General features: G+C 52.7%; 6 protein-coding genes across 9 annotated transcripts; all 6 read right to left on the minus strand.

Moving 5' to 3' along the window:
- Positions 1 to 9671: 9671 nt before the first annotated feature.
- On the minus strand, positions 9672 to 18500 carry PLPP2 (phospholipid phosphatase 2). 2 transcript variants are annotated; one of them, XM_084886469.1, is made up of 6 exons: positions 18391 to 18500; positions 14989 to 15140; positions 14470 to 14747; positions 11188 to 11245; positions 10784 to 10960; positions 9672 to 10502 (listed from the first exon to the last, which is right to left on the minus strand). In XM_084886469.1, exons 2-6 carry the CDS (start codon positions 15022 to 15024, stop codon positions 10353 to 10355), a joined length of 699 nt encoding a protein of 232 aa, XP_084742595.1. In that variant the 5' UTR covers positions 15025 to 15140; positions 18391 to 18500; the 3' UTR covers positions 9672 to 10352. The 2 variants fall into 2 exon arrangements, with proteins under 2 accessions (XP_084742595.1, XP_084742594.1); XM_084886468.1 differs by having other exon boundaries at positions 18350 to 18500.
- A 6064-nt stretch (positions 18501 to 24564) lies between these two features.
- Positions 24565 to 51468, minus strand: MIER2 (MIER family member 2). Of its 3 annotated transcripts, none has more exons than XM_084886404.1 (14): positions 51387 to 51468; positions 43823 to 43913; positions 42418 to 42560; positions 36707 to 36832; positions 35981 to 36104; positions 35379 to 35470; positions 34880 to 34949; positions 30164 to 30315; positions 29485 to 29566; positions 29307 to 29401; positions 27118 to 27242; positions 26879 to 27006; positions 25967 to 26396; positions 24565 to 25572 (listed from the first exon to the last, which is right to left on the minus strand). In XM_084886404.1, the coding sequence occupies exons 1-14, from the start codon at positions 51393 to 51395 to the stop codon at positions 25551 to 25553; spliced, it is 1689 nt and encodes a 562-aa protein (XP_084742530.1). In that variant the 5' UTR covers positions 51396 to 51468; the 3' UTR covers positions 24565 to 25550. The 3 variants fall into 3 exon arrangements, with proteins under 3 accessions (XP_084742530.1, XP_084742531.1, XP_084742532.1); XM_084886405.1 differs by having other exon boundaries at positions 24565 to 25801; XM_084886406.1 differs by lacking the exon at positions 51387 to 51468 and adding an exon at positions 50890 to 50912.
- Positions 51469 to 53083: 1615 nt separating this feature from the next.
- Positions 53084 to 65954, minus strand: SPMAP2 (sperm microtubule associated protein 2; the record flags this gene model as incomplete). Its single annotated transcript, XM_084886500.1, has 6 exons — positions 53084 to 53322; positions 57174 to 57333; positions 58767 to 58884; positions 64491 to 64560; positions 65456 to 65517; positions 65884 to 65954. The coding sequence occupies 6 exons, from the start codon at positions 65952 to 65954 to the stop codon at positions 53084 to 53086; spliced, it is 720 nt and encodes a 239-aa protein (XP_084742626.1).
- A 17942-nt stretch (positions 65955 to 83896) lies between these two features.
- On the minus strand, positions 83897 to 86187 carry C2CD4C (C2 calcium dependent domain containing 4C). Its single transcript, XM_084886442.1, has 2 exons — positions 86042 to 86187; positions 83897 to 85421 (listed from the first exon to the last, which is right to left on the minus strand). Exon 2 carries the CDS (start codon positions 85399 to 85401, stop codon positions 84106 to 84108), a length of 1296 nt encoding a protein of 431 aa, XP_084742568.1. The 5' UTR covers positions 85402 to 85421; positions 86042 to 86187; the 3' UTR covers positions 83897 to 84105.
- A 3008-nt stretch (positions 86188 to 89195) lies between these two features.
- On the minus strand, positions 89196 to 108202 carry SHC2 (SHC adaptor protein 2). Its single transcript, XM_084886398.1, has 13 exons — positions 107664 to 108202; positions 103260 to 103330; positions 102799 to 102859; positions 102430 to 102549; positions 102000 to 102053; positions 101837 to 101888; positions 101610 to 101736; positions 99292 to 99454; positions 98304 to 98361; positions 97195 to 97338; positions 94805 to 95112; positions 91389 to 91522; positions 89196 to 89826 (listed from the first exon to the last, which is right to left on the minus strand). Exons 1-12 carry the CDS (start codon positions 108144 to 108146, stop codon positions 91394 to 91396), a joined length of 1770 nt encoding a protein of 589 aa, XP_084742524.1. The 5' UTR covers positions 108147 to 108202; the 3' UTR covers positions 89196 to 89826; positions 91389 to 91393.
- Positions 108203 to 110355: 2153 nt separating this feature from the next.
- Positions 110356 to 116654, minus strand: CIMAP1D (CIMAP1 family member D). Its single transcript, XM_084886465.1, has 4 exons — positions 115746 to 116654; positions 114654 to 114803; positions 112367 to 112480; positions 110356 to 111311 (listed from the first exon to the last, which is right to left on the minus strand). The coding sequence occupies exons 1-4, from the start codon at positions 115870 to 115872 to the stop codon at positions 110761 to 110763; spliced, it is 942 nt and encodes a 313-aa protein (XP_084742591.1). The 5' UTR covers positions 115873 to 116654; the 3' UTR covers positions 110356 to 110760.
- Positions 116655 to 121896: the final 5242 nt, after the last annotated feature.

Consider the following 121896-nt stretch of genomic DNA (forward strand, 5'->3'; position numbering starts at 1 on the left):
CCAGCCACATTGAGAGTGGTAGGAGGGACGAAGACAGAACAAGCTGTCCGCCCCTCGCCCCACCTCACCTCACCCCAGCCAGGGTTCCAGTGCCAGGAAAAGAAGTCCCCATAACTTCTGGCTGTAAGAACCAGCAGGGTTGCAGCTGGAGACAAAGAGCTGCTGGAATCCCAGGAAGTTCCTCATAAAGAGCCCATGCACGGATTTATTTAAACTCCTTCTGAACTCAGCTTGAAAGAAACCAGGGACAAAGAGGAAGAAACGGAATTGTCTGGCATCAAATTCAGAGCTTGGGAGGGGGCAACTTTCTGCCAGATAAAAGTGCTGACAGGCTGTGGTTGCTTTTCTGAGACAACTGCCCCAAAGAGCCAGCAGGTGGGCACCATATCTGAGTCTCCATCAACCTGGCTCACACTGTTTGCCCCTGCCATGGTGATTCCCTGAGACCCTGCCCACCAAATTGCAGGCCCACCCAGTAGCTTTCCCATACAAATGGCCTATGTTGGTTCATGCTTCACACATTGCTAAAATCTCTCAAGTAGCACATGCCATACCTCTTGCTGTGTGGCCCCAGACCAGGCACTAGCCACAGCCAGCCTCAGTTAACATCTTGGCCTCTCCTGTGCACCTCCAAGCCCAACTCAAGTAGCAGCCATCTTCAGATCGCTTTGCAGCTCATGCCAGGTGGCTCCAGGCAGGACACTAGTGGTGGCTGATGTTGGCTTGCACCTCCTGGGAAGCCCCAGAGCCAGGGCACCTCATAGACTGCTTCAGGCCACATTGCAGCAACATCCAACCACCTCCACAAATAATACACTCAAGGGGTGGACTCAGCAGACATCAGAGCCCTGCTGAATTCAGTCCTACTCTGTGGGGTGGGCTCTTGCACAGCTGATCCTCCATGGTGGTTGGTGGTAGTAGCCAGTTCTTGCTGCTGATCAGCCTGGGGGGTAAATCCCTCCCATTGATGTGGCAACAGTAATCAAGGCTCAACTACAACAGGAAGGTGTATACAACCCACATGGGGGCCATGAAGGGGGTGGGAAGAGAAGGGCAACACATCTCAAGTGCCCAGCCTCGGTGATCATGGAGGCAGTGTCACTGGACCCTACAGAACACCTACTACATTAGGCCATTCTACCAAGCCCAGGACACACAGCAGCTCTACCTAATACATAGAAAACAAACACAGGGAGGCAGCCAGAATGCGGGGACAAAGAAACCTGTTCCAAATAAAAAATCAAAACTCCAAAAAAAGAACTAAAGAAAATGGAGACAAGCAATCTACTAGATGCAGAATTCAAAATGCTGGTTATAAGGATGTTCAAGGAACTTAGTGAGATCTTCAACGGCATAAAAAAGGACCATTCAGAAGTGAAACATACACTAACTGAAATGAAGAATAATGTATAGGAAATCAACAGTAGAGCAGATGAAAGCTGAGAATCAAATCAGTAATTTGGAATATAAAGAAGCAAAAACAATCAGAACAGCATAAAAAGAATCTGCTGAAACTAGTTTGGCTCAGTGGATAGAGTGTCGGCCTGCAGACTGAGGGTCCCAGGTTTGATTCCGGTCAAGGGCATGTACCTTGGTTGTGGGCACATCCCCGGTGGGGGGGGGTGCAGGAGGCAGCTGGTCAATGTTTCTCTCTCATCGATGTTTCTAGCTCTCTGTCCCTCTCCCTTCCTCTCTGTAGAAAAATCAATAAAATACATTTTTTTTAAAAAATAAAAAAAGGAAGGAAGGAAGCAAGGAAGGAAGAGAAGAGAAGAGAAGAGGAGAAGAGAAGAGAAGAGAAGAGAAGAGAAGAGAAGAGAAGAGAAGAGAAGAGAAGAGAAGAGAAGAGAAGAGAAGAGAAGAGAAGAGAAGAGAAGAGAAGAGAAGAGAAAAGAAAAGAGAAAAGAAAAGAAAAGAAAAAAGGAAAGGAAAGGAAAGGAAAGGAAAGAATCCCCCCAAAAATGAGTATCAGGAGTCTCTGGAACAACTGCAAGTGAACCAACATTTGCATCATGGGGTTGCAGAAAGGAGAAGAGAGAGCAAGTTGAAAACCTATTTGAAAAAATGATGACAGAAAACTTCCCTAACCTGGTGAAGGAAATAGAGATATAAGTCCAGGAAGTTCAGAGTCCCAAACAAGATGAACCCAAAGAGGCACATACCAAGATACATCATAATTAAAATGCAAAAGGTTAAAAACAAAGAATCTTAAAAGTTGTTAAATACCTACAAGGCAGCTGATTTCTCAATAGAAATTCTGTAGGCCAGAGGAAGTGGCAATAAATATTCAAAGTGATGAATAGCTAGGACCTACAACCAAGATTACTCTACCCAGCAAAGCTATCATTTAGAATCTAAGGATAAAGAGTTTCCCAGAAAGAAAAAGCTAAAGGAGTTCACCACCACCAAACCAGTATTACATGAAATGATAAAGGGTATTCTTTAAGAAGTGGAAAAACTATAAAATGATGAATAAAATGGCAATAAATAACTATCAACTATTGAATCTAAAAACAAAATAAACTAGCAGAAAAGAAATAGACTTCATAGATACAGAGAACATTTTGACAGGTGCCAGATGGGAAGGGGTTGGGGAAAGGATGAAAAAGGTAAAGGAATAAGTACAGATTGGTTACAGAATAGTCATGAGGATATAAAGTAAAACATTGAGAATATAGTCAATATTCTAATAAGTATGTATGGTGTCAGATGGGTACAAGATTTATCAGGCTGACCACTTAGTAATATATTGCCTAGTCACTGGGTGTATACCTGAAACGTATATAATAATACTCTATGTCAACTGTAACTAAAAAATAAAAAACGATATTAAAAAAATTTAGACTGTCCACAATCTAGTTTTCTCCTCTGTAAAAAAAAAATAATAATAATAACAATAATAATAATAATAATAATAATAATAATAGTATTCCTAATTTATCAGATTACTTCCAATTGGTTTGTCTACCACCAAACATTTATAAAACATTGATTATATTATGGGCTAAAAAATATTAACAATATGGAGTATCTATTTTTATGAAGTTTACAATCTAATTTGAGAGACAAAGCATAAAACTTAAAGTTTATAAATGTGGTATAAACACACAATGAAATATTATTCAGCCTTAAAAAGGGAAGGAAATTCTGATATGCTACAGTATGAATGAATCTCAGAGACATTATGCTAAGTGGGGGGAAAACAGTTAAAAAGGACAAATATTGCATGGCATACTGAGAATTGTCACATTCATACAGCTAGAAAATAGAATAGTGGTTGTCAGAAGGTAAGAGGAGAGAGAAAGGGGGGTAGTATAATGGCTACAGAGTTTCAGTGTGGAAGGTAAAAAGTTCTGGAGATGAATGATGGTGATGGTTGCACAAAAATATGTATGTGCTCAAAGCTACTGAACTATCTGTATACTTAGAAATGGTTAAAATCGTAAACTTCATGTTATGTACCTTACCACAATAAGATTTACAATTTAAATATTTACATAGGAAAATTAAAGCTCAACACTACATTGTAACATAACCAGTAAATTAGAAATTATAAAATGTCATTTTAATTTTAATAAAATGTATAAATTTTAAATAAAAATAAATTTATTTTAAAAATATAAATTTTAAAGAGAGACAGTAGAAATGAGATGTATGAGGCTGCTGTTGGTGTCACACAGCATGTTTCACAGGAAACTTGCTAAGTAGAAAGAGGACACTAAAATGATGAAAGTATTATATAGTAAATAAATTAACCAATAACATGGTCATTTATTTATTTTTTTAATATATTTCTATTGATTTCAGAGAGGAAGGAAGAGGGAGAGAGAGATAGAAACATCTATGATGAAAGAGAATCATGGATCAGCTGCCTCTTGCATGTCCCCCACTGGGGATTGAACCCACACCCCAGGCATGTGCCCTTGACTGAATCGAACCTGGGACCTTTCAGTACTCAGGCTGATACTCTATCCACTGAGCCAAACCAGTGAGGGCAGCATAGTCATTTATTATTATTATCAAGTATTATGTGCTGCTACACTTTTATAAGGCTGTCAGTAGGTGTGTTCACACCAGCAGCATTCTAAATACATGAGTAATGCACTGTGCTATGAAGTTAGGACAACTGCATCATCACTAGACCATGGGAATTTTTCATTATAATCTATGGGATCATGATTGTACATGTGGTCTGTTGTTGACCAAAATGTGATTATGACACATGACTATACATATAAATGAATAGAACTGAAATGAGAGCCCAGAAATAAGCCCATCCGTCCACAGACATCTGATGTTTGACAAGGGCAGACATCATCAAATTGGGTCAAGAAAGGTCTTTTCAACAAATGATGCTGGGTGACTGTTCACCAGCACAGCAATGAAACTGGACCCTTTCCTCACGGCACATACAAAAATTAACTCAAAATATATAAAAGGTTTAAAGTAGAAGGTAAAATAAACTCTCAAAGAAAACATCAATCTTCATGGCCTTGGATCTTACAAAAAGCATAGGCACTGAAAGAGAAAAATTAAATGAGATTTCCTCACAATTAAAACCTTTTGTGCATTAAAAAAAAAAAAAAAAAGCTATCTAGAGAGTGAATCGACAGCCCACAGAATGGAAGAAAATAGTTGCACACAGCATCTCTGGTAACTATTATCTGGAACATACAAGGACCTGTACAACTCATCAACTAACTCTTTCCAATGGACTCGGATAGACCCTTCTCCCGGGAAGACATACAAATGGTTGACAAAGCACAGGAAACGATGTTATAAATCCTTAGTCGTGACGGAAATGCAAATTAAACCCACAATAATAACCCTTCACACTCACTAGAATGGCTATAATCAAGAAAACTACAAATAATAAATGTTAACATAGAGAAATTCGAACCCTTAAACATTGCTTGTGCAAATGTAAAATGGTGCGGCATTTTACTTCGTGTACAATAGTTTGGTGTTTCCTCAAAAGAATTACCAAACAGTTCAACAACTCAACTGGTAGTTCCTCAAAAACTTAAACACAGAATTAATGTGTACTCCAGCAATTCTACTTCAGGGTACATACCCAAAAGATCTGAAAGCAGGGACTTGAACAGATATTTGTACACCTACATTCATAGCAGCACGATTCACAGGAGCCACGGGTGGAAGGAACCCAAGCGTCCATCAGTGAGTGAATGGACGAACGATGTGGGATATACACACTGAATTATTACTCAGCCTAAAAACTCAGGAAATTCTGACTCAGGCTACAGCATGGTCAACCCTGAGGTCATTATGCTAAGTGAAATAAGACAGTCACAGAAAGCCAAATATTAAATGATTCCACTTACAGGAGGTATCTGCAGAAATCAAATTCAGAGAAAGTAGACCGTAGTCAGGAACGAGGGGGGAAAGGAGAATGGAAAGTTAGTGTTTAAGGGATACAATTCCACTTGAGGAAAAGTTCTGAGGATGGATGGTGTTGATATTTGCACACAATGTAAACGCAGTTGCTGCCATAGAACTCTATACTTCAAATGGTTTAAGCTGTAAATGTCATGCTGCACATAATAAATCACAATGAAAAAAATGAAGTAGGGATACATGTTACAGCATCCATGAACACGGAAAACACCCATCGAAGTGAAGGAAGCTGGGCATGAACAGGCACCCAGGTCAGGGTCATCTGTGAACTTGAATCCCATCAGGTTGTGAAAATGAGTGTAAGTCTCAGTAACAGTTCCCAGAAAAACAAGATGGTGTCAAATGGAAAAAGACATTTCACACCATTGGGACAGGCGGTGAAAGTTGACGTGGGACTATGGGTTAGATTATAATGTGGAAACCAAAATGATTTCCTGGGACAGCACACTAATTCTGGATAAAACACACTGTAGTACTTTATGTGAAATGGTAAATGTGGTAAAGCGATGACGGCTGCAGAATGAGTGCAGAGGAAAAGTACATATCTGGCCCTAACAGGTTTGGCTCAGTGGATAGAGCATTGGCCTGTGGACTGAAGGGTCCCAGGTTTGATTCCAGTCAAGGGCATTTACCTTGTGCAGGCACATCCCCAGTAGGAGGTATGCAGGAGGCAGCTGATCAATGTTTCTCTCTCATCAATGTTTTTAACTCTCTCCCTTCCTCTCTAAAAAAAATAAAATAAAATAAAATAAAAAAATAAAAAATAAATAAAAATAAATATATATATATATATTTTTTTTTTAAAGAAAAGTACATATTTGTACTGCTATTGAAACTTCTCTTTTTAATCCTCACCCATGAATATGTGGGGTTATTTTTTTTTTTAAAGAGAGAGAGAGAGAGAGAGAGAGAGAGAGAGAGAGATCAATTGGTTGCCTCCCGATCAGAATTGAGCCCATACCTTTTGGTGTACAGGACAATGTTCCCACTAATTGAGCCTCCTGGCCAGGACCTTTTCTAGACTTTTAAAATTACCAGAAAGTAAATCAATATTCAAAACACCCGTGTCAATACCAAGCCAGAGAAACAGAGAAGAGCCAAGTTTGTTACAAAGGCCAAGTCCTATGCAGACCCAGTTCACCCTACGTGGTGAAGCTAATCCCCCACGTAGCAGTCCACATGCCAGGCAGAGGCATTATGGGAAGATGGCATTCGTAGCCACTATGCCTTGGGTATCAGATGCCCTGGGATGTGGGAGGCGCAGCAGAATTTTTTAATTCCCATTTTCCACATCCAAAAAGCTATTTGTTTGCAGAATCCAAAATCCAGTACATTTGCAGAATACAAAACCAACGTACCCACGTCAGCTGTGTTTCCATACACTAACAATGGACCACCAGAAAGAAAATAAGAAAACAAACCCACTTACAACTGTATTAAAAAGACCAAAATAACTAGAAATAAATTTAGCTAAGGAGGCAAAAGACTCATACACTGAAAACTGCAAGACACTGACAAAAGAAATGGAAGACACAAATGAATAGAAAGATATCCCAAGCTCATAGATTAGAAGAATATTGTTAAAAATGCCCATATTACCCACAGGGATCCTCAGATTTAAGACAATCCTGATCAAAATCCCAATGGCCTTTTCACAGAAATAGAACCAACATTCCTAACATTTTTTTGAAACAAAAAACAGCCAAAGCACTCTTGAAAAAGAAAAACACGGGAGGCATCAGGATCCCTGACTTCCAGCTACATCACAAACTACAACCCAGACAGGCTGGCACTGGCACCAACACAGACACGGGCAATGGGAGCAGGACAGGGCACTGAGCCTTCGTCAATGGCGGTGGTAACCACGGACAGCTACACACAACCAACACGCTGGCCACTCCACACAGAAACATAAGCAACCGAAATAAAACAAAATAAACAAAGAGAAAAAAGGGGGAAAAATAAACAACTGTCCTCTGTAGCAGTCTCCAGGGCGGGTGCTGAGGTAAACCAAGCGTCCTCTGCACAGACTCGGGTCCACACTGTCCACCCACTTTGTCCGGAAGGTCCAGAGGCGTTTCCTGCGTGTCCTGAGGGGAGGGAGCTCGGCCTGCTGCCGGGAGAAGGGGCACAGTGGTCAGGACACGCATGCGCCAGCGGGGGCTTCAACGTGGGCTCAGCTGGCAGCACAGGATGCAAGTCCGTGGAGGCTACGCCCCCTTGAGGCAATCCAGCTGAATCCATTAAATTTGGGAAATTCAAGCTAAATAAAGTCATACATCTCATGACCTCCCAAAACACATGAAGTATAATTAATGGGATGAAATGCATGTGGACGCAAACTTTACAACATACACCAAAATGCACTCGAAACTATCCTTTCCTCCCTAGACTAGGTAACATCTAGGCCTCAGCTGTATTTCAGCTCCAGGCCCAGGCAAGCAACAACACCAGCCAAGCCTGCCCTCGGGCCCAGCTGCATGGAATAATGACCTGCTGTCCTGGTGCGGCCAATCCACCAATGGAGACCACAGAATGGCCACACCTGGAAAACACTCTCAGTACCCTTAGCAGAGGGCCCCGTGCGCTCTCCCTCCTCCTGGCACACACCTGCCTTCCCCTTTCCCCTCCCTGTCCCAGGCACGTTCCCATTAGCTTCCTCACTCCCAAGCTCCAAGGGGCCCTTCCTTTACCTCTATAACTTATTCCCTAAGCCCATTTCTTTTAGGCATTCCTTCTTCTACCTCTGTGATTTCCCAAATAAATGTTCTCTTACAGTTTGGGGTCTTGACTCTGAATTCTTTCCTGGTACCGAGGTTGCTGAATCCAGGTTTGGTCTGACCCCTTGGGCCAGACACCTGGTGCTGCTCTGACCGCTGGCAACATTTTCCATGGAGAAGGCCCCAACTTACATCCGCATTAACCACCACCCTCTTGTTCACGGTTCTGCCGGACAACCTGCCTTAAATCGCTTCCCCCTACACCAACATCTTTCTTCTGTCTTTAGCTCAAGATGGTATCTAAGGGAGCTACTCAGTTTTTCTCTTTCACGTATAAGGGAGATAAACTGGGTTTTCTCCTGTTAACCTGTCTTTATTACAGGGGAGTCTCAGCCAACAAGCAGCACAGTGCAAAACAGAAAGGAATGACCCTCAACCTGGGGAAGGAAAGGGGTTCTACCCAAGGGAACCTCACTGGAGATCTGATGGCAAATTCCTAACTCAGGTCACAGTGGGTAGCCGCGCCCCAGGCACATAACTTTTCTAGTAAAAGGTTTTCTTTTTCTTTGCCTTAAACAAGCCGAGCCATTGTTTTTGTGCATCCTGGGTAACACGCCTTTGAAATAACTACCCTCCAGAGAGAACGTAATCTTATTAAATATCCTGAATCCACCCCCCCCCCCTTTTTTAATCTCCCCGGCTCATTTAATCTCCCTTCCATTCCCTCCTCAGTTCAAAGGCATGGGACGCTGCAAAACTGTGGTTCTCAGGTGCATTGGAGATCTTGCCTCCTGGCAACTGTGGCCAGTTTTGGCTCAAATGATCTCTTACAAAAACTCTCCCCAGGCTTGAACGTCTCCTATGTGAACAAACCCAGCTAAAGATATGGCTGAATCTTACCTGTATATCACCAAGTCAAAGAATCCTGTGTGAAGAGGCGATACACACCGTATGACCCCATTTCTATAACATTCTGGAAAAGGCAAAAACTACAGAGATGGTAGGTCATGGTGTGGAGGGTTGAAATGTTCCACAGGATATTTTAGTGATGGCTATCAGTCATTGTGCATTTATGAAAACAGGTAGTGTGTTTTTTTTTTACAGTTTTTTGAATAATCTATTCAAATTAAGTTATTGAGGATGAGGTGTGTCACAGAATGGAATACAGAGTGTGCCAGAGAATGTAGCTAGATTAGAAACGTAGAAAAGAAAAGTCAGTGTAGGTGGTGGGGCAAAAGGTGCTGACCTACATAACTCCGAAAAGGATCAGAATCCATAGACCAAAGCAAAATGTACTGTATGTACACAATGGGCTCTGTTTTATAGTTATTCCCCTGGGGGTTAGTTTACCATTCTGAAACCACTTTCTATATAATCTGGAGAGGAGCGATGAACTAAGTAAACGGCAGATGGCTCTAGCTGGGTAGCTCAGTTGGTTCAAGGGTCTCCTGATGGACCAAAGTTGCGGGTTTGAACCCCAGTCAAGCGGAGGTTCCAGTATCCGTGCGATAATGGATCAGGCTGGAGACAGCGATATAAATTCATCTTTAGCTTAGTACAGACACAGACAGTTGCACACAGAAATCTTTGCAGTCGGGTGTGTATACACAGGAGGGAATGCGGGCCTACATTTCCTTGCATGGTCACTGAGCACCTTCAGCTCCCACACGAGGTTACGTTTTTCATACCATTCTGTACTGACAGGAACCGGGGCCCTCTGAAGAGATGATGATTCAAGACTTGGCTGTGACGTTCACTTGGCTTGTTGGCTTCACAACGCTGAGCTCAGCAGAGCCGCCCCGGCTCCGGAAGGGTCAGTCCTCAGAATGGCCATAGGAACAGAGGTGCTGACAACATTCATCCAGCAAATACCCTCATTCACTAAAAACCCACATATACATTGTATTTTACAAAAACCGCGTTTGTCTAGATCTCTCGGTTCCTTCCCTAAGCCAACAAAAGAAGAGGTACTGAGGGAGCTCTATTCACACCGGAGGGTTCCGTTCCCATCCGAACATCAGGGCAGCCTGGGCAGGACCGAGCCCCTTGCCTGGTGCACAGGAGGTGGGTTCCACAGAAACCCCCCTGGGAGCCAGCCTGGAGCGCCTGGCGCCTGGAGCACTTCATTGCCAGCCCAGGTGAGGGCCCTGCCACCACCAGCATCCCGACCCAAGGCCCTAGTTCCAGCCGGAGGCCCTGCCGGGGCGGCTTCCCGCTTCAGGAGTTGGAGACTGGGTACCCATAGTGGTTGCGGTCAGCCTCGCCCAGGGTCAGCGTCAGGGACAGGCTGGGCTTCCGTTCCAGCTCCCCTTCTTCCAGGCAGTGCTGGGGGGGCCGGGTTTTGAAGAAGTCGGAGATGTAGCGAACCTGGGAGAGGAAAAGAGGCAGCGTGGGCTGGGCTGGGCTGGGGTAGGACGGGGACCCAGGTGAGGGAGGTGGGGAATGGGACCCTGGGAAGGGAGTGGGGGTGAGGGGTGCTAGAACCCAGGAGGGGATGAGGACTGTGCTAGGGGCAATAGGAAAAGCAGAGCCTGGGATGGGAAGACTGGGATCTTAGGGGGAAGACGGGGGCAGAGAACTAGGGACTATAAAAGGAAGGAAGAGGGTAAGCAGGTCCCAGGGCAAAATGTTGGGGCCCAGGAGCTCACAGTGAGGCCGGCCACCAGTGCCCCCTGCAGGAGGCCCACGAGGACATCACTCCAGTGGTGTTTGTGGTCAGATACACGGGTGTAGCCCACATAGAGGGCAAAGGCCACCAGGAAGAACTGCACCGTGGGCCGCAGCAGCCGTGCCCACTTCCAGCAGAGCCGCGCCTGCACGTAGAGCTGGGACGCAGAGGGCAGCCGTGAGCTCAGGAGCCTGCCGGGCTCACCCCGTGGCCAAGGCACAGATGGTAGCCCAAGGCCAAGAGTAGAGAAGACCCAGGGCCTCCAGTTTTTATGAACAAACCACTTAGCCCAACCAATCCCCTCCTCCACCCACGTTTTATGGATGAAGAAACGGAGGCCCAGCAAAGGGCCTCACCAAGCAAGGCACAGGAAAGCCAACTCACCGCCAAGAACAGCATGCAGTACATCCCAAAGGAGGAGTGTCCAGAGTAGAAAGACAATCTAAGAAAGGAGAGGGCAGCGGGCATCAGGAGGGCTGTGCAGAGCACAGAGCCCAGGGCCCTTGCCCAGAGACCAGACAGCTTATTCAGCAAAACTACTTTCAATCCCCTCCTGGTCTCCCGTCCTCTTCCACTGAACTTCCCACAATCTAAGGGAGAATTTTCCTTGGAAACATGGCCAGTGTTAGACATAATGGGAGTCCCAAAGAAGAGGGGAGAGAGAGAGAAGGGGGCAGATAGAGTATCTGAAGAAATAGCGGTTGAAAAATCGCCAAACATGATGAAAAACTTTACACACTCAGGAAGCTCAATAAACTCCAAGTAGGATAAATTCAAAGACATCCACACAGAGACACACTATAATTAAACTACCAAAAGAAGTCGAGAAACATTCCTAAAAGCAGACAAGAGAAAGGGCTCATTGTGCACATGGGGCCCTCAATAAGATTAGCAGCTGTCTTATCAGAAACCATGCCAGTCAGAAGGTGCTAGATTACATATTCAAATAATTAAAGGGGGGGGGGGGGGATTGTCAAGAAGAATTCTATATCTAGCAAAATTATCCTCTAAAAATGAAGGAGAAACTAAGACATTCCCAGATAAACAAAGATCCAGAGAATTCAATGCTTGTACACCTGCCCTACGAGGAATGCTAAAAGGGAGTCTCAGTGGAGAAATGAAGGATACTACTAGACAGTAACACAAATCCAACAAATACATAGAAAACACCAGTAAAGGCAGTTACAAAATAGAGACGTCAGTACTAATGTATTTTTGGTTTATAATTCCTGTTTTTTTTCCTATATGATTAAAAAAGAAAAAGCATATATGCTAACAATGTAAATGAGGCTACTGCGATCATGTCACAATAAATAAAACTATCGTATGATTATGTTGTATACCTGAACAAATATAATGTTATTACACCTCACCTTTAAGAACTGCATAAAACAGTTATATATAAACCTATGTTGATAGGACACAATGGATAAAGATAAAATTTGTGACAATAACCTCAAAGGGGATGCACAATAGTGTGTGTGTGTGTGTGTGTGTGTGTATATATGTTTGCAGATATATTGCACTATATATCTGCAAACATTTTGCATAAGAAATACCTATTTAACAGGAAAGAAGACAGTAATGGAGAAATTAAAAACAAAGCAAAATAAAAATATAATGCATAGGTAACAAATAATAGAAGTCTTTCCTTATCAGTAATTGCCTTAATGTGAATGTATTAAATTATTTAAAAGGCAGAGATTAGAGAATGGATTTTTATTTATTTATTTTTTAAAATATATTTTATTGATTTTTTACAGAGAGGATAGAGAGTTTGAAACATCGATGAGAAAGAAACATCAATCAACTGCTTCCTGTACACCCCCTACTGGGGATGTGCCCCAACCAAGGTACATGCCCTTGACCAGAATCGAACCTGAGACTCTTCAGTCCGCAGGCTGACACTATCCACTGAGCCAAACCCATTAGGGCGAGAATGGATTTTTAAAATATCTAACTATACGATGTACATAAGAGACTCACTTTAGATTCAAAGACACAAATAGGATGAAAGTACAAGAATGGAAAAAAATATTCCATGCAAACAGTAACCAAAAGACTGCCAGAGCAGCTATGCTATATTACCATCAGGCAAAACAGACTTTAAGACAAAAAAATGTTAGGAGAAAGAAAGGACATTACAGTGATAAAAAGGATCAAGCTATCAAGAAATATAATAATTACAAAGGTATACTGTATGCATCTAACAGAACCCAAAACACATGAAGCAAAAACTGACAGAAGCTACAATATGGGTGACGACCTTTGGAACACTGAAGAGGCCAGGCAAGCCCTAGTCGGTGTGGCTGTGGCGAGTGTCCGCCCGCACGCCAAAGGGCTCAGGCTCGATTCCTGGTCAAGGGCATGGGCCTGGGTTGCAGGTTTGATCCCCCGCCCCAGTCAGGCCTCATGCTGGAAGCAACCAATTGGTGTGTCTCTTTCACATCAGTGTTTCTCTCTCCTCTCTCCCCCTCATCCTCCCTTCCTTCCTTTCTAAAATGCAATGGAAAAAATATCCTTAGGTGAGGATTAATAATAAAAATAAAGAAGCCAGGCAAGAAAGGCCACACAGTATATGATTCCATGCATATGAAATGTCCAAAATAGGTAAACCCACAGAGACAGACAATAGGTTAGTCCTTAACCAGGGGGCGGGGGGGGGGGGGGGGAATAGCTAATGGACATGAGTTTCTTTCTGGTGTGACAAACATACTTTGAAATAAGATAGTGGAGATGGCTGCACAACATTGCGAATGTACAAAAAAAAAAAAAAAAAAAAAAAAAAAAAACACCACCTATGAATTATATACATTGAAATGGTTAAAAGAGTGAATTTATGCTACATGAACTTTATTTCAAGTTTTTAAAAAGAAAAATAAGGAAGTCAGTTATGGAATTCTCATCATTTGCAGCCACCTGGATAGAATTTGAGAACATCATGCTGAGTGAAATAAGCCAGTCAATGAAAGAGAAATACCACATGACCTCACTCATTTATGGATAATAAAGAACATTATAAACTGAAGAACCAAAAGATAGATATAGAGACAGTAAAGCAACAAGCAGACTCAAATTACAGCGGGGAGGTTAGGGAGATCTGGGAGAGATAAGAGATCAACCGAAGGACTTATATACATGCATATAAGTACAACCAATGGACACAAAACTCTGGGGAAGGAGGGCATGTATTGGGGGGGGGGGGGAGAGATGGTATATGTACAAAGATAATAATTTAATTTTTTTAAAAAGTAAATAAATAAATAAAATAAATTTCCTAATTAAAAAAAAAGAAAGAAAGAAAGAAAAAGAAAAAGAAGGAAGTCAGTTATGTGAAAAGCTTATCGATAGATGAGAGGACGGAGCAAAAGCATGAGAACGGACTGAAATCTAGGGGGGGATCGGTGACCCCTCCTAACACTGGCGGCTCTGCTCCAGTCTGACACCCCAGCCCCACCTCCCTCCCTGCCTGCAGGACCCAGGCCCACGGGCACCGCCCAGCCCTGACTCTCCTCCCCCCCGCCCGGGTCCTTCGCCCAGTGAGGTACCTCCTTATCCTTCTCCATTTGGCAACTCATTCTTCAATGTCAGCTTCTGGGGGCCCTTCTCCAGCCCCCTCGCTCCCCCAGCGGCACCCCGCGTGGCGGCCGCTCACCCAGCACCCACCTGGACTCGGTGACGTTGGCAGGGCTCCCCCTGCACACCTTCTCCACCTGGACGTAGACCGAGCAGTTGACCCGGCTCCAGTCGGGGTCACACACCGCCAGGAAGTTGGGCCTCAGCCGGCCAATCATGTACTTGGCCAGGTCTGTGAGGGACTGGCTCACGGCCGCCCCGAACAGGAACGTCCCCAGCACCTTGTAGACGGCGGCCAGGTAGTTGTTGAAGTTGGAGCGGGAGTAGAGCCGGTCCGTGTACACCAGGTAGGCCTCTCCGGCCGAGACCTGCAGAGGGGCCAGCCCAGAGGCCTCAGGGCGGGACCAGAGCAGCGACGGGGGGGGGGGGGGTCTCTGCCGAGCACTCACTCCGTCCTCCCCAGGGAAAGGGGTTTGGGATTCCTGCCTTCCCCGAGGCCACTAGGGAGCTGGGAACGCGGTAGGGGGTCCTCTTCCCCACAAATACCACCCAGGGCAGATACAGGATGTTCCCACGCCCCGCCACCCCGACAAGCCCCTCCTGCCGTACAAGGATGACGGTGGTCGTGATGGTGACCCCGGCCATGAGCCCATGAGTGATGGTGTCTGGACGGTAGGGGTACCGGATGGAGTCATCACTGCAGTAGAACCCTCGCTTGTACGGGGCATTCACGAGCGTCAGGATGGCGAAAGGCAGAGAGGCTGGGGCGGAGGAGAGAAAGCATGTAGCCACCTGTTCCTCCCCTGGCACCAGCCCGAGGGCCACACAGAGCAGCCTTCGGAGTCTGCACACCTGCCTCGGCCTCCCTCCTGGTTCCTCACCTTCATGCCCACCATTAACACCCCCTCAGGGCTCCCCATCACCCTCAGATACCAACACCAACGTCCTCCCCGGGACCATGCCCACCCCACACCTCCCTCCCCTCCCCCCACTTCCCTCCATCCTCCTTCCTGCTCCCCGAACAAACCCAGGAAGCACCCACCCCAGGACCTTTGCACGTGCCCTTCTCTCTACCCAAAGCATGTTTAACTAACTTCCCTCTGGCCATACCCCTCTCCTGACTGTCCCATAATCTCTCTCCTAGAAGGAAACTTCCGTTCTTCCTGCTTCTTGTCCTTGTATGTAATTATATACTCATTGGTACTTGGTTAACCCCCTCCCCCACCCATCTGTGAGCACCAGAGCGGGAGGCTGTCATGCTCAAGGCTGAGTCCCAGGCATTTAATAAGCATCAGTAGGCTGAAACCAGTTTGGCTCAGTGGATAAAGCCTCGGCCTGCGGACTGAAAGGTCCCAGGCTCAGTTCCGGTCAAGGGCATGTACCTTGGTTGCGGGCACATCCACAGTAGGGAGTGTGCAAGAGGCAGCTGATCGATGATTCTCTGTCAGCGATATTTCTAACTCTCTATCCCTCTCTCTTCCTCTCAGTAAAAAATCAATAAAAATATATTTAAAGATAATAATAAATAAATTAAAAAATAAATAAATAAGCATCAGTTATAAGAGGACTTCCTGCTCTCGGATCTGAGATGCCCACGTTTCTCGTTTGTCCCTGAGCCGGCCACACAGCGACCAAGCCAGACCAGACCTGGAGCTCCGTCCGAAGACACCTTCAGGTGCCGCAGACAAAACCAAATCACGAAAGGGTAAGTCACCCCGGCAGGGGGCCCTGCTGAGCCGGACGCTCCCCCGGCCCACACGGGGCTCCCCGCTCTCCGGAGCAGGAGCGCAGGGACAAGCTCCAGCGGGGTGTCCTTTGCCCTGGCGGGCAAGTGACAAGTGTAAAAGGGTGTGTCTCCTCTGGGGACGGTAGAGCCAGCGCCTCCCCACAGCCCAAATCCCAGGGTCCCAGGGACCCATTCGTGGTGGCACTGAGCACCTCTGATGCCGAGTCTGGGGAGACGCAGTGGAGAAAACAGGGGTCAGAGGGCGTAGAAATAAGGAATCAGTAAAAGATGACTGGGATCAGCCCTAACCAGTTTGGCTCAGTGGATAGAGCGTCGAACTGCAGACTCAAGTGTCCCAGCTTCGATTCTGGTCAAGGGCATGTATATTGGTTGCAGGCACATCCTCTGTAGGGGGTGTGCAGGAGGCAGCTGGTCGATGTTTCTCTCTCATCGATGTTTCTAGCTCTCCTCTTCCTCTCCCTTCCACTCTGTGAAAATCAATAAAATATTAGAGAGAGAAAAAAAGATGACTGGGATCGGAGAGGTGGCTGCAGGCTTCAGCAGGGAGTGTAGAGTGGGTCCGAGAGGGGGTGGCTCGGAGGAGGTGAGGAAGCTCAGGGGGCATCTGGGGAAGGGTGCCAGGCACAGGGAACAGCCAGCGCAGGGGTCTGCAGGTGCGACCACGCCGGGGAGTGGAGCACGGGGAAGAAGGACTGTGTTGGGGCTGGAGGATGGGGGACATTATAAGAATGTGAACCTTGCTGTGAGGTGGGGGCGAAGGAGGGTGTGGAGCAGAGGAATGAAGATGTTTCCATCTTCAGCGGGGAGGCCAAGGAGTCTCTCACAGTTGTGTGTGTGTGTCGGTGTGGGGGGCAGCGCGGGAAGATGCTGAGAAATCACGTCACACAGGGTGCCTGGGCGGAGAAGTCCGCCTCCCAGTTACCGTCCCAGCCCCTTCCTCTGGCACCGGAGACCCCCAGAGCCAGAGCGGGGCTCTCCTGGGACGTGGGAAGCAGAGCTCTGTGCACCGACACCGGGACCTCCCTCTGCCCAGCTTCCCGGGCCGCCAGTGTGTGTGGAGACTGAACTGTGTGTGTGCTGAATCTTCCAGAATGGGAGAAGAGTCTGCCCGAGCCGGCTTCCAGCACACAGCAGCTTCTCACACACGGCCTAATCTTAGCTCTGCCTCCCCCGTGACCTCTCCGGACTGAAATTGGGGATTATGAGAGCTCATCCTCCGCGGGCTGTCTGGAGGAAAAAGGTTTAATTGTTTGCATGTTGCTCAGCGCTCAGCATACAGTAAGTTCCACAGCAACATTTAAATAAATAATAAGGCAGAAGCCCGGGAAATGGGGACCAGGGGACTTCCTGCCGCCACCTGGCACACCCCAAAAAGGGTCTGAGCGGGGACGCGGGAGAGGGGCCTGGCCCCCGCCATTCATTAGGACCGAGCCCTCCATCCCTCGGTCCCCCGGTTTGAGGACAAGAGCCAGGTTGGGAGGGGGGAAGGGACAGGACTTTGGCGGAGGGCCCCTCCCCCGCCGCGGGTAGGGTTCCGGGACCATTGCCCTCCCGGCCCCAGCGCAAACACTCGGCCTTTGTTTCCGGGACCCTGGGAAAGGGGCGGGGAGGGGAAGCGAGGGGGCCCCGGGCTGCCCCCTCCGCCGGCCTGGCCCGAAAAGCCGCCCAACAGGTTTGGCCGCGCCTCCCCGGAGCCCGCGGTCCATCCGCAGCCCGGGGCCCCGCTTTCTCTCCGCGTTTCCCCGGCTGCGCGGGTTCGAGTCCCACCAGCGCGCGGCGCGCCCCGGGCCAGGCTCCAGCCTCCCGGCCCCATGGGAAAGCCGGGCCCGGGCCGGAGGGTAAAGGTCCTCGGACAGACACCGGCACCCGCACCGGGCGCACCCCGCCCGCCCCGCCCCTACCGGGGCCGCCGCCCGGTGAATCACCGCGGGCCGGGCGCGGCGGGGAGGGGGCGCGGCGGGAGCGGGCGCCGGCGGCCCTGCGGTCACTTCCTGCCGCCCCGGGCGGGGGTGCCAGCCCCGGGCCGGTCCTGACCTGCTCGTGAACCCGGCGCGGACGGGTAAACTGAGGCTGGGCGGGCGCATGTCCCCTGTCCCAGTCCCCCTCCAGAGGCGGCCTCAGGGAGGGGAGGCGCCGCCAGCACCCAGCAAACCTGGCGGGGCGAGCACCCCCTGGGGAGCACCCCCTGGGAGGACCCCCGCCGCCCGGTCCCCGGGCTCTTACCGACCAGCACGCACAGCACGTCGAGCAGCACGAAGACCCACCTCCGCTCCATGCCACCCCCGCCCGGCAGCGCCCAGACCCGCGCCGCCAGCCCCAGCGCGTCCCGTCCCGTCCCGGCCGGCCGCCCGCCCGCAGGTCACATGGCCGCGGAGCCGGCCCGCAGGGGAGGGGAGGGAAGGGGAGGGGAGGGGACGGGACGGGAGGGGAGGGGAGGGAGGGGAGGGAGCGCCCGGCGGGGCGGGGCGGCCCCGGGGGAGGGGGCGGACTCTGCCCCCGCCCCGCCCGCCCGCGGCGCGCAGGGAGGAGCGGGGTGCCGAGTGCGGGCGCGCCGCGGGGCCCGGGGTTTGGAGGGGGGGAGGGGGTGTCTGAGCTGGGAGGGGTCGTCAGTGCCCAGTTACCCCCAACCCGCTACCAGGCCGGAAGGCTAAGGCTCAGGGACAGGGGGCCCTGGTCACACGTATTGGGCCGGTTGAGTCCAGGGGACGCGAGACGGGGTGGGGTGAGGTGATAGGAAAAGAACGAGGGTCCTAGCCGGTTTGGCTCAGTGGATAGAGCACGGACCTGCGGACCTGAGGGTCCTGGGTTTGATTCTGGTCAAGGCCACATGCCAGACTGGTGGACTCCATCCCCAGCAGCCGGCCTGCAGAAGGCTGCCAGTCGGTGGTTCTCTCTCGTCACTGATATATATATTTTTTTTTTTTCATCACTGATATTTCTATCTCTTTCTCCCTCCCTGTCTGAAATCGGGAGGGAGGGAGGGAGGGAGGAAGGAAGAAGTGAGTGAGGGGTGAATGGGCAGCCCCAGCAGAACTGCGGGGTGTGGAGGAGCTCAGCTCGGGCTCCACAGGATAAGTCCCCAACCTCCTCATTGGAGACCGCACTCATTCCGTGTACATTTCAGTACCCTGAGCCAGTAGTGCCAACAGTTAAATGGATGGGGTCTTGAGGCTGAATTGCAGAGCCCTGTGGTTCTGCCACCCCTGGCAGTGAGATCAGATTCCTCAGCACCCGCTCTGGAGGCTGTGCAGGCACTTCTGCTATGTGGCACTTTTTTTTTTCTTTATTGATTGCTGTGTGGCACTTCTGTCCCCATTTGACAGAGGAGCAGAGGGGCCAGGAGGTAGGAACTCGCTCACACCTAGAGGTTACCTCTGTGCCCTGCACCACACAGGTCTCAGGGAGCCTGAGCTGGGAGGCGCCTAGGGGTCACAATCACCAAGCCATGGAAACAGGCTCACGGGCCCATTACGTCCACTCTGTGTCCACACAGCCACACTGGATCCTTTTGGCTGGAACCACCCGAGGCCTAGGGGAGTGTGACCACCTGGGGAGAAGACCTGCCTGGATCTGGCAGGACGTTTGATAGGCAAAGTTCCCGTCACCCTCAAGGTCACACAGTGAGAAAGGTGCTGGGATTGGACCCCAGATCACCTGGCCCCCGGGTTGCATGCCCTTGACCTCTAGACCTCATTCACCACATGCTGTCTCCGATGATCCTGCAGAGGAGGTGCTTGGCCCCTCAGAGAGGAGGGGAGTCTGGTCCAGACAGAGGCAGCCCCTAGCCCCAAGTCAGCCACCTGGGGTTTACATTCAGAGGCCCCCCCACCCTGCTTCCTGGAGGGATCACAGACCTCTGTCTGCACTTGGCCACTGTCCAGGCGGCAGGGTTGGGGGATAAGTGTCTCTGAATCAAGTCCCCTTCGCCCCAATCAACTTTCCTTAAGCAGACACTCCCGACCCCGCCCCCCTCCGCCCCAACACACACACACACACACACACACACACATACACACACTCAAAACAACTCAGCCCACCCCAGGCCATGACAAGGTCCTGCCTGGAAACTCTGGCCCTGACTTTTCCGTCTGCGGTGTGGCGGAGACAGTGGAAAGGATGTCACCAGCCACCAACCCCCTTTCCAACCGCAAGCCCCGAGGAGTCCCAGTCGCCCGCGACTTCCTCCGAGGCGGCTGGGAGGATCAGACTGAAATGCAGGAGGGTTTTCGGGGTCTGGGTGAGGGGTGAGGCTCTGGCAAGGGCTCCGCAGAATCCCGAGGGTCCTCCTTCCCGCCCCACGCAGGCTCCGGATCTGCTCATTGGCTTCTATCCCTGCCACTCACAGGGCAGGCCCCAGGGGAAAGCTGGTCCGGGCTCTAACTCCCGCCAGCCATTCATTCATTCATTCATTCAGGCAGCACAATCTGAACTAGGGTTGTTGTGAGAATTACTTGATAAAATACTGGAGAGCCTGGCAAAAATGTTACATAAATGTTAGCTTTATTGCACTTTTTTTCACTTGAACCTCGTTTCAATCGAGTGACTACTGCTCGTCGACAGCCTGTCAACACTTCCAGCTTTGTATTGGAATCAAGGAGAGTTCTTTATTGAGCACCTACTGCGTGCTGGGGGCGGGAAGGGGGGTGGAGGACGGGACTATGAGACACTTGCCAAAGTGGGGCGTGGTGGTGGAGACAACCTGGGGTGCTACAAGGTCAAATCCAGGAGGGTCTCCAGGGAGGCTCCGGCAGGCAGACGCGGCGGGTAGGAAGGGCTTGGCCTGATCCCTGCTGAGGCAGAAGTGGCTGGAGCAGGGGCAGGAGGCTGGAGGAGCTGGTGTGGCTATCGGCCCTCCCCACTGACCTCCATCTCGTCCTGTTCTTAAAATATCTGGGCATGGTCAGGATTAAAATCTAGCAGGGCAGTAGGGATTAGGATTAGTGTTAAGATTGGGGTCAGGGTTCTAGCTGGGGTCCCCCACTTAAAAAAGCTTTCACACCTGGTCCTTTACAGAGAATCAGAGCCAGAGGGGGCCTGTTCAGGATGGCTTCTCCCTTACCTGCAGATGGAAGCTGGAAGGAGAACCATGCCCACCTGCCCTACAGATCCCACCAACTCCGTGTTGCCAGGTCACTCCCAAGCTGTGACACTCAGGGCTCAGGTTATGTTCTCATCGCCCTGTTGCCTCAGTTCAACCTAAGGGGCTCCAGGTTTGTTTTCGGAAGTATTGTGAAGATTAAGGGAGAAAAGCCTGACAAGTGGGTAGAAAGGTGCTGGGCACACCATAGGGGCCACCCAAGTGCAGCCACCACTCACCTCTTTCTATACTTCTCTTGGGGCTCAAAGACCATTTTGGGAGTTGGCTCCCAGACTGGGGGCTCTAAGCACTGCTAAAGGTCCTGCAGTCAGACTGTACCTCTGGGGGCTGTGATGGTGTTTGGACAGTGAAGGCAGAGTGGGTGGATGGTCCTCAGTCTCATTAAACAGCACTATTAAAAAGAAAGGTTAACTGAACAGGTGCTTGGTCACCTCTAAGTCAGAATCCCAGTCCTGGTATAAGGAATTTACTGTCCCCAAGTGCCACACAACCTGAATCTAGACCTTCCCAGCTTCAGCATCGAGTCAGCATCCTGGGAACCCTCAGTCCTGCATGAGTTACTTCATGCAGATGACTCCTCCCTACCCTATACCCTAGTCTGCCACCTTCTTCCTCTAAGCTCTGGCATCATCTCAGCTGTGTGTCCGTTTATCAGCTTATCAGAGTCAGGATCCTTCCAGAGTCAGCTCCAGGAGGGCAGGGACCCCCCCAGAGTAGATGATCAAAGCTTCCTGAATGAAAGTGACCTAGTGAATAATGAATGACTTAGTCCTGGGCGGGAGATCACCAGAGTGACTGCTACCCCAGGGGGGGTGTGGGCTGGGCTTTCACAGGATGAGGCCGCCAGCAGCTTATTCCTTCAGGGAGAGTCAAGTCCCTGAGACACTCCCCCACCCCACCCCACCTTCCCTGACTACTGCTCAGGGTTGGGGGTAGTACTTCGGGGTATTTTACTCTGAGCCCCCACCACTGGGTCCCAAGATCAGGAGAGGCTGCAGACTCCAGTCTACCTACAGGGGAGTGGGCAGGAGCCGCCTCTGCTGGACAGTGAGGCAAAGCCACAGCCTGGCCCTGACCTCCAGACACTCAGGGGCACTAATCTGCCAGGCAACCCACTACCTCAATGTGCTCCTTATAGCGGCCCAGGAACAATGTGACCAGAGGGTATTATAAGAGGTTAAAGAATATAGAGGAGTCCTGACCTGTTTGGCTCAGTGGATAGAGCATTGGCCTGCGCACTCAAGGGTCCCAGGTTTGATTCCGGTCAAGGGCATGTGCCTTGGTTACGGGCACATCCCCAGTAGGGAGTGTGCAGGAGGCAGCTGATCAATGTTTCTCTCTCGTCAATGTTTCTGACTCTATTCCTCTCCCTTTCTCTCTGTAAAAAGTCAATAAAATATATTTATAAAAAAAAAAAAAAAAAAAGAATGTAGAGGGAAAGGTGAAAAGCGTGGAGAATTCCAGCAGAGAAACAGAAAAACAAAAACCAACAGTAGGGATTTCGGATAGGCTGCAGGGCAGTATGAAACTGTAGAAAAGAGGACCAGGGACCTCACAGACTGGTCCATAGCAACTATGCAAATAGTAACACAGAAAGAATAAAACACACAGAAATCTGTGGGACAATACCCAGTGCTCCCCTGGGTAACTAGAGGCCCAGATGGAGAAGAGCGAACACAGCAGCAGACACATCTGAAGAAATAGCCAAGATGCCCAACACCAATGCAAGGCAGCCCTCAGGCCCACGAAGTTCTATGTGGAAATCTACCCCTGGCATCACACTCACATGCTGGGGTCCAGACAGAAGGAAACCACAAAGCAAAAAGATGGGTCTCACGTAGGAAAACACAGAATGGCCTCTTTCTCATTAGAAACCAAGAGTCAAGGGCCCGTCTAAAATGCTGATCCTGCCAAAAAAGAAAAGTAAGTTTCAAAAATGAAGGAGGAATCCTCGGGATCCTTCTGGCCAGTGAGAGGCAGTGAAGAGCATTGGTGGGAAGAAATGAGAGCCCATCTCTAACGGCTACAGAACACGATGAGACTCCACCACACCATCGGGACAGCCGAAATCCAAACGGAGCTGGCTGAGGAACTCCCCTTTATCACCGATGCAAATGCAAATGGTGCAGCCCTTCCGGAAGATGGTTCAGTGGTTTCTGACTAAACTAAACACTCTCACCGTAAGATTCAGCTCCCCGGTATTTACCCAAATGAGCTGAAAACTTGTGTCCTAACAAATATCTGCACAAGTGTTCACAGTAGCTTCATCCGTAAGTGCCCAAACCTGAAAGCAACTGAGACTTCCTTCAGCTGGTGAGTGGATGATAAACTGGTTCCTCTGACGGTGAAATGCTCCTCAGCAATAAAAAGAATGAGCCATGGAGCCTCGAGGAGACACGGAGGAACCTGAGGTGCACATCGCCAAGTGAAAGAAACCAGACTGTTCGATCCCAGGGAGAAAAACACCTAAAACTAACACAAAGTAATAGAAATGTGAAGTGTAACTGAAAATAAATAAAATAGGGAGAAAGATACAAATCTTAGCTGTCAAAGTAAATACACACACAAAGGTAAGGAAGGACAAGGGCAATTTTCTCAAAAGCAGAGCAAACCAGAATATCGTAGAGCAATACCTCTAAACTACTTCAAGAAAATGAAAACAGACTGAAAACTCCAGTGAAAATCACTCTCAAGTCCCTGGCACCCCACCTCGCAAGTACACCCGCTCCCAGAGCTGGCACAACCAGCTCTGAAGGACTAAGCCCCAAATCCCAGGAGACACCACTTTCCCACACCCCTGGGCACAACCAGCCCCTGACCCATCTGCCCTTGGTCTTCATACGCTGGGTCCAGGCTGACCCTCCTAGCATGTCCCCTGTCCTTGCCCAGCCTGTTTGCACCTCCTCTGAAGAAGCTCTGAAACCCCACTTGACTCAGCCCCTGCTTACCCTTCCAGGGGATTCAGGACAGAACCTGCTAGCTGGCCCACCCAGACCCTCAGCTGCTCGGCCTCCCTCCTGGCCTCCACCTCTTTCCTGGGACTCCGGCCCCTGCCTACCTCTGTGTTGGTGGTGACCTCAGCCTGGCTCACACCAGCCTTCACCAAAACAGGATGATTCTCCTTCAGGTTCCAGATTAAATGTCCCCTCCGTTTAACTGACCATCTCCCTCATGTCGGTCACCATGATGTGGACCCTGGCCCCATGCCCTCTCAGTCATGACACAGCCCCATCCTTGAACGATGCCTGGTACAGAGCCCACCAAGTGACTCAGTGACCAGGATGACCTGTGGTTCCCCAGCACCTCCTCACACCCTGCCCAGTCCACCACGAGGCACCCATGGGGCTTCAAATAAAGTTTAATAAATAAAACAGCAAGAGATTCAAGGCAGTTTTCACTTCACAGTGTGGTCCTTGGTGGGGTGACAGGGAAGGTTGAGTCCAACTCTGCAGATGGGCTCGAGCCAAAACTCTCCTGGTGACACCCAAGGGCTGGGGAACGCTGCCCTGCCCCCCTGGAGGACCCCACTCCAATTTGTAAACAGAAACATAAATAAAAAAAAGGGAGGTGGGGGAAGAGATGGACCAGGACCCCAAACCATCTTGCTGGGGAGCTTCAACAGAAATACGACCCGCAGGGTCAGGAAAACAAGCTGGACCTGGCCCCTCGGCATTGCAGGTGACAGGGGGTGTCGGTCACCTGTCTCTTGGAGCCCAGGAGGCTGCTGAGAGGCCCTGGGCGGACAGAGAGGAGGCAGGTGGGCATAAAGTGCGACTTTTCCTGAAGTGGACAGAGTGGGTGAGGTCAAAGGTGGGGCGGGGCCAACGTCGAGGTATATGGCTCTGTGCCCCATGGGGTTTGGCACCGAGTAGCAGCTGCCCACCGACCCCTGGACTGGGGCAGCCCAAGGCCCTGCCAACTGCGGCGAGACAGAGCCAAGCAGGTGCTGGGGGCTCCCGGGGCAGAGGCTGCTGGTGGGGGTGCGGCGTCCTGCCCTGTCTCCCCATCCCCCTGCCGGGCAGGGGTGCCTTTCTGTGCCTCTGCTGGCTGGAGGGGACGGTCCCTCTGCACCCAGTGCCCAGTGGGTCCCACGGAGACAGCCTGCAGCCAGGCAGTGGTGCCGGGCGCTGAGGGTGCCGGGCTGTGTGTGGGGAGGGGCAGGGCTGATAGCCCTGCCACTGCTCACCCTAGTCCTTGAAGTGTTCTGAAGCAGAGATGGCGTTACCCGAGGCCCACGAGGAAAAGGGTCGGGAAGACTGACAGAGGCAGGCCCCACAGTGGCCCCAAGTCCAGTCTAGGCCACACACACCCGCCTGTGGCCAGGAATCAACAGGTCATCACGTTACAGCTGCAGTGAGGGGAGAGACCGAGAGAGAGACCAAGAAAGGGTCAGTCCAGTCCCACGGAACGCACGGCTTGAGCGCTGTGGGCCAAGCACAGGGCTCCCAACCTCGCCTCCCCAGCAGACCGTGTTTTCATGTGTGCCTGGGGAGAGCTGGTGGTTGGGCAGGGCTGGGAGGAGACTAGCACTGGCCCCGTTTGTACCTTTTGGGTTTTGAACCACATGAATGTATTACCTAATCAAAAAAATAAATTAAGCCAAATTAAAAGTAGAGAATAAAACTAAAGAAACAAAAACCTGCTCCGTGGGCCACACCACCCTTGGGCCCTCAGGGCAGACCCCTCCCGCTCTCCTCAGTGTAGCCTGAGGCTGGGGCCCCTAGGGTGGGGGCTGCACTCACTGTGACAGGGGCTCCGAGTGCAGCCCAGGGCCCGGGCACGCTGGGTGAGTAGCCAGGAAAGGATTCACGTCCCCAATGCCAATGAGTCCAAACTCAGTGACCGACAAGGCCACCTGTGCAGGAGCCACAGCTTCCTTGGACTCTCCATCCATATCCACATGGCCGGAGACCTGGGGCAGCTCCTCAGGAAGGGCCCCTGGCAGGGCCAAGTCCACAGCCAGTCTCGAGCTGGTGCTGGGCTCTGGAACAGCTGCAGCGGAGGGGCAGAAGGCCGGCTCGGCCAGGGCTGGGGGCTGCTGGGGGGTGGGCACAGCGGGTGGGGCGTCCAGTTGCTGGAACAGACAGGGCTCTGGCCCCAAAGATGGGAGGCTGCTGGAGCCTTCCTCAGGTTCACCAACACTGCCAGTCATGCCGTCCATGCTCAGCGGCTCTAGAGGGGGAGAACACGGCTGAGGCCAGGCCCCAGCAGCAGCCACGCCCAGCCCTCCCAGGATCCACAACCATCCTGGCTAAGGAGCATTGGCTTAAAAATCATACTTTTTGCCTTCAGGATGCAATCTAGGCAGGCTCCAGCCAAATCTCTGTCAGGGAAAGCAAAACCTGTGGCGCCTCATCACTGATGTTTTCACACAAACACATACGATACACATGAACACAAAAGAAACCAGTTATACTAAACTGTGCACCCAGGCTAAGGTCCTGCTTTGGAAGGTTGTGACTCCTGTTTTTCAAACAGAACAGAACACAACAGATTCAAAACAACAAAATGCTTGAATGCACTTGCCCAGTCACGGTAAATGTGACTGTGGAGTTCTGTACACAGTGAAGTGACAATGGTCCTAGACACCTGCTCCTTAGTGTTCACCGGCACCGGTGTTTCCCCAAAGGCAGGGGCCCTCCCCCCATTGTTACCTATAGGCATCCGTGCCAGAGGGTCCTGCTCAGGGTTTAGGCCATCAGCGGCAGGGGGCAGGGGCGGTGAGGAGCGGGGACGGGCGAGGCCATCGGGGTCACTGCCATCTAGGTCCTGGTCTGCATCCCTGTGGGAAGATGGCACGTGGGGGGCTGCAGTCAGCTGCCTCAGGCGGGAGGCGCTCCCGAGGACTCCCAGTCCCCTAACCCAGGCCCTGCTGGGAGCCCGCCACACATACGTGGTTCCTGAGGGGCCGTACTTCCTCCTGCCCAGCCGCGTCTGCTGGGAGAAGTAGTCATAGCGCTCAGACTTCTTCCACAGGTAGTAGTATTCCACACACTCGCCCACAGACCTTGTACGCACCTGAGGGACAGTGTGGTGTCATCTGGGCCCCACACGCCCAGCTCCCTCCGCTTCCCAGGGCAGCAGGAACAGGTTACAGCAGCCAGCGCTCTGAGACCCTGCCTACGCCTCCAGTTTCTCCCGCACCCACCTCCAGCCCCCATCGAGGCTCACAGGCCACCCTCATGTCCGGGCTCATCCTTTTGCCCTGAAAATGGCACCTCAATCTCAGAGAGCTCCCCTACCTGCCGACATGGGACCCCATTCTTCTTCATTCTGGATCCATGTGTCCAGTGTCCACTTCCCTTTCCCAGACCTCACCAAGCTCCCAAGGACTAAAGTGTCCACCTCATTCCCTGCTCATCGCAGGCCCAGCAGAGGGGGAATAACGAGCCCTTGTGCAGACACCAGGGACAGAGACCCCATCCGGGGAGGACAACATGCAACCTGGCCAAGCCTGCTTTTCCCACAGAACACCACTAACACCCCAAGGGAGAGCCGTCTATGGGCACATGAAATGCCATTAAAGGACACATTGGGGCTTCATGAACCCCGGACTCAGGTCACATACACAGCACCCTAGAAAGACAAGGGACCGTGCGGCATGGAGCTGGATGTCACCTGGCAAAACCTCCTGGGGCATCTTCACTTTGGATGAGCCCCACAGCAAGGCCAGGGCTGTTACAGGTCCGTGTGAGAAACCTGCTGGTCCCCAGGATGAGGAACAGACGACAGGCCCAGGGGAGCCTGGGAACCAGGGGCAGGCAGGACACACAGGAGCTGTCCCCTTTCCCAGTGCCTCAGGGGTCTGACTGGTAGACAGCGTCACAGCCTCCATGGGGACAGGTGCAAACTTAACACGTGTGTGGTAGCCACGGGCAGACATGTGGAAGGTAATGCATGTGAAGTTTCGCTCACAGAAGCCTCGGCTGCAGTGGGAATGCAGGGAACAGCGCACTGCATCAGGCCACCAGCAGCTGATCTGCCTAGAGCCGGCGGCGGCGGCAAACTGCGGCTCGCGAGCCATGCGGCTCTTTGGCCCCTTGAGTGTGGCTCTTCCACAAAATACCATGGCCTGGGGGAGTCTATTTTGAATAAGTGGCGTTAGGAGAAGTTTAAGTTTAAAAAATTGGGCTCTCAAAAGAAATTTCAATCGTTGTGCTGTTGGTATTTGGCTCTGCTGACTGATGAGCTTGCCGAGCACGGCCTAGAGGATCTAGTGCCACCTGAAACGGCACTGGGCAGGTAGCGGAGCGTCCTCCTGTCCCTATAGTGGCCCAGCACAGATGTCTCCAACCTCCCAAGAGAGGGCAGAGGCCCCAACTGTGAGCTAGGTTTCAGCCAGGCCCTGCTTCTCCACAAGCTGTGTCACCATGAATAGCAGGAAGGGGCCAGGGCTGCTTCCCTAGAAGGGCAAAAAACCACTAGGAGACGGGGGAGGAGAGAGAGCCATGTCGAGACAAAGGGAACTTCAGACTCCGAGACTGAGTCATAGGAGCATATCCTGCCAGAGATCCAGGGAGAGGGACCTAAGTCTAGGAAGGACATGGGGACGCAGGTCCAGGGGGAGAAAAGGAGACTCGGGTCTAAGAAAAGCAGGTGGACTCAGGTCCAGGGGAGGGCAGGGCAGGGCCTCGGTACTCGGCAGCCCATTGGTCATGAGCAGGTGGCAGGAGAGACCTATTCCCATGGTTTGGTCGAAGAGACCCCCGTTCCCCATGGCTAGAGGCTGAGAGTGGGGTCCAGGCTGGGAGTCCGCACTGCAGCACAGGCTCTGAGCACAGGTGGTGGAGCTCTCTGCGACTGAGATGCCATCATGTGCATTCCCATATTGGGGCCTTCTTTGGGGGAAGGAAGTGGTCTGACCGAGGAGACTAGAATAATATGATAACAGGCACGTTTGCGTGAGAGACGGAAACCACGGCTTTAGCCCTCAGCTCAGAGGAGCCTCAAGAGCCTGGTAAGGGGAGTCACACTCTCGTACTGTGGGGTGTAGGGAGCCATGAGCCCAGGCTCCTAGGTTTCCTCCAGCCCCAAGGAGGCTATGGTGCAGCCCGATGGGAGCAGGACGGGCTGTGTCCTCACCTTGTTGGCCTGGATTAGGTGGAAGTTTTTCCCGTGCACTCGGAAGCCATGCTCAAAGTTCCTACACTCCTCCTCACTCCAAGCACAGAGCCCATCTACAACCAGGAGGAGGCATGGTGTCAGCAGTGCCCAGACCAGGAGAGCTGGTCAGGGTGGGGTGGGCAGGCGGGGCGCTCACCTCGAATCACCTTCACATTAAACCGCAGTCTCCGCAGGGCCTCCTCCACATTGAAACTGCACTTCACCAGCTCATACAGCGCCTGCGGGAGTGAAAGCCTCTGCCCACCTGCTCACCAGCAGCAACAGCAGGAGCGCTGACCACCATTGGGGCAGGCGTGTGGGGGCATTCACACTGCCTTCAGAGTGAGGATATTGGGGTGTTTACCCTACCATCAGAGAGGGGAAAGAAGGGCAGCCCTACCACCGCCAGGGAAGGCATACAAGGGTGCACGCACCATCTGGACAGGAATATCGGGGGCATTAAATTCATCATCCAGGAGGTGTTATGGGGGTGTTTACCCCACCATCAGCTCTGGATATGGGGAGTGTTTACAACACCATCAGGGAAGTGAAATGGGGGTGTTCAAATGACAATCAAGATGAATATACTGGGGGCACTTACCCCATCAGGACAGGGATGTTTGAGGCATATATATATATACATTATCATCAGGGCAGGGATATCCAGGGTGTTCACACCATTAGTGTAGGGATAATGAGGGCATTCACACCACTACTGGGGAGGGGCTATAAGAACACACTGACCTCACTATCAAGGTGAAAGCATGCGGGGGGCATTTACACCACCGTTGGGGTAAGGACATGGGGGTGTTTACACCACCCAGCATGCTGCCTACCTGCTCACTGTCTTTCACCATTTCTCCCTCTGGGAGCTGAGACCCGGTCGTCTCGTGCCATCTCCGCTTGATTGCCCGGTACAGGAACTCCTCCACCTCCCTCTCAGGGAGGATGTTGGGGTCCCACAACAGCTGGTCTTCATTCTCATAAACTGTTCAGAGGGAGTGCCAGGGTCAGCGTGGGCACAAAGCCCATGCCCACACCCGGAAAGGGCACCCTCCCTCTCCACAGGCATCTACAGCACCTCCAAAGGACAGTGCTAATTTGTATGTCTGGTTCCTGTGACCTGGGCCCATCCCTCACACACCCCTCTAGGTCAGAGGTGGTCAGGGTAACAACAAAAGTGGTCTGACCGAGGAGACTAGAATAATATGATAGCAGGCATGTTTGCGTGAGAGACGGAAACCACAGCTTTAGCCCTCAGCTCAGAGGAGCCTCAAGAGCCTGGTAAGGGGTGCTTCCCAGCTGGGAAATCTAAGGCAGCCTCCTGGAGAAGGCGGCAAGTAGTCTGGATTGAGGAAAGGGGGACTTCTGAGCATGGCCTTAGGGGAGGGAGTTGTAGGTAATGGGCTCACAGAGGGTAAAGCCATTTACACAGTTTGCAAGTCTTGACCAGAGTCCCAAGGAAGCTGAGTGAAGAGCCGGAACTCAATGGCAGTGAGAACCTGGGTCCCGGTGGTCTTACTTAGGCAACAACCACTCTAACCACTGCATCCTGCAAGCCACGTATGAGTGTACTTTGCCCAGGGAAGGGATGTCCTGCCCCATGCAGGCAGTGGGCGGCAACCTCTAGCTGGGGAGGGACCCAATGGGAAAGAGACAGAAGGGAGACCTCAGGGCTCAGCCTGGAAAGACCCCAGTGCCAGCACCTCTTAACGAGGGAAGAATCACAGGGACCACAAACCAAACAGCCCAGTACAGTGGCCAGAAAGTGAAAAACACACTGAGAAAAATGGCTCCTGTGCTGGAATGTCTCTGGTTGAGGAATTGACTGGGAACCAACAACTCCTGAGAACCACAGAAGCAATGACCTCTCCCAATGCAAGAGCCCTCCACACTGATACAATCCCAGCCACTCTGGGGGGAAAAAATTAAAAAATAGCATCATCCTGCCCAGCATGTGAATGTGAGAGAAAAATCTGTGCAACAGAAGTTAATCCACAAATGGCTGGAAATCAGAGTTAGCAGACAGGACTTTAAAGAATTTAAGGACTAGAAAATACAATCTGTGAGTTTATGAACCCACTGAACAGCTCTAATAGCAGCTTGGATATAGCAGAAGGCATGATCAATTAAATCGAAAAGAACTTAATAAAAATTAAAGAGAAGGAATTAAACTGTGTTTAAAGAGAACACAGGGGATGAAGAAGACAGTCATATGTATAATTGAGTCACGGGAGAAATGGACAAAAAATGGAACAAAAGAAAATCTGAAGAGACAATGGCCAAGAATTCTCCAAAACTGATGCATGACACCAAATGCCAGATCACAAGAAGTCGGGACAAAGCCAAAGAAAACCACATCTGGGCTCATCTGGTAAGAATGTTAGAAAACCAAAGAAAAATGTAATCAACCTACAGGGAAATAATGAACAAGATTTCCAACACAAACAGTAAGACAGACATCTGACTTTTGCACAGAAACAACAGATACCAAAGACAATGGAACGAAATGATTCACATGTGAGAAGAAAAAGCTGGCAAATCTATTGTAGAAAACTAGACCCATGACAATACTCTTCAAAAGTGAAATGAGCCATAACCGGAGTGGCTTAGTGGGGTGGAGTGTCGGCCTGCGGACTGAAGTGTCCCAGATTTGATTCCTGTCAAGGGCATGTACCTTGGTTGTGGGCACATCCCCAGTGGAGGGGGTAGGGGTTGCAGGAGGCACCTGATCAATGTTTCTCTCATCAATGTTTCTAACTCTCTATCCCTCTCCCTTCCTCTCTGTAAAAAAAAATCAATAAAAAATATTTTTAAAAACTGAAATGAAGGGCGGGGGCAATGTTAAAATATGTACACAGATAATAATTTAATAATAAATAAATAAATAAATAAATAAATAAATAAATAAAGCGGGGGGAAAAACTGAAATGAGCCCACCAGTGTGGTTCAGTGGTTGAGCATTAACCCATGAACCAAGAGGTCACTGGTTCGATTCACGGTCAGAGCACATGCCCAACTTGCGGGCTCTATCCCCAGTAGGCGACGTGCAGGAAGCAGCCAATTGATGTTTCTCTCTCATCGATGTTTCTATCACTATATCCCTCTACGTTCCTTTCTCTTTAAAATCAATAAAAGCATATTTTTTTTTAAAGTGAAATCAAAATTAAGACTTTCCAGAAAAACAAAAGCTGAAAGAATTCATCAACATCACTATAAATATTAAAGAGCAAGTTCTTTAGGTAGAAGGAAATGATCGCAAATGGAAGCTGGAGGAAGTGAACAGTACTATCCAGGCAGTTGTAAAAAAGCGTAAGGAAAATCTGGCATGAAAACCACAACACTCACTGTGGCACCTGCAGTTCCTGCAGAAGCAGCAGCAGCACAATGGGCAGGACAGATGAGGTGATTAGAATGCACTTATCTAAAGCAGCAATTTTCAACCTTTTTCATCTGATGGCACACATAAACTAATTGCTAAAATTCTGCAGCACACCAAAGATGTATGTTTTGTCAATCTGACTAAAATAAAGTATACTGTATAATTTTGATTTATTCACACCAGACATCTATTATTTGTGTTAGCTGTTGCCATTTTTTTATTTGACAATCTAAGGGAAATGAGGTCAGTGTCCCCAACTAAGTAGTCAAGTATTGATGTTTTAAAAATTCTTGTGGCATGTGGTAGGATAATCACTGAAAAGGTAATATAAAAATTAAAACATCATCTCAAAGAGGAAGAAAAAATAGAAGAAAACTACTTGACTAATCAAAAAGAAGACAAGAAAAAATAAAGGGGAGAGGGAAACAGATGGAATAAGGAAAAAGCACATAGAAGATGGTAACTTATCCCAACTATTTTCACAATTGCAAGAAAAACAGTCCAAAATGTAACTGGACTACATATTCCGTATTAAAAGGCAAAAGAGAATCAGACTGGATTTAAAAAAAAAAATAGATCCAAAAATATGCAATACACAGAAAATACACTTCAAATATATCAATAAAAACACAGAAAGCAGCATTTACAAAATAGACTAAATACTGGCCATAAAACAAGGCTCAACTCATTTCAAAGGACTGATATCAGAGTATGTTCACTGGACTTCAACTAGAAATCAGTAACAGGAGGATAACTAGGAATTCCCCAATGTTTGGAAATTAAACAGAATGCTTCTAAAACACCCCTGAGTGGGAGAAGTTATCACAATGTGAACTACAGAATAACAAACTAAAATGAAATAAACTATGAAGAAAGAATACAGATAAAAATAAAAATGAATTAGGTAGCCATCAGACAACAGAGAAAAATCTCGATAAAGAGCAATAAAAGTAACAAACTCCTAATAAGACTGATCAAAAGGGACTGAAAAGGAGAAAATGCAAAATACAAATATCAGGACTCAAAAAGAGGACATCACTATAGATTCTACAGACATTAAGAAGATAGGATATTATGATATTTTTTATGATAAAGTTAGCAACTTACTAGTGGAATAAATGCCTCAAAAATGCAACATATCAAAAACAAACAGAAACTCTAGATAGAGCTATATTATTAAATATACTGAATTTGTAACTAAAAATCTTCTTCCACAAACATGAAACTAAAGTAAAACCCAGGCCCAGACAGCTTCAGTGAGGAAGAAGAAATATTAACCATCTCACACAAGTTCTCCCTGATGTTAGTAAAAGGCACTTCCCAGCATACCTGACCCCAAAGCCTACCAAGGACAAACACAAAATAAAATGACAGGCAGTGTCACGTCAACAGACAAGCGAATTTACAAACTTACAAAAACATGCAACAATACAGGGGACATGACACACAAGATGCACATGCCACACACATGGATCTAATCCTTTGCCCAAACTGCCTACAACAAAGCAAGCACATCCCATCACACCCATGTTCCAGCCTCTGCCCTGGGAAGCCATACCCTTTACTAAGGGTCTCTGTCTCCCTTGTCAGTCCCACCTCACCCCCCAATCCCTCCTCCAATCCTGGCTGCTGAATCATCGGGGAAGAGCCTCCTGAGAGAAGAGTGCCAGCCCCCGAGCCTGGGGCAAGAAAAACAAGACTCAATAGGTAAATGACTTCACATCCTGTTTTCTCCACCTGTAAATGGAGGCAACGATTCCTACCTTAAAGAACAAAAGCCTCTACAGACAGACATACAAATATCAAGTCCAGGTTAGGGAGAACCCTGAAAGACAAAGCAGGACAGGGGGACACTGGTTTCTGGATACTGAGACAGGACACAGACAAGGTGAGAGAGGCCTGTGGGGTAACAGTGGGGAAGAGCGTGGGTGCCCAGAGGAAACGTGCAAAGCCCTGGGCGGGAGGCAGGTCTCCCTCACTTCCTCCTGCCCACTGAGCACTCCGCAAAGCTGCTGCCCACAGCTGGCACAGGGCGGGCACCTGAGCCAGCCGGAGCCCCTCAGGAGATTGGGGAACTAGGTCTGACTGGATGTGCAGCAAGTTCCTTCTTGCCTGGAGTGGGGTTTTCATCTTCTTTCCCTGTCCCCACCAGGATCCAGGCCCCACTTACTCTTCTCACCATGTCGGTTCAAGTGCAGGTTGCTGAGGTCGGCTTGGAACTGAGGCCCAACCATGATCTCCTGCAAAGGCAAAGGCCCAGGAAAGTCAGGGCAGGTGGGAGGCCCAGCCACTTTCCAGAGCCCAGGGCTGTGTTGGTCTGTGCAATCTTTCCACAGATGCCAAGTCCTATGGTCTGAGAATGGGAGGCAGAGACCTGGGTGTGTGTGTGGGGGGGGGGGGGGGGTGAGGGACCGTTTGTCTCCATTTACTTATCCATCTGTTCAGTATAGCCAGTCATGTGTCAAGGGGGTGAGACCTGAGGACGCAGGTGTCCTGATGCCCAGCTCAGAGCACTCAGGACAGGACCTTGGGGCCACATCCCTGGGCCAGCCAATGCCACAGCAGCACAGGCTCACGGTCCCAACACCTTCTCAGAGGGTGTGCATGTCTCCACCCCAGGACCAAGCAGAGACCCACACTGAAGGTACTGCAGGGTCAGGACCACATACCTTCTTACATTTGTTGGCAGGAAGAGGGTCCTCCTCAGTGTCAGATGAGGTGGAAGAGCTTAGCTCTTTCTCTGTGCCAGTCAGGAAGTGGGCTTTGGGAAAGGGGATGCAGGTGAGACACAGCTGTGGCACTGGGTAGCTCCCCAGCTAGTGGGTCCCCAGGTCTTCACTGCTGCAGCCTCCACCCCTCTCCATCCTCTTGTTCCCCACACCATGCCACTCCTGAGAAGAGGCATGTCCCAAGACCTGGCCAGATGACAGGTGCGCAATGGGCAAAGGTATGGGGATTTGCTAACTGCCAGCTGTGAGCCCCCAACACCTCATGCGGCTGGGACACTGCCCCCGCGTCTGACCCGCCTTTTGATTCCAAAAGCTATAGGAATCAACACATCCCCTCCTCCTGTAAACTAAAGCCAATCAGTCTCAGCTCACTGGTCAGGGAGACGAAAACCACAGAGAGACTCAGATAGAGAACAGGGCACCGCAGAGGCACCCTCATTCTGAGTCTGAGTTATCTGCCCCAAGTAGCCCAGGGCCCCCCATCTGCATCACTAGAGCCTTGCTCGACCCAGCCCCAGTGGAGGAGCAGGCGGGACACCTACGTCCACGCTGGCTAGGGAAAAGGTCAGAAGCCTCGTGGGAGGTAACAGATGGGGTGAGATCATCGGCCGAGGACTGTGTCTCTTCCTCTTCTTCCCCTGAGAGCAAATCCTTCGCTATTTGTTCCTTTTAACAAAAAGTAAAGAACAGTTTTTGCAGTTTGTTTGAACAATCTTCAGATAACACTAACAACAACAGTGACACTAACTTGATGGCCCTCCCCCTGGGAACAGCAAGGGCTCACGTGGGGCTGCTCTTCCCACTCTGCAGAGGAGACTCGGGGCCAGGGCAGGGCAGCCACGGGGCCAGCATGGATGCTTGTGGTCCCTGAGCCCAAACCATGCAGTCTAGAAAGGGGTATCACCTGTGCCTGGCCTGGGACGGTTAGAGCCGCCAGCCACTGCTCCCTCCTCGTGCATCCCCTCCTGGCAGGCTTTATTACCAAAGTTGAAACAAGACTGGAGTCAGGACCTCACTCATTCTCTTCCTTCCCAGCTGCGTTTCTCCAGCCCAGTCTCCACTCTGCCCCTCTTTTGGCCAATGGTCAGAGTCTTTTCATCTCAGTTCCCTCTCTGTGGCCACTCTAACCCTGAATGCATCAGCTAGGACTCTGGGAAGCAAGAGTAATTACTAAGAAGTAATCTAGGCCTCGCACTTCTGCTTTTCTGAGGCCTTCATGCCTGCCCTCCCTGAATCTTCCCACGAGTTCCAGGGAGAGCCCCACTCACCTTGTCCAGAGTCATGTCTGGGAGGGTGGCTGTGGCATCGCTGCCCTCACTCTCCCGCTCCGAGATGGCGTCTGTTGTCTCATAGCCGTAGAGGGCAAGCAGCTCGTCCAGGGGCATGTCACTGCTCTGAGGGGGAAGAGGGCTCCGTCAGGAGGGGCTGTTCTGCTTCCCCTCCTCCTGTCTGAGCCCCGTCAGCCACAACCAGGGCCAATTTGTCACATTCTGGAAACTTCCCCCAGCCTGACCCCAGGTCCAGTCCTTTACCCAAGGACTCCCTTACAACCCCCAGGAGAGCACAGAGAAGACCCCAGAGCCCAGAGAGGTCAGGCATGTGCTCCAGGTCACCAGCCTTCCAGGGTGGAGCCAGGACTGGCCTCAGTCCACACTGCACTGCCCAGAAACACTTCCCTGCTCAAAACCGTTCAGACTTGATTCCAGAAAGGCAAAGATGGCATGGTATCTGGAAATCTATCAGAACTCATGACATCAATAAATCAGGAGGGCAAAGACATTTAAATGTCTGGACAAATGTGGAAAATGCACCTGGCAAAATCCAACACCCACCTGATTTTATATAGCACTCAGTACACTACGTAAAGAGATAGATGCCCAGTCAGTGTGACAGAGATGCTGTCAGCCCACACTGGGCAACAATGCACAGCCAGAACAACCCCAGCAGTCAGAAGAGGAAGGCAGGGTTGGGAACACCAGAACTACTCTCACTTTTTTTTGTTTTTAATCCTCAGCTAAAAATATACTTTTCATTACTTTTTCAGAGAGTGGAAGAGAGGGAAGGAAAGTGAGGGAGGTGGGGAGAAGCATTGATGTGAGAGAGATACGACTGGTTGCCTCCACACATGCCCCAACCTGGGCCAGGGATCAAACCTACAACCCAGGTACATGACCAGGAAATGAACCTGCAACCCTTTGATCAACGGGCTGGTGTTCTAACCACTGAGATCACCATACTCACACTGTTTTGATACTTTGAGCCCATCTGATAGAATAAGAAAGGGAAATAAGACATTTATTTATTTACTAGAGGCCCGGTGCATGAAAATTCAGGCACTGGATGGGGTAGTCCCTCAGCCCGGCCTGCCCCCTCTCACAGTCTGGGAGCCCTCCAGGGTAGGAGACCACCTGGTGATCAGGGGTTGGCGACACCCCCATCACAACTCTGCTGGTGCTATTGCCAGCAGCGCAAGCCTCGGCCAGCCCTGGTTACCTGAGCCTTGGGCGGCCCTGGGCAGTGGGGCAGCCACCATCCGAGGCTTGCCTGTGCTTTGGGCCAGCCCTGGGTGGCTGGGAGGCTGAGAGGACTGGGGGACTCTGGAGGCAAGTGCATGGAGCGGCCGGGCCTTGCCACAGGCCTCCTGCCCCTGGCGAGGGGGACTGGGCACCACCATCTTGTGGCTGTGGGCACCTCCATTTTTAAGGGCGGGGTAGTCAATTAGCATATTCCCTCCTTATTGGCTGTGGGCATCACCTCCTTGAGAGCAGGACAATTAGCATATTCCCTCCCTATTGGTTATGGGTTCCGCCATCTTTGAAGATAGGGTAGTCAATTAGCATATTCCCTCTTTATTAGCTAGGATTTTTGTTTTCTTAATCCTCACCCAAGGATATTTTTCCATTGTTTTTAGAGAATGGAAGAGAGAAGGAAAGAGAGAAACATTGATATGAGAGAAACACATCAATTGGTTGCCTCCTGAACAAGCCCTGACCAGGGCCTGGGCAGGGGAGGAGCCTGCAGCAAAAAACTGAGCCTTCAAGCCTGAGCCTTGACCGGAAACAAACCCGGGAGCCTTCGGTCCTCAGGATGATGCTCTATCCACTGAGCCAAACCGGCTAGGGCTGGATATAAGACATTTAATTATTAGAGAGAAACAAAGAAAAACTATTACTACCTTCCTCTCCAGTATTGCTTTCAAATTGGTTTCTCACTCTCCTGTAAACCTCTACTCCTGACCACACTCTGTCCTGACCCCAGGGGTCACTGTCAGCCTCCAACCTCCTGAGCATTCCTTCTCATTCTTTCTGGAGTCAACTTCTGCCCTGCCCTTGTGCTAGGACTTCCATTGCTGTGGAAGACCACCCAGCTTCCGCCCAGCCCTTCCTCTAAACCAAGTGCTTATATGACGAAGGATCATTTTGCCCATCACAGTTTCTAATTATGCATTGGTTGCAGGGGTTCACACAGTGGCCCAAAGATTCCCTGGGACCTTCACAACACTATGATGACATTAATCCATCATTTGTGCTGATGCAGCAATCAATGGTTTCTGGACAGTGTCCTGCAGTGAAGGCAGGAGCACAAAGTGTGTGAGTTGCCAATGCATGTTCCTTACTGCCACCCACTCAGTTTTAAAAAGATGCTAGTTTCAATTACGAATATCCTGTGGTTCAGTGGTTAGATCGTTGGTCAGAGCACCAAAGGGCCACAGGTTTGATTCCTGGTCAAGGGCAGGTACCTGGGTTGCAGGTTCAATCCCCGGTCCTGGTTGGGTCACATGCAGGAGGCAATCAATTGATGTCTCTCTCACATCGATGTTTCTCTCTCTCTCTCTCTCTCTCTCTCTCTTTCTCTCTCTCTCTCTCTCTTTCTCTCTTCCTCTATGTCTCCCTCCCTCCCTCCCTTGCACTTTCTCTAAAAAATCAATGGAAAAAATATCCTCAGGTTAGGATTAACAAAACAAAGCAAAAAAAAGCGGGCAGAAAACAACAGTCTGTCAGGTGGTACCAGGCACACATCATCTCAAACTAAGTGGGAAGCTACTTCCAAAGAAATGACTGCTGTGATTGCTGTGAGAGTAAAATGAGCTTTTAAGCAAAAAATTCTAATTTTGGAAAACATAGATCTGACAATGTGAACTTGATAATTCCCACAGCCTCGGGTAATAGGTAAAACAAAATGAAAGTGTTTCTTCTTTTACTTTAATTTTTAAGAAAATCTAGACCTAGGTATCCTACCTAATAAAAGAATAATATGCAAATTAACCATCACTCACTAGCCACGCCCACCAGCCAATCAGAGCAAGTATGCAAATTAACCCCAACCACAATGGCTGCAGCCACAAAGAGCAGTTGAGAGGCTCGGGTTTCCCTGGCAATAGAGAAAGCCAAGCCAAACCTGGCCGGCCTAGGCCTCCACTCAAGAATACAAAGTTTCAATTATAGAAGATAAATCCCAAGAAAAATGGCGGCAGCCACAGAGCTGGAGAGAACAGACTAGGGTTGCCTCTGGTGACAGAGAAAGCCAAGCTTTCCACCTGCCTTGGCTGGCCTAGGCCTCCACTCAAGGATACAAAGTTTCAATTATAGAAGGTAAACAAATCCAAACAGAAATGGCTATAGCCATGGAGCAAGTAGGAGGCATGGCTCCACCCCAGGCTACAAAGTTTCAATTGTAGAAGATAAATAAATTCCAGATCCCAGGGCCTCTGTTTGGGTCGCCAGGAGGCATGGCCAGCCTGCAAACCACCACAGACCCCCTTGCTCAGGCCACCCCACACCGCAAGGGAACCCCCACGCTGACCCGGGACACCCTTCAGGGCAAACAGCTGGCCCCCACCCATGTACTAGGCCTCTATCCTATCTAATAAAAGAGTAATATGCAGATTGACCATCACTCCAACACCCAAGATGGCTGCCCCCATGTGATCAAAGATCCTGCCCCTATGTGGACACAAGATGGCCACCATAAGATGGCCAGCCAGGGAGGGCAGTTGCGAGTGACCAGGCCTGCAAGAGAGGGCAATTGGGGGCAATTAACCCTGCAGGGGAGGGCAGGTAGGGGTGACCAGGCTGGCAGAGGATGGAAGTTGGGGGCAAACAGGCTGGCAGGGGAGCAGTTAGGCATCAATCAGGCTGGCATGGGAGTGGTTAGGGGGTCATCAGGCTGGTAGGCAGAAGCAGTTAGGGGCAATCAGGAAGGCAGGCAGGCAAGCAGTTGGGAGACAGCAGTCCTGGATTGTGAGAGGAATGTTCCCAATCAGAGAGGGTGCAGGCAGGGCTGAAGGACATCCCCCTACCCGGTGCACAAATTTCGTGTACCGGGCCTATAGTTTAGCTAATAAATAGCTGATTTAGGTGTGAAAGTTCTGAGAAATTTTAAATTCATGTAGAACTCTAAAAAAAAATTTTTTTTTTAAAGAAGACATTTGTTTGGTTATAAGAGCAAACTGGCACCAAGTGATCCATGACAAGCTAAACAAATGCCCGATGGTTAGTCCTTAAAAAAAAAACACACACAAAAAAAAACCCCAATACTTAAAGACATCTCATAGAATCAGTGTTGGAACTGTTATGGATTAAATGTTTGTGTTCCCCACCCCAAATTCATATGTTGGGTGCTTAATCCCCAACCTGACTATATTTAGAGATGGGCCTTTATGGGAATACTTAAAGTTAAATGGGATCATGAGTGTGGGACCCTGACTTCTGATCTGATAGAAAAACTCTCTCCCCTCCATGTGAGGGCCTGGTAAGAACGCAGTGTCTGCACACCAGGATGTGGTCGCCCCACAAACAGTCTTGTAAGACCTTTATCTAGGACTTCTGACCTCCAGAACTGTGAGAAAATAAATATCTGGTGTTTAAGCTCCATGGTCTCTGGTATTAACAAATGTGCGTTTTTAGATTTTATACTGTAAACTGTCGACATGTGGAAGATCTACTTGTTAGAAAACCAGGATTTTGCAAACATGTCACCAGTGCAGAGATGACAAGGTCACACCTGGGTTAAGATACACACCAAGTTCAAGATCATTAGATTGTGGCATAACCAAGTACAGGAAGCTCACTAGATATGGCTATAGGGGAGAAACCAAGATGGCGGCATAGGTGATCTAGTTGCTGAATTTTGGTCCAGCATCAAAAAAATAGCCAAAACCGGTTTGGCTCAGTGGATAGAGCATCAGTCTGCGGACTGAAAGGTCCCAGGTTCGATTCCGGTCAAGGGGATGTACCTTGGTTACGGGCACCACCCCAATAGGGGGGTGTGCAAGAGGCAGCTGATCGATGATTCTCTCTCATTGATGTTTCTAACTCTCTATCCCTCTCTCTTCCTCTCTGTAAAAAATCAATAAAATATATTTTAAAAAATAAATAAATAAATAACCATTAACTATTTAAAAGGTTGTTAAAATCTCTACCCTTTTTTCATGATCATCTGCATGAGGTCAAATTCACACTTCAACCAGAAGAACACATCACAACAGACACATCTGCCAGGACAGCAGCTAGATTCTCTTACACTGTTCCCACATTCAGAGATTTACACAAATGTAAAATTATTCCACTCTTCCTAAATTTTATTTTTGTTTTGGAAAAGTTATTTTTTTATTTTCATAAAAATCTGTTATTTCTATTAACAATAGGCTTACTGCATCATCAAAGCTGCTTGAAGTCCTCAATAACTTTTAAGAGGATATCGAGTTCTGAGGTCAAAAAGTTTGAAAATGATAGGTTTAACGTCCAACTACCCCACTACTCTATAACCTTAGCGCCCCTTGAAGACAAAACAGGCTGGTCTGTCCCTTGTGACCTCAACTTCTAGCACTGGGCCTGGAGCTTTGCAAACAGATGTGCAAGTAGAACTTGTCATTGCAGAATCTGAACAGCTTGCAGACCAATGCAGCCAGAAGAAACTGTGGAGTTTGCCCAGCAGGGCTCCACCCACATGGGGTATAAGGCTCAGCTGAGCCAAGTACCTGGGAAATGAAGTCCTTGTCCAGCTCCTCCTCAGGCTGTGCTGGGCGTCTTGTGGTCCCTTCACACTCCTCCCGGATGCCGTAGTTCTGCGACAGGATCTCTGCAAGGTTGAACTGCTGGTCTGCAGAGCCCATTGACACACCTACAGAGGGGACACCACCTGCATCAGCTCCTCACCCCACCTGTCTCCATGCATATATGAAAGGTGTGTATATGCATACATGTGCATCGACAAGGCTGTGTTAGGCTGTACATGTGTATTTTTACACATGCACACATGTAGTGGGGGCATGTTTGCATGAGGCGGTATGTATGCATGTGTGTGTGCGTGTGTGCATGCAGCTTTGTATACCTACATGCATGACATGTGTTCGTCTGAATGTAGTGTGTGCACAAGTACGTTTATTTTTGTGTGCATTATGAGGCTGTGTGCATATGTGAGGCTGTGTGTGTACATGCATGTAGTCAGCAATGTCAGTCTACATTATGGGAACTCCCAACAGAAGGACTTCTGACAAGAGTACATCTGGCTAACTGCACACAAATTCTAGGCATTTTAGGGATGTGTTTTCCTGACCACAGACACTTGTGAGGGTCTGGGGAGAGAACAAGTGAACAAGGAAGAGATGAGCCCCAGAGGAGTCAGCATGAATAGAGCACAGGGACCCAACAAAGCTGGCTCCACACCTGGTGCCTGCATGGCTTGGGCAAGGCCTTCAGCTCAGGAAACACAAGGGTGATGCTATGCACCCACTTCTGGGAGTCATTGCAGACACAGTACCGGGAGAATGCCAATGAACAGCATGCAATAGGCCCAACAAACGCCAGTCCCTCCTTCTCCCTCTTCACCACAGCAGTGTCCCATGCACGGCCCAATGGGTGGTAGATGTTACCAGATTTTGAGTTTTCCCAAAAGAGCCAAGATGTGTTCAATGCTATCTCACCATGATTGGTCTTCAGTAAGTTGAATTTTACAAACAAAATAACAAAGTCTCAGTCAACACAAATCATGGAGCCATGAAGGTCAAGGCTGGTCCTCCAAGTGAGTCCGAAGCACACAGTACCATGAGAAGGAGTACAGGGCCAGGTGGCTGGGGACAGTGGCAGCTCAGGGAAAGCGCAGGGCACCAAGGATGGTGCCCACTCAGCACCCATTCTACTCCCTCAGCCCTCCGTTTTCCTTCAGCCATGACACAGGCACTCTGATCCTCCCCTGGGGAGCCTGGCCCCCAATATAGAATGGGAAACAGAGTCCTGGCCACTCTGTCTGTACCCCTGTCCCTGGACTCCGTCTGCACACCGCCTCTGTCCTGCCAGGCTGAGCAAGGTTCTGTCTCTTACAATGACAGTGGCCCTGACAGAGGGAAGGTAGGGGCAAGAGGAAGGTAGGGGCAAAGGAGGCACCTGCTGTGGTCGGTAATCCGGGCTCCCTGGGGCACAAACTGTGAGTAAGGCAGGAGACCACTTGAGGGCTCTGCCTCTCCAGCGAGGAGGCCTGCAAAGGAAGAGAAACAGGGTTAGTTCAACCAGCCTAGAACCCACTGAAAGCAAGTCTGGCTCTCTGAGTGGCCTCATCTAGACTCTGTGGGATAACGCATGCAGGCTGCTTCCAAGAGCTGAGGAGGGAACACTGACAGTGGATCTGGGCATGCAGCTGCTAGAAGCTATTCCCCTGCTCCTAAGTCAAGCACACGGAGGATGCACTGAAGTAGGCTTATACAGCAGCTGTAAACATCAGAACTTCAATGTCTTCATCTCCAAGTGGGAAAACAGCACCCACAGGGGACTGTGAGGAGCCTGACAGCCAGTGCCTAATAGTGGTTATCACCCACCCAGGACACAAGAACCAGGTAACCTAGTCTCACACACAGTCCTATTGCACACACCCAACAGGCATTCACTGAACAGCCATGCCTGACACGTGGTCCATTATACAGGGGTCCCAGCCTTCAAAAAGCAAAATAGCCACTCTTGGGACACCTAGAAATTCCTCTAAAAGTAAGCATAGAGTTATCAAATGACCCAGCATTTAATTCCACTCCCAGGTACATACCCAAGAGGACTGAAAACATACATTCATACTAAACACACACGTTCACACATTAGCATGATTCACAAAGGCCAAAAGAAAAAGCAACCCAAAAGTCCTACAGCAGATGAATGGATAAACAGATGAATGGATAAACTGTCTATACACACAATGGAATATGACTCGGCTATGAAAAAGAAGTGAAACACTGATAGAAAACACAAAAGGCCACACAGAATGTGATTCCATTTATGTGACATGTCCAGAACAGGCAAACCCAGAGACAGAAAGTGGACTCATGGTTGCCCGGGACTGGAGAGGGGGTAGGATGACTTCTGATGGGGTCAGACAACCTTTTGGGGTGACAAAAATGTCCTAGAACTAGATAGAGATGACAGTTTTAAAACTTTATGAGAATACTATAAACCACCGAATTCCACATTTTAAATGGTTATATTTTGTGGTATAATAAAAACCTCAACTTTTTTTAAAAGGTCAACAAACTAGGAAAGAATGGAAACTGCTCATAAAGAAGCCCTGAGGAAGTCCAATAACACCCCTTAGTGGTGAAAGGCACAGGCAGGAATGCCCGCCTTCACCATGTCTGTTCAAAGTAGCGCTGGAGGTTCTAGTCAGGGCAAGAAAATGTAACAGAAGGAATCCAAAATGGAGAGGGAAAAGTAAAGCTCTTTCTTTTTGCAGACAAAATAATCTTGCATAGAAGGTACAATAGAGTCCACTGAAAACTCATCTGAACTAATAAATAAGTTCAGCAAGGTAGCAAATCACAAGACCAACATATAAAAATAAATTGTATTCTCATATATTAACAATTAACAAGCCAAAAAGAAAATTAAGGAAACAATTCCATTTACAACAGCCTCAACAAGAATAAAACACATAGGAATAAATTTAGCAAAAGTTAGAAACTTATCATCTAAAAAGTGTAAAACATGTTGAAAGAAATTAAAGAGCTAAGCAAGTGGAAAGACAACCTATATTCATTGCTCAGAAGATTTACTATGGTTAAGATGTCAATATTCCCCATCCGAGCTACAGATTCAATGCGGCGCCTATCAGAATCTTAGCTGGCTTTACATATCTACTGCCAAACAGATTCCAGAAATAGTATGCAAACTCAAGGGGGCCAGAGTAGCCAAAACAATCTTGAAAGAGAACACTCCTGATTTCAAAATTACGACAAAGCTACAGCAATCAGAACAATGTGGTACTGGCATAAGGCTGGGCATTGAAATCAAAGGAATAAAAACGAGAATCCAAAAATAAACCCACATATTTACCATTGATTGAATTTTTACAAAGGTGACAAAACAATTCAACGGGGAATGAACAGCCTTTTCAACAATGATGCTAGGAAAACTAGGATATTCACATGAAAAAGAACAGAATTGAACACCTATCTTACACCATATACAAAAATTAACTCAAAATAGGACAAAGACCTTAAATATGAGAGCTAAAGCTATCAAACTCTTAGAAGGAAACATGGGGATAAATCTTTGTTACATTGGACTAGGCAATGGTTTCTGAGATAAGACACCAAAAGCACAAGCAACAAAAGAAAAATTGATAAACTGGACTTCATAAAAATAAGAGACTTTTGTGCTTCAAAGGACATTGTCAAGAAAGTGAAAAGACAAGTCACAGAATGGGACAAAATACTTGCAAATCATATAGCTGAAAAGGACTTGCATCTAGAATATATAAAGAATTCTTACAACACATTAATAACAAGATAACCTATTTTTAAATGGGTTAAGGGTCTGAAAAGACATTTCTCCAGAGATGCACAAATGGCCAGCCAATAAGCATGTGAAAAAATATTCAACACCAGGGGAAATCAAATAAAAACACAGTAAGATACCACTTCATAAGCACAGAATGACTACGACTAAAAAGACAGAACAAGTTGTGTCAGGAAGAATGCAGCCCATCCAGGAGGGAATGTAAAATGGAGCAGCCACTTTGGGAAACAGTCAACAGTTCCTCCAAAAGTTACTACAATGTTAACCAGCAATTTCACTTCTAGGGATCCAGAGTATGCCACCCCAAAATGCACCACTCTGGCGTAAGGATTATTTCAAGCAGAAGACAACTGAGAAAACCAGACACAGGATGAGCTGAAAGCAGAACATAAACTCCTGTGAGGGTGCCCCCCAAAACCAGGAAGAGAGCCCCCTTATCACTGGGGACAAGGTAAGAATCTGCACCAAGAGAGTATCTGCACACACAGACCTTACTAACGCACCTGAATTTCCACTAGTTCCCCCCTGCTTACCTTCCCACAACTTGATGCCCTTAGAAACTCAGTCCTTTTCCTTTGTCATCACTCCTCTAAGATTTACTGTTCTTTTGTTCAGATGCTACTGAAGCCCAAATCCTCACCCCCCAGTTACTCATCACCTAGCTCTCCCATGTGACGGGCACTACTTGTTTCACTCTTGTTAGTTAGGCTGCCTTTCGTCAGTTTAAATCACAGGAACCCTGAGATCAACCAAAGGACTTGTATGCATGCAATGGACACAGACAACGGGGGGTGAGGGCATGAGTGAAGCAGGGGAGCGGCAATGGGGTGATAAGGACACATATGTAATACCATAACCAATAAAGAAAAAAAATTTTAATGATTTTTTATTGTAAAAATCACAGGAACCCCAAGGAGAACCTACAAGAGTTACAGGGACAAAGTTAGGCTCCTCCTCCCCTATGTCTGCACTGAAAACTGCAATGAACATTCACAGCAGGATTTCTCCCAGTAGCCAAAGGTGGAAAGAACCCTAATGTCCATCTGCTGATGAACAGAAATAGCAAACAAAACAATAAAATATTACTCAGCCATGACAAGGAACAAGGCACTGACACTTGCTACCACATATGGACTTGAACACATGATGGTCAGTGAGAGAAGCCATGAAGTATGTGATTCCATTTATGTGAAATGTCCAGAAGAGGCAATCCACAGAATCAGAGAGTGGGTTCATGAGGGCCAGGGACGGGGGAGGAGGATGGAGAGTGACAACCAAGGAATACAAGTTTCTTTTGGGGTAATGAAAATGTTTTAAAATCAACTAATGATAGTTGCACAACTCTCTGAATATACTAAAAACCACTGGATTGTACACATTAAAACAAGTGAATCATACATCAATAAAGCAGTCTGGAAAAAAAAAAAAAGGAAAAAAAAGGAAAAGGATTAGAATATTTACTAAAATAAAGTTTTAAAATTTAGGGGAAAAAACTTTAGAAAGAATTTCCAAACTTTCTCCCCTCTCCCTACCCTGACTTCAGTGCAAGCCCACCCTCAATGATGGGATTCCCACGGCTGCACTTCCCCTGTTCACAGCCATCACAATTCCAGCAGTCACTGCTCCTTTTGTCAAGGTGGAAAAAGAAAGAGGATGGGTAGCTGGTTAAGGGCATTCTGGGTAAAAACAGTGGGGGGGAAGGTGGGAGAGAAGAAAGACAGACAGCGTTCCAGAGACTTAGTCCCAAACAAGAGAGGGCTCATAACCTGGTGTCCAGGCCAGGCCTTTTGCGCACGAAGGAGGTTCAAAGGCGGTACAAGCTGATGAGCAGGAAGGCTGCCTGTCTGGAGGGGGACAGCCTTGACTCCTCAGGCTCGGGACAGCCCTTCTTCCAGGTCTGCATCTAATTGCTACTTAGCCCCTCCAGGTTTACCCCCCAGTGACATGGTGGCAGATCCAATTCTCCAGGCTGGTGTGCACCCCACAGGCTCTTCCCTTGTGATGCTAATATGCTTGCTTGCCTTCAAGAGGTGGGGTTCTGCACCCCCTCACTGTCCGCAGGGGTGGGCCTGTGACTTTGGTGGGAGGGGCGCTAAGTGACTTTCTAGGTTAGGAGGTAAAATGCAACTCAGATTCCACCTGGAACCTTCTGAGACAGTCACTGTTGGAACCCAGCTGCCATGCTGTGAGGAAGCCCAAGCCACACAGGCCACAAGTAGGTGGCCTGCACCAGCAGCCACACCTGAGCAAGGAAGCTTTCCTTCCAGCCCCAGCCATCACCTGACTCCAACCACATGACTAGCTCCGAAACAAAACTGCCTAACTGAACCCAGTCAACCCTCAGAACTATGAAACATAATAATAAAATGATTGTTAGAAAAACTGAGTTTCCAGGTGACTCATTTCACAGCAATCATTAAATGAAACATCCTTCACCCACACCAACAGAGGTGGTCGGTCCCGCGGGGCAGCACTGCACTGCTCCATTAGACAGCATTTACTTTGCGGAGTGCTTCCTCTGGGCCAGGAAAGGCAGGAGGCACTGGGTGCATGGAGGTCAATCAGAAACAGGTTCTGCCCATCTCCACCCACATGAGTTACTAGTCTAGTAGGTGACACAGATACAAACAAGTGAATATGCACAGTATTAAAGGAGAAAACAGGGTGGGGGCCTGCACAACTGGGGTCAGGGAAAGCTTCTGAGGGCATCTCTAGGCAGGGCCTGTGGAGCACTGGAACAGCATTGTGGTAGCTGAGTCCCTCCAGGGTGCTGATATGCAAGAAAAAGGAAGGAGCCAGGGGGTCGGTGTGGGTGACAGAGATCTGGGACCACACCACCAGGCGGGGGCACTGCATCCAAAGGATAACGAAAGCCACGGGGGGAGGGAGGGTGTAAGGACAGGTACTTAGGTATGAGGAAAGCGGTATGAAGAACCCCGTCTACTCTCAAGCACCGCCTCTCCTCCCCCAGTGCTGATAGGGTACTGATGGCTACTTTGGAGATGACAAAAAAGCAGTTAATGCTGATCAAATGCTTACTGCTAGGTAACACATCACCATTTTCATCGGTTAGACAGCTAGTTATCAGTGATTTTACGAGGTTCAGCTTCTCTGTGCAAGCCCTTGTGGCCAGACCTCATGCAACCACTTGCTCTTGGCTCTTCCCATTTCAGAGATTAGGAAACTGTGGCTGAGACATTCAATAAGCTGCCCCAAATCACAAAGAACAAGAGGCTCCAGAGCCACGAGTCTCCTGGGCAGAGGCTGGGCCATGGCTCATCTGTCTGACATTTGCACACTTGTTCCTTTATTGACCAGCAGCCTCCAAGGCCCTTTAGGACCATCACTGTTGGGTTTCTACTCACAGCCAGGCCCTCAGGGCATCCCACAAAGCCAGGCATATAGGGGACCCCACATGCAGGCTTTCTCCAAGGAAGCCAACTCAAATTCACTCAGAAGGGCACCACCCCAAACTGTCAACAGGGGTAACAGGGGCATCCAGGGCAACTGGTTGCTGTGAGGGTTCCAGAGCTTCAGCACTGAGCAAGGCAAAGTCAACGGCCAAACCCAGCAGCAATCAAGGCAGGCTGGCTGGGGAATCTGGTCCTTCCATCCATGACACACAGCTATCTTCCAGGCCAAGACTGCTGCCCAAATGGCACCTGGTGCCCAGGAAGACCACCACCCATGCCCCTGAGCCAAGAGCGCACGCACACACACACACTCACTCAACCACCCCACCGCCCTCCAATCCACAAGACCAGCCACTGCCCCCATGAGGCCGGTTTCCCTAAATGCCCCTTAAGAAAGGAGGATTAACTCTCTAAGACCCCTTTGGATTCAGGCACCCAGCACACAAGGCCAGAACCGGCTGGAGAGGTCTAGCCTTGCACCCAATTGCCCATACCCTCTTTGGCACAAATGCACAGCCTGTTGCTGCCCCCCAGAGAAAGTCCCTGGTGGGAAAGAATGGCCAGCCCTGCCCTCAAACACCTGCCCCTGTTCTGCTAAGACACTCAACGTGGTGCCAAAACTGCCGCACCTCATTGGGTGAGCACCTTCCTCCCTGTTGGCCTCACCACCCACCCATTCGGTGAGGACCACCCCTTGCAGCGTCTGTGCACCTGTTTGGCAGGGGCCTCAACTTCTGCATCCCCAGGAGGAGTCATCACGCACTAAAAGCCACACTTACTAAGCCCCCAGCAGGTGCATTACCTCATTTCATCCTCACTAGTGTCCTAGAAGGTGAGAGAGAGCAGGTCCACACTGTCTCACTCAATATTACAAAGTCAAGAAACCCCAAAAATGAAAGTTGTTTGTCCCTGCTTTGACCTGACAAGAAGCTCTTAGGTGTCGTTCTTTCTCCCAGAAGGCCTAGGTGAGTTTGGTCAAGCATCACAGTTCCAAAACTCCACAGATAGATCCATAAATTGGGAAAAACTCGGAATTCCAAAATCTATCAGGCCTCAAGGATTCTGGGTTAAGGGTCTTGGGCCTGCTTTCCCGGACCGAGAGAAGAGGCTCCTCCTAGAAGTAACTTGGAGTCCCCAGCAAAGGCTGGTCTCTCTCACTCTACCCGCCCTGAAGAAACCTATGCATCCCACCTCACTCCCCGTGCCGAGTTCAAATCCCGCCCGGCATCTGGCGGGAGGGCGCAAATCAGCGGTGCCCCGCACCTGGGGGCTCGAGAGCAGGATGCGGCGCCGGGTTCCAAGCAGGGTCTGGGTGGGGAGAGCGTGGCGCGCGACCGACCGCGCGACCGGAGTGCTCTGCAAAGTTGGTCAAGGCAGGGGGGGGTTCGGCACGCGCACCGCCGGGCCACAGGAGGGAGGGGAAACCCTGGCGCATCCCCAACACCCCTGTCTGGCCCCCCCCCCCTCAACTCCCTCCCCACTCCGCAGCCCCCGCCAGCGCCACTGCTCCTGCACATGCGCACTGCAGCCCGCGATGTGGCAGCCGGGGAAGGGGGGGCCAGGGCCGGGGGCGGCTATCCACGGAGCCCCGCGCCCCTCGGGTCCCCAATGGACGCAGCGTCCTGGGTAACGCCTCGCATCCTCGGAGCCGGGGGAGGGGCGAGTCTCCTTGCCCAGGGCCCCGACGTGGCTGCGGTCCGGCGGCGGGGAGCGCGGGTGCGCGGAGGTGGGGGGCCGGCTCCCCCGGCCCGCTCACTCACCTCCGCCATGGCCGTGTGTGCGCGGGAGGCGGTGGCCGCACCGGGATCCCCGGATACGGAGCCGCGGGCTCATTGGCTGCGGTGCCTCGGGAGGCGGGGTCTTGGGAGGGCGGGGCCTGCGAGGGCGGGGCTAGGGCGGGGCATAGTAGGTGCGCGGACGGGGTTGCGCGGTATGTGTGCGGGGGCGGGGCGGGCTCCCGAAGCCAGGGTCTGGGGTCTCTGCCTGGGCCTTGGTTTGGGGCGTGGAGGATGCTGTTAATAAAAACATTGATTCTTGGTAACAACACCTGTGTAGGGAGCTTTGGTCGTATTTCCTCCTTCCAATAGCTTCGCTAAATACTGTGAGCACCCTGGTGCTACAGGTGAGGAAACTGAGGCCTAGAATGATGGGGCACCCAATGCATAAGTGGTGGTAATGCCAGGACTGAAGTCGGTAGGTAGCGTGGTTCTGGGACTTTCTTCAGTTTTTCATCAGTGATGACCCATCCAGTGTTCCAAAGAACCCACTGGGGAGCTTGCAAGATGCACCGCAGGGCGAGTTTTGGGCACTGCAACCCGATACTAAGGAGCGGGAGCGCTGACGGAGAGGATAGGAGGTGGATGCAAACCCACGGCCAGCCGTTTGGCTCTGAACTCATTATGGACCGTTTGCATGTCCGGAACCTGTGGTGGGCGCTGGGGGGGAGTTTGAACAGGACAGTCCTGGGTTCGCTACATTTTAAATTTCAGACTTACCAGTGCTGTGAGCATCCGGCAGAAGGTTTATGGAGAGCGAGAGAGGAAGGTGGGAGGACGGAGGCAGTGAGTAGGCAGAGGCGTCCAGCAGGACTCACGTGGTGGCCGCGAGCAGAGAAGTGGAGAGAGCTGGGAAGGTGCACCCCACAAATCTCTGATGGAATGCGGGTGGAAAGGGCATGAAGTTGCACCAATGAGTGGTTGGTAGTTCCTACTGAGACGGGGAAGAATGGAATTGGGATGATGGGGGACTCAAGAATCCCCATTCCGCTGAAACCGGTTTGGCTCAGTGGATAGAGCATCTGCTTGCAAACTGAGAGGTCCCAGGGTCCATTCCAGTCAAGGGCATGTACCTTGGCTACAGGCACATCCCCAGAGGGGGGTGTGCAAGAGGCAACTGATCGATGTTTCTCTCTATCCCTCTCTCTCCCTTCGTCTCTGTAAAAAAAATTAATAAAATATATTAAAAAAAGAAAAGAAAAGAAAAAAGAATCCCCATTCGCTTCCCAGCTTTTTGCCAGCAGAATACTGCTGTACTCATGGTGACAAGATGCTCCTCTTCAACCAGCCTGGGGAGAAGACGAGGGGGCGCAGGCTGAGTTTATTATGGAGTTCAGGCTGAGTCTGAGGTGCTTGTGGACACCCCAGGACATTAGTTGGATAAGCAAGTCTGAACACAGACTCAGGGGGAAGTTGTGCAGTTGTGGGAAGCTGATGTGTGACATCTAAGAAACTCAAGACAGCGGGGGGCGAGGAGGGAGTGGTTTTGGAAATAAAGGACTGTACAAATCACAGGTAATGTGAACATAAATATTATTATTTTCCCCTTCTCATCCTTTTGGCCTTCCAGCTTGTCCCCCACCCCCTCCAGGCCAAAATTCTCAGAGCCAGCCACACATACAAGGTGTTTAACACTTGGGTGTTTACTGGGAATGAGGCCTCAGAGGCATGGCCTGGATCGGTCACACTTTTTTGGTGATGCTTTTGGGGGTGGCGAGCTCATACAGGCGAGGGGATGCCCGAGCCACCAGGGAAGCCCGGGAAATGTAGTAGGGGTCATAGCCCTCATTGAGCTCCTTTCGCACTTTGGGCTTGGCCAGAAAGCGGGTCCGGGGACTGGCCACTGCCTTCTTGGTGACGTCCAGCACTTCCCAGCGTGGATCTCGGTCAAGGACACACTGGTCTGACAGGGCCTTGGGCACTAGAAGAACAGGAGAGAGTGACAACATCAGGCACTCCCCCAGGAAGAGCAACCTGCAAGGTCAAAGTTCCCAAGTTCAATGGCCTCTCCAGTGATGAAGGAATGGAAAAGCACAGCATGTCCCATCCACGCACTGGAATATCACTCAGCCATGAAAAGGAGTGAAGCACTGGCAACTCCCTACAACCTGGATGGACCTTGCATACATGATGGTCGGTGAGAGAAGCCAGACACAAAAGGCCACACAGTGTGTGATTCCATCAATGTGAAATGCCCAGAACAGCCACATCCATAAAGACAGGAAGTGGGTTAATGGGTGCCAGGGCCTGGGGATGGGTGGAAAGTGACTGCTAATAGGGGGTTTCTCTTTGGGGTGATGAAAATGCTCTAAAATGTATTGGGGTGATGAGTACACAACTCTGAGTGTACTAAAAAGCATTGAAAGGTACACTTTCTTTTTTATGGATATATAATGAATTACTTTATTTTTAAAATATATATTTTATTGATTTTTTTACAGAGAGGAAGAGAGAGGGAGAGTTAGAAACATCGATGAGAGAGAATCATTGATCAGCCGCCTCTTGCACACCCCCTACTGGGGATGTGCTCGCAACCAAGGTACATACCCTTGACCAGACTCGAACCTGGGACCTTTCAGTCCCCAGGCCGACGCTCTATCCACTGAGCCAAACCAGTTTCGGCATGAATTACACTTTAAAAGGATAAATTGGCCCTAGCTGGTTTAGCTCAGTGGATAAAGCATCGGCCTGTGGACTGAAGGAACCCGGGTTCGATTCCCGGTCAGGGCACATGCCAGAGTTGCAGGCTCAACCCCGAAGAAGGAGGCATGCAGGAGGCAGCTGATGTTTTTATCTCTCTGGTCACTGATGTTTTTATCTCTCTCACCCTCTCCCTTCCTCTCTGAAATCAATAAAACTATTTAAAAAATAAAAAGGATAAATTGTAAGGAAAAAATATATTTCAAATGGTCACATCCTGGACAGGGGACTCAAAGGGGCCAGCCAAAAATGTCCTGTGGGCTCAGTAGGCCCTTTCACACTCTCTCCTCCCTCCTCTGATGTCATGGTGGGGAGAAGTGGCAAGCAATGGCTATGGGAGGCATCTCTCCTTGACTGGCCCTGCAGGCCTGCTGCATGGGTCCAAGGCAGCTCCTGGGTGCACAGGCCCTTTCAGGATTCAGTCTCCCACCTCCTTCTGGGTTCCTGTCCTCACTGCAGCCTCAGCCGGGCCCTCTCAGGAGTACTGGCAACGTGGTTCCTACCAACCACATGTGGCAGCACCTCATATGGGCTGGAGTTTTCTTCTATTTGGTTTTAATGAAAGCAATTCAATCATTTAGATTAACTGATTGATTTTAATTGCATCGAAGTAGCCACACGTGGCCAGTGGCTGTCATGACAGACAGCTCTCAGGTGCAGAGACCTGGGTCTCGGCCAGGGTCCCTCCTCACCACCTCTCTGCCACCCCCTCCTTTAGGGACTAGAAGGGAGGTGATCTCCACAGGTCACTTAGCCTTCAGTGTCTGAAAGCCTCAGGATCGTTGTCTTTGAGGGGTACTGCAGCTTCCTTTCTAAGCCCTTTGTTCAGAGCCAACGTGCAAATGGAAAAGGCCAGCTCCCTCCCTTCTCAGCAGCCAGGCCCTGGCTCAGTGGAGGGGCCCTTGATGAAAGAGAGTGGGGCTCCTTCCCCCAGGCAGTCGCAAGTCCACACAGGCCCACTGCTGGGCAAGGCCATCAAGGCTGTACCAGGGCCTTGCCGGGCAGATGACCATTCCTTCCATAGGGAAGAGACCCAAGCAGTTGGGCCTCAGTGGCCCCTTGGGGGCTGGGAAGACCATGGCCAGAACCCAGACTTCCCTGGAATCCTGTGTGAGAATTCTGGAGTATTTCCACTGTTGTAATCTCTGGACTATTAAACGCTGTTGATGCAATCCGCCACCACACAGCACACATGTGGACACACAGAGAATAATGGATGCATACCCACACAGTGCATGCTCTTCGTTTGTCATCATTTCAATTTTTAAATGCTGGTCACACCCATTAGTGGGTGGAAGTTTGCTGTTTGAAAAGCACAACCCGACACATTCAATCATTTAGTAAGTATTAAGGGAAAGGATAAATGAATGAATGAATGAATTAAACAAACAAACAAAATATCCTGCAAGCAGAGTTAAAAGAGATGGACTGGGGAGAAGGGATGTTGCAATGGGCTCAACAAAGGATTAGTGATCACCTTCTAGAAAAAGCTGCTCTAAATCGGTAACCAAAAACACAGGAAATAGAAAACTTGGGAGATGACAGAGCAGAGTAACCCAGAATGGCCAGTCACACTCCCTGGTGATTATCTGAAAGGAGTGAGGGACACACAGCATCTCCAAAGCCTCTGACATTGCAGGCCTGGCCTATAACAGACCACAGAGAATAAACAGACACAAACATATATTGTAAATATGTGTTCTAGAATGCAACAGATGCTACAGAAAAAGAGCTCAGAGCAGCCAAGGTGCACGTAAGTGTCCAGAGGTGGGCATGGCTCCTGGGGTAAGCAGGGCGCTCAGAGCAGTCTCACCTAGAGGACATATTGGAGCTCTACCCCATGGGAGGCAGAGGAGTGAGCCAGGCAGGTTGTGGTCAGAGTTCTAGGCAGGGGAAGAGGAACCACATAGATGGGGTGGGCAAGGGCAAAACAGATCCCAAGAGCCTGTGGGCCACACAGAGTGAAACAGGAGCCCTGGGAGGGCCATGAGCAGAGAAGGGTGGAATCCAGCTTAAATTTAGCAAGACCTCTGTGGCTGCCACGTGGGAAATGGGCAAGGGTGGCACCAAGAATAAGGGTGGAGGCGACTGCTCTGGTCCAGGGACACCTTAGGGGGCCATGTGGAGGGCAGGGGAAGCTGTGGGCGAGTTTTTGATGTGTTCAGAAGACCAAGCCCGCAGGAGTTGTCAGTGCATTGGATGTAGTGTGTGACGGGAGGGGACTGGCAGGAGAGCACTTGTAGCGTGCTCTTTCACGGGCACACACTCAACGGCATGCATTTGTGGCTCTGCAAGTAACTCCGTGTTACACCCAGAAGGAAGCACACAGAATGGCATTATGTTGGTTGGGTTCCTTTCTCCGTTAGGCTGTCCTGCATTTTTCCAATTCTCTACAGCTAGTACACATTACTGTTGTCATGATGGGACTGGGTATCTTGTTTGTTTTAAAGGACAGAAGAGAATCAGGCCAACACCACTTCAAAGCTGCCCTTCCTGCCTGGCCAGGGTGGCTCAGTTGGTTGAGTGCCGTCCCATGCACCAAAGAGTTGCTGGTTTGATTCCTGGGCAGGGCATGCACTTAAGTTGCAGGTTCAATCCCCAGTCGGGGCTCATACTGGAGACAACCAAATTATGTTTCTCTCTAATCTCTCTCTCTCTCTCTCTCTCTCTCTCTCTCTCTCTCTCTCTCTCTCTCTCTCTCTCTCTCTCTCTCTCTCCAGCATGTCCTCGGGTAAAGCTTAAAACACAGTGCTGCCCATCGCCTCAGCTTGGCTCCCTCATTCCTGGCCCTGTCTCCCCAACTTTCTCTTTTGCACCCATGTGTCCTGCTAGGAGACCCATTCAGACAGCACTCAGCTTCAGGACCATGGCCCCCTCTAACGGTTGCCTCTCTTCCCCTGGGAGCCTGCACAGTGCGACTTATCCACAGGAATCCAACAACTGGTCTCCAGCTAAGGGAGCAGATGAAGAAGGAAGCACAAATCTGGCAGAAGCTAGCCTAAAGTCCAAATCTTCTGACGGTTCCCCGCCCCTGCCTATGTTCACTGGGGATGGACGCAAGGACCTACTTACTGGCCAAGTGAATGAGCCGGTTATAGTCTAATGCGTGTGGCTTAGGTTTTGGCACAGGGTCCCACTCTTCCAAAAGTGTGGCCGGAGGCCTGGGCTTTGCCAACTGCACGACCCTTGCACTGGGGATGGCCGTCATGGCTGCCTTGGACACCTTGGACACCTGGAAACAGAATGAGAGGGGAAAGAGTGAAACAGCCCATAATGCCTCAGAGGCCCCTGGATAAAAAATAAACACCAACAAACAGATGGCTGGCTGGAAATAAGTTAGTTTGCAATGTGTTCAGCAAAAGGCTCAGTAGCTATCATATATAAAGAGCTCCTCTAAGTCAATAACCCAAAAGAATCCATCGGGAACTAGGCTACTCATATAGGACAGTAAACCTAAATGGTCAATAATGCTCTCTGCTGACCAGGGAAATGTAAATTAAAACAACAGAGTATCACTGAATGCAAACAAATGAGACAAAAATGAAAATGTGGACACTGTCAAGCCCTGGCAAAATGTCAGCTGGCATGGGTTGGTGTTTGAGTGTCAACCTATGAATCAGGAGTTCATGGTTTGATTCCCAGTCAGCACATGCCAGGTTGCAGGCTTGATCCCCAGTGTGGGGGAATGCAGGAGGCAGCCCATCAGTGATTCTCTCTCATTGATGTTTCTATCTCTCTCTCCCTCACCCTTTCTCTCTGAAATCAAATTTTAAAAATAGAATGTGGGAGGAGAGATATCCTCATGCATTGATGGTGGGAGAGTAAATTAGTACAAGCACTTTATAGAACCATTTGTCCATCTCAGGCAAAGCTGAGCATGTGCACGCTTGATAACCACCAATAGAGAAACATCTAGTGGGGGTACATGGATTTGAGTGCAGCGGTATTCACTGCAGTGGAAACAACCTAGTTGTCAAATGATAGGGGACTGAATAAACTAGCTATGGTATATTCATAGGATAGGACATGACCAAACAGTTAAAATGTTGCTTCTATATAAATCAGAATGATGTGCTCTAGAAAATATATTAGGGGAAAAGCAAGAAGTAAGATGCCATGCTATATAATAAAAGGCTAATATACAAATCGACTGAATGGTGGAAAGATGGTCACTGTGATGCACATTGACCACCAGGGGCAGACACTCAATGTAGGAGCTGCCTCCTAGTGGTCAGTGTGCTCCACAGCAGGGAGCGCCACACAGCCAGAAGCTGGGCTCATGGCTGGTGAGTGCAATGGTGGTGGTGGGAGCCTTTCCCTCCTCCCGGCAGCACTAAGTATGTCCCACTGATGCTCCCAGTCTTCGTGAGGGCACAGGCCAGGCTGAGGGACCCGCCCCACTTCTGCCGTCCCCCCCAGTGCAGAATTTTGTGCACCTGTGCACCAGGCCTCTAGTATTTGTATATTAAAAACACGATGATTACGGCTTAAGGGTCTGTGTATGTAATAAAGTATATAGATTGATGAAAATAAGACAGCTGGCCAAAGTCACACATATTAGGGGGAAAGCATAATATGTCTGTCTAGGTCCCTGATCCTAGCCCACTGAGGGCAGGCAGTGCCCCTCCCATTGAGGTGGGGTTCTCGGGAGAACCAGTCACCTACCTCAGACATGTCTATGCTCCAAATGTTATTCCGGACCTTCGGGGCAGCCAGTTGCCTAAGGCGATTAGAGAGTTGGTATTCCAAGGTGCATGGAGAAACGGGCGTGATGGGGGGAGCCCTAGGGGACATCAACATTTGAGACACTAGCTCAGCCAAAGTGTGTGTGTGTGTGAGTGTGAGATCTCTTTCTCAGCTCTTCTCTCTTCCCCGGGGATAAGAGAGGGAAAGTGGAGGGTCTGGAAAACATCTCCAAGAAGGCATTCATAAAAGAATCCCTAATAGGAGCCCCTATGTATTCCCAAGGCTGGAGATATGCTGTCCTGAGGTCATTCCCCCACCCCAGGGCCTTCTGTGTGTGTCCAGCCGTTGTCACAGAAAGCTGGGAAAGTGAATTTCCACTGGGTTTGCTGAGCCCACGCCTCCTAAAACCAGGCCTCAGCTATACCTCTGCTCTAGAAATAAAACCACGTTTCATTGATCTGAGGCAGACGTTTTATATTTTCCCATCTCTGAGGTCGGGGTGCAGCTTGTAAACGCTGCCAGCCGGACGTCAGGAGCTCCACAGTTATCCTCGCTGGTGTGTGGATGTAGCTGTTCTCAGTGAAGTAACCTAAGTCCAGCTACATGTGCTCTTGGTTCTACAGATGTTGTCTAATTGCAGTTTAAATTATCTTCAGATTATATTATCATTCAGCATAAAAATAAAAAGTTATTTTCACAAAACAGGCTTAAAAACAGTGTGTGGAACATGTCAACATCTCTGAACCAAAAAAAATGATTCAGACTTCCTGTCAAGATGGGAGCATAGGCAAATGCAATTCTGGCCTCCTCCTACAACCACAGAAAAATTACAACTAAACTGCAGACAGCATCATTCAGAACCACCTGAAATCTGGTTGAATGGAAGTCCTACAGCTAGGGAATTTAAGAAGCAGACACATAGAGACTGGTAGGAGGGGTGGACACACAAAACAGGCTGGTCACACACCCACATGTGGCAGATAAAAACTGGGAGGGAGCCCTAGCTGGTTTGTCTCAGTGTATAGAGTGTTGGCCCCTGGCATGGGGGGCCCCAAGTTCGATTCCAGTCAAGGGCACATACATCAGTCGCAGACTTGATCCCTGACCCTGGTCAAGGCACATGCAGGAGGCAACCAATTGATGTGTCTCTCACACACAGATGTTTCTCTCTGTGTGTCTCTCTCACTCCCCTCTACCCTCTCTAAAAATCAATGGGAAAATATCCTCAGGTGAGAATTAACAAGAAAATTGGGAGGGATATCTTGGCTGCAGAGGTCTCCCCTGAGGAGCAAGAGGTCCCAGCCCCACACCAGGCCCCTCAGCCCAGGGTTCTAGTGCCAAGAAGAGAATTCCCTATAACTTCTGGAAGTAAAAAACCAATGGGGATTGAGACTAAGGATTACAGAGGGCTGCTTGAGTCCCAGGCAGTTCCTCTTAAAGGGCCCACACATGGCCTGGCTGGTGTGACTCAGTTGGTTGAAGCATTGTCCCTTACACAAAAAAGTTGTGGTTCAATTCCCATTTGGGTCACATACCAGGTTGCTGGTTCGATCCCTGGTTAGGGTGCATACAGTAGGCAACCAATCAATGTTTCTTTCTCACACTGATGTTTCTCTCTTCCTTCCTCTCTCTCCAAAATCAGTGGAAACATATCCTCAGGTGAGAATTTTAAAAACAAGTCTGTAAGTCACATACAGACTTAATTGGGTTCACTCCCTCAGAGCTCCAGCACTGGGACAGCAGCTTGAAAGGCACCAGAGACATACAGGAAGAAACTAAATTGTCCAGCATCAGCACAAGAGCTGCAGTGGCTGCTTTTTCCGAGACAGATCTGCTGGCAGAGACCATGTTCCTTTGATGAGCTCTCCCCGCACAGAGCCAGCATGCAGGTACCATACCTGAGACCATCAACCTCCCTCTGTGTTGCCTCACTCACGTGATGCCCTGAGGTCTTGCCCACCCAACTTTCGAGCCCATCTAAGCTGTTTCTAGTGGCTTTTCCATATGTATGTTCTGTCTTGGCTCATGCTTCACATTTTCCTAAAATATCTCAAAAAAGCGGCATTTGGCCTCAACAAACCCATACCTTTTGTTAAGTGGCTCAGACCTGGCACTAGCAACAGCCAGCCTTGGTTCAAAGCTTTTTCTCACCTGGCCACCTCCAAGCCCCTCACAAGTAGCAGCCATCTTCAGATCGCTTTATTTTTATTTTTTATTTTATTTTATTTTTTACAAAGAGGAAGAGAGAAAGATAGAGAGTTACAAACATCGATGAGAGAGAAACATTGATCAGCTGCCTCTTGCACACCCCCTATTGGGGATGTGTCCTCAACCAAGGTACATGCCCTTGACCGGAATCAAACCTGGGACCTTTCAGTCCGCAGGCCGACGCTCTATCCACTGAGCCAAACCGGTTTCGGCCAGATCGCTTTATAGCTCATGCAGGGTGGCCCCAGGCAGAACACAGGTGGTGGCTGACCTTGGCCTGTGCTTCCAGGAGGTCCCAGATCCAATACACCAAGTGGATAGTTTCAGACCACATCAAAGCATCATCACCCAACCACTTCCACAAGTGGCACACTCAGGTGGTGGACTGAGTGGGCATCAGTGCTCTGCTGAATTAAGTCCTGCTCTGTGGAGTGGACCCCTGCACAGCTCATCCTCCATGGGTGGTCAAAGGTCTTTGGTCACAGCCAGTCCTTGCAGCTGATCAGCCTGAGGTTAAATCCCTCCCATTGACGTGCCAACAGCAGTCAAGGCTCAACTACAACAGGAGGGTGAAAACAGCTCACATTGAGGGGGAGACACAACTCAGCCTAGGATCAGGGGTCCTCAAACTTTTTAAAGTGGGGGCCAGATCACGGTCCCTCAGAGAGCTGGAGGGCCGGACTATATGAACTACTAATCCCTACTGTAACACCTTGGCTGCGCTCACTACCCAAAAAACCTGGCGGGCAGGATCAGACTCCCCTGGGGGCTGCATGTGGCCCTCGGGCCGTAGTTTGAAGACCCCTGGCCTAGGTGATCATGAAGACTGTGCCACTGGATCATACAGAATACCTACTACATTAGGGCACTGTACCAAGCCCAGAAGACATAGCAGCTCTACCTAATACATAGAAACAAACACAGAGAGGCAGCCAGAATGAGGAGACAAAGAAACATGTTCCAAATGAGAGAATAGAATAAAATTCTAGTAAAAGAACAAAACAAAATAGAGGCAAGCAATCTCTAGATGCTGAGTTCAAAACCCTGGTTATAAGGATGTTCAATGAACTTAGTGAGAGCTTCAACAGCATAAAAAAAAAAAAAAAAAAAAAAAAAGGACCAGTCAGAAATGAAGCATACATTAACTGAAATGAAGAATAATTTACAGGGAATCAATAGTAGAGTAGATTGCCAAAACCAGTTTGGCTCAGTGGATAGAGCGTCGGCCTGCGGACTGGAAGGTTCCAGGTTCGATTCCGGTCAAGGGCATGTACCTTGGTTGCAGGCACATCCCCAGTAGGGGGTGTGCAAGAGGCAGCTGATCAATGTTTCTCTCTCATCGATGTTTCTAACTCTCTATTCCTCTCTCTTCCTCTCTTAAAAAATAAATAAGATATATTTTTTTAAAAAATAGTAGAGTAGATGAAGCTGAGAATCAAATCAGTAATTTGAAATATAAGGAAGCAAAACACCGAATCAGAACAGCAAAAAGAAAAAAAGATTTTAAAAACAAAACAAAACAAAACAAAACAAAAAAACAACAAGGAGAGTGTCAGGAACCTCTGGGATAACTTCAAATGTACCAACATTTGTATCAGAAAAGAGGAAGCAAGAAATTGAAAACCTATTTGAAAAAAATGACAGAAAACTTCCCTAACCTGCTGAAGAAAATAGACATACAAGTCCAGGAAGCACAGAGAGTCCAAACAAGGTAAGCCCAAACAGGCCCACACCAGGACCCATCATAATTAAAATGCAAAAGTTTAAAAACAAAGAGAGAATCTTAAAAGCAGCAGTTGATTATCTAAAGGGAACTCCTACAAAATTCAACAATTTCTTAACAGAAACTTTGCAGGTCAGAAGGGATCAGCAAGAAATATTCAAACTGATGAAAAACAAGGACCTACAACCAAGATTATTCTACCCAGCAAAGTTGTCATTTAGAATTGAAGGACAGATAAAGAGCTTCCCAGACAAGAAAAAGTTAAGAGTTCATCACCACCAAACCAGTATTACATGAAATGTTAAAAGTTCTTCTTTAAAAAAAAGAAAAAAAGAAATGATAACAATGGAATGGCAATGAATATATATCTACCAACAATTGAATCTAAAAAATAAATGAATAAATAAATAAATAAACAAACAAACAAACAAACAACAACAAAAAACAAGCAGAACAGAATCAGACTTACAGATACAGAGAACATTTTGATGGTTGCTAGATGGGAGGGGGTTGGGGAATGGGTGAAAATGGTGAAGGGATTAAGAAATATAAATTGGCCAAAACCAATTTGGTTCAGTGGATAGAGTGCCGGCTTGCAGACTGAAAGGTCCCAGATTTGATTCCGGTCAAGGGCATGTACCTTGGTTGCTGGCACATCCCCATTAGGGGGTGTGTAGGAGGCAGCTGATCGATGTCTCTCTCTCATCGGTGTTTTTAACTCTCTATCCCTCTCCCGTCCTCTCTGTAAAAAAATCAATAAAATGTATATTTTTTTTAAAAAAGAAGTACAAATTGGCTGCTACAAATTAGTCATGGAGATGTAAAATACAGCATAGAGAATATAGTCAATAATTGACATAATAAAAGAGTAACGTGCTAATTGACTGTACCTTCCCAACGCCCACCAATCAGTCAGGAGTGAGTATGCAAATTAACCCAACAAAGATTGAAGGTTAATTTGCAAATGTGGGTGCTGAGCGGCCAGGGTCAGGCCTCTGAGCAGCGTAGGAAGGTGGAAAGGTGGCTCCTACCAGAGAGAAGGCGGTGCCGGCAGCCAGGGAAAGAAAGGCCCATTCTGGCATGAATCTTTGTGCATCGGGCTTCTAGTATTCTAATAATTATGTCTGGTGTCAAATAGGTACAAGACTTATCAGGATGAACACCTAGTTATGTAATGTCCAATCACTGGGGTGTACACCTGAAACTAATATAATAATGTATGCCAAGGGTAATTGAAAAATAAAAAATGATTTATAAAAAGGTGTTCAAACATTCGAACACCCTTCAGTTAATTTAGTTCCATTGTATTTTCCTTTTTGTGAATGCATTAATATAGGTAATTAAAATTTGTGTCTAAATAACTCTAAAGATAACTTTTGACAAGCATAAGCATTCTAAGTGATAGCAAGGAATTGGGTCATTAGTTGTATATAAAATAAAAACGTCTTACAACTGCTAGCTTTCCAGAGCCAACAAAATCCATGGTGGTGGTAAGTAACATTGCTGAGCACTTACTCCGGGCAAGGTGCTGAGTAGCTTTTGTGTGTGATCTCTACTGCCACCTGCTCTGCAGGTGGAGAACTGAGATCCCAAGGGTCATGGGCCTGCCTGCAGCCATCCAGTTGAGACTTGGGTTATCTAGCCTAGAACCTAAATCCTTCCCTCCTCCCTGCCCCCCCCCACCCCGCCCGTTCTACAGCCTGTCAAGAGAAGAGAAAGGTTTCCTGCCAAACTCTGCCCTCAGAGGGCCTACCCAACCCTTTTGTCCTTACCTATTGCAGTTGTAATTCTCCATGTGGAACTTTTTGGGTCGAGCAAGTTCCTCCATTCGGGGGGACACTGCTGCACAAATGGGAAACAGCCCCAGCTTGAGACCTGCCCACCCGCTGGGGTTTTCTTCTACTGAATTCAGCTCTCCGTGGGTCAGAGCAAGAGCCACATGTGAGGAACTACGGGCCCAGACAGTCCAGCCAGGATTACAGAGAGGTGACTTCTGCTGGCCCCATTCCAGGGACAATAGGCTCAGAAGCCTGAAGTCTCTTCCTCCAACACGCAAGATGGGAGGGTCAGGGCTGGCTCAGTTCCTCCACGGGCTCTTGTTTGAAAAGTGGATTTGGAAAGCGGGTTTTGGTCTGAAGTTTGCACAGGCCTAGGGTTTCCAGGGGGCTCGGTGTTCACTGTGAGGGAGATTCTAAACCCTGAGAGCCTGCCCTTTGCTTCTCCCCAATAATGCACTTTCTTGACATGTTTTATTTGAAGGGACCCATTGCTCTCAAAGAGGACAGAAACCACTGTGAGGGGGGAGAGGAAAGCCTTTTTTGTAAAGTGAATACTAAGCCCCACTTTGGCTACGGTGCAAACTGGGGTTTGCCCCCCACCCCTCACCCCCAGGACCAGCTTCCATCTGGCTCTGGCCTCATGAGCTATGGCATCCAGAGGTGAGCCTCTGGAGCCCGGGGGAGGACAGGTGCTTCTGGGAGATATACGGAGGAGAGGGGAGGAGCCAAAGGGAGTCCCAGGGGCCTTAGGGCTAGGCTGGTCCCCAAGGTCTCCCCACTCTGAACAGGGCACAGGTTGGGATGAAATGGGGGCAACCCAGCCCCAGGAGGCCAGGAGCAGCATGTCTGTCAGCTTGGCCGAGAGCCATGGCTGGGACAAGGGCCACCTCTGGCCAACCCCTGAGCCAAGTGGCCACTAACAGACAAGTGGATGGAGGTGGTGGGTGGGCTCAACCTACCAGGCACCGTGACGGTGAGGGTGGTGTCTTCCATAAACCTCTCTGTCCAGTACACGGATGGCCTGGAATGCACCGTCGTGGCTCAGGGTGAGGGAAGCCGGGGCAGAGGCTCCCTAAGCCCTGCTCTGAAACAAAACTCAAGGCTCCCCATAAACACAGACACACGTGCAGACGGGGAGACAGCGAGGCAGAGGCAGGATGGCTGGGGGAAGGCCTGGTGGCGTGGCCAGCGGGAAGGAAGGAGAGACTGCGGAGGCACCAGAGAGAGGGGGAGAAAAATCTTAGCGGCACGGGGCAGGGACAGTGTGGACTCCTGTGAGCAAGGCTGGTGTTCAGAGAAGTTGGGAGCTGGGGAAGAGGGGCCTGGGGCCTGGCTGTTCCCCCCAACACGAGCAGGAGATGGAGAGAGGAGACACCCTGGGACTTACCAGTAGATACAGAACTGCAAGTTCCTCATGCATGGGGAGATCCAGACAAAGCCCTGACAGCGGCACCCCATCCTGCGATGAGACAGCCCAGCCCCTGCCTCGCTCTGCAGCTCCCACGTGCTCAAGCGCCTCACTCTCCTGGGCCTGCACCCAGAGGCCACGGCAGGCCACCACGCCGCCCCCGGCCCCCGTGGTGGGCACCCTGACCTTTCACCCCACGTTCACCACGCCGATGGCAGATGGGACCCCCTCCTCCTCGCAGGCCCCCCTCCCTGCCTCCACCTGCGCCGCTCACTTGTCTCTCAAGCTTTTCCAGTTGGCCTTGGGTTTTGCCAGCTCGAGAAGCCTCCTCCTCTTCTTCTTCTTCCCTCTTCCCCCGGAGAGGCTGGGGAACCTCTGGGTGATGGACAGCCGGCTTCGGGAGAGTTGGATGGTGAGGCCGGAGTTTCTGGCTCCCCAGGCCCACCCCCTGCCTCTCTGGGGAAAATCCTGGCATCCAAAGATGTGGACTGCCACCTGCCCTCCAGCGGCAGCCGGATGTGTGACCCTGGCCAGGTGGCCTCGTTCCCTCCTCTGTGAAGTGGAGTAGAGACCCGCCCCCGCCTCACAGGACGGCCGCAGTTATTACGTAAGACGCTGTCTCATCTCACCTGTAGCCAGGCCCCCAGCGGGACGGAGCCACAGAGAGGCCCCGGGCAGCCCCCAGACTACGGGAGGAACGGTGCCTTCTCCTCCCTTCCCGTGGCCTTGGGCTCAGATGTCCTCCCGGGGCCCTGTCCCTGCCTGCACCCTCCCCCTCCCCCCCCACAGCACCGCCCAACATGTCACAGCTTGTGGCAGCAAATGTCCACTGTGGGAGATGACGCCCACAGAAAGGGCAGCCGATGGAGGGGGGGAGGGGCACTGGCCTCCTTCCTGCCTAGACAGCCACAGTCCGGAAGAGCCAGTGGAGGGAGGGGGGGATGCACACACTGAGTCCACAGGGGAGGGGACACCTGGCTCTTTCCAGGACGCCATCAATGGCCAAAAATCAGCCCCACCAAGGCTAGCTTCCCCAGGTCTCAGCTCCCAGCCATCTTCATTTCTCTGGCAGTTTGTCGGGGCTGGGATGGTGGCAGCTTCTGAGCCAGGATTGTCCCGTTTCTTTCTTAAGGGAGGGCCAGCTCTCTTGACCTCTCAACTCTGGCATCGAAACACTGTCTGACTCCAACATTGGAGTTTTTGTAGGGTTTTCCGCTGTCACTCACCTGCTACCTTGACTGAGGTGGTGTTTGCTGACTTCACCTCAGAGGCCAGTGAGGGTATTGCCGCCCTGTCTGATACCCTCACCCTAGAATGACTGCATGGGCTCGGGGCAGGGGGGAGGGGGGGACCCACACTCACAGCAATGACACAGAGGCCACAGGGACACAGGGTGGGCCTGGGGACACTGCTCTCTCCCCAGGGCCTGGGCCCCACCCCAGCCTGTGTAGGCGCCACTCCCCATACCCACCTCATCTCGGTCACACCCTCCTCTTCCTCTTTCCCCCTGGCCCTCTCCAACGCTGTGAGGGCCTTTCCTGGCGCCTGGGCGCCTGTAATTTCTTCCTCATTCACCTCCTCAGGGGGGATTTCCTCTTCTTGGTCTTCGAACCCCAGTTCCCCATCATCTAGGTCAAGGTACTTGGACCGTCGGCCCTCATACACAGGGTTCTGGAAGCCCAGAGGGTCATCGTCCTGTCCCCTTTCCGAGATGTCGTCCGTCTCCGAGGTATGGCAAAGGCTGAGCACATTTTGCCGATGGTCCCCCATGAACGGGACCCTCCGCCTGCCCTTCAACCTTACTCCCAACACACCCAATGTGTCTATGGTCACCCGGCAACAGGAGAATGGCCTGCCCGCGTTCTCAGCATCCACATTCCACTCCACGGGTGCTGCTCGTCACTGCGTACTGTGGGAGCTCCTCCCGCTGCCCCTCCACACGGTCCTATGTGGGGCCCCCTCGCTGCTCCCGCCTCAGCCCCTCGTCTGTCCTCGCCTGTCACTCTGCCTCCCTTCTCCGTGCACATGCCAGGGGCATCCCTGCTTCAGGGCCTTTGCACTTGCTGGTCCCTCTGCCTGCAATCTCTGTCCACACGAGTCCCAGGCCAGCCCCTACTCAGGAAGGCTGCCCCCATCCTTGGTCCTGCTGCATCCCAACATTTTATTTTATTTCTCCGAGGCATTTGTCATCACCTAAAATGACATTGTTGACTTACTTATTTCCTACTCTTCAGACGAGGGCTTGAGAGTGTCCCATTCTGCACATCCTGGTACCTAGAAGGGCACCGCCCACAGAGGGATGTTGAATGAACGGTTAGATTGGGAGCTCGGCTCAGTGCTGGAGCAGACCCGACTCCATCCTATATTTCTTCTCTTTTAAAAAAACAAAACAAAAATATGCCGAAACCGGTTTGGCTCAGTGGATAGAGCGTCGGTCTGCAGACTGAAAGGTCCCAGGTTCAATTCCGGTCAAGGGCATGTACATTGGTTGCGGGCACATCCCCAGTGGGGGGTGTGCAGGAGGCAGCTGATCGATGTTTCTCTCTCATCGATGTTTCTAACTCTCTATCCCTCTCCCTTCCTCTCTATAAAAAATCAATAAAATATATTTTTAAAAATATGTTTGTATTGATTCTAGAGAGAGGAAGGAAGAGGGAGGGGGAGAGAGAAAGAGAGAGTGAGAGAGAGACATTGACTGGGCCTCTCCTGGGGATTGAGCCCACAACCCGGGCAGGTGCCCTGCCCAGGAATCCACTCTGTGGATCCTTTGGTGCATGGATGCTGCTCAACCAACTGAGCCGCACTGGCCACGCCTACATTTCTTCTTAGTAAAAGACACCATTTGTGCTCAGATGGAGGGGGCCAATGCTGGCGGTCACGGCTCCCCCAGGATTGACTTAGGAATGAGGCCTGAGGGGAACCTGCAAGGGGCCTCTAGAGATGGCTTCCTCTGGAGTGAAAAGAAACACAAAGAAACAAATCCCTTGTCCCTCCTCCTTGGTTTTTACAGAGAGGAAGAGAGAGGTATAGAGAGTTAGAAACATCAATCACCTCCCGCTTGCACACCCCCTACTGGGGATGTGCCCGCAACCAAGGTACATGCCCTTGACCGGAATTGAACCTGGGACCTTTCAGTCTGCAGGCCGACGCTCTATCCACTGAGCCAAACCGGTTTCAGCTCCTTGGTTACTCTTGAGACTGCCTGTGATGTCTAGAGTTCAGACAGCTCTCTTGTGACCATGACACCTGCTAGTTTGAGGATTGTGAGCTGAGGACGGGTCTTTGGTGGCCTTGCTGAGGTTATGAACTTGGCAACCTTGGAGCTTTCTGTGGGGGAGAGGGAAGGCCTCCCAGGCAGTGAGAGAAGAGGCCACCTCCCGTGTCCCAGCCTCAACAGACACTACAGGGACTGAGTGTTCCCCGGATGCAGGATTGTGGGAAGCAGAGCATCTTCATGACGCTAAGCCACTAACTCAGGGCTGTCGCTACGCCGCAGTCCCATCCTGAGTGATTTGTCAAGGCAGCCCGATAGCCCTGCAGGGTCCCTGACAGGTTCCCGCCTCGGGAGGGAGAGCACCTGCCACCTGCTACACTGCCCCCCCCCCCTCCTGTTGGCCTGTTCACACCCCACAAGCCCGGCAGCCTCATCTCTCATCACCGTGCAGTGAGCCCATCCCTTCATTTTCATGTGGCTGAGTCCTCCAAAACTCACCTAGCACATCGCCTCCTCCAAAAACCGTTCCCTAACGTAGGGTGTTTTCTCACCTAAATCTTCGGGGGGGGGGGGGGTCTTACAGCATTGATCATTATCTTACTCTATATTGCATTTGTAACTGTCTTTTTACCCCATTCGAGCATGTGGGCTCAAATTGGGCGGGAACGGTGCCTGTCTTGCCTCTGCCCGGACACCTCACACCCAGAACAGGCGCGCCCCCTGCGGAGTTTCAAGAACCGCTTGGAATTGGATCTTCCCCTGGAGCCGGGGAGGGACCGCAGTACCGCAGGACGACCAACAGAGGGCGCTCCGCCCAAGGGTTTGTGGGTCTTCCTGCTGGTCTGACACCGGCTCCTTGAAGCCTTCCGGTGAAGGGGCGAGGGGCGGGTGGGGATCCTCTGATGTGGATTTCAGTACGTACTGTCATTCCTAGGTTACCCAGAAAGGCCAAGTCATGGCCCAAGATTGCACAGCGCGGAGCATTAGCTTGCCTCTGGCGCCCGGGGCTCCCAGCGTTTGCGAATCTCAACATTTGCAAAATTCAGTAACGATGGGAAAGGCCCTGAACCAAAGGGCATTTGTGTGTGTGTGTGTGTGTGTGTGTGTGTGTGTGTGTGTGTGTGTGGCAGAAGCTGAGGGATCCAGTGCCCTGTTTGCCTCTGGGGCAGGGAGGGTCCAGCGGAGGCAGAAACAAGGGCTCAGTGCCAAACCCTCCGCGGCTGAGTTTCCAGCGCAGTCCAGTTCCTATGGAGATGCAAGGAGTGGGAGCCTGGTGTAAAGCTTCCCTCCCTGCTCTCCGCCCGAGACTGAATTCGTCCTCCCAAAATGCAAGGGGAAAATGAGGTGGGAGGGAGTCCACATGGGGGTCCTGGGAGAGGGCCCCGGACGGTCACCCCCCCACACACACACTCAGGTGGTGCAGGCACAGAAGGCCCAGTAAGGCCTGTGGGGTCTGAGACGGCTGGATGGCGCCTTGCTTCTTGGAAGAGCCCTGGAGGGAGAGTGGGGGGGAGGGGTGTTCCCTCTGCTGCATGTCCTTCAGTGTATAGAGGGTTCCTCCATAGCGGCGTTGCTGAGGTTGGGTAGTGCTCTGTGGGAGGCCACCCCGGGCACTATGGAAGGGGGGGGCAGCCCCCTGGCCCCACCCACCAGATGCCAAGAGCACCCCCAGGCCTGACAACCACAGATGTCCCCGCCGTCGCCCAGCGTCCCTGGGTGAGAACAACGCACGGGGGTTAAGGCCCGGTGTGGTCCGTCCGATGAGTAACAGTGGGATGACACGCACACCATCTGCTCTTGTCTAAAATAGCACAACGTCTCTCCCTCATTATTTAAGAAACGTAGGCTCCAAAAAGGGCACCGGGCTTGGGTTCGATTCCTCGGACCCTGATGGGGAGAGTCTATTTTCCTCCCACAGAGGCAGGTGGCTGCAGCGAAGACCCAGAAGAATTTCTTCCTCCCCTGAGTCTGCGTACCTGCAGGCCGTGCCTGCCCAGCTGGAGACAGAAGAGGAGACGAGGCTGAGCTCCGTCCTGTAGGTGTCCAATACCACGGATCCTAAGTGTAGGCCTTTTCACAACAGGCCACAGCCATGTAACAGCCCCAAAGCCCCCCAGACCCTCTGTCTCCCCCTTGGTCCCCGAAGGGATAACCACTCTTCTGACTTCTCATAGCAATGATTCGTTTTGTCTGATTTTGACTTGATAGCAATCAAATTTTGGGCTTCTTACGCTCAAAACTATGTGAGATTCATCCATGTACATGGTCACGGCTAGGGGGCACTCCACCGAGCTGAATGGCTACACCAGGACGTTTTTTTGTTGTTGTTGTTCATTTCACTGTTCACAGTGATTGGTTCCAGGTCTTGTGAGCTCCCTACTTTGGAAGGCACAGCCACTCTTGCTCACATCCCATTGGCTGGAACTTAGTCACAGGGCCATGCTTGGTTGCAAAGGAGGCTAAGTAACGTAGTCTTTTTCACACACACACACACACACACACACTCTCACACACTCACAGACTGGAATTCTATTTCCAGGGCAGCCGGCCTTCTGCTCTGTAGATACCTCTGACAGTAGGCAGCCATGATTCGTGCCTCTGATGGGCTTCAGTGGAGAAGCAATGTGTTACCTCCTCCTAAAAGCGACTCCTGGGTTGCTCTGTGGCTGTGGTGGCTCCACCTCCCTTCACACTGGATCCGTCCTCAGCTGGGCACCAGTATGGCTGCAGCCACTCCAGGCATCTCATTGTGAAGCTGCGGTGGCCACAGGCAGAAAGGGACCACTTACTTGGGAACAAGGTCACCTTCTGTGTCTGCAGAATCACCACCCCCAAAGGCATCCACATCTAAGTCCCCAGAACCTGGCAGTATGTTCCGTGGCCTGTCAAGGGGGAATCAAGATTCCAGATGAAATGGTCGCTAAAGCCCTGACCTTGAGATGGAGATGACCCTGGATCATCTAGAATAGATGGTCTCGGTGTAGCGTGAGGACCTTCATACGAGGAAGCAGGATGCGGAAGAACGAGAACAAGAGACAATAGCATGAGGAACGAGTCCACCGTGTTGAAGGGGTCACGAGCCTCGGGATGCAGTGATCCCTAGCTGTTGCTCCCCTGACCTCACTCACATCCCATTGGCCAGGAGGGAGTCACATGGCCACACGTAAAGGAGCCTCCAGCAAAGGGGTAGGACACCACTGGGGATTTTCAGCAGCACCCAGGTGGGAGGGGTTTCCCTGAGTCGCACAGGGTGGGGAGCGGACACCCAAACAGTATCCAAGCTCCATCCACAAGGAAAGTGGAGGCTGGTGGGCAGACAATGACCCTGGAAGCACGAGGGATGGAGCAAAGGGAGGTGTCATCACGTGCGTGGAGCAGCCGTGGGGGGCCTGCAGGAGGCGGGGCAGCTTGAAGATGCCTGAAATGGACTGATTACCAGAACGACTGCAGACCAGACGCCCACGGCCTAGCCCAGCAATGCCGTGGCAATACCCAAACCCCGCGGCCCCAGGAATTTAGACTGCTTGGGTTGGTTTGAATTGTTTCTCCCCAAAAACACATTTTTTAAGTCCTAATACCTCTCTCCCCCATTGATCGAAGTCTTAGATTCTAAGAGGGCCCGGAGGAACTCCACTCTTTGTGGTCTCCAAAGCTCCATTAACCCTGACCTTACCACCGCTTGGCGGGGAGCCCTCTCCCCATGCCCGCTGGGCTCCCTCCTCTGAGCTGCTGCCTGCTGGCCTGGCTGCCAGCATCGGTTGTCGTGGCAACCTCCTCTGTACCAAGGTCCCCCTAGTCGTTGGGTCAGATATGAGTACTGTTTCTGTGTGAAATTTCCTCATCTTAATAACTGCACCTGGTTATAAAAGAAAACCTTTTCTTTCCCCCCAGAAAACATGTGGTCCTGTGTTTATGGATGAAGGGACGTAGCACCTCCAGCATCATCTTAAATGCCTATCAGGAAATGCCTATCCCTATATGTATGTGCACATAGCTAACGGATGGAGGGAAATCCAGGTATAGGCACAGCAAACTGGGGAATCTGGACAGAACTGACAGGAGTTTCTGGTACTTACCTTGAACTTTTCTGTGAGTTTGAAATTACATCAAAATTTAAAGTTGTGAAAACAACATCCGGAGGGCAGAATGCTGGACCCCCGGAGACTCGAGTCCGCAGGTCTAAACAGGTCTGGGGTCCGATTTAACCAGTGGCTGAGGACAGCAGTGCATTGTGGGCTGAATTGTGCTCCCCACGCAGATATGTTCAAGTCCCAATTCTGTGGCTGTGACCTTGTTTGAAAACAGGAAATTCTCAAGCGTAATCAAATCAAGGTGAGATCATGCTGGCGTCGGGTGGCCCCTAAATTCAATGACTGGCGTTTCCAGAAGAAGGGGAAATGTGCACACAGACATGGAGGGGAAGGTCATGGGAGACAGAGGTGAAGCCTGGAGCCAAGGGGCGCCAGCAGCCGGGAGGGGACCTGGAATAACTTGTCCCCCAGAAGGAACAGCCCTGCCAACACTTGAATCTCAGACTTCTGGCCTCCAGAGCTGTGAGAGTCTCTGCTGTTTGAGCATCCGGGGTGCAGGCCACTGGGAGCTGAGTACAGAGGGCATCTCGTGCAGGAAGGTGGTACGGGGCTTTCTCACTCCCTAAGGTCCCACTCAGCCCACGGGGGAGCACTGGCCAGATCCAGACACTTTCAGAAGGAGCTTGCCGTGGCCCTGGACAGTCACTCATTCATTCACATCCACGTTAAGCATACACGGGGTACCTACCCTGTGCACACTGGCTGAGGGTAGACTCGGCAGTGAACACAGCTGATCAAAATCTCTGCCCTGGAGCTGATTTCTTAACAGGAAGATGACCGCACATGCCAGGGGAGTGCGTCAGGAGGCGAGAAGCCCGGCAGGGATGGAAAGTGGCATGGGTGCCGGTAAAGAAGGCGGTCTTGGGGGCTTCTCATGAAAGGGAGGGAGGAAGCTGTGGAGCTGGGGGACAGAGCCCTGGCAGGGGGCACAGAGAGAGAAAAGCCCAAAGCTGAGGGGTGTTGAAGTCCAGAGGGACGTCATGAGAACAGTGAGGCCAGAGTGGCGTGAGGGGGGCGTGAGGAGGGCATAATAGACCCTGTTATATTGCAGCTGTGACTCACAGGATCTGCCTGCCACCCCGTGTGTGGGTGGATGTCTGTACCAGGTGAACACCTGCATGGGAGAGCTTCTCCGGCCCGCAAGGGGGAGGGGGGGTGCGCAAGTGATACGGAATTCAAGGGGTTTGCCGCTTTATTTATTTGCAGCAAGAAAAGAAGACAGGGATTTATATCCAAAGCTCTGTCTCCCAGGAGGGAGGCCTAGCCATTGCTTATAGGAACTATTTGCTCAGTTACAAGCTGATTTCTTCTCTGTAGTTTGCTTCCATCCCAGTGAGCCCCCGTCTGCTCCTTCTGTTTACAGCTGGCCTGCAAAATGCTGCACCACATTCTAACATTTAGCAAGAATAACATTCGGTAATAACATTTAGGACTGCCCTGGCCTCGGGACCCTAGTGCTAGCCAACACAGAGGGGAACACGTGAAGGACCGTGTGGGCTGAGCAGGCACCCCCAGACCTGCTGCTCGGCTGTGCGATCTTATGCCGGCTCCCCCATCAGCTCATCCTTTATTGCTGTGCGGTTAGAACACTCAGGTGGACCATCAAGCAGTAAAAAGCAGCCCTTCCAGTCATCCAGAGAGAGAGCCTGAGAGTGTGCGTGCAAGTGCAGGTGGGAAGGCCATGCCACTCCATACCTTCTCAGGAAAATGCAGCATCTCAGCTTCTTCTTTGTTATTTTTGTTAACTCTCCTTGACCGAGGATATTTTTTCCATATAAATATATGGAAGGTGAGGGTACCAGGAAAGGGAGCACCCGGAGGAAAATACAGCTCGTGGAAAGGCCATGAAGGTGGACAGTGCCCGGGGTGTTGAAGGAACTGCAGGAAACCCTGTGTGCCTGGAGTGAAATGAGTGGGGGAGAGAGGGAGGAGGTGAGGGCAAGGAGGTGACAGGGCAGGTTGTCCAGGGTCCTGTGGGCTCGAAAAGACTTGGGCTTTTATCCGAAGGGACATGGGAGCAGGACCGAGCTGATTCAGTGCTCACTGTCACCCTCTGTTTCTGATAGGCTGTGGGGTCCAAAGCCAAACCTGACGTAGGTGCTCTCAGCACCCTCCGGTGGCTACCAGAACAGGCTGTAGACAACACAGGACACCAGGGGGCAGGTACTGCGCTGATCCAGGAGGGATGGTGGGGGCAGATACTTGGGCCCAATCCCAGCAGGGACCGAAAAGGGGGAGAAGCAGGCAGGTTCTGGGAAATTTTTTTTTTCTAAATATATTTTATTGACTTTTTTAGAGAGAGGAAGAGAGAGGGATAGAGAGTTAGAAACATCGATGAGAGAGAATCATCGATCAGCTGCCTCTTACACACCCCCTACTAGGAATGTACCCGCAACCAAGGTACATGCCCTTGACTGGAATCAAACCCGGGACCTTTCAGTCCTCAGGCCAACGCTCTATCCGCTGAGCCAAACCGGTTTCGGCAGGTTCTGGAAAATTTTTATATCCCTTTTTAAAAACATATAATTTTTAGTAAACTACAAATCATAAGTGTATCAAGCACAGTGAACTTCTTTTAAAAAATTGAAGAAGCCCTAACTGTTTTGGCTCAGTGGATAGAGTGTCAGCCTTCGGACTCAAGGGTCCCAGATTTGATTCCAGTCAAGGCATGTACCTTGGTTGCGGGCACATCCCCAGTGGGGAGTGTGCAGGAGGCAGCTGATCGATGTTTCTCTCTCATCGATGTTTCTAACTCTATCTCTCTCCCTTCCTTTCTGTAAAAAATCAATAAAGTATATATATTTTTTAAATTGAAGAAGTCAGAAAAGTAAATATATATATATATATTTAAAAATATATTTTATCGATTTTCCACAGAGAGGAAAGAAGAGGGATAGAGAGCTAGAAATGTCGATGAGTGAGAAACATCGACCAGCTGCCTCCAGCACACCCCTCGTCGGGCATGTGCCCGCAACCAATGTACATGCCCTTGACCAGAATCGAACCTGGGACCCCAAACCGACGCTCTACCCACTAAGCCAAACCGGTTTTGGCCAGAAAAGTAAATATTTTAAAGTGAGTAATTCAGTACCATTTACCACATTCACAATGTGCAACCAGCACCGCTATCTAGTTCTAGGACATTCTCATCATCCCAAAAAGAAGCTCCATCCTCATCATTAGTCACTCCCCCTCTCCCTTCCCAGTCCTGGCAACCACTAACCCACTTCCCATCTCTGTGGATTTGCCTGTTCACAGAAATGGAATCACACACTGTGTGGCCTTTTGTGTCTGGCTACTCCCACTGAGCATATGTTTCAAGGTTGATTCATGTTGTAACGAATGTCAGTGCGTCACCCTTTTTAAAAATATATATATACATTTTTAACAATGTATTTTGTTGATTTCAGAGAGGGAGAGAGAGGGAGAGAGAGATAGAAACATCAATGATGGAAGAGGATCATTGATCGGCTGCCTTCGGCACACCCCACACTGGGGATTGAGCCCACAACCTGGGGAATGTACCCAGAATCAAACCTGGGTCCCTTCAGTCTACAGTCCTACACTCTATCCGAGGAGCCAAACCAGCTAGGGCTTAAAATATATTTTTATTGATTTCAGAGAGAAAGGGAGAGGGAGAGAGACAGAAACATCAACGATGAGAGAATCGTTGATCAGCTGCTTCCTGCACGCCCCACACTGGGGATCGAGCCTGCAACCTGGGCATGTGCCCTAACCAGGAATCTAACCGTGACCTGTGGGGTCATAGGTCAACACTCAAGCACCAAGTCACGTGGGCAAGGCAGTGTTTCACTCTTTTTCATGGCCGAGTGATCTTCCATTAAATGAATGACCATTTCTCCATTCATTCACTGATGGACATTTGGGCTATCGCCATCTTTTGGCTATTGTGAATAACACTGTTTGAACATTAAGGTACAAGTTTTTGTTTGAGGAACAATTTTTGATTCTTTTGGGTATCCCTAGGAATGGGATTGCTGAGTGATTCATGTGGAAGTGCCCATCTGTTTTCCACAGCAGCTGCACCGTTTCACATTCCCACTAGCAGGCTGTGAGCTTCTAATGCTTTCACGTCCTCACCAACGCTTGTTATATTTCATTTTCTTGATCACAGCCATCCTGTGGGTGTGAAGTGGTTTCTTCTTACGATTTGCACTTCGTTGATGACTAATGACATCGAGCATCTCTTCATGGGCTTGCTGGACATTTCTCTTGAAGAAGTGTCTATTCAGGTCCTTTGCCCATTTTTTAATCGGGCTGTTTCTTTTTCTGTTGCTGAGTTGTAAGAACTTTAAAAAATATATTCTAGGTACTTGAGCCTTAGGAGCTCGGTGAATGTTTATAAATAAACTCACCACAGGAACCCTCACCCAGATGAAGGCATCGCAGTGACAGCTCCCCGGAGGCCCTCCTTGTCTCCCTCTGGCCCTGCTCCCCCGGTGGCCATCCAGCATCCATCGTCGTAGATTCGGGTTGCCTGTCCTTGAACTTCTTACAGATGGAGTTGCACAATGTGTTGTGTCCAGCTTCCTCAACATCAGTGCTGAGATTCCCCCAGGCTGTTGTGTGTAGTAGCTTGTTCCTTGTCAGGATGGTTCAGCGTGTGGTTGGAAGGCAGAGCCTTCTGGGTCTGCTGGTGGGTGGGACTGAGTAGGGCTGGGAGAGAGGAGTCAATGGGATCACCCAGCCCTCATCTCCCACATGCAATCCCAGCACATCCCAGAGATGTATATCTGGGCAATGCTCGATCCCCTACCAGTTAGAGAGTATAAGGTAGAACCTCACCCCACAGCCTTCTACTGGGTCTGCCACTCTCCTAGCCCTAGTGCCGAATCAGCCCTGAACCCACCCCCACCAGTACAGAGTAGGATGCAATGTACTGGACAGGAAACTGAGTCACAGAGAAGAGAGTGTCCAGTCAGAATTCATCCCAGTCTGTGTGGCCCAGGCAGGATGTAGCAGGCGAGGCCCCTAAGGGGAAGAGGAGCCTACAGAGACATAGGCAGGCAGTGTGGGTGAGCTTGAGGGCTGGGGGTCTGCAAAAGCCCTGGTTCAGATCACCATCCTGCCACCTGCCAGCGTGGTGACTTTAGGCATGTTGCTTTGCCTCTCTGTGCCTCAGTCTCTCCATGTGTGAATGGGGTCTGCAGTCCTGACGAGGATTCAGTGGGTCACCCTCTCACCAGTAGGGGTCCTGCCGTGTGTATACAGACCTTACATAACCCTGGAGGGAGGTGCCTAATGTCTCCATTGGCCGGGGGGAGGGTGAACTGAGACCTGGAGAGCCAGGCAGCCCGCTGTGAGTAGTGGAGCCAGGACTGGCGCTTTTGCAACTGGTGTCAACCCATGGTCATCGGTGCCAATTCAACACCAATAGCAATCCCCATATTGGCGTATGTTGAAGGAAGCTTTATGCAATTCAAACAGCTCTGTAGTGTAGCAGCTCAATAGCTGGACAGCACCAGTGTAAGGTGGCCATCCAGGCAGGTAGCTGTCCAGGAAGACAGCTCTGCTCCATCAAGACCCTTTGGTGGTCCAGCCTCAACCAAGGAAACATAGTCCTCATGTGAAGGGAAGCTGACTTATATAGACAGGAGCCTCCACCCTGGTTCCAGATTGGTCCATCCTTATGCAAATAAGGACTTCAAATCTCACAGTTTGATTGGTCCTAAAAGCACTGTCCTGATGGGTTGGAATGGAGCCACTCTGGTCAGTGAAGATGCTACTGACATACTGTAGAGCTGTGCAGCTATAATTGGACAGGGAAAACCTCCTACTGGCTGAAATACAATTCCAGCAACTCCTGGAGGAGAGTGGGCTCAGCCAGCAGGCAGGCTTCTCCCTGAAGGGCAGTCTGTCAGAGGCCTGGGTTTGGCCGTGGTTGCTAGGCTCTGTTTTTACATGGGAGCCCAGTGAGCCACCACGAGCCCTTCTTGATAGGTACCTTCTTTCTCCAGGTCAACACTGGACACCCGCCCCATGCTCCTGACCTCCGTGGGGGGCATGGGCTTGCTCCTGGAGGGAGGGAGGGAGGGCATGCACATGCAGGTCTCCCTCTGCAGTGGTTCCTTTTTATTGGAGTCATTTTTTCTCCTTCTGTCAGCAGACCCAGCTGCAGACAGCCCCTCCCTCCCACTCTCAGAAGAGCAGAGAAGAAAACAAAAGCTTAATTGAATCCCACACTGGAGGAAAGGGGTGCGAGCAGCTGGACAGAGGGGCAGGTGCAGCGGGGAAAGGCCCCCAGCGCAGGCGGACCAAGGAAGCCGCTGACCTCAGGGGTCTGCTGGCAGCCTAGAATTATCATCCCTAATGTGATTATATTATCATTGCCGCATTGTGCCTGCTTCCACAGAGCATGAGCTCTTTCCACACATGAGCCTGAGCCTCATCACCAGGGCTGAAGCATCGCTCGTGGGGAGCCTGAGACCCACACAAGCCACATGACTCGCCCACAGCCACACTGTGCTGCAGAGTGGAAAGTCCCGGGCCAGAATTCCACCGTGGAATGCTCACCGGGCAGGCCAGGGTCAGGTGTGCTGGGGAGATGGGCGCCACCCAAGCAAAGGCTCCAGGAAGGGCGTGTGGGCTTCCATGTGGGGCGTGCAGAGCGTGTGGAGCCATGATGAGCCGTGGACGGCAGGAGAAGGCAGTGGACAGATGGGAGCAGGCGCTGCAGCTGAGGCAGAGGTGGAGTGGATGGAGGCCCCAGGTGGCTGGACTCCTGAGCCCCTTCCCTTTACCTCTGGAATGTGCCTGCTACCCCAATACTTCTTCCCCACTTCAGGTCCTGTTCCTTCTGCAAACCGCTCCCTGATTAACGCTCACGCCCTCTCCCCAGGCCCACACTCCCCAGCTCTCTGGGATGTACAAACCCCAGGTTCTAGGACACTGCCCTCCTTCCTGCCAGACTGGGCACACCTAGCTCCGTGCATTTCCTCTTTCCTCGTCCTGGAGACTCTCTGTATCAGTTCCTTGGCTGCAAATAAATAAATAAGAAGTCAAGCTGGGATAGGCCTTCAGCCCTAGAAGGTTTGGCTCAGTGGATAGAGCGTCGGCCTGCAGACTAAAGGATCTCAGGTTCAATTTCAGCCAAGGGCACAAGCCCAGGTTTCAGGTTTGGTCTCCCCACACCCCCCATAGGGGGCATGCAGAAGGCAGCCAATCAATGATTCTCTCATTGTTAATGTTTCTATCTCCCTTCCTCTCTGAAATCAGTGGGGGGGGGGGGGATTTTAAAGGACTTTATTGCTTCTCTGAACTGGAATGGTGAGCAGTTACGGACTTCAGGTACAGCTGGATCCAGGTGCCCACAAGGTCTCCAGGTGTCGAACGCCTCATCTTTTGGCTCTCCTGTCTGCTGGGCTGGCTCCACTTTGAGAAGGGGGCACCATTTTATGATTGCACCACGTGAGGTGCCCTGGATGCCCGTGGCCCTTCTGACAGGAGGAAGCCTCGGAGGATGGCTGGGCTGGAAGGAAAGTGCAAACGTCACCTTTGTCTGCACCACGGGCTGAGCGCTGGGATACTGCAGGCCCCAGTAACAGATCCTTCCGATCAGATCGATAGTGCACGGCAGTGTGTGACACTCACAAGGAACCTAAAAAAGGGTCTGACTTCGTCAGGGTAGGGGCTGCCCTGAGGAAGAGGCAGTGGGTCGAGGCCTGAAGTCTGAGTGCGAGGACATAGGTGAGGGTGTTCCCAGTGAGGAGCCAGCACGGAGAGAGGGGGCAGGGGGCCTTCTGGAGCCACTGGTCCCCACTATGTCCTTTCGGACATTGAGAGGCAGAGGGCAGCCACAGCGCACACACACACACAAGCACACACATGCACGCCACAATGGTGGCACACATGGGCACAATTACATAGCAATACATATGCACAGGCTCACAATGTTACATATATGTACATGGGTATACACAGAAAAATATAGAAATGCAAGCGAGCGCACACTTGCTGGCATACATGGCTGCACATGGCATATATGCACACATATAATTATGCCCACACTGACACCTGTGCACAAGCACTACTGCACTCTCACATGTACGTCACTACACTAACATGCACATGCACACATGTGCATAAGACATACATGTAGTTACACATGCGCCGAAGCCCACTGTTGTGTGCACTCACACATAGATGGTCCACACACACACACACACACACACACAGAGGCACGCAGTCCCACATTGCGCACACACAGGCTGCCCGGTGATGAGTGGCTGGTGGGGAAAAGGAGAGAAGGCGCCCGGTTGCCCTGGCAACACATCCTGGGTCCCGACCAGGCCTCGTTAGCACGGCTCATCTGGCAGTTGTCAGCCAGTGGAGGGCTGTGCAGGACCCCAACCCCACACAAAGGCTCCTGGCGGCTTCGTGACAGCCCTCACGATCTGGGCCCTGGAGAGAGGCAGGAGCAGGTGTGGGGTCAGAGCAGGAAACAGGGACTGAACTGGGGGCTCTGCGGGGAGAGAGAGCCTGACCTGGGGTGTGTGAGAGAGACGGAGGGCGGGGGCTGGCCTCCTGGCTGACATACTTGCTTTCTGATTCCTGTCTGATTGCAGGGACTTGGGCAGACCACATGAGGATGCGGGTAGGTCAGTGGGGGTGCTACTGTATTGACACCTGATGGGACCCAAGGGGGTCCCCATTAATGACGGCACCACATGCCCAGTCTCTGTCCCAGGAAACAGAACCTGGAAGGGGCAAATCCTGCCAATCCTCTCCATGCTGGCCACAGGGAGGGCGCGAGTTCGAGTCCAGGCTCCCATTAAAGAGGCTGCCTTGGCAGGTTCCAGAGCCTGCGAGGGGAGGGTGTGGACAGCCCTCTCAGAGGCTGCTGCGAAGGCCGTTCATGTTGATGGAGAGAACAGTGCCCACAGACACCTGCTGAGCAAATGTCAGCTGCTGTTGTAGCAGGGCCTGGGGCGGGGAGCATCGCCCTGGGCACTCTTGCTTCCCCCCCTCCTCCCAAGCAGAGGGTCTGAAAGGGTGGAGCACTTCACTGACCTCAAAGGCTCCCGCCATCCTCCTCGGAATTCCAGACAAAACTCCTCTCTTGTCATTAAACAGCAAAAAAAAAAAAAAAAAAAAAAAAGGCAAATCTCCACCCCCGCATTCCTGAAACACCTTTATTGCACTAAAAACAGCATTTATAAACAAACACACTCAGGAAGGGTGTCATAAAGGTTTGCCCACTGACAACTTCGAACACAAAGATATGAAACAGTGCACGGGGCATGTGAAAACGGGAGGCCCCGGAGGGGAAGCAGGGGGAGGGGGAGGCCGGGGTCAGAGCGGACAGGAGGGGCAGGAGCTCCGAGCAGCTAGCTCCTTGCAGGGCCCCCTGTTGCCTCCTCAGCCCACAAGCCTGGCCCTGGTGGTCCCCGGGTTCCAGAGTGAAGAGGGAGCCCCTAGGAAGGCAGGAGCAGGAGCAGGAAGGAGCAGGCACAGGACAGAGACCAAAGAGGGCGCTAAAAGGGACCGCAGCTCCCAGGGCGCCTCCATCTCAGTGCAGGGTGCACTGGTGCCTTCCCCAGCCCTGGGGGGGAATCCGCTTCTCCGCCTCTCCCCTCGTGGGGCTTGGAAACCTAGAGTCCAGAGGGACAATGTTTGAACAGGGAGGGGCGCTCCAGGACTCAGTGGGCTGCCCTGGTCCATCCCTGCCCAGCAGGCAGCAGCCCAGGAGAAAGGAAGGGACAGAGCTGGCCCCTGCTTCACACGGTACCGTGTGTTTCTCTGAGCTGGAAAACCTCCACAAAAATTATCCTGACACAAGCAAACCGAGGCAGCCACCTAACAGCATGAAAAGTCACACCAGGATACCCCCCCCCCCCGCCCCCCGCCCCAGCCCGTGTCCGTTTATCCCACCCACCCTAGCCAAAGCCTATTTACACACGTGGAGTAAAAGCCACAGCCATCAGCCGCCAGGCATCACTCCCTGGTGTCCAGCTGCCAGGGGTGCTGGGCAGGAGGGGGTGGGGTGGCAGCGTGGGAGGGGGCGGGTGGGGGATGGGAGTCCTGGGCAAGGGGGCTGCCCGCTGGCTGTTTTCAGAGCGACCCCCTCCAGGGGAGGGAGGCTCCAGGTGCCCCGGCAGCACCAGCAGGGCTCCCAGGCAGATGCAGCGGACCAGCCAGGCAGGCCTCTGCCAGAAAAGCAAGCAGAGAAGGTGCTGCAGGGAAACGGCCCCGGGGAGGGCTGTCTGGCTCCGGGGACAGACACGGAGCCATTGTTCCCATCATTGTTCCCGTTTTCATCTCTGGGATTTCCTGCACCGTGAGCTCCTCCGCTCTGCTGCCTCCCACAGCCCCCTGGGGCATTGGTGGCAGAACCCGGGCCCTGGCATTGCTTTGGGGGGGGCGAGGGGGTGCGTCTGGCAGACCCGGGGGATGAGGACACTCCTGCCACACAGGGAGAGATTCAGCCCAGCCGCAGGACTGGAGACCTCTAGGTCTTCCATCCTCCACGGCCACCTCCTGGCACAGGTGCCCAGCCGCCTGAGAACCCTTTCCAGCACTCTGTACGTGCTGAGACCACACCAAGGGCCATGGAACTTGCTCAGCCCTGCAAATGGCCTTCTCTTCCCTGGCAGCCCCTTCTTTTCTTCCTCCTCCAACTAACTTAATCCGTGAAAAATAGTATCCTGGTCACCGTGCAGAATCCCAGGAAAGCCCCCCGCTGCAGCTGAGCCTCCGGGCCCCGCCCAGCCGGAGTTCAAACCCACCTCCTCTTCCTCCAGCCTGGCGCAGCCCCTGAGCCTCTGGCCGCCCCGTCAGAATCGGAGTGGGGAGGGGAGGGGAGGAGAGGGGGTGGGTCTCCCCGGGGAACCTGCGGGCGGGAGGGAGGGAGGCTCGGAGAGCGGGCGGCCGGGGCCTTTACAAGAAGGGCAGCAGGGAGGTCAGGGGCAGCTCCTTCTCCCCCAGCAGCGTGTCCCGCTTGAGGCTGCTGCCCTTGTTGACCACCTTGATCCTGAGCGCCAGCTTGCGGGCGCTGGCCGGGCCCAGGCCGTCGAAGAAGAAGTCCTCGTTGAAGACGGGGTGGCGGCTGTTCTTGATGATGGTGCTGCGCTGCTTCTGCAGCTTCCCGGGCACCAGGCAGAGGCCCACGCAGCAGTTGATGCTCCGGGCGTCGCACAGGTGGTCGTACAGGCCCTCGGCGGCCAGCAGCCGCACCCGCAGCCGCGCCTGCGCCGCCTCGTACTCGGCCAGCAGCCGCACGCTGCCCCGCGGGCCCATGCGCACCGCATGCTCCGCGCGGGGCCCGGGGCCCTGCTCCCCGGCGGCGGCGCCCCCCGGCTCCGGGGCGGCGGCGGCCCTGCGCGTCAGGCGGCGCCGCGCTCCGGGGCTGGTGTCCGGGGTGCTGTCGTCCGCCGACAGCGAGCCGTGGCGGCCCACCGAGTGCTTGAGCTGGCTCACCTTGGCCTGGCTGTCCTGCGCGAAGCCTTTGAGCAGCGACACGGAGCGCGAGAGCAGCGGGGACCCGAACGGCGAGGACTCGGCCGAGGAGCCCGTGTCGCTCTCGCCGCCGCTGAAGTAGCGGCTGGGGCTCATGAGCGCGCCCCCGCCGCCGCCGCCGCCGTCCGCCCGGCCGGCCCCCGCGCGCCGCCGCGCCCCCGGGGAGCCCACCTGCGCCAGCGCCCCGTGCTCGCTGTGGAACAGCGACTCCTTGCGCCGCGTGTGCGGGCTCTCGGCCAGCGTGGCGAAGCCGTAGGACGTGTGCGCCTTGGGCACGGAGGGCAGCGACATGGCCCCCTGCGCCTGCGGGTCGGCGTTGGTGGCGGCCCCCTCCTCGGCCGGCCAGTCCTCGGCGCTCTCGATCTGGATCACGTGCCGCGTGGCCGCCTTCAGCAGGCTGCGGCTCTCGGCCGCCAGCTTGGCGGGCAGCCGCGGGCTGCGCGGGGCGCGGCGGGGCGAGGCCGAGGCCGGCGGCGGCTCCGCGGCGGCGGCGGCGGCGGCGGCGGCCGGGGCCGCGCTCTGCTCCGCCGGCGCTTCGGGCTCCGCGGGGCCGGCCGGCAGCTTCGGGGGGATGAAGAAGTCGGGGATCTTGTCGGGCGTGAGCACGTTGCTGTACAGGGGCCCCTTGGAGGCCTTGTCGCCCGCCTCGCCCCCCGCCGAGCCGTTCTCCCCGCTCCCCCGGAGCCGCTCCAGGAACCACATGTTGGTCTTCTTCATGGGCGCAGCGCACAGGGCGTCTGCGGAGAGAAGCGGGGCTAGGAGCTGCCGGCCTGCACGCACTGGGGCGCTGGAAAGGGGGGTTCCTGGCACCTGTCGGGGGGCCACCTGGACAGGGCCTGGGCCCACAGGACCCAGGGGGGCGGGGGCGGGGAAGGATGGGCTTGACCCACACCCTCCCCCTCCCCAGAGGTCGCGCTTAACTTCCAGGCACAGCCACCAGCCGGCGGAGGTGGGGGTGCGCGGACTCGAGGGGCGCTCCCAGGGGAGAGCGGCCCCTCACTCGCCCCAACCCCCCGTTTGGGGGATCTCAAAGCGCTTTTTTTAAAAAAAGGGTTTCACACTCTGTCTGCAGGGACCACACCTCGGGGTGTGGGTGGACCCCCGCGTGTCCCAGCTCCGCCCCCACCCCACCCCCAATCCGGCTCCCACCCACCTGTGGCTTCTCCCAGGGATGAGGGTCCAGGCAAGTGGGGGGATGGGGGGAGGGAGAGGAAAGGAGTCTGGGGACCCACTGATCCCTATCCCCTCCTCCCCCGACACCTTCTACCCCCAGCCCCCACCCCTCGGTTAACTCAGCTGGGGGTGGGGGTGGGGTCCGAGCAGCCCCTGCGGGTGGTGGCGGAGTCCCCGAACTCACCTGCCAGGGGTGGTGTTCCGGGCTGAGGCTGTCCCGCGGGCTCAAGGGGTCTGGGCGCGGAGGCTGCGGGTCCGGGGCGGGGGCCGAGGCTGCTGCTTGCACCAGGGCGGCGGCGGCGGCGGCGGCAGCGCAGTCGGACTCATTCACCGGCCGCGGCGGGAAACCGCCCAGCCCGGCCGCCGCGCCGCCGTATTCTCCCTAGTACGGCCGCCTCCGCCCCCGCCCCCCGCCCGCCGTGCGCCCCGCGCCGCCCGGGCTGGCGCCCCGGGAGCCTCGCGGGGGGCCCGGGGGGTTGGCGAGGGTACGTGGGAGGGAAAGCAGGTGGTCCCCGCAGTTTGCTGATGGACACCCCCAGTGCGGGTCCCTGCGGAGGGAGGAGCAGGAGCAGCAGGAACCCCACGCCTCTGCTTCAGTTCCTTTGGGGAGGAGCGCAGACCCACACTCGCTGTCGGCCCTTTCTCTGGGGAGCAGCTTTCCTGACTTACAATGAAGCATAAAATAATAGCAGCAAGAATAACTGCATCTGAATTTACTCCTGAGCGCTTTCTCGGTGCCAGGCTGCTCTAACGGTCCTTCCCCCAACTCTCCCCTCCGTCGACGACGAGAAAAGTGAGAGTTTCCTTCTAGAAATAAGGACCCAGCAGCTGAGCCCCACTCCTCCTGGTGATGGGTATCGCTCAGCGAAGCCACCCCCAGAAGCCAGAGAAGACACTGCTCCCCCATTTCACGGGCAGGTGTTTATTGAGCACTTGCTGGATGTTGGACAATGACACAGACGCTAGGGACACAGCTGTGACCCGGGGGTGCAGGGCCCACTGTGTGATGCATCCCACAGAGGCGGTGCCAACTGGGGGACACAGGTGAGTAGGAATTGTAACATGAGCATGTGATTGGAGGAGAGCAGGGAGGGTGCAGTCAGGCGTGCTACCCACAGAAAGAGAAACCAAGGCAACCCCGGGCCTGGCAGCTTCTAAGATCTCAGGGCCCCTCTGGGGCCCCACCCCCCTCCCTTGTGACCTGCCAGCCCTAACCCCCCTGCTTCCTCACTCTCTGCCCTCCCTCTCAGCCTCACTTTCCCCTTCTGGCAGCCAAGGCCGACCAGTCCCAAGTCCAGCCTCGGTTTGTAAGGAGCCAGCAAGATAATGCGGCCAGATGGAGGCCCCGCCCCTCCATCACATCCCCTGGGCCTTGGAGTGAGGTGGGGTTGAGAGTCCCATGGGTCCGAGTGGGGAAAGCGAGGCCCAGAGGGGGCCTTGACTCCAGGAGGCCTGTCTCAGATTTGCTCACCCAGCAAGCACTGAGCCCCGCTTTGCACTGGGGCAACACCAGCACGCCAGGGGGGGCAGATACCACCCCTGCCTGGGCCAGCCTCGTGTTGCAGCCTGACAGAGCCCACTGAACCCCAACTTCAGCTGTCATGAAGAGTGCCCACAGCAATTACTTGTGAGGTTCTGCTGCCCCGCTGGGCTTGGAGCTGTGGCTGGAAGGGTTGTTTTGGTCTTAGCCCTGCTGTGTCTCCAAGACACTGGGGTCTTTATCAAGCACTTGCCAGACAAATGGGCAGACGGCAGGAAGGATGACTCCTGGGGACAGTGCTCCTGTCTGCAGTCCGGGCCTCGGCCACCTTCCTCCATGGACAGGACAGGGACAGGGGGGCCCTGGCAGGGGAAGTGTCCAGCTAGAGGTCTGCAAGGAAGGGCAGTGCCAGGCTGACCTGGGAAATGGGGGCTTCCATCCCCACTGGGGCAGGGTCTCTCTCTCCCCAGTTGAGTTGAAAGAGGATGCAGTGAATTTATTCTGTGCTGATTCCTGTGCTAAGCAACCCAGACATTCATCTGGAGCCACTTAATCAGGGTTTGAATCCTAGGACCAATATTTCCTGCTTTGTGACTTCTGGCAAGTGTCCAAACCTCTCTGCCGCTTCAGTGCTTCACGGGCATCTCAGCATCAGAGTCGCTGTGTGCGAAGTACTGAAACACGCCTAAACATGTGAGTGCTGGTCATCGGTTCACGGAAGCGGCTACTGGTGAGGAAAGAGACTCAGCCAGGGGGAGATCTTGCCAGGCCTCAAAGTGAACCCCAGAACCTTGACCACAGCCTTACTCAGCCAAAAGCACCACCCCATCACATTTGGGGGGCTGGGGAAACTGAGGCCCAGAGGGGGAAAGTACCTGGGGATGGATTCCAAACACCTGTCCTGTGGGCCGCCCTGGAAGGGACCAGGGCAAGGAGGCCACCAGCTCTGACCCCAAACACAAACCTCTCCGCGTCAACAAAACCTGCTGCTGCCTCCACAGAGCCCTGGGACTGACAGGTGCGGCCGCCCCCCACCCCTCCGCCAGGACCCCCCCAAACCCTGAGCTGTATCCTCCCTGGAATCAGAGTTGAGGAGGCTGCCGGTTCTGGGCCTAAGCTAGGGAGGGGGCCCAGAAGGTACCCACCATCCCCACCCACCCTGAGCTGTGCGCCTCCTGCTGCGGCCTCGGCCTCCACCCCCTCCCGCCTCAGTCCTCACCCCCTCCTCCACTCCCAGGAGCGTACTATATGGAGGGGGGAGGTGGCCGGTCTCAGAGGAGAAGCAGGAAGGTGGTACTTCCCAGGATCCAGGCCTGAGTCATAGGCTGCCCCCTGTGGCCTCCAGCAGACAGGCTCGGAGGACACACGGGGAGGCGGCTCAGACAAAGCCTGCCGTCCCCGCTCCAGGCCTGAGGAGCCGCCTCGTGCAGGGCAGCTCCCGGCCCCGAGCTGCCTTTTCCTTTGAAAAAGGGGACGAAAGGCCTGTCTGCACGCTCCCATGTTTAGGGGCAAGAGGAGCAGCTTGAGGAAAAGAAGGAGCTTTTTGTCAGACATATTGGGATACCTCAAGAGAGAGGTGTGTAGCATTGGGGAGATAAAAGAGGTGTTTCCAAAGAGAAATTCGGGTGCATTTAATAGAGAAGTTGGGGTATTCTTCTCTCTAAAAATAGAGGCATTTGAGAAGTGTTGGGGATTCTAGGAGAGCAGACTACCCTCTTCCTCCCCCTCACAGGCCCTCAGCCCCCCAACTCCTCCAGCCCCAGGAGGCCAAATCTGGCACCACCTGGCTTTCCCCTGGGGAGACTGACTGCAGCTCCCCACCAAGAGGGCCCCTTAGTGTGCAGTGGGCTCACGCTCCTCGTGGTCATTCCCAAGTTTAATTACAAACAGATTCGAAATGTCCAGTGCAGGTCCATGCCCCCAAGACTGCCCCCCACTTCCACATCAGCGTGTGTCCCGGCCTGAGGACCCAAAGCACCTCGATTCTCCCTCAAAAACTGCGCGCCCATTTTTCAGGTGAAAACGCCGAGGTGGGCCAGAGCAGGACTCCAGCTCCATGCAGGGGACCTGGGAACCTTCCCCTCCCAGGAACATGAGCTGAAGTCCAGCCAGGAAAAGGGACTGTGTCTCCCTACCCCGCCAGGACCTCATCAGGACACCGAGGGGTGTGTTTTTTTGTTTTTGTTTTTTTTCATATATTTTCGTTAAAGGCGAGAAACGGTTCTGTCTTTGGTATGTACACCCTCACTCCAGGTAGAAGAGAAGAGGCAGGGGGCTCGGTGAGAGAGAGGGGGGTGTCTTGGGCCCCCCTCTCGTGGCATGGTTGACCTGGCCCAGCGAAGCGTGGGCTGGAGGAGAGGGATTCAAGGCCCACATGGAGGAAGGAGAGACGGCAGAGGTTCAGCCTGACCAGGGTCCAGAGAAAGGCTGTAAGGCCACAACAGGGACGTCTGGGGAGCAGGGACAGGAGCCCGGGTGGGAGCCATCGCCTGGAGGAGAGAGCGGAGAAGTCGAGGGTCAGCGGAGGCAGCAGCCAGAGACCCGGGTTCGCGTGTCAGGTGCTCCAAACCTCGGTGACACTGCAGTGAAGTAACCCAGCCAGGAGTCTCAGGCCCAGGGGCCCGGGTTCCAGTCCCAGCGCCTCCATTTTCTTGCAGGGTGCCCTAGGGGAGTGTCTTAATCTCCGTGCTGTTTCTTCTGCAAAATGAGAACGCTGATAGCAGCGCCTGCCTCAGAACCTCGTGGGAGATGTGGGGACGTGCGCACAGTCCTTAGACAAGGCAATGGCTGCATTAGCAACTATTGTAATTGCCACTGGCGTAATTTCTCAGGCCACAAACAACTCCGGGGACAGAAGGCAATCAGGTCGTACCCTGGCACATGCCCCAGAGCACTGCAGATCACTTGAGGTGTCTTACAGGCCCGCCCCCAACCCCCTAGGAACCCCGTCTCTGCCAGCAGCCAGGCTGTCTGGGGGCAGGGAGGAGACCGGCAATGGTGGGATGGAGGCAGGAAGGAGACCTTTGTCATGGGGAGAAAAGAGCAGCCCCACCTGGCCCAGAAGCTCCTCTGGCTCAGCCCTTGGGGAAATTCAGCAGATGCCTTCCCCTTCGGTCCCTCCCTCCCTCCCTGAGCCAAGCTCCAGCTCCCAGATCCTGGAATCCCCAGGCCCTGTCTCTCCCTCCTCCACAAAGGCAGCTCAGGTCACTCTACCCCTTATACCCCGGCTCAGCCATGCCCTCTCCTGCCTGGCCCACCCATGAGCTCCCCCCAGAGCCCTCCTCTCTCACCAGAGAGGTCCTGTATCTGCCTGGCCCTCCCCCACTCAAACCCTTCCTGTGGCTCCCCAGCAACCAAAACCGAACGGCCCAGGATGACCTTCTCATCTCACCACCCCTGACACTCCAGCCCGCAGGACCCAGCCCACACTGGTTCCCTCTTCCAGGGTAGCCAAATGCCGCCTCCTCCCGGAGATTTTTATCACCAGTTACACAGTCACCATAACCACTCAGCCCTCCCACTCCTGGGTACATAGACCCGCCCAAGGGCAATGAAGACACAGCCACACAAAAACCCGTACACGCATGTTCACCGTGGCCGATGACGAATGGATCCATACAACGGGGCCCATCCACACACTGAAATGTCAATCACGGACAGGAGGTAAGTACTGACACTCCCTACAACGTGGATGAGCCTCGAAGACATGACGCTCCGTGAGAGAAGCCAGACACACACAGCCACACAGGGTGAGTCCATTTATGTGACATGTCCAGAGCAGGAAGTGGGTTAGTATTTGTCAGGGGCTAGGGGAGGCGGTGGGGAGTGACTACTAAAGGGGGGGCGGGGGCAGGGCTTCTCTTGGGGGTGATAGAACGTTCTGGAATTAGACAGGGGAAAGTTGCACCACTCTGTGAAAATACTAAAAACTGCTGAGGTATCCACTGTCATGGGTGAACTGTGTGGCGTGTGGGTCCTTTCTCAGTTTTTAAAGTGAAGGGAAGTGTGGCGAGTGGGTGACGGCCAGAAGCCAGCAGGGCCACATACTCACCTGGCTCAGGGCTCCCGCTTGACCACACCTCGCAGGTGCAGCTCGCTCTCAGCCGCCACGATAGGCTGCCCGTTCTGCAGGTGATAGTCGATCAGGTGGCTGATGCTCTCAAACAGCACGTCCTTCGTCCGAACCTGTGGGGACAGAGGTCTCAGCATCAGCACAGCCAGAGAGCCAGCTGGGGCAAGCCCGACCTGCTGCCCTGGAACCCGCATTTTCCAGGCCTCCCCGTGGCTCTGCTGCACACTCCAGTGTGAGAATCACTAGATCCAAGGCTTACGGAGTTGGCCTCAGAATTCCAGAACTAGGTCTGGTTCTGGAGCCACACTTCCTAGCGGGTTGCCTAGTGGCCCCAGAATGTCCATGCCCTAACCCCTGGAACCTATGAGTGAGAATGCATTTGGAAAAGGCATCTTTGCAGATGTGATTAAGTGAAGGGTCTTGAGATGAACTCATCTTGGGTTACCTAGGAGTCCCCAAATCCAGTGACTTGTGTCCTTAAAAGAAGATCATAGCCTGGTTGGCATGCTTAGTGGTTAGAGCACATATGTCAAACACAAGGCCCGCGGGCCAAATCCAGCCCGCCAGGCCTTACAATGTGGCCCGCACCGCGCTGTCATCACTGCACTCCGCTGTCAGTTTATGACATTGTCAGTTTATGACTGTTCAGTAAACCATTCGGCCCGCGATTTAGGCTGGATTTTAGATTTTGGCCCCTTCTCTGATTGAGTTCGACACCCCTAGGTTAGAGCATCGGCCTGTGCACTGAAGGGTCTCAGGTTCGATTCCCAGTCAAGGGCACGTACCTGGGTTGCAGGTTCAATCCCCAGCCCCTGTTGGGGTACGTGCGAGTGGCAACTAATTAACGTGTCTCTCTCACAACAGCGTTTCTCTCTCTCTCTCTCTCTCTCTCTCTAAAAATCATTGGAAAAAGTATCCTAGGGTGAGGATTAACAAAACAAAGAGAGAGAGAACAACTTGGACACAGAAACACAAGAAAAACGTGTGAGAAGATGGGGGGCAGCGATCGCAGTGATATGTCAACAGGCCAGGGACTAGCCAGGATGGCGGGCGACCATGAGAAGCTGGGAGAGATCCTCTCTCATGAGCCTCAAAAGGAACCAGCCCTGCCAACACCTTGATCTCAGACTTCTGGCTCTAGAGCTGAGATAGAATAAATCCCTGTCGTTTTAATACACCCAGTCTGTGGTCATTTGTAGGGGAGCCCTCAGAAATGAATGCATCCCTGGAATCTCAGAGACACAGATCTGAAAATCAGAATCACCAAATCCAAAAGCCATCTGTGTCTTAGAATGAGAAAAATCTTAGCATCGCTCCATGCTAGACCTGGACGCAGCACAGAGACCCTGCCTGCCAGACCTTGCATGGGTAATGCTGGGCTCACTGAGCACATGTCACCCGGACCAGTGGTCACTAATCGGTGGTCGGCGGACCGCTGGTGGTGCATGAGGTCTGAAGGGTTTGCGACAGCTGACCTGGACATCAGGCTTAAATGCACATTTCCGGCCACACAACCACCTTCCACCTGCGTATGCCCTTTACAAACAGACAAGGAGTGAATGCAGACCGAGGGCAGTCCTGAGGATTCTCTGGACGGGTAAGAGCAGATGGTAAACTTTAAGGCTTTTAACGCCTCCAAGCACCTTCCAACCTGAGAAATAACCTATAAAGACCAAGGACCCTGGATGCTGGAAAATATTTCACAAACCCCAGAACTGCTTGTAAATTGGAGCACTTTTTTAAAATATGTTTTTATTGATTTTAGAGAGGGAGAAGGAGAGAGAGAAACATCAATCCATTGCCTCCTGCACACACCCCAACCTGGGATTGCACCTGAAACCCAGGTTGCCCTTGACCAGGAATCGAACCGGTGACCCTTTGGTGCATGGGATGATGCTCAAACCAACTGAGCCACACTGGAACATGTTTTGTAACAACTAAAATGCTTTAGGAACTGTAAAAGACCAACTCTCATTGACTCAACGCAGCTGTTAGCTGCATCACCATTTCATGAGCCATGATGGGGGAAGGAGAACATGAATAATCAAATAATAATGCTGTTCAGCTGAAACCGGTTTGGCTCAGTGGAGAGCGTCAGCCTGCAGACTGAAAGGTCCCAGGTTCGATTCTGGTCAAGGGCATGTACCTTGGTTGTGGACACATCCCTGGTGGGGGGTATGCAGGAGGCAGCTGATCGATGTTTCTAACTCTCTATTCCTCTCTGTAGAAAATCAATAAAATATATACTTTTAAAAATAATGCTGTTCAAAGATGCAACTGAAGGGTAAAAAAAAAAATAATTCAGGCCCTAACCAGTGTGGCTCAGTTGACTGAAAGGTCCCAGGTTCAATTCCCGGTCAGGGCACATGCCAGGTTGGGGACTCCACCCCAGTCAGAGTTGCATGCGGAAGCAGCCGATCAATGTTTCTCTCTCTCCCTTTCTCTCTCTTAAAAAAAAAAATCAATAAAAATATTTTTAAAACACAAATTTATTATCAAAAAAGGGGACATTTAAAAAAAATTCAGACCTCAGAAACATCAAAATGAGAGGAAAGAAAAGTGTGCATTCAGAGGGTTGAAGCATTCAGTAACTTCAAACCTTAAGACCCTTGTAAACTGAAACCTGCTTTGGAACCCTAAAATACACTAGGAACTGAATATGTCGTATTTATCAAAGACATCACTATTTGTAAGATGCATTAGTGATAATAGGATATGAAAAAAAGTGCAGCCGAAACTGGTTTGGCTCAGTGGATAGACTGTTGGTCTGCAAACTGAAAGGTCCCAGGTTCGATTCCGGTCAAGGCATGTACATTGGCTGCAGGCACATCCCTGGTAGGAGGTGTGTGGGAGGCAGCTGATGGATGTTTCTCTCTCATCAATGTTTCTAACTCTCTATCCCTCTCCCTTCCTCTCTGTAAGTGAACAGAATTTTTTTTAAAATGCATCTTACAATTGTTGGAATATATTTTGTAAACCCTGAAAGGCCTTGAAATTGGAAAAGATTTTGTAACCTCATAATGCCTTACAGACCAAGAAATACTCTGAAAATCCAAACATTCTTAAACTGGAAAATAGTTTGTAATTCTAAAGTACCTGGTAAACAGAACAGAATCTGTAAACATAAAGGGCTTTGTAATCCGAAAAAATACTTGGTTAAACCTAACGGGTGCTAAGAAGATGGGCGCCCCTTCCCCCCTCACCCCACACTCCCCCACCCCCCTCCGCCAGCCCTCCCGGGGCTGGCCCTGCATCCCAGCCAGAAGCCCAGCTCCCAGATGCCGGCCGGCCACGCCCCACCCGCCCCTGAGCGTCCCAAACCCGGCTCAGCCGCCGGCCCTGGCCTCCCCACCCCTCGTCCCGCACCAGCCCCGGTTCCGCCCCGCGCCCCTTACCACGCCCTCGGGGTCCACCAGGAGCAGGTGCTTGGGCTGCCCGGCGTGCATGCCGGTGAGCACGTACTGCCCCGGGTTGGTGACGCTGTCCCGCACCAGGAAGTCGCCGTCGGCTCGCAGCAGTTTCTCCGCCGCCCGACGGCTCATCTGGCCGTGGTACCAGGGCTCCTGCCGCAGCTGCTCCTCCGTGGGGGCGATGGGGGCCCTGCGGGTGGGGGGGCTGGGCCACTGGTCCTCCACGGGAAGGGCGGCTGCCGCGCCCGCGGCCACGGAGCACTCGTGCAGCTTCAGCGCGTCCTCGAAGGGCCCTGCGGGCAAGGACGGGGCGCGGGAGGCAGGGGGTGGGCAGCTGTCTCCTTCGGGAAGGCAGGGCGCTGGACAGGAGGAAGGACCCACCCTCGGGTCCCAGGTGACATGGATAGAGCACCTACTGTGCATCAGACCTGCACTAAGCCCACCACAGGGGGCCATTGGCTGTGCACTGTGTGCGGGCCAAGCGTGTGCTCGTCTGTGTGCTGTGCACTCAGAGTGCGCTGTGTGTGTTGTATGCTGTGTGTGTGTGTGCAGAGTGTATACTGTGCTGAGTGTGCTGTATGCAGTGTGCTGTGCACTCAGTGTGCACTGTGTGTGTTGTGTGCTCTGTATGTGTGTGCAGTGTGAGTGCTGAGGGTGTGCTGTGCTGAGGGTGTGCTGTATGCTGTGTACTCAGTGTGCACTGTGTGTGTTGTGTGCTCTCTGTGTGTGTGCAGTGTGAGTGCTGAGTGTGTGCTGTGCTGAGGGTGTGCTGTGCACTCAGTGTGCACTGTGTGTGTTGTGTATTCTGTGTGTGTGTGCAGTGTGTGTGCTGAGTGTGTGCTGGTCTGTGTGATGTGCACTCAGCGTGTGTTGTGTGCTCTGTGTGTGTGCAGTATATGTGCTGAGTGTGTGCTGGTCTGTGTGCTGTGCACTCAGTGTGCACTGTGTGTGTTGTGTGCTGTGTGTGTGTGTGTGTGTGTGTGCGCAGTATGTGCTGTGCTGAGTGTGTGCTGTATGCTATGTGCTGTGCACTCAGTGTGCACTGTGTGTGTTGTGTATTCTGTGTGTGTGTGCTGAGTGTGTGCTGGTCTGTGTGATGTGCACTCAGTGTGTGTTGTGTGCTCTGTGTGTGTGTGCTGAGTGTGTGCTGGTCTGTGTGCTGTGCACTCAGTGTGTGTTGTGTGCTCTGTGTGTGTGTGCTGAGTGTGTGCTGGTCTGTGTGCTGTGCACTCAGTGTACACTGAATGTGTTGTATGTTCTATGTGTGTGTGCAGTGTGTGTGCTGAGGATGTGCTGTACGCTGTGTGTGCTGGTCTGTGTGCTGTGCACTCAGTGTGCACTGTGTGTGTTGTGTGCTCTGTGTGTGTGTGCTGAGTGTGTACTGTATGCCGTGTGCTGAGTGTGCTGTGTGCACTGTGTGTGCTGATGGGAGCCTGGCAAGAAGCATCTCTTTCTCCACAGGGGGTGCTGGACTCTGGTGTCCAGAGGGGACAGCCTGCCTCACAAGGAGCTCACACCCAGCTCCTCCTCCCCCGTCAGAGGGCGAGTCCTGAGGAGCCGTGGGGCCAGGCTCTCAGGCCGGTGTGGCACACCGCGGTCTCAGGAGATCCACCACAGTCTTTGGTGCAATAAGATGGCCAGTTGTCAGGTGGCCGGGAGCGGGCTTTGCAAACATTGTGAAGAAAGAATTTCCAGCTGGCTTGGGAGGTGCTCAAGGAACGCCAACTACGGGGTGCCCTAAGGGAGGGGACTCTCTGCCCGGCCAACATGGGGACCACACCTCCCACGGGGCTGTGGAAGAGGAGGGAATCGTGTGGGAGATAAGAAGGGCATTCTGAACACAAGCCTCCCTCAGGCAGAAGGAAGGAACAAGCTCTACCATCAACTACCAGGACCTGGCTTAGACTCCCTCAGGGGACTAGGGGTCCCCCAGAGAGCAGACAGCGCCTCCCCCCTCAGGCTGGGATTCCCATCAGAATGGCGTGGGGCCTCCTCCCTCCCTCAGACCATGGCGTCACCTGAGGATGGAGCTCAAATCCCTCCTCAGACCCAATCGTAGGGAGCAAGGCCTCCCCCAACAGACTGAAGAGTCCTCCCCCATCACACTAGCCACTCTTTCTAGGTATATGAACGCGTCCCCTCCCGTCAGACTGGGGACCCCCATAAAGAGGAAGCTGTGTTACCCCCAAGAGACTGGGCCTCACCGAGCGAGGGGGAGGCTCAGACGCCCCGTCAGACTAGGGGGTCCCCTAGGAAACAGACTTCCCACCCCACCAACATCAACTTGGGAAGCCCCAGGGGGAGAAGTCCCCAGGGGAGGAGGCTGAGCCTGTCCCCTAAGGCCTTCCCCCTCCGAACGGCGTGTCCCCACGTACGCATGTCAAACAGGTCCTTCTTGGGGCTGTCCTCGGGCTGCGGAGGCTCGGAGGCGTCCAGCCCCTGCGTGTTGACGTACAGGTGGTCCTCATAGTCTCGGGGCCCCTGGGCATCTGCCTGCACGTAGCCATCCCCTGGCGGGGCTGGGGAGGAGAGAGGGGGTGGTGAGGGCAGCTCCTGGAGCCAGGGGAACACTGAGGCCCTAGGGTGCAGAGGGGGGCAGGGCTGGACCCAACCAGGGAGCCCCACACACACACACCCATCTCACTCCAAGAAGGAAGCCTCATGCCCATTTGAGCAGCACCATCAAGAGCAAAAAAAGCCAAAAACCGGTTTGGCTCAATGGATAGAGCGTCGGCTTGGGGACTGAAGGGACCCGGGTTCGATTCCGGTCAAGGGCATGTACCTTGGTTGTGGGCACATCCCCAGTAGGGGGTGTGCAAGAGGCAGCTGATCGATGACTCTCTCTCATCGATGTTTCTAACTCTCTATCTCTCTCCCTTCCTCTCTGTACAAAATCAATAAAATATATATATTAAAAAAAAAAAAAAAAAAGAGAGAGCAAAAAAAAAACAACCCCAAAGACACCCAATCAGGGGTGGTGGGGCACCAGAGGTCCATGCTCCGGTGGAACAGCCAGAGGGAACAGCCACCCACCCAGCCTGCCCCCACCTGCCAGGCAGGAAAGGGGCCCAGGGAGCCAGAGCTTTCCAGTTTCAAAAGAAGCCGGAAATCTAAGTGAAAAAAAGAAAAAGAAACGGTGCTGTCAAATCTCACAAGAGCTTGTGGAGTGAATACAGTCTCGCAAGTGAAAGTGAAGTGATGCAGATGGGAGAGTCTGTGAAGGGGCATCCGGTGGGGGAGGGGCTGGGCCACTCCTAAGGCCTAAGGCAGGGGTCTTCAAACTACGGCCCGCGGGCCACATGCGGCCCGCAGAGGAGTCTGATCCGGCCCGCCAGGTTTTTTGGGCAGTGAGCGCAGCCGAGGTGTTACAGTAGGAATTAGTAGTTCATATAGACCGGCCCTCCAGCTCTCTGAGGGACCGTGATCTGGCCCCCACTTTAAAAAGTTTGAGGACCCCTGGCCTAAGGGCATCCATCCATCCTACCTGAGGGGCCCAGCTCCCAGTGCAGGCCGTGGGTGTCCCTTCGAGGAGGAGATGCTCCCTGAAAAAGAAAGTGAGGGTTTCTCCTGCAATACGCAAGCCCCTCTTCCAGGATTCCCACCTAACCTGCCTGAAGCACTGGGGACATGAGTCAGAGGGGAAGCTCAGCTCACACCCTCTAACCTTCCCCCAAGCCCCGGCTCCCCAGCTGCCGGTGCCCACCAGGCCCAGCTTTGCACCCACTGCCCACCTCTGCTACAGCTTCCTAAGGCCGTCTCCACTCCGGAAGGTGGTCTGCATGCCACCCACCCTCCTGCCACCCAGCACGCTCTCTTCTCTCCTTCCCTGCACTGCTCTCCTGGGCGACTCCTATGCACCCGTCAGAGCCCTGCCCAAACACTGCCCCCTCAGGAAAGTGCCTGACCACAGACAAGTCAGTCTCCCTTTGTACATTCCTGTTGCCTTCTCTGTAAGCCCTCTGCACAGCCCTGATTGAATCACTGATACAATCATTTGCTCCCTGTCTGAGTGTATACATCTGAAGGGTCTAGAACAGGACGGAGCAGATTTGTGCAGTTTGGGGAAGGAGGGAAGGGTAGGGGGCCTGAGAGACCTTCCTCTAGGATCGAGAACAGGAGCAGCCGAAACCGGTTTGGCTCAGTGGATAGAGCATCGGCCTGCGGACTGAAAGGTCCCAGGTTCGACTCCGGTCAAAGGGCATGTACCTTGGTTGCAAGCACATCCCGGCGGGGTGTGTGTGTGTGTGTGTGTGTGTGTGTGTGTGTAAGAGGCAGCTAATCGATGTTTCTCTCTCATCGATGTTTCTAACTCTCTATCCCCCTCTTTCTCTCTGAAAAAAAATCAATAAAATATATTTTAAAAAAAGAAAGAAAGAACAGGAACAGAAGGAAAAGCTAGGGACAAGGCCCAAAGAGTCAGTACGTGGGGACAGCTGCCACCATCCCTCCCCCAGGAGCCCACAGGCGCTGACCTGGCTGAGAGCTCCCAGGGCCCCGAGGGCACAGGGCTGTGTCAGGGTGAGCCTGGAGTCCACCAGCCCACCCAGGGGCGGCTCCTTCCCTGGGATGCTGTTGTAGTAATTGTGTTCCATGTCCTCCTCGTCCCCCCAGGCCGACTCCTCCATCCCGGTCAGCCTGGAGACAGACAGCAAACAGGCGCATAGGCAGGGGCCCCGGCGCACAGGGCACAAGGACCGGGGACGCCAAGGCGCCAAGGCCTTCGGGCTTGGGCTCTGAAGGGCGGGTGGGAAAAGCCAGGCCCAAGGGGACTCCGGTCACACCTCCCATCCGCTGAGCTTTTGCCCAGGAAACGCTTGCTGGGTGCTATCTCCTCCCTCTTTCGTACAATGGGACACGGCTCAGCTACAGCAGGTCCTCAGCAAAGGTGGTCTCCATGTCTTCCTGTCCGCTTCTGGCCTGGCCAGGCAGCCAGGACACATCAGACTTGCACCCAGAACCGGGATGCCTGCTGTGAGTTATGGCAAGACACCCTCGGCATTTAAAATGCCCTCACCGCCCTAACCGGTTTGGCTCAGTGGATAGAGCGTCGACCTGCGGACCAAGGTGTCCAAGGTTCGATTCCGGTCAAGGGCATGTACCTTGGTTGCAGGCACATCCCCAGTAGGGGGGCATGCAGGAGGCAGCTGATCCAGTGTTTCTCTCTCATTGGTGTTTCTAACTCTCCCTCTCCCTTCCTCTCTGTAAAAAAAAAAATCAATAAAAAATATTTAAAAATAAAAAAATAAAAATAAAACACCCTCACCATCTGGCCCTGTGGTGGCCCCTGTAGAAATGTATCCCACCAGTGCTCGTTCAAGTAAGCATGGTTCCTAAGAGCAGAATGGGGGCGACCACTGCCTGCCCCTCAACCAGGCACCAAGAGCAGGTTCCAGCTCGGGCAGCAGAGCAGGGCTGTGCGGCCTGTGGAGGCAGAAGCAGCTCCAGGTGCCCAGCAACAGCAGGTGTGACGCCAGGCACGTGGGACAGATGTGCCAACCCATAAGAAAGGCGAAGGGCCATCGCATCCCGGGGAAGGCCTCGCGCTGCACTGTGAATTCCTCTTCCTTAGTGTACGCCAGTGGTCGGCAAACTCATTAGTCAACAGAGCCAAATACCAACAGTACAACAATTGACATTTCTTTTGAGAGCCAAATTTTTTTAAACGTAGACTTCTTCTAACGCCACTTCTTCAAAACAGACTCGCCCAGGCCGTGGTATTTTGTGGAAGAGCCACACTCAAGAGGCCAAAGAGCCGCATGTGGCTCGCGAGCCGTCGTGTGCCGACCACTGGCATACACTGTATGCTTATTTGAATTTCCAACAATTAATAGGTACTTACGTAGCTGAGAACAGGGGGTCAGCCCAGGAGCCATAAAACATTTAAATGGTTAAAAAAAAAACATCTGGCCGAAACCGGTTTGGCTCAGTGGATAGAGCGTAGGCCTATGGACTGAAAGGTCCCAGGTTCGATTCCGGTCAAGGGCATATACCTTGGTTGCGGGCACATCCCTAGTAGGGGGTGTGCAGGAGGCAGCTGATCGATGTTTCTCTCTCATCGATGTTTCTTTTTTTCTTTTTCTTTTTTAAATATATTTTATTGATTTTGTACAGAGAGGAAAGGAGAGAGGTAGAGAGTTAGAAACATCAATGAGAGAGAGTCATCGATCAGCTGCCTCTTGCATACCCCCTACTGGGGATATGCCCACAACCAAGGTACATGCCCTTGACCGGAATTGAACCCGGGACCTTCCAGTCCCCAAGCTGACGCTCTATCCATTGAGCCAAACCGGTTTCGGCTCTCATCGATGTTTCTAACTCTCCAACTCTCTCCCTTCCTCTCTGTAAAAAATCAATAAAATATATTTAAAAAAAAAAAAAAAAAAAAAAAAAAAGAAAGAAAGAAAGAAAGGAAAGAAAACATCCGAGAACAATATTTGGCGGCGTGGTGAAAGTTCACGAAATTCAGATCTTGGTGTTTGTAAACAGTTTTGCTGGCACGCAGCCCATCCATGGCTTTATTCCCCTCCACAGCTGCTTCCACAGACAACAGCCAAGACGCTGACAGTATTGACTGTCTGGGCCTCTGCAGAAGCGCTGACCGCCCCTGTCGGCACTAATGACAACAATGACGGCGGCACTGACTGGCTCCCAAGCCCTCACTTCAGCCCGGGGAGCCGGGCCGCCTTTATCTGGGTTGGGGAAGGGGATCTGGTGATGAGCTTGCAGGGAGCACGGGGGGGGGGGGGACAGAGCAGACCCGAGCCCAGGAGGAGCAGGCGGGGGCTGGTACCTTTCAGGGGGGACGACCACCTTGGGGGGGCTGTGCAGGTACTGTTTGAAGCGCAGCTCGAAGGCTTGGCCCACAGTGCTGATGACGCTCTGGGCGAGGCCCTCGCAGCACTCCAGGATGTGGCAGGCTGGGGGGGGGGGTCGTTTGTGACAGCATCAGTGTGGCCTGGCAGCTGACTCGGTCTACCCCGGGCCCTCCCCCCCACCACCACACCCACGGGCCCTCACCTCTCTGGTTGATGGGGTCCTTGGCGACATAGGCCACATAATCTGTCATGTCCTGGGGAGAGAGGGCGTGGGTGAGGGGGGCCCACTGACCAGGATTCCTGGCTGCCCACCTCCAGCAATGCAGGGGACCGAGGAGGCCAAGTCCACCCGCCCGGCCCCTTACCGTGTCGCCGCCCGACGCGAAGGAGATGGACTGCATGTGGTGGTTGGCGATGATCTGCCAGAGAGACACACGTGGTCACGGGCTGTCCTGAGGCCAGGGACCTGAGGCTCGGGAGGGCACTAGACCAGGGCCACAGGAAGGGGACTGGGAGGGCAGGGACACCCAGGCACATCCAGACACACAGACACACACGGGTACACACTCGGTGCCTGGAGCACCCTCGGTGGTGACAACCGTGGGGCTCTGTGAGGGCGGCGGCTGCATCCCTCCTGGGCTCCAGGCTGGGGCCTCAGCTCACCTCCAGGTGAACATGTCACAGGAGCCCTGCACCAACCATCCCGCCGGCCTTCACCTCATGTGAGTCCCCAGCGCCTGCCCTTCTGGGGCTGAGGACAGGCCACATGGCCCTCACCTGGCGAGTGGCCCTCACCTGGCGAGTGGCAGGCACGGAGAGGTTGAGGCCATCGGTAGAGATGCTGATGGCAATGCTCATGCCCGCGAAGCGCAGGTTGCTCTTGCCCAGGATGGAGGCCAGCGCCTTGTTGGGGGCCTGAGGAGGCAAAGGGCCACAGGGTGGGGGACCTGAGAGAGTAGAGAGCCGTAGGGTGGGGGGTTTGGAGGAGCAACACAGGATTACAGAGTGGGGAGGCCTGGCCGGGAGCAGCGGGCAGGACAGGGCTGCAGGGTGGGAGGCCCCGGCTCTCAGTGGGGGCTGCAGAGGGGATCTAGCTGGGCAGGGTCCGGGCATGGCCTTGACGTCGCCTCCAGCCCACTCGGAGACCACAAGCCCCTCACCAACCTTCTTCTTCCAGGAGCCCCGGACTCCGGGCACAGCCTCATGGAGGCGGTTGATGGCCTCCCTGTGGGGAGACGGGAGGGGAGCTTAGAGATCTTTGGGGAGAGGGATCTGGGGAGGGGCAGGAGCTCAGAGAAGGGTAGGGGTCAGAGGGCAATGGGCTGAAAAAAGGGGTGCAATGGACCCTGAGATGAGGAGGGGCTCAGAGGAGGGAGGGGATGAGAGAGGCAGGGGTGCTAGGGTATCTGGGGAGAAAAGGAAGGGCCAGAGGCATGAGGTGGGTTCCCAGATACCCCCCTCAGCTGCTTCTCTTTGCGGGGATCAGATTCAACACAACCCCGGAACTTAGACCCCAACTTCTGTGTGGCCACAGGCATTGAGGGGATGACCTCTGATAGGAGCGGAGCCAATGAAACCAGCTTCCTGGACCCCTAACGCCATCCCACTTCGTCTGGAAGGCTCACCTGGTGACCTGGGTGCGAGTGTTGAAGTCCAGGGATCGCATGGAGCGTAGCACCTCAATGCAGCCCATGTACTAAGGGAAGAAAGAACGGGGTGAACTGGTGGAGCCCACAGGGCCAGCGGAGGAGCCTAGCTGGGGCTGAGAGATGAGCTCTCCACCTCCCCTGCACCTGCTGGATTCCAGTCCTTCCTTCTGTCCTTGACAATGTCCAGCCTCAGGGTCTTAGCACCTGCTGTTCCTTCCCATCTATTTTCATACTGATTCCTCCCAACCTCCAGACTCAGCGTCACCTCCTCAGAGCCGGCTGCCTGGCTCTGCATAATTTGTTCCACAGAATCTGGTTGATTCCTCCAAGCTTATTCTGTTCAGCCCTAGCTGGTTTGGCTCAGTGGATAGAGCATCAGCCTCCAAACTGAGAGGTCCCGGGCTCAATTGCAGTCAAGGGCACATGTGTGGGTTTCAGGCTCAATCCCCAGTAGAGGGCATACAAGAGGCAGCCAATCAGTAATTCTCTCATTGTAGTTTCTACCTCTTTCCCTCTCTTCCTTCCTCTCTGAAACCAATGAAAATATCTATAATAATAAAAGGGCAATATGCTAATTAGACTGGATGTCATTCCAGATGTCCATCCGGAGGAAGCCAGGACTGGAGAGAAGCCGGGGTCCCAGGTGCCTGCCGGCAGCTGGAGGGAAGCCCTGTGGGTGCCAGTTGGAAGCTGGTGCCAACAGCGGGGGAAGGAAGGCCTACTCTTGCATGAATTTCATACATCGGGCCTCTAGTATTTAAAACAAGTAAATAAATAAACTGTCTGTTCAATCTCTTTCAGTTCCACTAGAACGCAAGCCCAGGAGGACCAGGATGGCTGTCATTTTGCCCACTTTGCGCCCCAGAGCCCAGCCCAGGGCCTGCAAGCAGCCAGGATGGAGACCGTCTGGCCCATGAAGCACAAAGCACTGACTATCTGTGATCCATTACAGAAAAGCGTGATCTTGCCCAGGTCACCATTCCATGGAAAGGTAATTCAGGATCTCCGAGAGAAAATGCTGAGGGACAGAGGAGGTGGAAACGACCAGCAGAGTTCCCAGGCAGCTTCTCCTGCTGCCAAGGGTGGGGGCATGAGCAACAGAAGATGGCTATGACCATCCCCCCAAATGCTAGGCTGCTGGAGGGTAACTGGTACAATTGGAGAGCGTACAAGTGGCAGCATCACAAGATCCCATTGGCATGAAATGTCCAGAAAAGGCAAATCCACAAAGACAGAGAGTGGGTCTGTGGTTGCCAGGAGCTGGAAGGGGTGAATGATAGGGGTGACTGTTCATGGAGACGGGGCTTCCTATTGGGGTGATGGAATGTTCTGGAACCAGATAGTAGTGATGGTTGCATAACCCTGTGAATGTACCAAATGCCCCAGAATTGTACACTTTAGGATGATTAATGATTACATTTGTTATGTGAATTTTACCTCAATTTTTAAGGTAAACTATGGTGATGGAAGCTGGGATAATGGGAGTGCTGTGAGTGGTGCCAGCGAGGAGAGCACCAGGCAGCTGCCCAGCTCAGTGTGGGCACCATGCGCCTGAGACTTGCTTACACACTGTACTATATGTATGTTGTCCCTCAATTTTAAAGTCTACCAAGGAAAAAAGTACATCCCCAGAGATACTTATTAATTACTAGTGGCCTGCTGCATGGGTTCCTGTACACTGAAAAGAAATTAATTGAAAGAAAGATTCATGCGGGAATTAGATTACTGCAAAAAATTACATGTCTAGCCCTAGCTGATTTGGCTCAGTGGATAGAGTGTCGGCCTGTGGACTGAAGGGTCCCAGGTTTGATTCCAGTCAAGAGCACATGCCTGGATTGCAGGCTTGATCCCCAGCAGGGGGTGTGCAGGAGGCAGCTGATCAATGATTCTCTCTTACTATTGATGTTTCTATCTCTCTCTCTCCCTCTTCCTTTGAAATCAATAAAAATATATTTTTTTAAAAAAATAATTGGTTTATAAAAAAAATTACATGCTGCCGAAACCAGTTTGGCTCAGTGGATAGAGCGTCAGCCTGCGGACTGAAAGGTCCCAGATTCGATTCCAGTCAAGGGCATGTATCTTGGTTACAGGCACATCCCCAGTAGGGGGTGTGCAGGAGGCAGCTGATCGATGTTTCTCAACGATGTTTCTAGCTCTCTATCCCTCTCCCTTCCTCTCTGTAAAAAATCAATTAAAATATATTTTTTAAAAATTACATGCCAAAATAGTATATATATATATATATTATAGTATTATAAAATTAAAATGCAAACTATTTTAATATCACTATTTATCCTTTATAATAGAAGTGTCTGAGATGAAAGAAAATTAGTAAAATGTATATAAAAATAGTATATAAATTAATTAATAAATAAACAGTATTCTGTCGACAATGACGATGCTTTCTTTCAGCTTCAGAGGTATGTTGTGCCAATAGTGGGTCTTCAGATACATTCTGGTGTCGCCTGTGATTGGTGCCAGTGAGAGTTTTATATGTATCGTGCATGCCAAGTCAACATTTATTTTTAAATTGCCAGTGCAGGTCATATATACCAGTCGGTCTGACGGACAGACGGTAGGCCACTTAGCCTTTTATATATACAGATGGATAAAGGAATCAAATGGTAACTTTACCAGGGAGAAAGGTCACCTTAGCCTGGGACCACATAACAAAGCACCACAAACTGGACAGCTTAAAACAACAGGGATGTATTCTCTCTCATTCTGGAAGCCAGGCGTCCAAAGTCGAGGCCTTGAGCAGGCTGAGCTCCAGCTGAAGAATCCAGGGAGGGCCATTCCTTGTCTACTCCAGCTTCCTATGATGGTGGCCAGCAGTCCTTGATTTGCAGACACATCAGCCCAGTGGTTGCCTCCATCTTCCCATGGCCTTCTCCCTGCATAGCTACGTCCAAGTTCCCCTCTTCTTATAAGGACGCCGGTCATATGAGATTTAGGGTCCCTAATATCGTATACCCCCATCTCAACCTGATATCATATGCAAAGACTCTATTTCCAAATCAATTCACATTCTGAGGTTTTAGTAGACATGAACTTTTTGGGGACACCATTCTCCCCAGGACACTAAGTGATCACAGTTCCCAGTGTGAGTGTTGGGCCACAAGGGCACCCCAGCCTCCCGATTCGAAACACTAAGGAGATACAGCATGCCCCTCTGCTTCCTGCCCCGGATGCACAGCCTGAGCAAACGCCAGTCTGAAGCCAAATAGTGTGCACTGGTCAAAAGCTGGGACGCCCCTAGCGTTTCTCACGTTGACGTCAGGCCATATTCTTTTCGTGGTGTTGTCCAGATTTTCCTCTTCTCATCAAGACACCTGTCATTGCATTAGAGCCAGCCCACTCCAGGATGACCTCGTTTTAACCTGATTACATCTACAAAGACCCTGTTTCTAAACACGGCCACGTCCGCAGGTCCAATGGACATGAATTTGGGAAGGACGCTATTCAATCTGTTCCGGAGGAGGAGGGGGACTTGGGTAAAGGCACCAAACGTACAACTGAATGCAAACATCACTTTTTGGGATGCTGGTACCGAAAAGCCAGCAGAGATGTGAATTCTGCCCAGTGGTCACTGACGCTCTGGGATACCTGATAGATAGCGTTTGTACGTGTAAAGATGAACTGTGGGTGTGCAGGAGGCCAGGGGGAAGCATTGACCAGCGAGTGTCATGCACACTGGCACCTGTGGCTCACCAGGGACAGATAAACTGCGCCTAGAGAACGTAACATTGTAACAGTCACAGGAGCAGGTGCACAGGCGATCCATTCATCCAACGTTTCCGTATGTTTGAAAGGTTCATAATAAAATAAAATGAAAACTGGGATAAAGACCCATTCCTCTGCCGCACCACATTCTCAGTCCCCAGGCTCACGGGTCGAATCCTGAGGTCTGGACGGGCGCCGTCCCTTCCCTGCGCTCCCTACCTCAGGCCAAGGTCGCAGCGGGTTCCGATCCTGTTGTCTACGAAGGAGCTTTTCATGGGGGTCTGGGTAGCAGAATGCCCCCTTCTAGTCCTCTGGGTCCAGAATCTCCCGCCCGACCCGAATGGAGGGGAGGGATGGGAGGGAGAAATGTTCGATCTGCGCATGCGTGTCCCCCACCCACCTGCGGTCCTCCGCCCGCCTCTCCGCACGTGATGCCGTGGGAACCCCGACCCCAGCGCCTCCCGGCGGGGGGCGCCCGGCGGGGATCGGGCTGGCGATGGGGGCCTGGAGCGGTGGGGAGAGGAGGAAGGACGGAGAGGAGATGCCTGGCCCTCGGGTCCAGGGTGTCCGGGAGAAAGAAGTGGGGGAGGGGAGCCCCAGCCCCCGGGTGGAAGTGTCGGAGGACGACATCCCCGCAGACCGGGCCGGCGCACTCACCCGCACGATGTAGGAGACCCCGGGGCCCAGGACCCTGGCGTCCGGGTGCAGCCAGCCGTGCGCCGGCTTGTGGATGAAGCTTCCTTTGCGGATCCACTCGTCGGCGGCGGCCGCGTCCGGGGCCCCCGCCGCCGTCCCCCGCGCGCCCCGCGCCCCCCGCGCCCCCGCGGCCCGGCAGCGGCTGAGCGTCGGCAGCGGGCAGGGCGCGGCGCAGCGCGGCTCGCAGGCGCCCAGCACCGCGGCCGCCAGCGCGGGGACCCCGGCCGGGCCGGCGGGCTCCGCCTGGGCATCCGCGCCCCCGGCCGCGCCCGCGCCCCCCGCCGCCCGCGCCGCCGCCGCCGGGCCGCGGCCCAGGAAGCCGGCCGGCGCGGCGAACTTCCACTGCGGCATGCGCGGCAGCAGCGCGCAGAAGGTGGTGGGCGCCTCGGGCTCCGGGGCCGCGGGGGGCGCGGGGGGCGCGCGCCCGCCGGGACCCTGCGTCATGGCCGCGGCCGCCGGACCCAGCCCGCCCGGGCGCTGAGCCTGCCGCGGAGGAGGCCCGCTCTCCGCCGCCCGCTCCCTCCCCGCCCCCGGCCCGGTGATGTCATCCGCCCGGCCCAGCGCGCAGCCGCCGGGGGCTGCGCCCCTGGGACCCCGGCCCTCGGCGCCGCGGCGCCCGGCGGGGGGCGGCTGGGTGGGGAAACTGAGGCCCGCCGCGTGCCAGGCGCTAACTTCAACCTGGCAGTCAGGGAGGGAGATGTTTCCAATCCAGGACCCACCCGGGCATGGATCCCCTCCTTTGCCCCCAACCCGTAGACCCAAGTTCCTAGGACAGAAGTGGGGGAGACTTAGAAATCACCTCCCTTGTTGACTGATGGGGAAACCGGGGCCCAGAGAGGAGCGAAGGCGCGGGGAGAGCATGGCCACTGTTCCAGCTGGAAGGTGCTCGAACACGGGACCCGAGGCCCAGAGAGGGAGGGGGTCTGCCTGAGGCCGTGCGGGGCTCGGGGGTGCGATGCCGGGTTGGGGTTTGCTGGGTCTGGAGAAGGGGGGAGGCTCAGAGCGGAGCTTAGCGTCCACGCTGCAGCCTCTCCCTGAGCCTGTTTCCCAGGCTGAGAGCCAAGAGCGCGCGCTGGAGGGTCACAGGCTCCCGCATTTCTGGGGAACCCTATGGGGCAACAACCCAGCTGAGCCCCCCCAGGCTGCCGGCCTCTCCGGCCCCAGGCAATTCGACCCCACCCAGGCCTCCAGGGTGGTCACGGTCAACCCGGGACCCGGGTCTCCGCCGGCCTCTGCGGATCCTCCTCCCCCTCCGGCCCCACCCCACAGTGCTGGCTGCTGGGAAACAAAAGGAGGGGGCCGGGCGAGCGGGCAGGTGAGGAAGGAGGGGCCTGGCCGCTGGGAGCGGGATCGATAAATCAGAGAGATGAGATCACAGCCCAGCAGCCTCGATGGGGGGTGGCGGGCGGCCAGCGTGGCTGTGATTGGTCCATCACCGGGGGGAGTGGGGGACGGGGAGGCGGGGATGCGGCCCGAGTGTCACACTGCAGTCGCCATGGTGAGTCCACGTCCGCGGGGTCTGGGGTGAATGCGTGCGGAGGGCGTGGCCTTCGGGTCTGTGTAGACTCTAGGGTAAGGCTCGCAGGGGGTGGGAGCCCCTATCTGGACTTGTGTGTGCTGGGTGTCTCTATTGTGGTTGACATGCCTGTGGTCAGTGTGAGGGTCAGGCTGTGTGTATATTGTGTGCAGATGTGAACAGGAAGAGGGGTTCTGGGTCCTCCCCAGGTATATGGTTAGGGGGTCATGTGCATTTCCGTGTGGGTGCGCAGGGTCCTGGTGTGTGTCCATGTGTAGGTAGGGTTTTTGGGGTGTGTTCAAGGGGTGTGTGTTCAGCTTTGACACCCGCAGGCTGGGGAAGGGGACAGAGTTAGGAGAGAGCAGACACCCACCCTGGGTCCCCTCTGGGATCTCCCTGTGGTGCTGTCGCTGGGACCATCGCCTTCAGGAAAATGCAATGGCAGTTTGTTCATCCCAAGTTCGAGATAGGGTCTCTCTGGGCCGAAGTTTTTAAGGCCTAGGCTCAGGTGTCACCACAAAGAGGGCTTGGTCACATGACATCATCCCTGGGAAAGAATGGCAGGAACAGAGCCCATTGGCCAGAATTCAAATCCTGGCATCAGACAAACACTAAGGCTTAGAGTGTGCCCCTAGACAAGTATCCAATCTCTGAAGCACCATTTCCTTTAGTAAAATAAACATCACCTAACTACTGAGTTACTGTGAAGCTTAAATGGTCTTTATCAACATCTGGCACATTGTAGAATATATCAAACTCCTATGCATCCTTCAAAACCCAGCTTCAATGTCCCCTCTTCCAAGAAGCCTACTGGCTCCTCACACACACACACACACTCCAAGCTCTGCCTCTACCTCTGGGCTTCCCCCAGCTCTGGATGCCTCCTCTGGTCCCATCCAGACTCCAAGGTGTTGCAGAGTTGGGGGTCTGGATGCTGACAGCAGTGTTTCAGATCTTCTGTGATGTAACTAGACCCTGGGTTAAATGAACGTGCGTGCGAGTGTGGGTGTGCGCTGCTGACAGCTCTTGATGCCACAGAGATTTATTGGCAAACAGCTATAGGGTGGGAGAGGGAGGGGAGGGCACCGGGGCTGCTTCCAGCCTGATTTTGGGCTGGGATCAGGGCAGGAAGCTGTCTTCCATGAGTAACAAGTTTAGATCCCAAGTTTGGCAGAAACCTGAGCTGTGTTGGGGACCCAGGTCCGAGCAGTGTGGACACCAAGTTCTAGGACACAGGAAGCTCCGTCTCCAGCCAGCCACTGGGGAGAGGAGCCAGGGGTGTCTCTTTCTCTGCCTGGCCTTGCTTGGCCTGGCATGGCCAGGAGAGAAGAAACTGGGGCGCTGGAAGGAGGCTCACCCTGCACAGGGCCATGGGGTCACAGGCCCCAGGGACTGGAGGACGCAGGTGGCCTAGAAGGACCTCAGACAGTTCAGAAAAGTGGAAGGAAGGAAGGAAGGAGGTTCCTCCCCCTCCCCCAGCTTCTCTAAGCCACCCCACCCCAGCCAAAGCCAGGCCCAGGCAGGGCTGGCCCACGCCCCACTTCAGGACGTAGGAAATCTGAGTCTCAGCCCAGGGGCCGCCCTGCATTCTGTCCCCCAGAGGCGGAAGGGTGCCGGTGTATTCGGGGTCATGTTGGTGGCCCGTTTGGAGTGCCGGATGCCCATGGTGAAGGCCGGGGCTCTGGCTTTGGTCACAGTGACCCGCTCGGGGCTGTGGGTGCCAGGGCCAGGAGTCTCATCCAGGGGGCCTGGGGCCCGGGGCCGCCCCAGCATGGTGAAGGAAGGCGGGCGCTGGCGGTAGGCATTGGGGTCTGAGCTCTCATACTGGCCTGGGCCTGGTATCTCGGTGGGGTCCTGTGGGGGGCGGGCAGGGGGGGTGCGGCCCACCACTGTGTAGCTGGGGCTACTGGGCTTGATGAAGATCTGGGCGCCCCAGAGGGATGGCAGGGTGTAGGCATTGGGGGCGGGGGCCGAGGAGTCCAGGGGCGGTGGACGCAGGCGGGAGCCCAGGGTGAAAGCCGGGGGTGTCCGCTGGCGCGGGGGGGCCACCTTCTCCGGGCTGTAGGCCCCGGGGCCGGGTGTCACCTCCAGGCCTGTGGGAACGGAGCAGGAGGGTTGGCAATGGACAGAGTGCTCCCCTCAGCAAAGACCTTGCACAGCTCCCCGTTGTCCACGTGATCCCCGAGCCCATGGCACTTCTGAAGAAGCCCCAGGTGACTTCTCCTTCCTCCCTGCCTGGCCACACAGTGTGTTCTCTTTCAAGCCTCCAGGCCTTTGCCCAAGATCAACCCTCTGCCAGGCAAGCCTTCTGTGTCCCAGTCCCTCCTCCCAGGAGCCTCTCCTCATCCTTCCAGAGCCCCAAAGTCCCTCCTCCCGGCTGCCTTTGCCACAGCCCTTCCAGGGGTCCCGTGGCCTCATTCTTCCCCTCCCCCCAGACATGGCCACACGGAAGGGATGGTCCCCACCAAAGTCTAACGCCACCATGCTGAGATCTCATAAAAAAGCAAGGACCTGTCGAATCTACTTCGACTCCCAGCAGTTGGCCTAGTATATGTTTGGGAGGATGAGTTAGTAAAGGGTGGTGAGTGGCTGGGTGAGTAGATGAATGGATTCATGGGTATACAGATAGATGGATTGATAGATAGATCCTGGGTGGATGGATCAGTAGATAGGTAAATGGATCAATAGATGGATTGGACATGAACAGGTGAGAATGGGTGGGTAGGTTGATGAGTAGATATGTAGTTGGGTAGACGATAAATGGATCTGAGTGAAGGCGTAGATGGGTGATGGGTGATGGGTGTAAAGATGAAAGGGTGGGTGGATAGGAGACTGGAGTCGGGTGATTAACACTTTAGGTGACAGGAAGCTGTTTGCAGCCTGTGGAGGGGATTTCCACATTTGCCACAGTCCCCTCTGTACCCCGTTGTCTCCTGATGCTGAGGGTGAGCCCCAGAGGCCCAGGTCACCATCACCTTGGCCCACTTCACTCATTCAGCCCCTCTTCTGAAGTCTTCCATTTCATCATTGCAAAGACACTGAAGTTCTAAGAGCTTGGGGATAGGAGGGGAAGAAGACAGAGGCAGGACAGTCACTGAGACCCTGAAGGGACAGGGTCCTCTTGGGGTAGCACAGGCCAGATACTCACCCCGAGATTTGCCCCTGCCCTGCATGGAGTAGGCAGGAGCGCAGATTCGGCCAAACCGGGTCACTTTGGGGTCCAGGAAGTAGACTGGCCCAGGGCTGGAGTCCTGTGGAGATGCTGGAGGGAGGAGTCCAGGGTTCTGGATACATCCTGATGGCCCCACCACCCCACTCAGTGCCCCTGGTTACCTTACCCTGAGGCCCTTGCACCCTCCAGACTCCCACTGCCCCATCTTGGAGAGCAGAGACCTCGGCCTCCTGAGGTCTGATTGCCCTGACTGGGGACCTGGATCTCAGCTTGACTTTGTCTTGAGCACTCACTCCTGTGCCTTCCTGATCAATGCTGTCCGCCCCTCCCCCTCTCCTCTGCCCTGAGCTAGTTCTAGAGAAACCAGCTCATGGGCTGGTTAGAAGTGTACCTAAAGTGAGAGTAACTAGGCTCTCACTAAGGTTCCGAGGGGCGCAGTCCTTTTAATGCCAGGGCTTGTTGGCATGTGACAAGCTTAAGGGAAGGGCTCTAGGTCACATTTAAATCCCAGCAAGGCCTCTCTGAGCTCTCACTGGGCCTGTCAAAGCCTCTTTCTCCTTCGTAGCAGGATGAGAAGCTTGGCAAGTGAAAGCATCCATGGGAGGAGTGGTCCAGAGCCTGGCACTTGGTAACTGGGACCAATGACTGTGGTTGTCATTACCATTTACAAGCACCACCAGGTATAAGGGTATGGTAGGCTTGACAGGTACTAACTGATTTACACGTGTATGTGCACACGAAGGGCACCATGCACACACTGAAGCAGTTCTTGATAAATGAACACATCCCACGCCTCTCATTTCCCACCTCCAGGCTCTTGCCTCTGCTACAAACTCTGCCTGGAGTCCCCTTCTCCTCCTGGGGCCTCCAGCGAACTCCTACTCATCCTATAAAGTCCAGATCCCATGCCCCCACCTCCAAGAAGTCCCTGAACATTCAGCAACGTCTACACTAAGCACCCCACCCTGATTTCCCAGGTGTGTCCTAGAAATAGAGTCAGGGACACAGGTTCCTGGAGTCGTAGGCTAAGTTTTTAACCTTCCTGGTGACAGATGTGACACTGACTCCCTCACTTGCCTTCTGGGCCCCCTTGCACTTTTTGAGTTCTCTCTCTTTTGGGTTGGGGTGTTTGCTGATTCTGAAAGTGTGTCTGCCAGCTGCTCCCTCCCACCACGCCTCTGTCCACGTGACTCCAAGTCCCCACAGGGGACCCTTCTGAGCCCCGACCCTGGCCTACTTGGGACCTCAGAGCAGCTCTGGAAAATGGGCTGATGCCCTGAATGGTTTGGCTCAGTGGATAGAGTGTCAGTCTGAGGACTCAAGGGTCCCAGGTTCGATTCTGGTCAAGGGCATGTACCTTGGTTGCAGGCACATCCCCAGTAGGGGGTGTGCAGGAGGCAGCTGGTCGATGTTTCTCTCTCATCAACGTTTCTAGCTCTCTATCTCTCTCCCTTCCTCTCTGTAAAAAATCAATAAAATATATTTTTTTAAAAAGGAAGAAAATGGGCTGATGGAGTTTGTGGTCACTGAGATGAAGGGAACAGGCTTGCTGGATGACTGATAGGATGGACAACTAGGAGCCACCCGCATCGCTGCACTTGGTGTTCCCTCACACATTCTGGCCGGGAGGAAAGTGGGCATCACAGAGGTCAGGTCACCCACTGACCAGGTGAGCCCCACCTCCTTCGGTCTCACCACCCCTGGGGTGGCGAGTAATTTTCACTCTCCTCTCGCCACACGCCGTGAGGTCAGCAAGGCCTGGAGAGCCGCTGGCTCGGTGATGGAGCAGCTGACGCAGGCGCTCCCTCTCCGGGGCCTCTCTCCTGAGCACGGACCAGGTACCCAGCCTTGTCGCCACTTTTAAGGCATTCAACCCTCACTTAACAAACATCATCGCCAGGCACCGAATGCTTATTTAGTCCTGACAACTGTGCGTGAAAGAAGCATACCGTCATTGGTTACAGAGGAGGAAGCTGAGGCACAGAGCAGTCAAGTGGCAAGAAAGGTGCTAAGTGGGGAAGGCAGGTGCGGGTCCCACCCACCACGCCATTCCTTGCGCCCCCTTCCTCCCTAAGGAAGCCGAGGACCAGAGAGGCTCAGCAGCTTCCTGAAGCCCCACAGCAGCCCACCGGGACCCCGGCCTCCCTCAATGGGGCCCAGATCTACCCAGTGAGACAGTGCTCCCTGGGGAGAGGTTGGAGGTTCAGGAGGCCTCTCAGAGCCCCCTCTCCCGCCCCGCCTCCCTGCCCACCGCTGGCCTTACCCTCGCTGGGCCTCCGCAGGAGGGAGTAGGCAGGACTGGCTACCCTGGTGCAGTCGTGGTTGATGTAGCCGACCGTGGATGGCAGGGCGTACAAGCCTGGCCCGGACCCTGTGACCAAAGCCCCCAGATCACCGCCTGGGCCTAGGTCCCCTGAAACACGGTGGGGAGCTCAGGCCCAGCCCTGCGCCCCCTCCCAAACTCCCAGCCGCCCTCCATGGCAGGGGTGGGGGGAGCAGGGGCTGCCTGCTGCAAACAAGCATTGTGAGACAAACATGAATCACAGGGGGAGGGGCTGCGGAGCCAACAGCCTCCTCCCACCTCAGGGCACAGGGGATGGGATGACTGAGACCTAGACACAGAAAGGTGCTGTCACAGGTGGGGAAACTGAGGCCCAGACACAGGGATATCCCGTTGCAATGTTTGACTGCCTCTGCAAGAATGTCAGTGCCGAGACCAGTTTGGCTCAGTGGATAGAGCATTGGCCTGTGGACTAAAGGGTCCCGGGTTCGAGTCTGATCAAGGGCATGTACCATGGTTGCCAGCACATCCCCAGTGGGGTGTGTGCAAGAGGCAGCTGATCGATGTTTCTCTCTCATCAATGTTTCTGACCTTCTAATCCTCTCCCTTCCTCTCTATAAAAAAATAAATAAAATATATATTTTTTAAACGTCAGTGCTGCAAGAGCCAGGAAACCAGCCATGGGGCCTGACTCCAGATGTTTTGCTACAGACAGGGAAACTGAGGCACGATCCAGGACCCAACCTGAGATCCCACAGTGAACATCACAGTCGGAGCGTTCAGCTCGCTGATCAGTGCACCACAAACTCCCCCCAGTGCTTCGCCTGGCGTCTGTGCCCCCAGGGCCCTTGGCTGTTTGGTTCAAGGCTGTACCCTCAGCACCTAGAAGGGCACGTGGCCCATAAAATGCTCAGCTCCTGGTGCGTGGAAGCATAGGCAGGGTCATGGAAGCACTCTGTTCACACCCACCCCACTGGGCAGAAAACTGAGGCCTGGGGGAGGGCAGGGACGCCACCGAGGCTCCCAGAAGGGGTCCCCCCGCCATGGCCCCCCTCCTCCACGGCCCGCATGTACCGTCCTCCAAGGTGGCCATCCGGCAGGTCTTCCTCAGGCCGGTCTCTGGGATCTGGCACTCTGTGCACCGCCGACCCAGGGGTGCCGGCGTCTGCCGCGGCGCGGGGTCGCAGCTGAGGGTGCCCATGGTGAGCAGGGGTGGGCGGCAGGGGGCCCGGGCCCGGGCAGCACTGACACTTGATGCTGTCTCCTCAGCCGCAGTGGCTCTGGGTCGCAGGGTCCAGCACCGTCCACAGTCCTCGAGGCTTCTGCCTGTGTTGGCAGAGCCCTGGCCTCACCACACCCTCCCAGGTACCGCACAGACGGCCCCTTGTCCTTCGGCAGGGAGTCTTGGGGCCCTGGCCCAAGCGGGCTGGTCGGCAGACGCTGGCCTGGAAGTGGGGCTGGGATCGAGTGTCGGCCAGATGGCGGGACAGTCCAGGAAAGAGTCCGGTGTCAGCAGAGCGGGTCCCCGGGGAGACGGTGGAGCTGGGCAGCTGGGGCCAGAGCAGGCCCCGGGGGAGCTGGCGCCACAAACACAACACCCACAGCCTTGTAGCGGGCGGGACTGGTGAGGTCATGGACAGCATGGCCCCATTTCTGCACCTGGGGAAACTGAGGCACCACCCAAGGTCATACAGCCAGTTTGCCACTCTGGGCCAAGAAGCTTCCCTTCTTCCTTCTTCCCTTCCTTCCTTTCCTTGTTCCTTCCTTCCTTCCTTTATCCAACAATCACTAAATGAGCACTGACTGTGTACTAGGTTTTGTTGGGGTTGGTGAGGACACAACCGGACAGACAGACAGGGAGCTGATGTTCTTGGAAGGAGAAAGAGAAAATGAACAATAGCCCAGCCAGCGTGGCTCAGAGGTTGACCAGGAGGTCACGGTTCGATTCCTGGTCAGGGAACATGCCCAGGTTTCGGGCTCCATCCACAGCGTGGGGCCTGCAGGAAGCAGCCGATCAATGATTCTCTCTCATCACTAATGTTTCTATCTCTCCCTCTCCCTTCCTCTCTGAAATCAATAAAAATATTTTTAAATGATAAATTAATAGATGAGTGTAGTATATTACAAGGTGTTAAATGTGTTGTAAAACACAGTGCAGGATCAGGAGTCCAAGATGGCAATGAGGGAGCCGCCGAGTTCTCTTAGGGGAGGAAGAGAGGTCACTGCACTGAGAAGGTAAGGGAAGAGGACACAGTGTGGCTGTGCAAAGGCTCTGGGGCAGATGCAAGGATGGCAAGGAGGCAGTGGGGTCCTCCAGAAGAGCCACTGCCTCCCAGGAGCCCACAAGGGTTTGTTCCAGCCCAATCTACAGTAACATCCCTGCTCGCCGGAGGCTACTGCTATGTCAGGCTGCAAGACAGGGCTCAGGAAAATTTGGCTGAACAGAATACAATCCTGTCTCTTCCATGGTATCCTTGTTTGTGGCTGTATTGTTGGGCCCTTTTCAACTGTAATGTTTTAACAGCTTTACAGAGTTATTAGTGGCCTGGTGCACGAAATTTGTGCATGGGTCCCTAGGCCTGGCCAGGGAACAGGGCTGATCTGTGGGGTGACCAGTGGGGCCATCGAGGGGTGGGGGGGAGGCCCCTGCTGGCACCCGTCTTGGCATACTGGCTGGGGACAGCTCCTGCAATGAGTGTCTGCCCCCTGGTGGTCAGTGTGCATCATAGTGACCACAGGTTACACCAGCTGTTCCACTGTTCAGTTGATTTGCATATTAGGCTTTCATTATCTACACGAATAAAAGAGTAGCATGCAAATTGACCATAACTTTGTGGCACCCACCAGCCAATCAGGAGTGGGTATGCAAATTAACCCAACAAATCTGGCAGGCTAATTTGCATATGCAGGTGCCAATGCAGGCATTCTGCACTGCTCCAGCCACTGGGGGCCTCTGGGCAGTGTGGGAAGGCGGACAGGCAGCTCCAGCCAGAGCAAAGATGGTGCTGGCAGCCAGGGCCCATTCTTGCACGAATCTTTGTGCATCAGGCCTCTAGTATAGGATAATCACATACCACACAATTCACTCCACAAAGTAATTTTAATACATTCTATCATTTTAAAATTTTTTAGTAAAAATGTTATTGTCTATGTAAAAGGTTATAAAACAAGCCTTAAATGCTTGTATTAGAAAAGAAAAGAAAAAAAATCTTAAAATCAATGACCAAAGGTTTTACCTTAAAAATTTTGAAAAAGGCCCTGGCTGATGTGGCTCAGTTCACTGGAGTGTCATCATCCCATACACCAAGGAGTGGCGGGTTTGATTCCTGGTCAGGGCACATGCCAGGGTTGCAGGCTCAATCCCTGGTAGGGGCATGCAGGAGGCAAGCAATTAATGTTTCCCTCTCACATCAAGGTCTCTCTCTCTCTCTCTCTCTCTCTCTCTCTCTCTCTCTTTCTCTATCTCCCCCTTCCTCTCTCTAAAAAAATCAATTTTTTAGAAATTAGAAAAAGAAGAGTAAGTGGCAGGAAGGGGATAAAAAACATAACAGCAGAGCTCCAGCCGATTTTGCTCAGCATCGGCTCAAGGACGGAAGGGTCACAAGTTCAATTCCAGTCAAGGGCACATACCTTGGTTGCAGGTTCACCCCCCAGCCCCCGCTTGGGGTTTGTGTGGGAGGCAAACAATCCAAGTGCATCTCATACAGCAATGTTTCTCTGTCTCTCCCCCTGCCTCCACTCCCCCCCAAAAAAAAAATCAATGGGAAAAATATCCTCAGGTGAGGATTAACAAAAAACACACAAAACAAACAAACAAAAATGTAACAGCAGAAATGCATGAAATAGGAAACTGTAGAAAAAATTAACTACCCTCCCCCCAACAACAAAAACAAACAAACAAAAAAAGCTGGTTCTTTAAAAGAAACAACAAATTTGATAAACCTCTAGCCAGACCAACCAAGGGAAGAAGAGGAGGAGATACAACATCAGGAATACAAGAGGCACATCCCTGCAGACCCACACACGGGAGTGAGGCTCGGCCCACACGCACATTCCGTGTGTGCATCATCTTTAACGACCACAGCATCTCCCCAAGGAAGGCGCTGTGACTGAACCCCACCTGTGGTCACAGACGGAGGAACAGGCTCAGAGGGTGCAAATAACACGGGTAGGTCCCTCGGTAACTCATCAGCAGAACTGGGCCTTGAACCCAGGACTTTGTAATCAACGCTGAGAGTGAAGGGCTTCTTCTAGGTTCTAATCCCAGCTGAGCTTTCTGATGGTCCCAAAGTCACAGTGGATTCCTGTGGCCCTAAGAATAAAGCCAAGTCCTCACTGTCACACAAGGCTCTCTTGTCCCCTCTGCCCTCCCCTCCACCCCTCAGCCCTCGCTCCTCCACTCCCACCACGTCAGCTGGCTTATTATCCCATGAGCCACTAGGACAGTTTCCGCCTCAGGGCCTCCCTCCACCTGGATGCCTCTACTTGTCCTCCCTCCACCTGGATGAGCCCACAGTTGGCTCCAGCCTCTGTCCCCTGTGGGCCCCCCACATTGGACGAGCCATTTGATTTTTTCCAGAAGCAGCAGAAACTTCAGAGCTGTGGACAGAACCAGGCACTGCGGAGGGAGATGACAGAAAATACCCCAAACTCTCTCTCTCCTCCTGCCAATCAGAGCCTGGCCAGAAGTGCAGGAGCCCAGGGACCCCACCACTGAGGTCAGCCAGGCACAGAAAAGACAGATGTCCCTCTGCAGGTCACTCCCCAAAATCAGCCCAGGCTGCATCAGCCAGCATGCAGTTCAGATCCCTGGAGATGCTGGTTCCAGCCGGAACTTAGACCCAACTGCCTCCGTTTCCCACCGAAGGGAAACTATGACCACCTCCCAGGATTCAGCTGGGCCATGGCCCTGGTTGCCTCAGTTTCCCCATTGTACCTCGGGAAGGAACCAAGGCAAGGGCAGAGTGGAATGGCCACCTGAGCTTTGAGGACCTGAGGGCCCGGCCACCTCACCAGACAGAAATCAGCCCATGTCAGTCCTCGGGTCCCCCACTGATGGCGCCCGATGGCACCCCTTCTGTCTATGACTCACATTTAGCTCAGAGCTTTTCCCCAGCTGCCAAAAAATGGCATGCAAATGAGCTGCTATTTCATTTAAAGCATGTGCCAACAAGCCATGGTGGGTATTTTTTATTATTGATTTCAGAGAGAGGAAGGGAGAGAGAGAGAGAGAGAGAGAGATCGATCAATGATGGGAGAGAATCATCTATCGACTCTCTACTGAAACGGACCCTGACACCTGTGCATGTGCCCTGACTGGGAATCAAACTGTGACCTCCTGCCTCATGGGTCAACGCTCAACCACTGAGCCACACCTGCCTGGCAAACAAGCCATGCTTTTAATTCAGTCTGGCTCCTTGACAGAAGAGAGCTGATCCGAGGGAAAGACAAAAGGAACCCGGATTGAGTGTGAGAGTGAGGATCCAGGACATCGCCCTGGGCCTCCGGGTTCTGAAGGATTGATACGGTTGGTGCTCCCTAACTTACAGCCTTGTCCTGGTTACTAATTCAGCCTGTATTTATCTGTCTTCCCACTATGCGCCCGGCACTGGCAGGGCTGGGAAAACAGGTATGAACAAAGCACTTTCCTGCCATTTTGTCGCGAGTGGCCAATAACTGAATTTCACATTCCTTTGGAAGGCAAGGAGTGCAGAACCAGGAGGGTTGGAGGTGTGGGGAGCTTGCAGTTTGAAATGGGTGGTCAGGCCCTAGCTGGTTTGGCTCAGTGAATAGAGCATCAGCCTGCTCACTGAAAGGTCCCAGGTTCGGTTCCGGTCAAGGGCACATGCCCAGGTTGTGGGCTCGGTCCCCAGGCGGGGGCTTGCAGGGGGCAGCCAATCAATGATTCTCTCTCTCCCTCTTCCTTCCTCTCTGAAATCAATAAAAATATGCTTTTTTTAAAAAAAGAAAGAAAGAAATGGGTGGCCAGAGGAAGCCTTGCTAAGAAGGTGACATTGGATCAGAGGCCTGACCGCGGTGAGGGAGGCGTCTGGAGAGAGGGCTGGCTGAGCAGAGGTCACGCAGCCGGTCAAAGGCCTGAGGCTGGAGGGTGCCAGGCAGGTTGGAGGAACAGCAGGAAGGCTGGGACGGAATGAGTGAAGGGGTGAGAGGGAGGAAGTGAGGGCAAGGAGGTGACAGGGCAGGTGGTGCAGGGTCCTTTTGGCGCGGGAAGACTTGGGCTATTACCCTGAGGGACGTGGGAGCGGCGAGGGCTGTGGACAGAGCAGGAGCCTGCCCACTCCGTGCTCATCGCATCCTCTGGTGGCTGCTGCCGGGAGGACAGACGGTGGAGTCCGAGGCCAAATCTGACTCAGCTGCTCACAGGCGCCTCCTGGTGGTTGCGAGGGAGAACAGGCCGTGGCCGGCGCCGGGACACCCGGTAGAGGGGACTGACTGCAGGTCCAGGAGGGATAGTGGGGGAGGTTGAGGGAGAGGGATAAGGGGATAGGGGGTGGGAGGTTAGAGGTGAGGGGGGAGAAGGATGGAGGTGGAGGATGGGGGTGATAAACAAGTGTGTTCTGGGTGTGTTCATAAACTGGAACCGACGGTGTGCGTTCGGTGTGGAGACTGCGGAAATCAGATGTATTGGGGCCGCCTCCAGGATTTGGGCCACAGAACCGGGAGCGTGGAGCCGCTGTGAGGAGGAGAGGGGAGATGCAGGACCGAGGAGGGGCAGGTGTTAGGAGAAGATCCAGAGTTCAGTTTTGGAATTGTACGTTTGGGGCTTTGCTAGGAGCTGCACAATGAAAGATCAGACAGAGGCCCGAGAAACCAGGACGACAGGCTCTGTTAGAAGAGAAGGACGGGCTGTCTCAAAAGGGGAGAACAGGCACATGTGCAGAGGGCAACAAGCCTTTTGATGGGAGGAACGGGAAGGGAGGGGGCTTAGGGTACTCGGCACATTCTGATTGGTGGTTTCATATAAGGCACATGATTAGGGACCTAGGGACTTAGGAATGGGGGCTTAGGGTATTGGGCAGGTGCTGATTGGTGGTTCAGTGTACAGTCCATATAAAGCGCCTGGTTAGGTGCTCAGGAATGTCTGGGCCGCAGGTGCAGGTTACATCATACTCCGTCCATCAGTTGGGGGAAGGGAGGATCTATCACATGTGGACACAGGTAGGCTGGTTGTCTATACATAATAGCAAATCTCCCCAAAAGCAGT

The sequence above is a fragment of the Pipistrellus hanaki genome (genome assembly GCF_964339955.1).
Source record: "Pipistrellus hanaki genome assembly, chromosome: 5".
Classification (NCBI taxonomy): Eukaryota; Metazoa; Chordata; class Mammalia; order Chiroptera; family Vespertilionidae; genus Pipistrellus; species Pipistrellus hanaki.

Excerpts from the sequence above, each read along its gene's own strand:
- PLPP2 (XM_084886468.1), bottom strand. The coding sequence starts at position 18,401 with ATGGAGCGGAGGTGGGTCTTCGTGCTGCTCGACGTGCTGTGCGTGCTG. Across the intron at positions 11,246-14,469 it reads GCCAACGTCACCGAGTCCAG|ATTGTCTTTCTACTCTGGAC; the intron begins GTGGGTGCTGGG and ends CTCCTTTCTTAG. Across the intron at positions 10,503-10,783 it reads CACTGGTGGCCGGCCTCACT|GTTCGCTACATCTCCGACTT; the intron begins GTGAGCTCCTGG and ends TTCCTCTCCCAG.
- MIER2 (XM_084886404.1), bottom strand. Across the intron at positions 36,105-36,706 it reads CAGACATGACTCTGGACAAG|GAACAAATAGCGAAGGATTT; the intron begins GTGAGTGGGGCT and ends TTTTGTTAAAAG. Across the intron at positions 34,950-35,378 it reads CTGCCAACAAATGTAAGAAG|GAGATCATGGTTGGGCCTCA; the intron begins GTATGTGGTCCT and ends TTGCCTTTGCAG.
- C2CD4C (XM_084886442.1), bottom strand. The coding sequence starts at position 85,401 with ATGAAGAAGACCAACATGTGGTTCCTGGAGCGGCTCCGGGGGAGCGGG.
- SHC2 (XM_084886398.1), bottom strand. The coding sequence starts at position 108,146 with ATGACGCAGGGTCCCGGCGGGCGCGCGCCCCCCGCGCCCCCCGCGGCC. Across the intron at positions 102,860-103,259 it reads ACTCGCACCCAGGTCACCAG|GGAGGCCATCAACCGCCTCC; the intron begins GTGAGCCTTCCA and ends GTCTCCCCACAG. Across the intron at positions 99,455-101,609 it reads GTGGTCGTCCCCCCTGAAAG|GCTGACCGGGATGGAGGAGT; the intron begins GTACCAGCCCCC and ends GTCTGTCTCCAG.
- CIMAP1D (XM_084886465.1), bottom strand. The coding sequence starts at position 115,872 with ATGGGCACCCTCAGCTGCGACCCCGCGCCGCGGCAGACGCCGGCACCC. Across the intron at positions 114,804-115,745 it reads GATGGCCACCTTGGAGGACG|GGGACCTAGGCCCAGGCGGT; the intron begins GTACATGCGGGC and ends ACCGTGTTTCAG. Across the intron at positions 112,481-114,653 it reads CCTGCGGAGGCCCAGCGAGG|CATCTCCACAGGACTCCAGC; the intron begins GTAAGGCCAGCG and ends TCCTCCCTCCAG.